The sequence below is a fragment of the Monocercomonoides exilis genome (genome assembly GCF_001643675.1).
Source record: "Monocercomonoides exilis strain PA203 chromosome Unknown scaffold14-1859848, whole genome shotgun sequence".
NCBI classification, from domain to species: Eukaryota; Preaxostyla; order Oxymonadida; family Polymastigidae; genus Monocercomonoides; species Monocercomonoides exilis.
Window position 1 is genome coordinate 1,526,538 of NW_027150559.1, and position 116,303 is coordinate 1,642,840.

At 35.8% G+C, this 116,303-nt stretch overlaps 23 protein-coding genes across 23 annotated transcripts; 14 read left to right on the forward strand and 9 right to left on the reverse strand.

The window, feature by feature from the left end:
• Positions 1-2,438: 2,438 nt before the first annotated feature.
• Positions 2,439-5,051, forward strand: MONOS_7372 (uncharacterized protein; the record flags this gene model as incomplete). The annotated part of the gene is made up of 1 exon (XM_067877691.1): positions 2,439-5,051. The coding sequence occupies one exon, from the start codon at positions 2,439-2,441 to the stop codon at positions 5,049-5,051; it is 2,613 nt and encodes an 870-aa protein (XP_067730508.1).
• A 1,459-nt stretch (positions 5,052-6,510) lies between these two features.
• On the reverse strand, positions 6,511-14,544 carry MONOS_7373 (uncharacterized protein; the record flags this gene model as incomplete). The annotated part of the gene is made up of 2 exons (XM_067877692.1): positions 6,511-12,934; positions 13,481-14,544. The coding sequence occupies 2 exons, from the start codon at positions 14,542-14,544 to the stop codon at positions 6,511-6,513; spliced, it is 7,488 nt and encodes a 2,495-aa protein (XP_067730509.1).
• A 2,346-nt stretch (positions 14,545-16,890) lies between these two features.
• MONOS_7374 (uncharacterized protein) lies at positions 16,891-17,103 on the forward strand (the record flags this gene model as incomplete). Its single annotated transcript, XM_067877693.1, has 1 exon — positions 16,891-17,103. One exon carries the CDS (start codon positions 16,891-16,893, stop codon positions 17,101-17,103), a length of 213 nt encoding a protein of 70 aa, XP_067730510.1.
• Positions 17,104-18,006: 903 nt separating this feature from the next.
• Positions 18,007-18,910, reverse strand: MONOS_7375 (uncharacterized protein). The gene has a single exon (XM_067877694.1). It carries the CDS (start codon positions 18,880-18,882, stop codon positions 18,091-18,093), a length of 792 nt encoding a protein of 263 aa, XP_067730511.1. The 5' UTR covers positions 18,883-18,910; the 3' UTR covers positions 18,007-18,090.
• A 1,413-nt stretch (positions 18,911-20,323) lies between these two features.
• On the forward strand, positions 20,324-21,875 carry MONOS_7376 (uncharacterized protein; the record flags this gene model as incomplete). Its single annotated transcript, XM_067877695.1, has 3 exons — positions 20,324-20,402; positions 20,467-20,963; positions 21,022-21,875. The coding sequence occupies 3 exons, from the start codon at positions 20,324-20,326 to the stop codon at positions 21,781-21,783; spliced, it is 1,338 nt and encodes a 445-aa protein (XP_067730512.1). The 3' UTR covers positions 21,784-21,875.
• A 2,237-nt stretch (positions 21,876-24,112) lies between these two features.
• MONOS_7377 (uncharacterized protein) lies at positions 24,113-24,370 on the forward strand (the record flags this gene model as incomplete). Its single annotated transcript, XM_067877696.1, has 1 exon — positions 24,113-24,370. The coding sequence occupies one exon, from the start codon at positions 24,113-24,115 to the stop codon at positions 24,368-24,370; it is 258 nt and encodes an 85-aa protein (XP_067730513.1).
• A 451-nt stretch (positions 24,371-24,821) lies between these two features.
• On the reverse strand, positions 24,822-29,987 carry MONOS_7378fu7379 (putative Rho guanine nucleotide exchange factor 17; the record flags this gene model as incomplete). Its single annotated transcript, XM_067877697.1, has 3 exons — positions 29,767-29,987; positions 29,163-29,720; positions 24,822-29,045 (listed from the first exon to the last, which is right to left on the reverse strand). The coding sequence occupies exons 1-3, from the start codon at positions 29,935-29,937 to the stop codon at positions 24,822-24,824; spliced, it is 4,953 nt and encodes a 1,650-aa protein (XP_067730514.1). The 5' UTR covers positions 29,938-29,987.
• Positions 29,988-30,619: 632 nt separating this feature from the next.
• Positions 30,620-41,525, forward strand: MONOS_7380 (uncharacterized protein; the record flags this gene model as incomplete). Its single annotated transcript, XM_067877699.1, has 2 exons — positions 30,620-33,268; positions 33,548-41,525. The coding sequence occupies 2 exons, from the start codon at positions 30,620-30,622 to the stop codon at positions 41,222-41,224; spliced, it is 10,326 nt and encodes a 3,441-aa protein (XP_067730515.1). The 3' UTR covers positions 41,225-41,525.
• A 1-nt stretch (position 41,526) lies between these two features.
• MONOS_7381 (putative CCR4-NOT transcription complex, subunit 3b) lies at positions 41,527-46,502 on the reverse strand (the record flags this gene model as incomplete). Its single annotated transcript, XM_067877700.1, has 2 exons — positions 41,527-45,883; positions 46,134-46,502. 2 exons carry the CDS (start codon positions 46,500-46,502, stop codon positions 42,077-42,079), a joined length of 4,176 nt encoding a protein of 1,391 aa, XP_067730516.1. The 3' UTR covers positions 41,527-42,076.
• Positions 46,503-47,224: 722 nt separating this feature from the next.
• On the forward strand, positions 47,225-52,262 carry MONOS_7382 (uncharacterized protein; the record flags this gene model as incomplete). Its single annotated transcript, XM_067877701.1, has 3 exons — positions 47,225-47,236; positions 47,315-47,567; positions 47,659-52,262. The coding sequence occupies 3 exons, from the start codon at positions 47,225-47,227 to the stop codon at positions 52,260-52,262; spliced, it is 4,869 nt and encodes a 1,622-aa protein (XP_067730517.1).
• A 12-nt stretch (positions 52,263-52,274) lies between these two features.
• MONOS_7383 (putative U3 small nucleolar RNA-associated protein 11 (Utp11)) lies at positions 52,275-53,437 on the reverse strand. The gene is made up of 5 exons (XM_067877702.1): positions 53,400-53,437; positions 53,067-53,287; positions 52,901-53,014; positions 52,611-52,838; positions 52,275-52,503 (listed from the first exon to the last, which is right to left on the reverse strand). Exons 2-5 carry the CDS (start codon positions 53,271-53,273, stop codon positions 52,414-52,416), a joined length of 639 nt encoding a protein of 212 aa, XP_067730518.1. The 5' UTR covers positions 53,274-53,287; positions 53,400-53,437; the 3' UTR covers positions 52,275-52,413.
• Positions 53,438-61,157: 7,720 nt separating this feature from the next.
• MONOS_10848 (uncharacterized protein) lies at positions 61,158-62,894 on the forward strand (the record flags this gene model as incomplete). The annotated part of the gene is made up of 4 exons (XM_067863328.1): positions 61,158-61,164; positions 61,219-61,925; positions 62,127-62,528; positions 62,589-62,894. The coding sequence occupies 4 exons, from the start codon at positions 61,158-61,160 to the stop codon at positions 62,892-62,894; spliced, it is 1,422 nt and encodes a 473-aa protein (XP_067730519.1).
• A 51-nt stretch (positions 62,895-62,945) lies between these two features.
• Positions 62,946-64,430, forward strand: MONOS_10849 (uncharacterized protein; the record flags this gene model as incomplete). The annotated part of the gene is made up of 2 exons (XM_067863329.1): positions 62,946-63,532; positions 63,581-64,430. The coding sequence occupies 2 exons, from the start codon at positions 62,946-62,948 to the stop codon at positions 64,428-64,430; spliced, it is 1,437 nt and encodes a 478-aa protein (XP_067730520.1).
• A 647-nt stretch (positions 64,431-65,077) lies between these two features.
• Positions 65,078-65,371, forward strand: MONOS_10850 (uncharacterized protein; the record flags this gene model as incomplete). Its single annotated transcript, XM_067863331.1, has 1 exon — positions 65,078-65,371. The coding sequence occupies one exon, from the start codon at positions 65,078-65,080 to the stop codon at positions 65,369-65,371; it is 294 nt and encodes a 97-aa protein (XP_067730521.1).
• Positions 65,372-65,395: 24 nt separating this feature from the next.
• Positions 65,396-65,770, forward strand: MONOS_10851 (uncharacterized protein; the record flags this gene model as incomplete). Its single annotated transcript, XM_067863332.1, has 1 exon — positions 65,396-65,770. One exon carries the CDS (start codon positions 65,396-65,398, stop codon positions 65,768-65,770), a length of 375 nt encoding a protein of 124 aa, XP_067730522.1.
• A 2,868-nt stretch (positions 65,771-68,638) lies between these two features.
• On the forward strand, positions 68,639-78,148 carry MONOS_10852 (uncharacterized protein; the record flags this gene model as incomplete). Its single annotated transcript, XM_067863333.1, has 1 exon — positions 68,639-78,148. The coding sequence occupies one exon, from the start codon at positions 68,639-68,641 to the stop codon at positions 77,600-77,602; it is 8,964 nt and encodes a 2,987-aa protein (XP_067730523.1). The 3' UTR covers positions 77,603-78,148.
• A 92-nt stretch (positions 78,149-78,240) lies between these two features.
• On the reverse strand, positions 78,241-95,908 carry MONOS_10853fu10854 (uncharacterized protein; the record flags this gene model as incomplete). Its single annotated transcript, XM_067863334.1, has 4 exons — positions 78,241-95,466; positions 95,537-95,683; positions 95,747-95,791; positions 95,903-95,908. 4 exons carry the CDS (start codon positions 95,906-95,908, stop codon positions 79,033-79,035), a joined length of 16,632 nt encoding a protein of 5,543 aa, XP_067730524.1. The 3' UTR covers positions 78,241-79,032.
• Positions 95,907-96,747, forward strand: MONOS_10855 (putative Hsp40). The gene is made up of 2 exons (XM_067863335.1): positions 95,907-96,162; positions 96,226-96,747. The coding sequence occupies exons 1-2, from the start codon at positions 95,955-95,957 to the stop codon at positions 96,477-96,479; spliced, it is 462 nt and encodes a 153-aa protein (XP_067730525.1). The 5' UTR covers positions 95,907-95,954; the 3' UTR covers positions 96,480-96,747.
• Positions 96,748-99,310: 2,563 nt separating this feature from the next.
• MONOS_10856 (putative DNA binding protein) lies at positions 99,311-102,549 on the reverse strand (the record flags this gene model as incomplete). The annotated part of the gene is made up of 8 exons (XM_067863336.1): positions 99,311-99,511; positions 99,731-99,796; positions 100,031-100,091; positions 100,316-101,135; positions 101,419-101,558; positions 101,747-102,099; positions 102,151-102,244; positions 102,344-102,549. The coding sequence occupies 8 exons, from the start codon at positions 102,547-102,549 to the stop codon at positions 99,311-99,313; spliced, it is 1,941 nt and encodes a 646-aa protein (XP_067730526.1).
• A 14-nt stretch (positions 102,550-102,563) lies between these two features.
• Positions 102,564-103,333, forward strand: MONOS_10857 (uncharacterized protein). The gene is made up of 3 exons (XM_067863337.1): positions 102,564-102,838; positions 102,903-103,070; positions 103,169-103,333. The coding sequence occupies exons 1-3, from the start codon at positions 102,776-102,778 to the stop codon at positions 103,247-103,249; spliced, it is 312 nt and encodes a 103-aa protein (XP_067730527.1). The 5' UTR covers positions 102,564-102,775; the 3' UTR covers positions 103,250-103,333.
• A 4,097-nt stretch (positions 103,334-107,430) lies between these two features.
• Positions 107,431-108,422, reverse strand: MONOS_14863 (uncharacterized protein; the record flags this gene model as incomplete). The annotated part of the gene is made up of 2 exons (XM_067867701.1): positions 107,431-108,280; positions 108,343-108,422. The coding sequence occupies 2 exons, from the start codon at positions 108,420-108,422 to the stop codon at positions 107,431-107,433; spliced, it is 930 nt and encodes a 309-aa protein (XP_067730528.1).
• Positions 108,423-108,546: 124 nt separating this feature from the next.
• MONOS_14864 (putative E3 ubiquitin-protein ligase RGLG2) lies at positions 108,547-110,638 on the forward strand (the record flags this gene model as incomplete). The annotated part of the gene is made up of 10 exons (XM_067867702.1): positions 108,547-108,606; positions 108,667-108,750; positions 108,808-108,910; positions 108,961-109,006; positions 109,066-109,120; positions 109,202-109,309; positions 109,437-109,561; positions 109,750-109,801; positions 109,936-110,030; positions 110,182-110,638. 10 exons carry the CDS (start codon positions 108,547-108,549, stop codon positions 110,240-110,242), a joined length of 789 nt encoding a protein of 262 aa, XP_067730529.1. The 3' UTR covers positions 110,243-110,638.
• A 2,471-nt stretch (positions 110,639-113,109) lies between these two features.
• Positions 113,110-113,415, reverse strand: MONOS_14865 (uncharacterized protein; the record flags this gene model as incomplete). The annotated part of the gene is made up of 1 exon (XM_067867703.1): positions 113,110-113,415. One exon carries the CDS (start codon positions 113,413-113,415, stop codon positions 113,110-113,112), a length of 306 nt encoding a protein of 101 aa, XP_067730530.1.
• Positions 113,416-116,303: the final 2,888 nt, after the last annotated feature.

Consider the following 116,303-nt stretch of genomic DNA (forward strand, 5'->3'; position numbering starts at 1 on the left):
CATGCATAATTTTCAATTTCATTTCATTTCTGCTTTTTTTTTTCAAAATTTCATCAGATCGAGTCATATCCAATACGAACTGTTCAAAATAATAATTCTTTCTTTTTGAAATCAAAAAAAGAGATATATAATCTGGAAAAAATTTTATTTTGACCCCATGAGAAGGAAAAAACGAACTCAAATGGCTCCAAAAACCTTCAATTTTGTTTGTACAAGCTTTGGAATCTGGATCGACACAGTTTCGTTAGTGACAAACAGTTTTGTGAATGAAACTGATTTCTTCAAGGAAATTGCACGCCTTCCACTCATCGCTATGTATTTCTGTTACTTTTTTTATAGATTTTTCAATAATTGGAATCAATGTTCTTTTGCTTCTATTTGGAACAATTTGAATTAGTTTTTTTGCTTCCTCTTTATCGCTTCTTTTCTCAATAGCTCCAAAAATCCATATTTGTTTCTTCCTCTTCCCTCTTTTGTACTTCATCCTCCTTCATATTGCCTCATCAATTTGAACAATAACTCCTTCACCACCTAGTGAAATATTTCGTTTGTTGATTAGTTCTGTTGCAACGTTCTCATAACACTCCCCCAATATCCTATTGAAGATTTCGTAACATCTGTGATCAGTCTGATTTTTGTAACTGATAAACCAATCCATAACATCAAAATAATGAGAAGAATTTGGTTCAATTTCAGATGAGATCCGAAAATAACTGTGTTCTTGGATGCTGAACGTTTGATTGAGCACTTTTTGCATTTGAAAAATTTGACATATGTTGATTTTTTTAAAAAGATCATTTTTCGAGCGCATTTTGGACAAGTAGCATTTTGATTATTCATCACTTTCTCGTAGAACCATTTCTAGGTTGAATGAAAGTCTCAAAATATTCGAAACATTGATGAAATAGATTCCTTTTTGCGTTTATCTAGTTCGATCAAGAAAAATGATGGATCACTATTGCATTATTAATTCATTTTTCCTAAATTTTTTGTGATATTTAAAACGCTTTTTTTTATATGGGACAAAATATTTGACTTCAAACATTTTCATTGAAAAATTATGCATATGTGTGATTATTTTTTTCATCAAATTTTTTCTCACAAAAATTTCGGTCCGAAGATTTCACTTGAATATCAAAAAATGAACTTTGAAAAGTTAAAATGCTAATTGAATTCATTTGTATCTATGATTCCGAAAAAAATATTTTTTCTCAAAAACAAGGAACATGCTTTTTCTTTTTTGAATTCGGAATTTCTTTCAAAAAACCAACAATCTTTTAAATAACAACTCACCGAAAAAAGTCATGGGTTCAAGAATAATCACCAATAATAGGGACATAATTTTTGACTTCAGGCACTTTCATTTAAAAATTATGCCTCTTCGATGAACTTTTTGTGATCAAAAAATTTGAAGTGAATGGGTTTATTTTTTGAAATACATGTTATTTCACACAACATGATGTTATTATATCAACGATACCTGTTTACGGATATGAAAATCAAATTTGTTTTGAAATCTGAGCAAGCAAAATAAAGTTATAAGTGAAACAATTATTTTCATGCTTTGTGCATAAAAAGCTTGAAAGTCCGTATTTTCCTCCATATTATTATGAATACGAATTTGGACATAAAACGAATGAAAAAGACTGGAATCTCAATAAAGCGTTATTAATAACGATATTTGGGTACCCTTAAAGTAGCCCTTTGCAGAGTATTTTGATTTAGCATTGATTTGTTAATTCATTAATTATTTCTTTACTCAATAAAATCACTCTTGATATTGATTAAAAAAATTATGTATCAACCCAATACAATATTTTATTTAATTTATATTTTAATTTATTTAATCACAATCAAAATAGTTTATAATAACATTTTGACTGTTTTCTTTTTCTTATGGAAGGAAATGCTGCTGCAGATTTACAGAATTCATATGCAAAAATTTCAAGCAATTTTCGAAATTTTGCTGAGGAGATGCGGCAAAGAAGAACTGAACTTAAAGATAAAATAAAAAACAACAGAAAAAATCCGGAAATATTGAGGAAATATGTGTGATCATTCAGATTGTAAATTATTTGTACATTATGCTTTTTAAGGAACGAAAACTTGTTTCCCACAAACAGTTTCTTCACAAACTCGAAAACCAAAAAGAAAGATCAAGGGAACTAGAAAATTCACTTTTCTTTCTCGATTACAAACAAGATTATTCATTTGACTCAACTGGACTCGAAAGAAATCTGTATGCTTCAAATTTTGTTCTTGAAAATGTTGTTCCACAAGAATAAATTTCACAATTTAGGCTTTCAGACGACTTATGCGATCAGATATTTGAACGAGGAAATTCTAATGAGTTTCCAATCGTTTCTAATGCAATTCAAAACGAATTTCTCCCAATTAATGATTCACAGAATTATTCTAATCGATCAATTCATGATCATATGAATGTATCAAATGGAAGTTCAAACGTTCCAAACTCATCGTCAAATGATTCACCTCTTCATACATCCGAAAGTCGCGAGTTACAACAACAAAATTCACCAGGGCAAGAACAGCGTAGATGTTCACAGCCAACCACTCCCCCGCCACCTCGTTCAAATAGATCAACTCCTCTTTCTGTATCTTCAATTCCCACAGAGCGCAGATCAATTTCTCCAGCAACTTCATCACCTTCTCATACGCCAACACCACCACATCCGCCCAGACCTCCATTATCCCCAGCATTTTCAGGAGTATTTTCGTCTGTTGTTCTCACTTCAAATGGAAAAGCAGCAACTGGATCGCAAAAAAAAAGTGCTTTAGTTCCGCTGACCGCCCAACTGTTCACTTCATCCATTTCATCTTCTTCAAAACCTTCACATCCTGCTTCTCATACGCCTTCGCCTGTGCAGACACCTCTCTTGCCCCAAGCAATATCTCCTTCCAATGCAGAAAACACAACAACAATTTCAATGAATCATTCTTCTTCTCAATCTTCTTCTTCTTCTTCTTCTTTTCCTTCAACTTCTTCTTCGCGTGACTCGCCTGCTCAATCAACACGTTCTGCTGCTTCGCATTCACGTCACAACTCTTCTTCGAACGTTTCTGAGCATTCTCAAGCACCATCCTCTCCATCTCGCAGATCTCCTTCATTTTCTCGAAACGCTTCTCCAAAAAGCATATCCAAACATTTCAAGAACACATCTCATCCGCTTGACGAAGGAGTCATAAATGAAGCAGCTTCACCAACAAAATCAAAATCAAAGTCCAAAGCCAAATCAAAAAATGAGCCGGATGCTGAACAACAGTCAGAATCTGGAAAAGAGTCAAAAAGACAAATACGACACTCACGCAGGCCTTCACAACACCGATCCCTTTCACCACCTCACGTACACAAACACACCGAAAAGAGCTCTCCTTCAGAAAACACGCCACTTTCCTCGCCAGAAGCAACACCTAAAATGCATTCAAGAACTCATTCACAAAGCACTCCATCAGAACCACACACACAGAATGCACCGTCTGCTCACACACATCTCTACGTGCGGCTATATGCTCCTTCCTCTACGCTTTCGTCTGCTTCCACTTTCACTGACATCCCGCGCCAGTCGTTCTTCCACCCGCCTCCTGTCCCCGTCTCACCACAGGCTTCGAGGCGCCCGCAGTCTGTCTCTTTCATTCCTCTGCTTCCTTCTGACACGCGTTTGTCTGGCAAAGCTACCCCGCCATTTTCAGCTGTTTCTGTATCGGGCTCATATTCTGTGCCTTCGCCGCTGGCTTCTTCTTCTTCTTCTTCTTCTTCTTCGTCGTCGTCGTCATCATCATCATCGCCAAAGGGACAGCTGAAGCTCACAAACACTGTCAGCTCAGCTGCATCTTCTCCAAAAACCTTCGTAGCAGCCTCGTCCCACTCCACAAAAATCATCCTTGGAGAAGGGACTTCACAGAACCAGTCCGAAAAAGATGCTACAAACACTCCACAGGCAATCATCGTCCCTTTAAAGGCTGTTGAACTTGCATTGCCTCTCAACAATTTGCCTGCTGCTATCAGCGGATGCTCTGTAGAAGCTATTTCCTGCTTTCCTCCTTATGAAAGAAAACGCTTGGACAATTCTTGCTCTCTCTTCGCATTACTCCATCTGCCTTTCTCAGTGTTCTCATCTTCTTCATTTTCTGCATCTTTGCTTTCCGCATCAGCATCTGAACCTTCTGCTTCTGCTTCTGCTTCATCTTCTTCCATTTCCTCGTCCTCTTGTTGTTTTCCTTGCTGTTTGTCCAATTTGCATCTTCATCCGCTGTCCATTGCTCAATCTATTGTGAAAGGGTTGATGCATCTTTCAGAAGTGAACGACGCTCTTTTTTCCACTGCTGCCTCACAAGTCTCATCTCTCTCTGTTTTCTTATTACCAAGGCAAGATGATGGTTCACAATCTATTGCTCCAGACTTGCTAAAATCTCTTTCCTACTCATCCTCATCTTCTGCTTCTTCGTCATGTTCATCTTCCTCATCCTCCTCTTCATCTTCTGCATCTTTTTCAAAAAGTCAACTTTTATCATCAAATACTGCAACGGATACAATTATCCCATTTGATCCTTCTATTAATTGTAGATGGGAAGTATTCATTACAACAGAAGAACTAACAACATCAGAAATACTGCGTTGGTCATCACCTAATGTGTTGATTGAACAAAACCATATGAAAGGAAAAGAAAGCGATGCGACATATGGAGTCGGAATGCTGCTTTGGGAGATGATCACAGGGGTAATTCCATTCTATGGTCACACAGCTGTAGATGCAGCAGTTGCTGCGTTTAAAGGCGAAAGACCATCGATCGATGATGCTTTGTTCGAAGACAGAAGAAGCAACTTTCAGACAGCTTCAAAGGCAGCGAAGGAAGCACAAGGCGAAATGGGACAGAGGAAGAAGCTGCTGAGCTCTGTGAGGCAGATTGTTGAGCAATGTTGGTCGTGCGAGGTGCCTCTGCGTCCATCACTTTCTCTACTGCAAGACTTTTTGGAGGCGAAAATTAAAGTTGAAGATGAAGATGAGTTATTGATAGATGCAGTGATTTGAATTATGTTTCTCGGCTGAAAAGAGTCTTTTCACTTTCATTGAGAAAATGGTCAAATATTGATAAAAAAATATCATTACTATCTGTTATTCATCAATTTTTAGTTGCTTCATTTTAAACAAATGTTCAAAGTATTTTTAAAAATTATTACGAAATTTAATTGAACGAAAGGCCCAACACATTCAACAGCACAGCAACTTGATCTGAAGACGGTGCAAGAAGTTGCGATCGATTATGTGCTGGTAATGCCAGAAAATAGAACACAAGGATAAAAGTATTCTACGCGCATCAATAAATCAATGAACGAGTTCGAAATTAGAAATTAATTTAACAAAGGTGATTGAATTGATCTTGTTTAACAATTAGTAATTGCGAGTCTTTATGTGAATTTTATTTGCTGTTTCCTCCAAAAAGTACTGAACTTTTAAGGATCAATTTCGATACCACACAGAGAAATTGATCGTTAAAAACTATCGATCAACGAAAGTCACTTTTATAAGACTTGATAAACATTGCCAACAATTTGTTTTACAAAAATCTTCCTCAATCTTCTTTTTCTTGCGAATAATCAATTTTTTTGTGAAAAATTTAGAAAGGATAAATTGAACAATTTTATTAACTGAATTATGCATTTTTCTTTTTCATTTTATTTATAAATAATTTCTTATAAATTCTTATCAACTTTGATAAAGAAAAGAAAATAATGGAGAAAAGTGTTAAACAATTATTTTCGTTCGTGGGATTTGCAGATGTAAAATAAAGAAAGCAACTTTCTTTTGTTGCAACCTCTCAAAACCTCGCTAAAAGAACTTTCATCATTCAAACAAAAATTTTAGGTAAATTATATGCAAAATTATCCAATAAAAAAATTCATTTTTTTTCTTAATCGTTTTCTATTTTTATTCATTCACCGAACATCAATCGTTCCAAATTTTCAAGAATTAAATTTCTATATCTCATTAACACTTTCGAAACAAATGTGAATAAATTCTTGCACTGGTGCAAATAAAAAAATCATAAGCAATCATTTATTATCATTGCTCATTTTTCCCTCAATTGAATGAAAAAAACAAAAATAAAATTCATTTGTCACCTAATTTTTCTCTCCAAACATTTGAATCAAATCCCGCTCTTTGAGAGAGAAGTGATATGAAAATGAATAAAGATACGATAAAAAATTTCAATTAAAAAATTATCAAAAACAGATTTTTCTCATTAATCCACATTAATGAGCTTTACCAACAATTTCACTTTCGGGATTGTTGATTTGATAACCTTTCTGACATTTTTGTTTCCGATTTCCATTTTGAGCATCTTTTGTCTTTTTCTCTCTCTTCATTTCTGCGATTCAAAACAGTTATTGCGAAAAGAGAATACGAAATGTCAATTAACAGACATGTCATTTGTTTGCAATTGTGTGTTTGTAATTTCAAGTGAATTTTTATTTAATAAAGAGAAACATCAAACTTCATTTGTTGCTGAAATGTTTGTTGACTCAACAATATCGCTCCCTTCATCTCCGCTCTCGTCTTCCACATCAATTGCATCTGAGACTGTCATGATCACCCCACCAGCTGGAAACTTCTGAATGAAAACCCTTTTCATCTCAACCAGTGAAGGGCGGTTGAATGGTTGAGGAGAAAACGCATGATGCACCATTTCCGTGAACGATGTTCCCATTTCCCTTTCCAAGTTTGGCCTCTCCCCTTTCGATATCTTATCTCCTGCCACCTCTGCCTCATACTCCCCAAACGGGATATCCAGTGTCAGGCACTCCCACACCATCATCCCAATCGAGAATGCCACCGACTCCTTTGTTGCTCCCATCTTCTTGTTCACCAGCAGCTCAGGCGCCTTCCACCTCAGACACTCCTTCCTGTTGTCTTCACAATCCTCAAACGCTGATGAAGGTGGTGGTGAGTCGGTGAATCTCTCGCTCATCACTGAAACATTCGATGAGGATGAAGAAACAATGGACATCGAAGATATGGATGATGAATCAGAATCATCTGAAGATGAGCAGTCGGAGTGGAGGGCAATGCAGATCACCATGTGCTCTGAGAACAGCACAATGTGAGGACTCAGGTTGGCCAGCGAAGGCAATTCTTTTTCTTCATCAAATGAGTGGAGTGCTCCATTCGCCACCCAGAAAAGAATCTGTGCAGCTGTCATCTCCCTCTCCTTCAAATTCCCAATCGCCATCTCTTTCTTCGCATTCCTCCCATGAAGCAGCATGAACAGTGAATCCCTCAGATCCACAATCAGTTTCTCATGTGGAGATGAGCATGCCATGGCATCCACCAGATTCGACATCGATGAGGTGGTTGGGCACAAATCCTCTCCTCCAACAAATGTTGAATCTGAATCAGTCGTTGAAGTTGATGAAATGGAAGGTGAAGGTGTTCTCTTCCTTATCTCTTCTTCTTTTTCATCCACCTTCTCTAATGCCCATTTAGGAATCTTGTCTGAATCTCTTCCCAGGATGTATTCGGTTGAACCATTTTCAGACAGAAGATGTTCTGATGACTCCGAGTGTCCCAAACTTTTCTCATATACTCTCTTCTTAATCATTTCTTCATTCTTCTTTTCAGCTTCCCTCTCTGCCCTCCTCCACTGCTCCTCAGGTGACATCTCCATCGTCACCATCTCAAATGCCTTCGGATCTTTTCTGATGTTGTCATTCACAATCTCTCTCAGATCTTCTGCTTCATTCTTCACTTTCTTCCATCGAACAATGAATATCACAAGTGAGATTAGAATTATCAACAATATCACAACAAGCGCAATCACGATCAACAACCAATAAGATTTTCCTTCTTTCCCTCCTTCGACAATTCTGTCATCTCCCTTTCCTTGGGTTTCACTTCTGTTCTTCAGGATGAAAGAATCAGTCGATGAAGGAGATTCTTTCTTTCCAAACAGAACACTCACACTCACTTCTGTCTCTGCTCCCACTGCTCCCATCTGAGCCGATGAAACAACTGCAACAATTTTGTTCTCTGACACACTTTCCTTTTCACCAATCCCATAGTTCTCGATCACCTCTTCCCTTCCATTCCTGAAGCTCAACTTCAACGAAACATTGCAGGGAAGAAGAAGTCTCCCTGTCAAAGTGATGATTGTCCTCCCATCAGATGCTGTCTCATTCCTCGCCTCTTCCACAACTGGGATGAATAGTGGTGATGCTCTCTCCTCCATCATCCCACTCAACTCACATCCTTCATTCAATATCCAAAGTGATGAATCATCCTTCAATCCATCTCCTCCTTTCAGACTCATCACATTCAACACTCCTGAATCTGAACAGAGAATATTTCTTCTGATTGATGGATATTTTTCAATAAATGGATTATTATTAATGAACTCTCCTTTCTCAATCTCCATACTTCCTCCATTCATTGTTATTCCACCTTCTGGTGAATTCGATAATGTTGAAACTTTCATAATTAAAGAACTCTTTTCAACATCAACAAGAGATCCATCCCATTTGCACATCTCTTCTTTTGCATTCAAATTCTGTTCATTTCTTTCCTTTGTCATTCCATCAAAAATGCAACTGTCCATTTTCACATCCAAACAATCCTCCATTTTCATCAATTTCCCTTTTGCTTTGCTTGAACTGACTCCACCTATTGTGCAATTTGTCAATTGCACTGTCTTTTTCATTGACAAGCAAGATATCAATGATTCTTCATTTCCTTCAATTGTGATATTTTCTGTATTGATATTCTTTATTGTTAATTGTCCACATTCATTAATATCTAACAGATTTTTTGAAACTGTTGAATTGCAAATCATTAATGAATCGATGACTGATGGAAGTGGTGATGAAAGATGAAATGCAGATTCTTGAAGAATAAGATTTGATATTGCACATTCCATGAGTTGAAATTCTCCTTTTTCCATATTGAAAATGTGAAATGGAATATTTGCAAATTCTGCATTAACACCTTCCACTGGTGGTTTTGAACTGAATGAGCAATTCACAATTTCAAGAATTCCTCCATCTTGTGAGATCAGCAATTCATGTGAAGAAATGAAATCTGAATCAAACACGAAATTCACTCTCAACATTGAGACTGTTCCTGCTGTTGTCACCAATGCCTCTCTTGTTTTTTCAATCTTTGTTTCCACTTCAACTTCACACATTTCTCTGCTCTTTGAACTCAAACTCATTTCTTTCAGATCAAATTCTCTTTCAATCACACTCTTTTCAACAACAAATATCAGACTCAGAATATCTGAGGTCAAATGTATCAGGCCATGATCAATTGAAGCACATGGAAGAGTTTTGGTTCCACACTGTTTATCATTCAATCCATTCACACTGTTCACAATGATTGTGTCACTTTGGTGAATTGTTACAAATCCAATCAGATCTGTATCGCTTTGGTAATCACTCTCATCTCTTCCATATATCGCATTAATTCGTGAATAGCGACCTTCTCGGAGATCAAACTGAAATTGGCTTTCATTGATCTGCGATGTGATGTTATAACATTCGATGAAAATGTCATTCCCCACGCTTGCTGTATTTGCACTGAATTTCATTCCCATAAATGTGATATTCAATTCCCCTCTTTCTTTTGTTGCCAAATACACTCCTCCTCCTCTTCCCGTGCTGTTGCTGCAGCAACAATGACTGATTGTTGAGTCAATAATCTTCATTGATCCTGATGCACCCAATGTAAAGAATGTTGCCCCTCCTTTTTCACTTGATTCTGCTTTATCTTCTGTGATGTTGCTCGAATTCACAATCAAACAAATCTTTTTGCCACTCTTCGACTCCAAAATGCTTGCTCCATTGTCGCTCCTCTTCACTCCTAAAAATGATGAATTATCAATGTTGAGATTCATTTTCTCGTCCACTTCATTTATCTTTGTTGTTGTTGTTGATTCTGGTCCTTTGATCAGAAGAAGACATCCTTCGGTTTCATTCAACGATTCCACTCGAACATTCATCAAATTGCAAGAAACTCCAGCATCGTGAATGACAAAAATGCTATTTCCAACATTGCACGATTCCATCGACAAATCATTCACGTCCACACTGCCTCTAATTGCATCCACAAACACACAATCAAATCCATTGTTCGCTCCTGCTTCTGAATGGAATGAACATCCAGATATTATCAAATCTCCAGCTCTGTTCGAAATGATTGTTTTGGCCGAGTTGTCAAATCCAGATGTCAGTTGGAGTTGGATATTTGTCAATTCAAGGTGAATATCATTTTCCATGAAATATTCCAGTTGACTTTCAACTGCCTTTTCAAAATTCAATATTGCTTTTGTTTCTTCTTCTCCCATTGAAGAAGCCTTTCTGATTTGATAATCGGACATGTTGAATGAATCTTGAATTATTGTTGATCCTTCAATCTGAATTGTTTTCTTTCCATCTCCTTCTTTCATGTTTTCCATCCCTTTCCACATTGTTTGACATGGCTCCTTCTCACTTCCACATCTTGCAACATCAAATCCTTCTGATGAGATAAATATCTCAATTGAGCTGTATGGAATCAGAAACATGAACAAATTTTTGTTTGAATGAAAGTTATCACTTCCAACAAACAATTTGTTATTATTTATCATTGATGAATAATCGAAGTTGAATGACTCATTTGTCACAGTTTTGTTCAGATTAGATGCTGAAATGAACATGTTCTTTCCATATTCTGCATCATTTCCATCAAATACAAGAGCATCAATCAATTCAAACTTCACATCTACATCTGTCAGAGAAAGAAATATCCCTCCTCCTTTCCCTTCACTTCCACTCGTTGATGGGGCACAACATTTTTCAAATCTTGTTGATGACAAATGCAGCTCAGAGGGATTCTCCAATGAAACTGACAGTCCTCCCCCTCCTTTTCCATTCTCACTCACATCGCATGAGATGAATGAACAGTTCTCAATTCTGATTGTGCATTTGCTCCCATCCACATTTGAATCCACATGAAGGCATCCTCCATCTCCTGCTCCTCTCGTGATGTTCTCAAATGAGGTGTTCTTCAATGTGATTGATGAGCACTTCTCAACCTGAATTGCTCCACAACTTGGCAAATCACAATTTGTAATCGAACAATTCTGAATTGAAGCTGAACTGGTTGTGGCAATCTCAATCAGCCCATTCGCTCCATCTGTGCTTGTTTGATTCACAATAATCTCATCCATCAGGCATTCACAACTCCCATTCACAACAATCACACTTCCCACAAATCCCACTTTTCCCATGCTCCCTCCACACCTCGTCCCAACAATCTCAATTTTCCCTCCACTCGCACTCACAAACGCATAATTCACAGAATCAACGCCACTTCTCATCTTCATCCCACAGTCAGCAATTCTCAATGTCCCTCCTGAAGAATGGACAAATGATGATCGATCCCCAATAGATCCTCCCAATTCAAATAATATCCCTGTGATCGTTGATGAAACACTGTTTATCACCAATGCTTCTTGTGTTTTTGTTTCTGTTGCCTCCACTCTCAATCCAATTGCTTTGTCACTTGAATCGATCTCATATGACTGTTCATCCAACTTCACTTCTTCATCAAATGAAAATGTGCTTGTCAGTCTGATGAATCTCTTTGAACTCGGAAACTGAACTTCTCCAACATTCCCAATTCCTCTGCATGGGTAATCTTCATATCCACACAGCCTGAATTCACTTCCTTGTTCTCTCCCACTCACATATGCCGGTGATGAAAATGTTCGAAGAAACACAACAAGTGGAACAACCAGCTCTGGATTGTCTCTTTCTCTTCCACAAAGTTCATCAAAGTCTGCAATATTAATACCAATTTCTGGATCGAATCCAATTGAAGTGTTGTTGACAACAGCTGACAAATCCTGTGCTTCCACAAACAGATTGTTCCCTCCCAATGTTGCAGCACAATCAATAAAGTTCACTGATGTTATCTCAAAATCAAATGAATTATCCTCCAGATACAGCATCATCCCTCCTCCATATCCACTGCACTTCGTTTTGTTGAATTTTGCTGTTCCTCCAATGCTCGATGTTGATGTTCCAACTCGAACTTTGCTTGTCGAAGATTCCAACTCAACCTTTATCCCTCCGCCATTCCCATTCACACACTCGCACCCTTCCATCGTTGCATTCCACACCACAAATGTCTCTCCTGCCTTCACCCTCTTTGCCAACACAACCCCGTCTCCTCCTGCCCGACTCACATTTCGAACTGTCAAATTCCCCAGAATGCTCTCTCCAGATGATGATCCTGCTGATGATGGTTCAGCAAAGAGTGGTTGATTCATTTTCATGTTTTTTATCTCAACATCACTCATCCTCAATTGCGACAGAGCCAACACAAACACCGATGCTGATATTCCACTCTCTCCATTAACGCTTGATGAGATCACCACATCCTCCAGAGAAAGAGTCCCACTCCCCACAGATACCACGAACACACTCGGCGATGAACTTCTTGTTGCATTGTGGTCGATACCTACATGCCGCACTTCCAGCTGTCCACTCGTCACACTGAACAGCGTTGTCGAAGCCTCAGAAAGGAAATTTGTTTCAATCACACTTTCTTCCCTTCCTTTTCCAATCACACTGATTCGCTTTTCTCCAACATTGATTGTTTCCTCCTCGCTCTGATGCTTCCCTTCAAAAACTGTGACTGTGGAATTCAATTGTTGATCACTCTTTTTGACTGCAAATCCAATTGTTTTGCATGTTATTGACTCACTTGTGATGCACAACTCATTCGAATCATCTCCATTCACATCCACAAATCGATCCTTCATCCCATCCTTTAACCACCCCCTCTTTTCAGATGGTTGAAAAATCCAATTACTCACATCGTATGCATAGCATATTCTATTATCATCTGTATTCGTTGTGTATGATTCACAGAACGGACTACAAGGAAAATATTCTTTTTTTTCATTTGAAAAGAAAATATCATGCCCATAAGGAGCGGAAGAATTTGTGCATATGCAATTGTGAAAGAAAAAGAAATAAAAATAAATGTTGCTGTTTGGAACACTTTCTTCCAAAAGATAAAATCTTATTCCCCCTCCATGTGAAACTGCTGAACACGAAATGAGCTGGACACTTCTCATTTTGAACTCCGCAGGAACACCAGAGCAATACATCCCTCCTCCATAAGATTTTGAAATTGAACAATAAACTAATGAACATTCAAACATGCATTCTCTCTCGCTTTCTTCATTATTGATTTCTAAGCTTTTTGTCCCCGAGTCTTGACTGATGCAAAGACAAATCGCTCCTCCATTATAATTTGCTTCATCATTCAGAAATTCACACCCACTGATTTGAACATTTAATGAAATATTTTGAACATTTGCCCCTCCTCCTAAATTATTAGAAGCGTTGCATGCATTGAACGAGTTGTTCACAATAAAAGCAGATTTTATTCTATTGCAATGAATTCCTCCACCACACCAATATGCAGTGCATCCGTTGAACACACAATGTGAAACAGAAAGTTCACCATTTTCTTGGTCATGCATGCAAATAGCACCGCCATTCGATGCTCCATCGTCATACGATTCAACTGTCCCTGTAGCCTTCGATCCTTTCCATTCACACCAAAGAAAAGTGTTTTTCCCATTGTCTGTTGTGTTTTGTCTCCCTGGACTCAACTTATTCTCCTTGTCTCCAATGTGTTCAACGTTCCTTGTTCGACAACACCCAACAAAAGATGTGTTTGAGGCTGTCAAAGAAGCCAAGGGGTTGTTGAGTGAAGGAACAATCCCTCCATCGTATGCATCACAAACAGACATGAAAGTGCAGCTGCTCATCACACAAAAGGATTCACACAAGAGTTCATTCAAAGATGAACATGTTGAAGGTGCTGTTGAAATGTTGTAAAAGGATAGTTCGGAGAGTGAGGCAAATGGCACAAGTGGAGATGCCAGAAATGGGGCTGATGACACACAGAAGGATGAGAAATGAGAGGAGCAAATGGACACATGGCAATTTTCTGAATGATCCCCTTTGAATGGTTTTGAAGAGAACAGAGATGGGCATTTCTGCAAATGTGAATCCAAAGGGAATCGGAGAGATATGTTTGTGAATAGCCCACAACCTCCATTCAAACAAAATGGAGGCTTTTCTCCCCTTATTTCTATCCCGCATCTGCTCAGTTCAACAAAACATCCATTCGTGGCATTCAAGGTACTTTGACCATCATTTGGCATCAATCCCAGAGAATGGAGTTTCATTGAAGAATTGGCAATCATGAAGCTTCCTTCAATCCAACTTTCATCTCCAAATCTTTGTCTTTTCCAGATTTTTCGTTCATCGGTCATGTTTGTTTCACGATCCACTTCATGTGAACTGGATTCTCCAAATCTGTGTTTTTCATCATTTCCTTCTTTTCCATCTCCATTCTTCGTTTTTTGTGTTTTCTCTGAATTTCTCATTTCATCTTCTTTTCTTTCAACATCCGTTTCAAATGTGTTTTTAAAGGCAAATATGTCCTTTTGAAACACATTCAACCACATTCTCCCAAGATTATCTGCAATTTCTTCTTTCTTCAATTCCTCAATTTGACATGCTTCATCACTTGAAGCATCATAACTTATGCATTGAAAATATATTATGTAAGCAAAACAGCATATTTTTGAAAGCATTGAAATCAGCACACACGAGGAATGTCCTTTTCTTTTTTTTCCTGATTTCTTATTTTTAATATGGGAGAAGAATTCACAAACAATTTTTTGTTTGAAAATTGTCCATGAACAATGAATATATTTAAGTCTCTTCTTATTTTTTGTATTATACAAAAATTAGATCAAAAATATAATTTTAATATGAAAACAAGTTTTATTTGATGCATTGATATTTCAGCCATCACGGAGAATACAACACACACACTCAACACAGTAGTGAGAACTATTTTTTTTGAAGTGTCTTTTAGAGATGTTGCATTACAATCAGAAGCATCATCCGGATTGGAGAAGTTAAAAGAAACATTCTTTTTTTATCGAAAAATTGAAGTTTGAATTTCAAAAATTTGATGATAATTCAGCAGTTTTATTTGTTTTGTGATTATTCAACCTTTCACATTTTATTTATATTCGAACATCAGGAACTGTGGAGATATTATGAAAGTAATGATTATTATTTATTCTTGCTTTGGCAAAATAAAACATTTTCAACCAAAGGAACGGGATGCATGGAAGAAGTTAATAGAAGCCTCTATTGCTGAATTTTTTGTTGATAATATGGATGAATTTTGTGTGTTATGGAGAGAAAGAGATTCAGTTTCTGTCAAAGGAAAGTTTCAATTTGGGAAAAAGAGCCAAGATTATTTTTTATGGAGAAGGCAACGAAGCTATCATAAGGGATGAAAGTTGTGATGGGTGTGCAATTTGTTCTGTTTTATATGAATGTTATTCATGAAAAACGAATTTGTTTATTTTTTGTTGTGTTTCAGAATGTCAATTTCGCGTTGATTTTAATCTTTACAATCTCATGAACAAAGCATTTGAAGTTACATGACCAACGCGATATATCTTTTAATACTGGAAGAGTTATTTTGGAAGATTGTTTTGATGGAGAGAAAAAATGAATAACTGAAGAGATTTGAGGAAGAAAAAAGATTTAGAAGAATATAGGATATTGAAGCAGAATCTTATTGAAATCTATTTTTGCTGGAGGAATTGTGAGAATTGCGAGGAGATACAGAGACAGTTTGGGATGAGAATGAAATTGAAGAGAAGAGGAACAAGCAACATTGACCGTGATGATGAATATGAAAGGAAGAAGGCAGCAGATGACAATCGGAATGGAACAAGAACCATTGAAAGAAGCTCGTTGAATTTGACGTTTTTTTGTGTGCATTTTTGGGAATTGATTGAAAAGAGGGGGATAGGAAAGGAAAATAAGAAGCAAAAGAAGAAAATTGACATTTGCGAATTTTCAAACTTACTGATGCGCCAAGGATGCGATGGGATCAAAAGGAGGAATTATTTGCCCACAAAACTATTTATTCATCGCCATCATCATCATCTTCTTCTTCCAAGCAACGGAATCATCCACAAACAAAACTGCTTGTCTTTTGTTTATCTTCTGCATATAAAAGCACTTATCTGGCAGCTTGAAAGCGAGTCAAGCCATTCTTCTGGCAACTGAACTGCGGGTAAGGAAAAATAAAACAGGGAGAATGAATTAAAGAATTATCCCCCACAACATCTCTGTCACCTGTTCAAACACATTCATCAGCAGATAAATTGGATATATTTGCCTTCTTCGATTCTTTCGTTTTCTTCCTTTCAATTTCTATTATTCCTCTTCGAAAGCTTCTTCACCTCAACTGCTGTTTCATCTGCAGCAGCTATCGACTGCATAAGCTTCAGATCCACGTGAGCGTTTGCCAGCAACTACAACATCAGCACATTCTTCTGGGAATTCATTTGCGAATCAAACCACAAAAAATTTGTGGGTAATTTTTTTTTTTAAGAGAGAGAGAGAGAGAGAGATTGAGATGATGCAGATGGAGATCGTGTGGAGAGATGCATGTGCAATTCTGATATTGCCGTCGAACAACAATAAGGTTAAAATCGAGAAAAAGAAAGAGGAGAAGGAAAAAGCAACTTAATACCATATTCAGTGGCAACGCATCGACTTCTTCGTTTTCGTGATCAGGAACAGCTCGCAGCAAGATCACGTCTAAACATATTGAGTTTCTTCTGCATGCGTACAATCCACAGACACCACGGGCTTGCTTGCTTCGGATCTCTGAAGATGCATTCAAGCTGTCTCAGTGCTCTCCGCCTTCGTTTGAGAGGTGTAAGAAGCGTTCAAGTTTCAATGATTTCTCCACGCTGTACCTGCGGTCATTGAATATGTGCGATGCCACTGATCTGCAAGTTCAGCTACAGATGTTTAAGAACAGAAAGGCTGTGAAGACAATGAGCTCGCACTGTGCTTTGTTGAAGCTTGAGCTGGAAGAAAAGGTGCGAGTAATTTCAGGAGCGTTGACAGGGGCAGTGGAAGGAGAAGGACCGAATCGGTTAAAAGAAGCTGAGCAGCCGATGGAGGTAAAGAAAGAAGTATGAAGGATACTGTTATGGATGAGGCAGCTGTTTGTGGAGCTTGTAGTGATACCGTTGGGGAGGACTGTGCTAGAAGGAATGATCTATTTTGAGATTTCTCTGAAAAGCAAGAGCAAGTTGTGCAGTTTCGCGATGCGATGGTGTGGTTGAGGGAGAGATTTAAAGTGAATTCTTTGTCTTCTTCTTCTTCTTCATTTTCTTCTTCCTCATCTTTTTTTCACTCAGCCAATATTTCTGCGACTCTTCCGCTTGTTCCACAACTTGATACAGTTTCTCCTCATTCACAATTTCCTCACAATTCTTCTTCTTTTTCTTCCTCTTTCAGAGCCTACCCATCAAATCCGCAAAAAATTTCCCCTTTCCCTCTTCAAAATCCCAACTTCTTCTTCCTCTTCTTCTTCCTCTTCTTCTTCCTCTTTCTCTTCACCAATCCGCAAGCACTTCTTCCTCCATCTGCCTCTTGCCCAGCCTGCAGAAGCAATCGAATAAGATCAAGTTTGTGAAAAAAATGAGCTTTTGTTGTTCATCGAAACTGCCTGGCAGAATGGCTGGAACAGAAAAGAAGGATGCATCTTCCTCATGCAGCAGAGGCAACGATGAAAAAATAAAAAAAGAAAAAGAATAGAAAAAGAACAGAAAAGAAAATAAAGAGAGTGAAATGCTCAATTTGCTGAAGAACATTCAGAAGCGAAAAGTCTTTCGAGTGAACTGCAAATGGACTGTGGAACGATGAAGCTGAAGAGAGCTGTGTTGATTATTTAAATTGTTCATTTAATCTTCTGCATTTTTTTTCATTCGATTCTTCATTTTAAAAAAATATTCTTTTCATCAACAAAAAAGCAAACGATTTTTGATAATTTTCTATTTTTTCCATTTCTGATGGCATTCTCCACTAAAAATGAATAAGTTTATTAATAAATACGGCATGTTTATATATTTCATAGCAATGCATACAAAAGACAGAATGAATAAAAAAATAAAAAATATCAGTCATTGAAGTGATTTCTTGTGTCTGGTGTTTTTGATGGAAGGATAGAATTTGAAAAAGACCACAACCAGAAACACAACCACAAAAACAACAGGAAATGAAAATGCCTTCAATTCGCAATCAACCTCCACTAAGTCATACGCCCCGCTGCTGCGCACCTTCTCCAAATCTGAAAACGCTTTCTCCCTGTTTGTGCAGTCAATTTTCAGACGAGTAAAACGATCCTCAATCGACTTCACAATAATCTTGTCTTTTTGGTCGTTTTGTGACGTGAATCGCAACATTTTATCTTGTGTCATTTGGAACGGATTTTTCCGTTGTTCACTCGCAATGGACTTCATCAGCGCGGAATGAGGGCGCGCAACAACAATTCCATTAAATGGACCTTCCCCTTGCTCAGAAATCTTGCTCGTCCACAAACAGTCTGCGCCTTCTTTGTTTGCCTCATCCACCAGCGATTGGACAAGTTGCTTGTTTTTCACAAACACATTCTGATCAATCCAAACTCCGCCATATTTTTCAAGAATAATCGGCTGCAGCACCATCGACTGCATCGTAAAATTCAGCGAATTAAACTCACGCGGCAACTCTGGCTCCCCTGCATAGAACGCGAGAGATTTTTTGTTCATCACCATCACCGGAATCGTCGAAAATTCCATTTCTCTTTTCTGAAGGAGATGCTCGATAGAAGGCTGAACATCCGTGTTCACATACGTGTACACTTTCGTCGGAATAATTTCTTCCGGCTGCACAAATTGTGTCACGGAAAATGCCAGCACGCAAGCCAGAAACATTTGTCAGAAAAAAGTGCCAATAAACAATAATGGGTGATATGAGAAAAAATTTTATCAATGCTTGTTCAACCATGAATGGCTTTAGTCATATTAATGAAAAGGAATTTGATGAAAATGAAGAAAACGAAACAAAAAGAGAAGAAAAGGAAGAAAACAAAACAAAAAAAAAACAGGATGAAGTGAAGTGAATTGAATGAGATGGTTGGAAAAAGAAATGTGAGAAGAGAAATGTGCCAAATGACAAATAAACGTTGTTTATTTCTCTTCTTCAGGCTTTCATCTTTTTCTTCTTCTGTGACGTTCTGGATCGTAATGTCCCCCCATTCCATCACATATTCAATAAAATCCTCTTTCTGTTTCCCTCATTCCCCATTTTCCACCTTCCCTTCCTTTCTTTCGCTCAAATCATCTTTCCTCCAAAATAACCCTTTTTCAAAGCCCAATCTCAATATTCTTTCGTAATGCCTTTTCATTCCTTCCTCTCTTCTTCTGCACTCTTCTTTTTCTTTCTTCAAAATCATCAAATCCATTTATTTTTTCAAATCGAATGAAATAAAAATAACCATTTTTAAAAAAGACGCTAAAAAATAAAGAAACAAACCTTCGTCATCAATTTTTGAGCCATTTCTAATTTCTTATTCCAAGACAGTGTTCGTTTTTATCAACAAAAAATCAATCCAATTTTTCTCTCCATTTCTTCTGTTTTCAATTGCTTTTTCCCAGATTTACCATCGACCCTTATTGTTGACCCTTAAAACCCCAAAATGTCTCTGCTTCCAATGTTCCTGCAAAAAATTAAGATTATTCATTTCTTTTTCTTTTGATTCCACTCTCTTATCCTCAAAAATTTATTTGCTTCATTGAAATTCAACCTAAAGCAGAAATCCATAAAGCTTACTATTCACTGTTCCAGCAGTCAAAATTTCCTCAATAAGCTTTTGATGCTCGCTGTTAGAAAATAGAAACTTCCATTTATTTCAATTAATTTGATACTTAATTTTTGAAAGGTTATAAATGGAAAAATCAACATGATCAATAGAACAATTACAAATACAAACACTCACTTGTTTTCATCATCATAATAAAATCCATTGTTCCTTTAAATGTTTTTAAAAGTATTCTCACACAAAAATTCCAAATTCGATAATTCGTTGTCGTTGTCTCGCGAAACCACAGAATGCAAAACTTCTAATTCCGGTGGAAATGCCCATTCATTCATCTCACCATTTGTCGTTGGATATTCCTGTTCAAATCAACCGATTTGATCCGAGTGTCCATAACATCAAACAAGTATTTATTAAATATTTTTTATCTCTGTAATCATTTGTCAAAAATGCAAATGCAAAGAGGAATGGTATGAACGTAATTATGTTTTATATCATTTTTGAGTTATTATTTTTCACAAATGTTTTTTTTGCTAAAATATTTGAATTCAATATTTATGCTTTTATGCATTTATATTCTGGATGAAAAGGATTTTTCAAAAAGGCAGAAAATATCTGCCAGAGCTAAATTAAATGGTTTGTCTTCGTTTCTGTGTGCTCGTTTTTGATTATTGCATTTTTTTTAATTTGTTTTTTGAAGAATTGTTTTCACAGCTGGAAGATTGCGATGATGAAGAACAAGCACACATTATAGAAGAATTATATGAGATTATGGAAGAAATGGATAAAAAAGTACTCAGATATGTTTTCACAGGAAAACTGTGCGACAAAGTGTACAGAATGATTGAAGAAAAGAAGAGATCTATGGAAAATGCCATTTTGCTGCTAAAGCGTTTGGGATATTTCTGCGCTGTGAAAAATGTGCAGATGGTTTATTTTGGCAAAGCTTCGTTGAGCAACAGTTTTGAGAAGCTGATTATCGAAGAAAATGAGAAAAAAGAAGGGAAAAACGAAAGGCTTTTAGTTGATCTTTGCGAATGCTTCGCTTTGCTATTTTTCTGCTCCAATTCAGATGAATTGCTTTCAATCATTATGCCTTGTCTTCTGAAAGTTGCGTTGAACAAGGAGGAAGATGAGGAGACTAAAAAAGAAGTGGAAATAGCTTTACTGGCTTTGAGCTGTGTCAGCAGCTTGAGGGTTTGGGTCTTTTTTGATTATTTTAATAACTTCTTTCTCATTTTATAAATATTTGAAGCAAGAGCTGTATTTTAACGAGATGAGAGAGATCATCCAACATCACCAGGAGCATCATAATTTGACTCGTCTTGCATATCAATCGGCTTGGAAGTTTTTGATGAACAGATTTTATAGAGACAAAAGCTTGGAAGATGTAATTGCGAATGAACTGCATTTTGTGAGAGAGACGACAAGAGAACTGGAAGAGCTGGCAAAATATGTGGATTGGAAGAGAAAAGATGGAGATGAAAGAGAAAAAGAAACGATGGAAGAGCTTATTTTGAGAAGATGGATCCTTGCTATTTATTATTATTTTTCCTTTTCTAAGTGCAGATTGTGGAATGAAGAATTTATTGGGCTTTTCAGCAACATTGCTCAGCTTTTACGAGCAGCAAAGGATCATTACAGAGAAATCTGCAAACTGTGCATTGTTACATTTACTAAAGTGGCAGGAAATGTTTCTGCGATGATTGATTACTTGTTGAAAGGTGGAGCAGTTGATGCTATTTTGGAGGAGATTCAACAATCAACAGTGGATGACCAAATTTCATTTGATTGCTTAGAGTTTTTTTATGCGTTTTCAAGTAGATTGAAAATAAAAGTGTTTGATGAAAGGAAAGAAGCGAAAAGAAGAGAGATGAAAAGAAAGATATTTGAAAAGATGGAAGAAGAAGGATGCGAAGATATAATCACAAGCTTTTGTGAAATATTAGATTTTCTAAAAGGAAAATACAACCGTCAATTATCTTTGGATATTTCTGATTACCTTGTGAATGTTTGAGGAAATACATTGTGTTTTGTAACTCTCTTTTTTGAAATTTTCTCTTTTTTCATCATTTCACAAAACCGACAACAAACAGTAATTTTAAGTTATTTGTAAATATCTTTTTTAAATCTTCATTGAAATAGAGCAAAGCAATTAAAAAAAAAAATTACAATCTGAAAAGCTGGGAGAGAGAAGAATGAGAAATGAAATGGAGAAGCCAGGGAAACAGATGGTGATAAAAAAAGTGTCGACAACATTCATGAGATTATGAAATGTTTTCATGTGAAAAGAAACAATAAGGTATTCAAAGAAATTAAAGGTGAAAAACGTAATTTGTTTTCGTTTTCTGGTAATTATTTTCTTTGCAAATGTTTTTAAGGACATATTGGGATATTGGTTGCACTTTTTGAAAAGTCGCAAATGTTTAATATCTGTGTTAAATAAAAATGAATAATTTTTGGAAATGTCTAAATCTTTTTCGAAATGTTTCTTTTGTTTAATTTTCAAAGAAAATGAAAATTTTTGATTTCAATCAGTTTTCTGTTCCCACTCACAAAATTTCACGAAAATAAAAATATTTTCTTTGTCTAAATTTTGTTTTAATGAATACGTATTTTCATAAGTGAAAACAGATGTTAGATGAAAATATGAATTTTTTTTCTGTTTGAAAATTAAACAAAAGAAACTTTTCAAAAAATATTATGCAAATACATAATAATAAATTTTTCAAACTTTTCATTTTGTTATATGGAATACACAATCCAATTTGATTGGAGAATTTGTGTATTGATGAGGATTTTTAAACATATGCTTCACCTTGGAAAAGGCGAGACCAATTCAGCCAGTGCCCGTCAGTTTTTTTTTTTTTTTTTTTTTTTTTTTTGTTGTTTGTTTGTTTGAAATATATTGCGTTCGGGAACCAAACAAGGAATCACTTTTTCAAACATCAAAAACGAGCGGTTCAATGATTGTCAAAGATGAAATGAAAAAAATTATTGAATGAATTGCTATCATAGATTTTATTCCTTCATTAAAAAAAAAAAAAAAAAAAAAAAAAAAAAAAAAAAAAAAAAAAAAAAAAAAAAAAAAACTGAAAACATTCAGAATTTTTTATGTAGAATGCATTTTTAAAAATTTAAACCAAACTGTTTAACAACAGTGCTTAATTTGTTTAAAATTTGTTTTGCTGTTTTCAAAATTTTTTTCTGAGAAAAATGAGAGAAAAATATTGGAACTTATTATTAACTGGGATCTTCAAAAGATCTTATCCAATTGAAAAAGGCGTATAAGTATTTTTTGACAGTATTGAAGACAATCACATCAATAAATGCGTAACTCGGTATGATCCGATTATATCTGCACAACCAAAAATGATTTTAATCATTATATTTCGATTTGTTATATATTATTATTGGAAAAGAATATGCAAATAAAAACAAGCGGAAATTTTTTATTTTAAGGAAATTTTGAAGAATAATATTTTCACCCATAATAATATTCGAAAATTATTTGTGTAAAGGGTTCGAATTTTTTTTTTGATCTCATGGAACGTGAACGAGATCTTCATGATGAGGAAAACTTTTCTTGGCTGAACAAACTCTTCTACGACGAAACGAGCGAATGAGAATGGTTCGAAAGAGAAACAATTGCGATGAACTTCCCGATGTGCAGAATTCATAGATGCTATCAACGAATATATCATGATAAGAATTATCACTATTACGCTTGTCCAAAATGCAAGATCAAGAAAAGCATTTTTTCAGGAACATCTTTTAGCAGAATAAAGATTGGACTAGGCGTTAATCTTCTGATTTGTTTATATTACTGGCTGGGGATTCAAATCAAAACAATTTCTTTGCTTCTTTCTGTTAATAACGACACAGTCGGATACTGGGGAAGTGTGATTCTGTGAGCTTGTTCACAAATGTGGAACGAAAGTAAGCAAGTTATTGGATGTGATTGAACAACAGTTAAAATTGATGAAGCAATTTGGAGAAAACGGAAGCACAGGAGAGGAAGAAAGAAAAAGCAATTGTGGATTTTCGGAGGGGTGGAAAGATTAGAGGGTGGTGGAGCGGGGAAACGGTTTATGGTTATTGATGTTAACAGAAAAAAGCAAACTTTGATTTAAATTACTCAGAAATGCATAAAAGCTGGAACAATAATTATTTTCTATCAATTACGCGATTATTCTTCACTGGAAACACTTGGATATAAGCATCAAATTGTGTACCAAAAAAGACGTTTCCGAAACCCAGAAACTAGCGTGTTTACAAATACAAATGAAGGGTTATGGCAACATTTGCTATGCACTATCACTCGATTTGGTACAAGGATTAGACAAATGCATGACTATCTTTTACTGTTTTTGGTGAAATCAACATTTGATTTGACATTCATTCAATTAATCAAATTTCTGTGCTTTGAAAATATAATTGAACCTGTTCAAATGGAAGAAGAAGAAGAAGAAGAAGAAGAAATCATTGATGAAGATGAAAAGATTCCAGAAATGGATGATGTTGTCAATGAAGATAATGATGATAAATCTGATGAAGATTTCGGAGCAGGAGATGGAGCTAGTGCCTCTGAATTAGAGCCTTAAATATTATTCTTATTAGAATAATATCATTTTAATATGTTTTTTAATTTTTTAGAAGCTATTTTTTCAACAAATCAGTCACTTTTTTAATGAAAATTCGAATATTTTTATTTTTGATCTAAATCATTTTTTTTCAAAAATATCTTCATAAACACGTTTCCGCATTTTTCCATACTCATTTAACTTATGTACAACATGTATTATTATGTTCTGTTAAGTTTCAAAGAAATCTGGGCATACCGATATATTCGGATTATGCCCGTAACTCTTTTCACTATAAACATAAATGAAATCATTATTTTATTCCCCAGTTGAAGAGTGTTCAAAAAAACAAAAGGAATATCTTTAAAATTATAATTATTAAGGTTTGATAGATCATTTTTATTTGAATTGAATTTTGTATTTCTCTTGAATCAAACTCTTTTAAAAAAGAAAAAAATTAAGAATTCAATGTTCACTGGCTAATATTCGTAAAGATAGTAATTGGTTTGGTGAATGAAAGCATAACAAATGGAGTGTCAGAGGTTGCGGAAGTGGAAAAAGTTGAAAGTGAACTTGTGAGCGAAGGTGAATATGAGGAAGGAGGTGAAGGAAACATTTGAGGAGGAAGAGGAGGAGTGGAAGAAGAAGAAGAAGAAGAAGAAGAAGAAGAAGAAGAAGAAGAAGAAGAAGAAGAAGAAGGTTTAGGAGAAGAAATAGAAATCTCGTTAAATTGCTGCTGCGGAGTGAGCAATCCATACACTTCTTCTTCTTCTTCTTCTTCTTCTTCTTCTTCTTCTTCTTCTTCTTCTTTTCCATCTCCATCAATGAATTGTTCATTTAAGAAATCTTCTTCCTCTGGAAAACATTTTTCTCTTTCTTCCAAAATTCCTTCATGTTCTTTGCTATTATCTTTGCTCTCATTTCCATTCATCTTCTCTTTCTCTCTATCCTTCAAATCCTCAACATCCGCTTCACGTTCATTTCTTCTCTTTCTCTTTTCCTTTTTCCTTTTTGTCTCTTTTACTAATTCCATTTCTTGTTCTTTTTCATTTTTTCCATTTTTTTCTTCTTTATTCCTTTTCTCCTTTTTTCCCTCTTTCTCCTCTTTCTCCTCTTTCTCCTCCTTTCCCTTTTTTCCCTCTCTCTCCTCCTTCTCTCTTTTCTCCTCCTCCTTCTCTCTTTTCTCCTCTCTCCTTCTCATCCTCTCCAGCTCGTCTTTCCTCTCCTCCTCTTCCTTCTCCAGCTGCGCCATCACCTTGTTGTGCACCTTCTCGATCGTCTGCACAGCCAAGTCGTGAAATCGCTTCTCTATTACCATCGCTTCGGACTCGATTTCTGCTTCTCTCATCTTCCTTCGCTCCATTTTCTCTCGCCTCAGCTGCTCCATATGCTGCTTTTTCTGTTCGTTCTTTAGCTTCCTTTCTTTTTCTTTTTCTTCTTCTTTTTCTTCTTCCTCTTTTTCTTTTTCTTCTTCCTCTTTTTCTTCTTCTTTTCTTCTTCTTTCTCTTTCTCTTTCATTTCCCCCTTCCTTTTTATCTTCAATGTTTCCTTCTTCTTTCATTTCTTCTTCTTCTTTTCCTTCTTCTTCACTTATTTTTGCTATTTCTTCTTCATTTTCTTCTTCATATTCTGAATCAATAAAAGAATCGCTGCTTTCACTGCAGAACAATTCTTGGTCGCCTTCATCTTCCTCTTCTGTTTCGCTTTCTTCGCTTTCTTCGCTTTTCTCTTCTTCTTCTTCTCTTTCTCCTCTTTCTCCTCTTTCTCCTCTTTCTTCTTCTCTTTCATTTTCTCTTTTTTCATTTTCTTTTTCATTTTTAATCACAAATTTGTTTTTCTCATTTTCTGGTAAAGGTTCATTATTTCTAACCTGTTTTGGTGTAGAAAGAGGAGAAGAAGAAGAGAAAGAAGAAGAAGAGGAAGAAGAAGCAGAGGAAGAGGAAGAGGAAGAGAAAGAAGAAGAGGAAGAGGAAGAAGAATTAGAAGAAGAAGAAGGCAAATAAACAGGAGGCAAAGTTTGTAAAGTCGAAATGTGTTCTTGGATTTCAGAAATCAACGAAAAAACAGAGTCAAAAGGAGAATTTTGAATGGAAGAGCGAGAAATAGTGGATTTTGGGGTGTTGAATGAGGAATCAGGAGGAGGAGGAGAAGCAGAAGAAGAAGAAGAAAGAGAAGAAGAAGAAAGAGAAGAAGAAGAAAGAGAAGAAGAAGAAAGAGAAGAAGAAGTTGAAATGGAAGAAGAACATGGATAGCTCTCTTTTTCATCAGAAATATCATCAAAATCTGATTTTTGCTTCAATTCTTGCTGTTTTTGGGGAGAAGAATTAGTTTCTTTGAAATTCGAATGAGTTTTTGTGAACGATTGGCTGGAATGAGGAGAGGGACCAGGAAATGTCTGGGAGAAAGGAGAAAATGAAGAAGAAGAAGAAGAAATGGGAGAAGGAGAAGAAGAGGATGATGATGAAGCAGAAGCAGAAGCAGAGGAGGAAGGAGAAGAAGAAGGTGAAGAAGAAGAAGAATCAAATTTCTTTAAATGAAAATCTGTTTCTATTTGTGTTTGACAAAAAGGAGGAGCATAATTAAATTTTTCGAATTTGTTTGCCGGCAAAAATGGGATTATTTCATTTGTTGATGTTTCAACAACAGAATCCAGCGGATCAATGCAGCCAAGCGTGGCATAGAGATCTTCTTCTTCTTCTTCTTCTTCTTCTTCTTCATTTTTGTCTTCTTCTTTTTCTAAGTATTTTTCTTTGTCTTTTTCATTTTCTTTTTCATCTTTATTTTCGTCTTCCTCTTCTTTTTTATGTTTGTCAGCTTTTTCATCTCGTTTTTCTTCATTTGTTACCTTTTCATTTGTTTTGGCTTTATTTCCTTCTCTTTCTTCTTCTCTGTTATCAAATTGATTTTTTTCTTTCGTCTCATTTTGATTTCGTTTCTCAATTTCAACAGAATTTGCACTTTTTCTTTGAAAATGTCGATTTTCTTTCAAATTCTCGTCTTTCATAGAAATGTTTTTCGTCTGTTTTACAATTGGTTTGTTAGCAGAAGCATTTTGTTCATTGAAATTCTGTTTTTTCTCAAAAAATAAGATTTTTTCTGCAATTTTTGATGAATTAGATTTTTCTTGTTTGTTTCTATTTGCCAATAAATCTTCATCATTTTTGTTATTTGTTGAATTCATCCTATCATTTGTGCTCAAATTCAAAGAAGTTTCTTCTTTGCCTCGATTTTTCTGCTTTTCTGTTGAAATATCTGCTTCAATTTCTTCTTCATTTTTGTAATTTTCTGCTCTTTTCGATAACATTTCATATGTTTTGCTATCATTTTGTTGTACATTTCTTTTCTTCGTTTTTTCAAAGTAATTTTTGTCTTCATTCACATTCGAATTTTGTTCTTCTGTTGAATTTCCGCTCTTTTCTGCCGGCAAACTTGAAGGAACCTCATATTTGCTGTTAATTTCATTGAGATTTTTCAAATTTTCTTCATTTGTTTGATCTGTTTCTATTTGTTTCAACTCATTTCCTTCTTCTCCTTCTTTTTCTTTCAATGGAATTGCAATCAAAACTGTTTGCCCTGCTTTCCCATCCAAAAACGGATTCTTCTCATTCGCCTTTTCTTTTCCCGCTTCCAAATTCTTCTTCTGATTTTCTCGAATTTCTCTAACAGGACTTGGAATTGGTGTTACTCTCGGTGTTTTTCTCTCTTTTTCTTGTTTTTCTTTCTCTTTCTCCTTCTCCTTCTCTTTCTCCTTTTCCTGTTTTTGCTGTTGATTTGTCTGATCCAATCTCATTTCGATTGCACGGCGCCACGAAAGCGGTGGGCATTTGAGCAGCTGCTGCCACATCTGCGGATTGTTCGGAGGCAGAAAGGGAAGATTAGAGAAAGAGGATGATGAAATAGAAGAAGAAGAAGAAGAAGAAGAAGAGGAAGAGGAAGAAGAGGAAGAAGAGGAAGAAAATCCAGAAGAAGAAGAAGTTATTCCATCACCAGAAAGAGATTGAGGTTGAGGCAAAGGAAGAGGAAGAGGGATATCAATCCATCCAAGCTGCCTTCTTTGGTCAAGTTTCTTCTTCACTTCGCCAAACGCAGCTATCCAATAATGCTTCATCTGCACAGAATCCGCCTTAAACAGGAAAGTTCTCTGAGGAAAGAAGACGAGAAAGAGCAAGCGATGAGGAGAAGAAGGCGAAGACAAGAAAAGCTCAGAGGAAGAAGGCGAATTGCAAGCAGAAGGTGGCTGGGAAGAAGGGAAAGGAGAAGACGCGCCGTCTGGCTGGAGCAGATACGAATCAGCAGTGACATTTGCGAAAGGTTGAGGGACAGCCAATGAATTTCTCTTCTTTTGAGAGGCAATCACTTCATCGACAACAGCTGCGTAGTCAAGCACATTCAGAAGAGGTTCTTCGACGAGGTTGATCTGCTGGTGGACGGAGTAATAGGAAGAAGAAGAGGAAGAAGCGGAGAAAAAGGGGGAGGTGTCGTTGTTGAGTGAAAGTGGTATGTTTGATGTGGATGATGTGGATGAAGTGGAAGAGGAGGAGGAGGAAGAGAAGGAGGAGAAGGTAGAGATGAGAGAGGAACAGACAAGAAGAAGATCATTGAACAGGAAAATGGTGCGCTGCTGGATGGAAGAACGGCTAACTTTGTCGATTATTCCATCTGCAATTGGGACTCTATCATGAGCAATTAGAGGAATCTGTTTTATTTTTGAAAAATGGATTTTTTTCATGAAATTAATAAAAAAAATAAATGAAAATGAAAAATCGAAAACATTTTTTATAATAAAAGTATTACTATATAAAATAAAAAATACCTTCAATCCAAAAAGTCTCATTTGCAACTGGCTCATTTTATCAAGTGATTTGACTTCGCTCATGTGGTTATTCAATGTGTCACAAGTCTGCTTCATCTTTGCAGCTGCTTCATTGGTCTTTGCAAAATCCATATGGAATCGATGCGTTGCCTTTGCTAGCGTTTGACTAAGCAGCATATAGCGTGGAACTCTTTGAAGAGGAGTTATAAGAAGAGAAGGAAGATCTGTCAATTCATTTTCAGGAAGTTTATCAAGTTTTTGAGAAATTTGATTCGACAATGCAGAATATTTCTTTACAAGCTTTTTGAACTCTTCTGTTGCTTTATCGAACTCATCAAAATAATCGCATGAGGTAACACATATTTGAGCATGAAGAAATATTTTCGCTCCAATCAACGAACAATCCGTCCATGACGATATCACAGGTTCAATATCATTAATAAATCTTTCGCTGTATGTTTTTATAATTTGAACATTTTGCATCAACTTATCCACAGCAATTGGAATCCCTTTTTTCAATGTGTGATCAAAATATGACGTTGTAGGTTCAAAATAACACTAAAGAATACAAATGACAATGTTTCAATAAATAAAATATACACACTGATTGTAGAATTTGAAGTCCACGACAATACGTTTTTTCAGTTTTAAGTAATTCTTCAACAACTTGCTTTCGATGCTTGTTCATTGATGGAATTTTATTTACTATTCTTCTATCGCTCCATGCTCGAAAAGAATTTTGGATGAGAGTGCATTTATTTTCAAGGTTCTCCATTTTGATGATTTATCATAAATTCAAACATAAAAACGATTAAGATCAGTACCTACATTTATTTTATATGGATGTAAATCAAAATGCTTTTCTTCTGGAGGCTCTATCAGATGGTTTTACTCAACCATTCAAAGATGGGTCATTAAAAATTAGTCAAGCAAGCCCGCTGTTTCCCGTGTCAACATTAACATGTTCTCGTTTTCCAGAAATTTATAATTCTTATTCAAATACACCACTTTTTCAAGAATTTGCATGCTCAAGCAAATCTCCATACGAATATTCATCTTTTCCAAATGGAGATTCTTTTTACCAAACGATTAAGTTGCGAAGTAATTTTGATCTTTCTTTTTCCTGTGTTCCTTTCATCGATAATTCAATAATTTCAAAAGAGGCTCAGAAAACTGAACTTGAAAATCATCCAGATTTGAAATATCCATTTCTTGGTTGCTGTATTTCATCCATTGTCTGTGATGAATTTACAATACTTCTATCTCGATCTGGAGTCAACAATGATATTCTTAGATGCCAATTTATTTCAAATTATCTCAATTCAAGTCACAATGATCCAAACGTACTGCAAACTCCAGTGATCTTGAAAGAATTACTTTTTAAATGCAGCTCTGAAATATTGGAAATTCAATCACCACGCTCAGCACTTCAGTATTATTCATTTGCAGAATCTTTGATGTTCTCTGTGAAATTTCATTCATCTTTTGATCTGATGCACTTCACCCAATCATCTAATCCTCGTAACTGTATCACAACATATCTCGATGAATCAGCTCCTTCATACATTACAGATCTCGTTCCTGAGTTAGTTCTTCACACCCCTTCAACACCACGCCCAATGCAGATGGTTTGGTCGTCTCTGTTTCCTGAGCTGTCTGTTGTGCGGCAGGACGGAGGAATCTTCGTCGCCAGCCACCCATCGCCCACCAGCCCTCCTACGCTTTGTGCAGAAGACCAGATACTGGCAGACATAGCGAGCTATGGATACGACTATATTCCTTCCACTTTCTTCGAGCCTTCTTCTTACACTTCTTCTTCTTTGGGTACTTCTTCATTTCATTCTTCTGCCTTCATGTCCTCCTCTGCTTCCTCCTCCCCAACCCCCTCCAAGCGTATCTTCTACCCGTGGCCCATCCGCTCCATCTGTTTGTCTCATTCCCTCCGCTCCTTCTTAACTGCCTGCTCCACCCGCATCTGCCGTGCTGATGTTCGAGTGGGAGGCGAATGCTCAATTGTGGCTGAGGTCAAAAGGGACGAAGAGTCACAGATTGCTGTTGACAGCATTGCAGCCACAAGAACGAGGCAGAAAATGCGGCAGCAGAAGCTGAGGATCATGCGGAAGGTAAGGCAGAAGGAGTGGGCGAGGAGAAGGAAGAGAGAAGGGAAGAAGGAAGAGAAACAGGAGAAGTTTGGAACTGCAAAGAGAAGGTTGATATTGGATGATGAAAGCGATGATGGAGAAGAAGAAGATGATGATGATGAAAGTGATGAAGAGAAAAGGCGTAAAAGACACAGAAGAAAAGATAATGAAAGTGATAGAGAAGAATTAACAGGCAAAAGCAGAGAAAAGCGAAGACGAGAAGAAGAAGAAAAAGAAGAAGAAGAAAAATTCAATGACGAAGATAACAACGACAATAATTACAATGATGATAACGAATCCAACGAAGAAGCAAACCTCCTTCCTCTTCCACGCCCCTTGTATGGCTATGCAGCAAGAAGATCGACACGACAATTGGACCAGTTTTGTGGGGATCCTTTTCTGATGATGGGAAGAGACGCCTCGTTTGCGGCTTCAGTTTACAGACAGCCACGGAGCTGGCCAGGGAACAGGAAGGAGGAGGAAAGGAAGAGAGGAGAAAGAGGAGAAGGAGAAGAGAGAGAAAGAGGAAGAGGAAATGAAAAAGAGAGAAGAAGAGGAAAAATTGATTCTTATGAAGTCAATGAAGACCAAAATAGAAGAGCAATTGATTCATTGGAGGCATTTAACAAGCGAGGCGATAGAAGCAGAGCAAATGTGTTTCGAACACATCGTGTTCCTTCGTCATTCATCACGGCAATGGAGCATCATCCTGACCCTTCTTCGTATCTTTTTGCAGTTGCGACTCCAACTCAACTTCACGTTTATGATGAAAGATTTCTGAAATGTCCTGTTTCTTCCACTCCGAATTCATCATCATCATCATCTTCTTCTTCTTCGTCTTCTTCTGCTTCTTCTCATGCAACTTCTGCTTCTAATCGCATTTCATTTCAATCAAATGACGCTTCTTCCTCTTCTTCTTCATCCTCCTCTTCTTCTCTTCCACCTCGTCCTCTGCTTCAGTGGGAGCACAGAATCACTCGAACGAGATGGGGAGGAGGAGGCGGATATAATCAAAACAAAGACACAAATGAAGATGAGAAGAACGAAAGAGAAAGAGAAAGAGAAGAAGATGAAAGAAGAGGAGGAGGAAAAAGAGGAGGAATAGAAAAAGGAAAAGAAGGTAATAATGATTATGATAATGATGTTGATTCTTTCAATGCGAAAGAAGCAAAGCAGATGAATTCTGAGAATGGAAGACTTTTTCAACCAGAAACAAATTCATTGCAAACTTCATATTTGCCTCGTGCCGGAATAACAGTTATGCCATTTTCAGGTGGCGGGCTGCGGATTATTCGGTGGATTTTGCCTGCAAAATACGAGACAGGAAAGGGAATAATGAAGCAAATGCCTGAAGGATTGATTGGGGGAAGCATTGAAGGCACAGATATGGTTTTATTCCCAATTCATCGAAACGAAACTTTGCCGGTAGAAGAAATGGAAAAAGAAAAAAATGGGTTGAATGAAAATGCAAATGAAAATGAAAATGAAAAGAGGATGATGATTAAACCAGGAAGTGAAATGGACAGCAAAGATTGGGGCAAAGTTAATCCTCAGAGGAAAACGCAAGCCAACAAAAAGATAGAAAGAAAGAAAAATATTCCAAATTTTAATTCGAATAAGGAAAAATTGTGGGCCAAGCGGTTTTTTGCGTCTGGAGATGAATATGAGACAGCTTTATATGGCTTGTCTTCGTTTACTCACAAAATGATGTGCAATAATCCAGTTTTGTATGCTCTTTATGGGACTGTTAATATTTCTTGTTCTTCTTCTTCTTCATCTTCATCTTCTTCCTCTTCTTCATCTCTTCTTCTCAAAACCCATCAATTAAACAATCAATTTCTTCTTTCTCTATTCAGTCAGCATTCTTTGCTTCCTCTTCTTTTCCCTCCTTCTCCTCTTCCTGTTCATCGGCTTGCTATTTCACAGACGGATATGCTAAGACAACTGATTATAAGAGAAACTTCGGTAAAAAAGGGGAAAATGAAAAAAGTTAATAGAAATGAAGAATTTGATAGAAATGAGAAAGAAAAAGAAAAAGGAAATGAAAATGAAGAAAGAAATAGAAAAGAAAAGAGAAAAGAGAAAAGTTATGAAAATTTAAATTCAAATTCAACTTCGAATCAAAAATCAACCTTTTCTCAATTTTCTTCAGAATTTTCACAAATTTCACAAATTTCCAATGAAAATCGTTCATTCTCACTGAAAAAAAGGAGAACTTTGCGTTTTGACTCAAAAAAATTTCAGGAATTTTTTGAGTCGATTGTTGGAAAAGAAGAAATGATAAGGCAAAAAGCAGAAAGTGAAGGCAAACCGCTTGCTCCAAGAGCCATTTTGAGGGTGAATTCGCTTTTTCCTTCGGCTTCTGTTCAAAACAATGATTTTTCTTCAAGTTCATCATCATCATCATCTTCTTCTTCTTCATCTTTATCTTCATTAACTTCTTCTTCCTCTATTTCTTCTTTAAATTCTTCTTCTTCTTCTTCCTCTTCTTCTTCTTCTCTTCTCCCAACCCCCATCACTCAATCTTCACTCGAACTCTCTCACTCTCTTTTCACCCAACTTTCTTCGCATTCTCTTCAATTTTCTCTTCCTCTCCCGCCAAACAGCAATTTGATAGGACAATACATTCCTTCGGATTCTCAGCTAATTTCTGGTTTTGCTCTTGTTCCGCTTAGAAAAAAAGAGGAAAAAGTGAAAAATGGAAAAAATAAAAATTTGAAGGAAAAAAGAAGAATAGAAAAGAAATGCTCTTCTTCGAATTCTTTCTCTTCTCAAAATTCTTCTTCTTCTCATAACACAATTGTTTCTTCTCAGCTTTCACAAACACAAAATTCATCATCATCATCATCATCATCATCATCATCTGCTTCTTCTTCTTCTTTAGAAAAGCAACAAAATGAAAGAAGAATTTCAAAAATTCCAAATTTGCCGGCAAAGATATGGGCGAAAAAACTTATAAAGGGAAGAATAAAAGAAATAAATTCACAGAATTTACCAAGTAAAGAGAAAGAGAAAGAGAAAGAGAAAAAAAGAAAAAATAAAAAAAAATCAAAAGAAAATAATATTGGAACAGAAATATCAACATCCAAAAAAATAAATGTTTCAAAAATTTGGGAAGGAATTTCATTGAATAAATTTCTCAAATCCACAAAAAAAATTGTGGGTGAATTGAAGAAAATTGAAGAGAAAGAAGATACTGATGATTCAAGCGATGAAGACAATGAAATGATAAATAACTCAAATTCAAACGAAGAAGAGGAAGAGGAAGAGGAAGAGGAAGAGGAGGAAGAAGAAGAAATCGAAATTTCAAGTGCAGAAATCGAAATTAAGAGAAACGAGGATAAAAAATGTGAGCCGATGACGATGGTTGTGCATTCAACAGGATGTAATGAACTGACAGGGCAAATGTTTCGATTCAACATTGACAAAATAGAAGAAGAAGAAAAGGAGAAAACCACAAAATCCAAAGAGAAAGAGAAGAAGATGCAAATTAGTGCGCTTGCGGGAATGGAAGAAGAAGAAGAAGAAGAAAATAATAATAATAATAATGAAAATGAAGAAAGCAGTGAAAACAGTGAAAAAAGCGAAGAAAATACAGAAAATTCTGAAAATTCAGAAGAAAATTCAAAAGAAAATGAAGAAAAATCAGAAGAAAATGAAGAAAATGAAGAAAATGAAGACGAAGACGATTTAGCGATGAGTCAGAAGAGAAACATGCGAGCATCACAATTAAACCCTCTTTTGCAGCCAGATCATCTTTCTCAACACGAAAGAAATTCAATGCAAACACGAAAAATGAATGAAAAGAGGGGAAATCAATGGGACATGATACCAACATGGATGATTGAGAGGTGGGACGGGTTTGTCAAGGAGAAAGAGGCAGAGGAAGAAAATGTGCCATTTTTGGAGTATTTTGAGTGGATTAATGGAGAAAATGAGAAGATTAGGGGATGGAAAGAAGGAGAAGGAGGAGAAAGAGGAGAAAGAGAAGAAGAAGAAAAAGAGAAAGAAGAAAAAGAAGATAAAAGAGAAGAAGAAGAAGAAGAAGTGGAAACTCAACTTGAAGAAACTGTTATGCCTTCTTCTTCCTCTTCTTCTTCTCTTTCCTCTTCTCTTTCTCTTTCTTCCTCTTCCTCCTCTTCTTCTTCTGATATTCCAGAAGTTTTTAATTCTTCCTCTTCAACAGAAATTTCTCCTTTTATTCACAAAAACCAGTTTTCTTTGCCCAAATCGTATTTAACTTTGTATTCACTTCCTGTTTTTCCTCCTTTTGTTCCGCCGAACGGAACAGATTCCCTTTTGACTTCGATTTCGCTTTCGCGTTTTGTTCCAATTGAAATTCAAAAGTGGAAGCAGAAGCAACTTAAATTTGATCGATTTTCTTCCTCTTCTCCTTCTTCTCCATTGAATTCTTCTCATTCTTCTTCTTCTTCTTCTTCTTCCTTCTCCTCCTCTTCTTCCTCTTCATTAAATTCTTCCTCTTCTTCATTAACTTCTTCTTCTTCTTCATTTCTTCCTCCTCAATTCATCCACACCCAGTGGTATCCGCACACAGTTATTTCTTCGAGTCTTGTTTTGAACAAACTGCAAAACGAAGCAAAAGCAATTTTGAATGTTTATTTGCTTTCTTTGCCTTTCACCTTTTTGAGGCAACTTTATCGTTCTGTTTGCAAAATTCGAAGAATTTCAAAGAAAAAAAAATTGAATTTGGAAAATAATTCGACAAATAGAGAACAAATAGAGAAGGGAGAAGAAGAAGAGGAAGAGAAAGAGGAGGAGGAGGAAGAAGAAGAATTAAGTTTTGCTGAAATGGCACAGAAAATTTCAGAAGTTTTGTGTTATGTTCCGTTGAATGGAAGGTGGAAAAGAGGAAGGATAAATGGAAGTGAAGGAAAAAAGAAAAGAAAAGAAAGAGAAGAAAATTCATCTGAAAATGGAGTTGAAGAAGATAAAGAAGAAGAGGAAGAGGAAGAAGAAGAAGAAAATGTTAATAATGATTATGATTGTGATTACTCAAATGAACAATATCAAAACTTCTTCTTCTCTCCCATCCCGTTTTACCCTCAAAATTCGCTTCAAATAAACCTCAGCTCTGATTTTGTGATTCCTTCTAAGGGATTCTCTTCTCCATTAACACTTGCTGACTTGCTGTATTTCATTTCGAATTCAAAGAATAACTTTACAAACAAGCAATCAATTTCTTTTGATATTTCTTCTTCTTCTTCTTCTTCTTCCTCTTCTTCCTCTTCCTCCTCCTCCTCCTCTTCTTCTTCTTCTTCTTCTTCCTTTTCCTCCTCCTCCTCTTCTTCTTCTTCATTAACATTATCTCAACCATCAAACCCCAAAACTTCCTCTTTTCCTCTCTCAACCTTCTGCTCATCCTTCACTCACCCAATGATTTCTTTTACCTCCATTTCTTTACCCTTTTCCACAAATCATCCATTTAATTGGCTTTCTTCTCTTTCTTCCCCTCAAAATTCTGATGTTTCTTCTATTGACACCTCTTCTCTTCTCTCAGCGTTAACCACATCTTCTCAGTTCTCTTCTCTTTCTCAGTCAACTTCCACACTCATTTCAGATATTTTAGCACAACAACAACATAATAATCAGCAATCTTTCTCTTCTCCTGTTATTTCAAATCAATTTTCTGCTTCTGCTTCTGCTTCTTCTTCTTCTTCTTCTTTTCAGCTTAATTCTCGTTCGTCTCCGTTTCGAGTCATTCCTTCTTCTTTGCCTTGGTTGCCTTATTCTGCACCTATTTTCTCTTTCATTGCAAAACAAGAAAAGGAAAATAATTCGAATAAATCGACAAATGAAACAGTAAAAACAGAGAAAGAATCGCAAAACAATCAAATTTCAAAGCAATTTTCCGAGAAAAAACTTGAAGAATTCACAAAATCGTCTCTTTTAGGTTCTCTTCTGCTTTATCTTTCGCTCAAATGCGTTGTTGTTTCCAATGTGATGAATGTGACCAACCCTTCTTCGATTTCTTCTGACCCATTTGTCTTCTTTCCGTGGCGTTCAGTTCGTCCTTATTTGCTTTCGCATCTTCAGCCATTTTCTACTCATTCAGAGACAGCTTTAACAAAATCAATCGCAAATTCTCAAACAACAGCAAATGAGTTACAAACAAAAGAAACAAAGGAAACAAAGGAAACAAAGGAAACGATGCAAATTCAACAGGAAAACGCAATTTCTGATGATATTTCTTCCCAATCTGTGTCAAACAATGAAAAAGAAGCAGATAATTCCACATCAGATACATTAATAACTGAAACAAGTGAAAATTCTTCTCCCTTTTCGAACATCACAAAGCAGCTGACGCAAACGTCTTTCATTCAAATGGAGCAGATCCCCACGCAAATCGACGAAGAAGGCATTATCAGCACAATTAGCAGTATTTATTCAGAAAATAACGATAAAAATAAGAGCAACAATAGAAATGAAAATTTTAATAATAATAATAACAATAATAATAGAACTGAAAAACAACCGCAGGAAGTATTTAGAATGAAAGCATTGACACAAAGAACAATGAAGACGATGTATTTGCCAAATAAGAATGATATTTCAACTCTTTCATTGAGCTTACAAACACATTCAAGCAATTCTAAATCTTCTTCCTCTTCCTCTTCTTCTTCCTCTTCTTCCTCTTCCTCTCCTTCTCCTTCTCCTTCTCCTTCTCTATCTTCGCAATTCAACACCCCCAAAACCATTTACTTCAATCTCCTTCACCCGCGCCTCGGTTTCCGCCGTTTCACTCGCTTTAAAGTGGTCAATGCTCAAAGGCAAGTTCTGATTGTGACTGAAATGGCAACATCACCCGAAAGTCTGCTTCACAAAAGAATCGAAAGAATTATGAAGAAAAGAGAAACAGTTCAGGATGAAGTGGAAGTGATAGAAGAATTTGAAAGCAAATCGAAAAATAAAAATAATAATAGTAATAGTAATAGTAATAGTAATAAAAAGGAGAAGGAAACAAAAGTGTCAAAGAGAAAGACAAGGCAGAAAACACACAAAGAACAAAAAAGCACAATTTTGTCATATTTTCCAAAGAAGTTGGCGATTGTCAATTCGAAAATAGCTCAGTTTTCATCGTCTTTCCAAATGTTGTATGCTTCTTTGATTTCCAAAGCAGATATCCACACACAAACATTCAAACACTCCTTTTTCAATTCTTTTGCCCGAAACATCTGCCTTCTTCTTTCTTCTTCGTTTTCCACAAGTATTTCTGAAGCCACAATCAACTTTCTTGCTGAAAAGCTATCTCAAATCCATCTCGTTCCTTTCTTCTTCTTCTTCCCGTTTGCTTCAACAAGCAACACCCCATTTAAAACGTACTCTCGTCTTTATTCTTCCCTCTCATCGAGACAGCAATGGCTCGATTTGATGGCAAGAAGGGCGGAACACACAGTCGCTGCTGCTGCCAGAAGAGAAAGACAGAAGCAGTTTCGCATTGAAGAGAAGAAGAGACACAGGGCAGAGGTGATTGAGAAGATGAAGAGCAAGATGAAGCTGATGAGTGCTTCGAGTGCTATGGGAGGAGGAGGAGGAGGAGGAGAGAATGGAGTCCAAGAAAGTGCACAGAATAAGATGGAAATGATGAAAAGGAAGAATCCATTGAATATGAATAGGAACAAAATAACGATTGGGGGAACGGTGAGAAAGAAAGGGAAGAGAGGGAAGGAAGAAAAGGAGATTTTGAATGAGAAAGTTGGAGGATTGCAAGTGGAAGAAGAAGAGGAAGGAGAAAAAGAGGCAGAAACAAGCAAAAAGGGAGAAGAAGATGAAGAAAAAGAGGAAGAAGATGAAAAGAAAAAGGAAGACGGAGAAGCAGAAGAAGCAGAAGAAGAAATAGAGAAGAAAAATAGAACAGTTTCCTTTGAAATGACTGAAACACAGCAAGACTCAACAAAAAGACAAGAAAAAGTCAATGGTGAAGAGAATTCTATTCAAAATGAAAAAACAATCAAAGAAGTTAATGGAATGCAAACAGAATCAGAAACAATAATAACATCTGGATCTTCATTGACTTCAGCTTCCTCTTCTGCTTCTCAGTCAATTTATGTGTTTTCGAATCCTCTTCTTCCTGTTTATCAGCAAAAGGATACGATTGCTCTTCCTCAGCCAAATTCTTCTTCTTCTCAGAGAAATGAATTTTCCACTTCTTCCACTCCATTTTCGTACCAACAAAGTAATTCACAGAACAAATTGCATTTTCTCTCTTCTCTTCCTTCTCTCTTTCATACTCAAAAAGAAGATGAAAAAGATGAAAAAGCAGCAACTTCTTCAAACAAAGACAAACAAAATGAATCAACAGAACTTCCTGAATGGCTCACATCCCTTTCACTCTCAGACAAAATGTCTCCCGAAACACAAGCAGGCAACTGGCATTCTTCCTTCTCGTTTTTGGATCATTCGCTTCTCTTTTCTGCTGCTCTTGACAGAATCAACGGGACAAGGCATTCAACGCCTGCTGCAGTGATTGGAGTGGCGGATGGAGTTGTGAGTGCGCTGCTGAGCGAATGGATGGCGTTTGTTTGGAGCACGTTGGGAAGAGGGAAAGAGGAAGGAGGGACAAACGGGAAGAGGAAAGGGAAGAGTGAGGATGAGGGTGTTTGGAGTGCAAATGATGAGATGGATTCGTTTTATGGACTTTGGATGAGGAAAAGCGATCTTGTGAATTTGAAAGAAGACGAAGAGAAAGAGAAAGAAAGCACTCAAAATCAAGAAAGAAATGAAGGAGCATTCATTTTACCCCAAAGAGAAATTACCAGAAGGGAGTTCATAAAAGCGATGGTGATGGCGAAAGTGGCGAAGGACAGAATCGACACAAATCTCTTTCCCTCGCACGCCAAACACGTCGTTCAGCAATCACAAAGAGAGCAATTTTATTCCTCTTTGCGTTCACCTCGGCCTGCTTTGTCTCCTCTTCGCGTTTCTTCGCTTTCTGTGCCTCAGCCGCCTTCTTCTCCCTTCAGTGCGATTGAGCACACAGACGAAGCAGTTGAAAGCGAAGAGACTTTTATTCCCCCTGTTGATGAGTTGGATGCGCATGTGATGTCGATCTGGGTTGATGTGGAAGCACAATATCCGCTTTTCTTGGGAATGAAACAGCAAAATCAGCAGAATCAACAAAATCAACAGAAGAAGAACATGTTTTATTCAAATTCTGCTCTTGTAAATGCATTTAACGCTCTTATTTCTTCAAACACATTAAAACCGTCTCCAATTCCGGCTACGAAAATCTCAGGGACAGTTTCTCTTTCTTCCGTAATCTTGTTCCCTTTCCTCCTCTCCTTCGTCAACTCTGCTCTTTCTTCTCCTCAAATCCGTCCGTCTTATCTCCGCCTCTTCCGCTGGTCTGGTTTGAGGCGGCTTTTAACACGCGGGCAGCCTTCTTCTCTGATTGCTGCTTTGTTCCCTCCTTTCCGCTCTTCCTTTGCAACTCCTGCACAAAATTATCACATTCAAACTCAACTTGCACAAACTGGTTCAACAACAGCAATTTCTTCTTCTTCTTCTTCTTCTTTTGCTTATGCATCCGCTTTTTCAACTTTGCATTCTCAAGCACCTTCTCCTCCTCCATTTCCAGGTGTTTCCCCTTCTCCTCTTCCTCCTCCTTCAATTTCTCCTTCCCTCTCTCTTTCTCTCTCGCCTTCTCCTCCTCCTTCTCCTTCTCCCTCTCTTTCTCCCTCTCCTTCCCCTTCTCTTTCCCCTTCTGCTTTCCTTGCTGCTTCCTCTATGTTCTCATACGCAACACAAGCTCCTCTGAATCCTTCTTCTCCTGCTCCTTTTGTTGCTCCTTCTCTTTTGGCGCATAATTCAGCCATTGCAAATCAAACTGGCGAAACACAGCAAGTTACACAGACTCAGAACGAACCGACTGATTTTGACTCGTTTTTGGATTCGTTCTTTTGATGGGGAAAGAAGATAATTGACTGACTGTCTATCTGTTTGTTTGTTTGTTTGTTTGTTTGTGTGTTCAAGAAGAAAGAAACAAATTTTTATTTATTTGAATTCTGTTTTTATGAATTAATCTGTTTGTTTGCTTGTTTTGTTTGGTTGCTTGGTTGCTTAATTTGACTCATTTCATCATTTCATCAACGATTTTGTGTGTCCAACTTCCAAATTTTCTTCCCCTCCAAATTTCAAAATGGGGAAAGAAAATGAATCAATAAAATTATTTGGAAAACAAAATATGAAACGTCCAATTCAAAAACAGTTGATTTATATTTTATTTTTATTGATTTTGAAGGAAGAAAAAAATAAAATAAACTTATTTGAATTATTTTAAGTAAGATTTTCAATTGCTAAAGCAACTGCTTTGATGATAATCCCAAGAATGATGACAAATTTGAGAGCAAATACAGAAAACAGAAAACAGAATTCAAATAAAAGGAAATAAAATAGAAAAAAATAAAAAAAGGAGAGAGAAAGAGAGAAAGAGAGAAAGAAAGATTAAAAAATTAGCAGAAATATAACCAAAACAAAGAGAAGTGAATCAATTCAATAGAATTATCACAAGAGAAATGAGGTGATGTGGAATATGAGAGCGTACAAGTTAATCCAACAAATAACCTTTGAAAAAATAAATGAGAGAGAGAAAAAGAGAAAGAAAGAGAAAAAGAAAGAAAGAAAGATGAAAAATAAATGAAATAAATAAAATAAAATATTATTATGTGTTTTTGCATATTAAAAAAGAGAAGAGAAGAGAAGAATAAAAAGAATAAAAGAAAGAAATTAAAGAAAAGAAAAGAAAATTTTGAAATGTTAATCAATTTTTGACATGAGTTGGATTTTGAATGTGATTGGATTGAAAACATAATACCTCTGCTGCTCTTGCAATGATTCTACAAGTTTTTTAGCCCCAACATTGTTTTCCTTCTCTTTCTCTTTCTCTCTTTCCTTTTCTTTTTCTTTCTCTTTTTCTTTTTCTTTCTCCTTTTCTTTCTCCGCTTTTTCGGCTTTTTCAAGTTTCTCTGCTTTCTTTTCCGTTTTTCCTTTCTCCTTCTCTTTTTCTTTCCCTTTCCCTTTCTCCTCCTTCTTCTCTTTCTCCTCCTTCTTTCCTTTTTCTTTCATTTCTTTCTCTTTCTCTTTTTCTTTCTCTTTCTCCTTCATTTCCTTCTCCTTCTCCTTCTCCTTCTCCTTCATCACATTCGGCGCAAACTTCATCCAAACACAGTGTCTTTCACTGAATTCCCATCCTCTTCTGTTCAATTCCTCTGAAATAGCAGCATTTGAGCTGTCATTGCGAGACAGGCCAAAGAGAAAGAATAGAGTTTTAAGATCGAATTTGGAGAGAGGGAGAGAAGAAGAGGGAGAAGAAGAGGAAGAAGAAGAAGAAATTGATAATGATGACGAAGATGAAGAATTTGATGATGTTAATGAAGAAGAAACAGAAGAAGAAGAAATAACTTCATTTTTCTGTTTATCTTCCTTCAGAACATTCAAATGAGGGAGAGAAAGAGGAGCGTCGGGAAAGGAGAAGAAAGAGTCTGAAGGAGAAGGGCGGTTAGAGAAGGAGATGTTGAGGCATTGGAGAAGAGTAGGGAAGGAAGAAGAAGAAGAAGAGGAAGAGGAAGAGGAAGAGGAAGAGGAAGAAGAAGAGGAAGAGGAAGAGGAAGAAGAAGAGGAAGAGGAAGAAGAAGAGGAAGAGGAGGAGGAAGAAATGGAAGAGGAAGAGGAGGAGGATGAAGAAGAAGAAGATAAAGGTGATGAAGATGTTGAATTTGACGTGTGTATTGAAGAAGCAGAAGCAGAAGAAGCTAAGGATGAAGTGGAAGGTGATGAAGATCTTGATGATGAGGAAGAAGAAGAAGAAGAAGAAGAAGAAGAAGAAGAAGAAGAAGAAGAAGAAGAAGAAGAAGATGATGATGATGATGAAGTGGTTGAAGAAGAAGAAGAAGAAGAATTTGAATTCGAACTGGTATTTTTTGCAGCTTTATTTGCATTGTTTTGTTGTTGTTTTTTGGATTTATTGTTAGAATTCGAAGAAGAAGAAGAGGAAGAAGTCGATGATGATGATGATGATGAATTACTTGCTTTTCCTTCTCCTCCTCCTCCTCCTTTCTTTTCTTTCCCTTCTTTCTTGTCTTTTCCCTTTTTCTCTTCCTTCTCCTTCTCCTTCTCCTCTTTCTTCTTCTTCTCCCCTTCTTCTTTCTCTTTCTCCTTCTCTTCTCTTTCTCTCTCCATCTTCTTCTTCTCCTCCTCCTCCTCTTTATCTTTATCTTCCACATTGCAAATCGACAAAATAGGAAAAGGCAATGGAGGAAGCAACGTTCTGTTATCAATCATTTCGTTCCTAAGAAATTCATTTGCTACTTCTAACATGTCAAATTTTACCTGTTTTTTGTTTAATTTTGGTATTTTTGAAATTTTTGGTTGTTTTTTTGAAATTTTTGAGTTTAGTTCTCTTTTTTGAGAAGAAACAGTTAAAGATTTATTTGTTTTGTTTGTTTTGTTTGATTTTTCTGTATTTTTGGCATTTTTAGTTTTATCTTTGATATTCTTCGTTTCTTCATCAGTTTCTTCTTCATCAATGTCTTCATCTTCTTCATCTTCTTCCTCATCATCTTCTATTTCTTCTTCTTCCTCCTCCTCTTCCTCATCTTCCTCATCTTCTTCTTCGTTTCTTCTTCTCTTCCCTTTCTCTTTCTCCTTTTCCTTTTCCTTCTCTTTCTTCTTCCTTTTCCTCTTTCTTTCACTAATTTTCTTATTTAGCTCAATAATTTTGATTTTTCTATCCAAAATTAGCCTTTCTGCTATTTCAAACCTCATTTCTTTCTCTTCTTTTTCGTTAAATTCTTGTTTTTCATTGTTTATTTGATTAGATTGGTTAAGTGAAGAAGAAGAAGAAGAAGAAGAAGAAGAAGAATTTTGAGAAGAGTTTTGAGAAGAAGAAGAAGAAGGAGAAGGAGAAAGAAGAAGAGGAGGTTGAGGACATTGAACAAAAAGAGAAGGAGAAGAAGGAGAAGAAGAGGAAGAAGAGGAAGAAGAAGAAATTGAAGAAGAATTTTGAGAAGAAGAAGAAGTTTGTTTTGTTTTTAAAACAGGTTTTGATTGAGAAGAAGGGATTTCTAAGAGAAAATCAGAAGAAGAAGAAGAGGAGGAGGAAGAGGAAGAAGAAGAAGAGGTTGAAGAAGAAGAAGGTATATAAGAAGAGATAAGAGGAGGGGTGGAAACTGAAGAAGGAGGGGTTGAAGAAGAAGGAGAGGAAGAAGAGGAGGAAGAAGAGTTTTGAGAAGAAAGAGAAGAAGAAGAAGAAGAAGAAGAATTTTGATTTATTGGCATGTTTAGAAGAGGGGTAAGAATTTTCCCTGTTTTGCTTCGTTGTTCAGAAGATATATTTGGAGAAGGAAGAAGAGAAGGCAAAGGAAAAGAAGAAGAAGAAGAGGAGGAGGAGGAAGAAGAAGAAGAAGAAAGAGAAGGAGAAGAAGAAGAAGAAGAGGAAGAGGAATTTAATGAAGGAGAAGAAGGAGAAGAAGAATTTGAAGAAGAATTAGAGGAAGAAGAAGGATTATGAGATGCCGGCGAAGGCAGAAGCGGAGCAGACGAATTAAAAAGTGTTGGGTTCATCGTATTTCTCCGGGCTTCGGAGAATTTCGTGTCTTTGCTTGAGAGTTTTTGAGATTGGATAGGAGGAATATAAGGAAAGGGAAGAAGAGCAGAAGAAGGAGAAGAAGAGGAGGAAGAAGAAGAAGAGGAAGAAGAAGAAGAAGAAGATGATGATGATGACGTGTTTGAAGCTTGATTTTGGTTTTGATTTTGATTTTGTTTGGAAGAAGAAGAAGAAGAAGAAGAATTTGATGAAGAAGACGAAGAAGAAGAAGAAGAAGCATCAGTTTTCTTCTCTTTTTGGTTATTTGCATTGTTTTGTTGTTCTTTTCCTTTGTTTTTGTTCTTTTTGTCTTTCTTCTTTGAATTTGCTTGGTTTGCATTGGAATTTTCATTTTTCTCGTTTTTCTTCTCTTTTCCTTCTTTTCCTTCTTTTCCTTCTTTTTCTCCTTTTTCATTTGATTTTTCATTAATTTTTTCTCTTTTTTCTGATTTTTCTGTTGTTTTTTCGATTTTTGAAGTTTTTCCCGTTTTCTCTTCTTTCTCTTCTTTTCCTCCTTTTTCATTTCTTTCTCCCTTTCCGATTTTATTCGATTTTTCTTCTTTTTTGTTTTTCTCTTCTTTCTTTTCTTTCTTTTCTTTCTTTTCTTTTCCCTCTTTCTCTTTCTCTTTCTTCTCTTCTTTCTCTTCGTTTCGTGAATTCGTATCTTGATGTGATTTTCCTATTGTTTCATCACCTTCTTCTTCTTCTTCGTTACTTTTTTCTTTATCATTTTCATTATCTTCTTCTTCTTTTTCATAATCTTTATCTTTTTCTTCGTCATTTTCTTCATCTTTATCTTTGTTTTCTTCATTGTCATCATCTTCTTCTTCTTCCTCTTCCTCTTCTTCTTCCTCTTCTTCTTCATTAAATTCATTCGTTTCTTGTGAAGCAGAAGAAAATGGCTGAGGAAGTGAGATTTGAATAAGTGAGTCCAAATCAAGGGAATCATAAATTTGCTCATCTTCTATGAAGTTTGGTTCCTTTTTTTATCATTTATCATTTATCATTTATCATTTATTTTTTTTTATTTTTTTAGATAGAAAGAGAAGAAGAAGAAGAAGGAGAAGAAGGAGAGGAAGATGATGATAAAAGATGATGATGATGATGATTTTTTGATTGAGATTCAGAAAGATCGAAGATTAAGATATTCACAATATAGGGAAAAAAAGTAATCAATAATATAATAAATAATAATAAATAGCGAGAAAAATTAATAAAAATAACGCAAACATTATTATCTCTAATGTATTCGAGTATTCCTTCTTTCAGATCATTCGCCTCGTCCACCTGGAGCGAGTCATTATCAACTGCCCTCAACATTTGCTCAAGTTTTTCTTGGTGAAATTTGTGTCGCTCTAGTCTCTGAAACAGACGCCTCGTTTCTTTGTTCTTTGATTTCCGAGAGCCCACACGTGGATTTTCTGTTTCTGCTTCGATTGAGTCTATTTGTTCCTTCAGTTGAGCTATTGAGTCAGTAATCCATTCCATTGTTTCCTCTTTTGCAGCGAGCTGCGGATCTACTTTTTGCTTTGTTATTAACCCTTCTTTTGAATAGGCCTTTGTTTTTGCTTCTCGTTCCCAATTTTTATACCTTTCCATCTCTCTTTCTATGTCTGATTTTGCTTCTCGAAGATTATCTTTCTCTCTTATCTCAGGAGATAAAATCCAGGTTTTTAATTGGTCCCTAAATCTCTGCAATTTTTTTATTTCTCGTTTCATTTCGTTTTCATATTTTTCTTTTTGGCTTGGATTGGAGGTTGAGACTGCTCTTTGATATGATTCAGAAAACAATTCGATTCCCTCTTGAATCTTTTTGTGTGTTCTAAAAGTAACAAAAAAATAGAATAAATTTTTATGTGGTAAGAAATTAATGAATTATTTGATATTAAGCAGATAATTCAACAATTATGCAAACTTTGTGATCTCATCTAAAATACATAAGTGTGTATCAATTTCAGCAAAAATGAATTGAAATAATAGAGTACATTAGCAAAATAAATTTTAATTGGTCATTTAACCAAAGGACGTCAAACTTTGAAGTTTTCTTATCTGCGTCATGTGTCATGTTCAGATTAAGGGGACAAAACAAATAATTTGCATTATAAATTCATGTTTTTTAAATGGACTTTCATTAAAAACAGATGATTCAATTTCAAATATGTTTATGTTTTTTCAGCAATATTTATATTTTTGAAAAAATGCAAAATGATTGATAATTATTGAAAAGTTATTTCTAATCAAAAATCATGTCATGAAATTGCTTTTGACACGAATGTAAATTAATTGAAACTCTCTATTATTTATCAAATTTTTACACCAATATGGCGCGAGCAGTTTGTATTTATTCGAGTTTTATTCAAACAATGTGAAATTTTTAATGTTATAATTCGTTTTTAAAAATCCAAAATAAGAATCATGAGATTGAAGAATTTGTTCGTCGTCAAATGGCATTAAATAACTGGTATTCCGTTCTTACAGGAAAAATACCATGTGGAAATTCACAAAATTTAATCAGATCTTTACGAGATAGTACAATTCCATGTAAAATTACAAAGGCACTTTTGAAGGACGTTGCAGCTTTGTCCATAAATCAATCTCCTAAAAACAATGGAGATATGCAAACAAATTTCGTGATGATGAAGCAGGCATTGCAAAAATACTTTCGTATGAGAAATTATTTTTTCTAAAATAATATGAAATTTTTCAAATTATTTATTTCTTCTTCTTCTTCTTCTTCTTCTTCTTCTTTTGAAAGCATATGTTGATCTATCCAAAATGAACGCTCTTGAAATAACACGAGGTTCATTGGATTTGTTTCTTGTTGATTTTATGCTTCGCCTTGGAAAGCAGTACTACGAACGAAAAGAAGACAGTAGTGAACTCAATGCATTTCTGAATTTGTGCAAAGACGCAGCAAAATCAGACGTCACGCTGTTTGCAAACACGCAGGCCTTTGAGCATGCCAGAAAATGTGTGCTTAGAGAAGGCTCACCTGATTTTTCTCTTTTTGATTTGTATTCTTCTTCATTGGAGTTGGAAACACCCACCCCGCCAAACCTGCCTCGGCTTCCTTCTTTCACGTCACTGCCGAATGCGGTTGGCAAATCGGGCAAACAGGAAAAAGGAGAAAAGGAAGAGAAACTTTCTCCTGGACTGGTTGTTTCTCCTGCTTCTGCTTCTGCTTCTTCATCTTCATCTTCTTCCTCTTCATTATCTTCACATGATAGCACTTCTGATAAAAAATCAACATCTTCTCTGAATCTTCCTTCAAACTCTTCTTCCTCTTTGCCCATCGATCAGACCGATTCGACTTCTGAAAAAGCGAAAAATTCTTCAAACATTTCGAATTCCTCAGATAGAAATAGCAATTCAATAGAAACTGACCCATCTCCATTGATCGACGTTGAGAAAACGGTATCTTCTTTGAAAGACTCTGAAAAATCAAATTCTTCTTCATCTCCTCAAAAATCACCTTCTTTGAAAGGCAAAAAAACACCTAAACTTTCCGTTCAATCGCAAACTGAAGGGAAAAAATCAGAAAATAAGCAAAATCAAAATTCTCCTCTTTCTTCTTCTTCTTCTCATTCTTCTTCTCCAAATTCAAAAACAAAGAAGAAATCAAAGCAATCACCTCGTTTCGCTTCTTCTCGTTCCAATTCTCAGTCTCCTTGTTATTCTCCTCCTCTTTCTTTTTCTCCTCCTTCTTCTTCTCCCCTTTCAACTTCATTTTCTTCTTCATCCAAAATTCCCTCTTCTGCCTCTTATTCCATGACCATCCCATCAACACCATTAGATCCTTCTCAATCTTCCAATTTATCCCAAAATTCCGTCAAAAACGAAATTTCTCCGAATTCTCCAATTTCTCCCGTTTCTCCGTCTTCTTCTGTTTCTTCTGCTGCTTCTTCTGCTCCCACACCCGCAAATATGAAATCGCCTTCCTCTTTTTCTCCCTCAGCCAATCTTTCTGTTACTCTTCCGCTTGTTTCGTTGCCTGAACCAGCTTCTCCTCATTCGCAACCTCATTACAATTCTTCTTCTGCTTTTCCTTCTTCTTCTTCTTCTTCAAATTCTTCTTCTCCTCCTCTTTCAGCATCATCTCAACCAAACCTCCAGAAATCCTCTTCTTCCCCTTTCCACATCCCAAATTCTTCTTCCTCTTCTTCTTCTTTACCTTCTTTCTCTTCTGATTCTCCTCAAACAGCTCCTTCTGCTTTGCCTCTTTCCTTTGTGCAGATGACAACACCTGCCGGCAAAGTTACTTTGCCCACAACAATCAATGAAGACGAATTGAGTTTGGAAAAAGGAGAAAGAAGAAGAAGAATGAGAGGAGAAGAAGAAGGAGAAGGAGAAGAAGGAGGAAGGTATTTTAATCGAGATTTAGGTGAAGAAAATTCTTCTTCTTCAAATTCTTCTTCTTCTTCTTCACCTTCTTCACCTTCTCCTTCCAATTCCAATTCAGATTCTCCTTCTGTCTTCTTCTCCCAATCACAGCCACTTCCTATTTTAGCACCTGTCCCATCACTTTTGCCGCCTTCCGACCAAGTTGCAGATTATTCTGCGCCGCTTCCGGCAAAACAAACGCTTTTATCTTCGCCTCAGCCAATTATGTTTGTTCGATCATCTTCAAATGAAGGAAGAGAAAGAGAAAGAGGAGAAGGAGAAGAAGAAAATGTTGAAAATGAAGAAGAAAGAAGAAGAGAAGGAGAAGAAACAAATGAAGAAGAGCAATACAATGGAAATCGCAACGACACAAGAAGAGAAGCAAACCGGAATAGAACCCGAAATGGAAGATCTTCAAACAATCAACAAAATCCTTCTTCTTCTTCTTCTTCTTCTCGTCCTTCAACACCCCCTGGCCCTTATGTTGGCCTGATGTTTGGCAAAAGCCGCTTAAATTCGCTGAAAAGCAGCTCGTTTTTTATGCTTTTGCTTTTTGTGGCTGTTCTTTCTGTGTCTTTTGGGTGTCTTTGCGCGTATTTGATATCACTTTCATTTAACAGCGAGAGGGAAATAGATCCGTCGCTTGTGATTGGGAGAGGGAGAGGAGGAGAAGGAGAAGAAGGAGAAGAAGACAATCAACCTGATTGGCTGATGAATGATTGTGATGGAGGAGAAGAAGAAGGAGAAGGAGAAGGAGAAAAAGGCAAAGTGAAGAAATGTGGACCTCCAAAGAAGAAGAATAAGAAGAAGGAAGAGAAGAAAGAAGAAGATGGTAAGAAAATTAATTTGACTGAAAATGAAGCAATGAAAGGCTCGTCTGAAGTGTGCCATCGGTTTGACCTGCTTGTTAATCCGAATCCGCTCAATGAAGAAGAAGGAGAAAGTGGAGAAGGAGGCGAAGGAGAAGAAATAAACAGAAGGAAGAGAAGAAGCCGAAGCATCAGCAGCAACAGTGATAATGATAATATTCATCTTAATGAAGACACACCCGCAAATGTGTTTGTCCAGGAGTCAAGATACCCACAAAAGGATATAAGCGAAGGAAATCATTCGAAATTATCACCAACGCCGATATTTCCGCATTTGCCCGGAAAAAATTCCCCGACTCCGTCGCAGCCGCCCCCGCCGAATCAAAAAGTGGGTGAAGATGAGAGGAATAATAAAAGGGATTTTAGAGAAATGGAAGAAGGGAAAGAAAGAGAAGGAGAAGGAGAAAGAAAAAGAGAAAGAGAAAGAAAAGGGGAAGAACATGAAAGAGAAGAAGAAGAAGAATCAAAGGAACATACGATGTCTGAAGATTTCCTCAATTCCGATGAACTATCAGCAGATCAATTGAACGAACTCGAAAAAGATGGCTTTCCTTCTTTTTCGCTGGACAAACACAGAATTCCTTCTTATCAAAGAAATCGCTATCCAACAAGAGCAGAAGGAGATGGGATTTGTCATTCAGAAGAAGAACCGGATTTGACAAAGGAAGAGAAAGAGAAAGAAAGAGAAAGAGAAAAGTTGAAGAAAAGAGAAGCAAAATGGAGGAAGAAAGTTGAAGCGCAGGACAAAGTGTGGCATAACAAGCAAATTAACAAGCCAAATATTGTTCTTCCTTCGCGCTATGAAACAAAAATGGAAAAATTTGAGCAAAAAGGAAGAAATGTGAAGATGGATGGGATTTCTGATGAATTTGGTGAAGGTTTGTCGCATTTGTCGGCTTCTTGGGACGATTTAGAGGGAAATGAAGAAGAGGAAAAGAAAATTAACACAGAAAATGAGAAGGAAACTGAAGAAAAATCAAAAATTTTCGATCAGATTTCGAAAAAATCAGTTCAAAAAGCACAAGACAAGTCTCTTTTTGTTTCATCTGATAGATCAACTCCTCTTTCGTCTTCTCCTTCTTCTTCTCCCTCTTCTCTAATGTCCAACCCTCCCCTTTCTTCATCATCATCATCTTCTTCTTCTTCTTCTTCTTTTGCTCCTTTTTCCTCTAAAAATTCCCGCCGTCGCCCTTCTCCGCCTTCTTCGGTTGAGTTTCTTTCTCCGCCGGAAATTGCATTGGATGATGATTTGGATGCAGAACCTGTTTATTCAGAGGAGAAGAGAAGAGAAATTCCGATTGAAGAAGAAGAGGAGGAGGAGGAAGAGGAGGAGGAAGAAGAAGAAAAGGGAGAAGAAAAAGAAGAAAAAGAAGAAGGGAAAGGAAAAGGCAAAGAAGAAAAGAAAAGAAACAAGAAAGGAAAGAAAGGGAAGGGAAAGGAAACAGCAGAAGAGAGAGATTTGAGGAAGCTGAGGAAAATGTTTGACACAAAAGTGACTGTTCCTTTGCCAACGATCGAAATCGAAGATTTAAAAGGAAGGGAAAATGAAGAAGAAACAGAAAATGAAACAGAAAATGAAGCCAAAACTGAAAGTTTGGGTGAAAAGGTTAGAAAAACAGAAGCATTGGAAGAAGTAATGGAGCAGAGCGATTATCAGAAGATGTCACTTCCTCTTACGAATTTGGGGGTGGAGAAGAAGACTTTGCAGAAAATAAGGATTGAAGGCGGGGAAGGATGGAATCCAGAGAAACAGGTGAGTTTTGAAGGAAAGAGAAGAAGGCAACAGAACCCGCTGAATGCGAAAGTTGAGAATGGAAAAGAAGCAGATGATTGGAAGAATTACAACAAAAATGGGGGAAATGCAAAGAAAAGATCGAAGAAAAGTTCACCTTTGATGGGAATTGTTGATGAAAGGGAAGATGAATTTGGCAGAAGTATTGAAGAAGAGTCATATTTGATGAGGAAAGGGACAAAAAGACATGTTAACAAAATGAAGTATTTGAAAAACATGGATGAATCAAAAAAATTAAATAATAATCTGCGTAAATGCAGATGGAGTGATCAAATTTATTATGATCCTCTTGATTTATATGTCCGTAGAAGAGCGTAAGCATGTGAGTTTTCCTTTATCTATTTCTTGTTTTTTAACTGAAGTTATGTGAAGTGAAAAGAAATTATTTTTTCTTCTTTGAAATGAAAAATTAAAAATTAAAAATTATTCAGAGAAATGGTTTTTCTCATTTGAATGTTCATTGAATCTTCTAACGTTTTCGAACGGGAGCTGATTCGTAATTTACAATTTTCCGCCCTTCATCGTCATACGTAACAATTTTCTTTTTTCTTCCTTTTTCCTAAAAAAATAAATGTAAATTTTTTGCAAAGATATTTAAAAATCAATTAATAAATAAATAAAGTATTTTAATAAAGTTATAAAAAATTTCTAATAAACAATTCACACTTCAGCCAATAAATGATTTTGAAGAATATGTTCGCGTCGTTCAACTTCATGAAGTCTGCGTTTGTGAATTTGAAGACTGTGAATTGTACTCTCGGAAACAGTTAAGTCAAGTGGCGAAGTAAAACGAGGTGTGATCAGTTCGTCAGAATCTGGATTATCTTCTGTAATAAAAATAGTTCGCTGAGAATGAACTTTATTTGGTACACAACTGCTCAATCTTTCAACTTTCTTAAAAGTTTTAAATCCAAGAATGTTCAAGGATAAAAGATTTCAAAAAAAAATAATCACACTTTTCTTTCAACATTTCTCGCTGTTTCAAATAAGAGTTTGTGCTTTCTCTTTGTTTCTGGATCTCTTCTTAACTTTCCAACTTCTGATTCCTTTGTATCCTTTACAATTCCTTTCTATGTGAAGAAATATATGCTTGTTTAAAAATAAATAATAATGAGTTTAAACATCCATTTTCAAATGTTCCATAGAAAAATAAAATTCATCTTCATTTTTAAATTCTGCCTTTCGTTTTAATCGTTTCAGTGCATTTCTCTTTTTATGGTAATCTCTAGCTCTAACAACGTAATCCTTATGCTTTTCCAAAACTCCAAGTCGTTTTCTTTTTTGGGGCTGTGGCCTTTCTTTATGTACCCGTCCTCCAATTAATCCCATTTGTATTTTAATATCTTTTTCAATTTGAATGCGATTAAGCAAAATAATGATGAGATGTTACGATTTATGAAAAATATAATATAATTTTAATCGGAAAAAAAGTATATCGTGTAAAATAGTGCAAACATTCAGGAAAAGCAACGTTTCCACCAAAAAAGTAAATTAGTTATGGTTGAGGATGAAAATTGTTATTTGTTGGAAAAAATTTTATTCCCGAAGGAATTCTGTTCCATATAATATTTACTCATGTTTTTCTCTATATTTTAATTTTATTCATAATTTTATTTTGTGAGAGAATGTTAGAATTATAATTATAGTGATGTGGCAAACCCGCACATTTGCATAAACCCGCACACTAAGGTTTTGATGAAAGTTCAGACTATAAATATTTGAAAAATTAATTCTTTTTTTTTTAAAAACATTTCTTGATAAGAAAAAAACATTCTTTCATAAAAAATATTTCATGTGGGGTCAGCTTTGATCTTTTAATTTGAGCCTTTCTTTTCACACCACTCTCTTTTGTTTTTTATATCTAATTTACAAACCGTTGAAATTGAAAAAACAATATTTGTTAAGATATTCTTTTGTCTTTATTGTTCAAATTGTTAAAAAAAAAGTGAAAATAAAAAAAGATAAAGCAAAAGCCAAGAAAATAAAGATCTTTTTAAAACGTTTAAAAAAAATCGATGTTGTTGATTTCAATACATAAAGCATTAAAAGGTTAAGCGCATAATCAACTGTGTAAAATAGAGGATGTGCTCTACTGACAATGTGCTGTCTTTGAACAGTATTTATCAAAACTTAAGAAAATGAAACAGATAAATAAAAATAAAGAATAATACCGCACAAAAATAGAATGTTTTGAACTTAATGCCTTCGCCACAGAAAGAACGAAAAGTTTTTGTTTTTAAGGAAATTTTCAAATCAAATTATGGTTTTTGTCCCATAAAATATATATTTACCAAATTATTTCATTTATATTTCATTTCAGTGTTTTCAATAATATCTCTTCTTGGAACAATTATTAAACAATTAATAATAAATTCAATGTTACGTTCTGATATTCGAGAATGAGCAAAAATGTTTGATTTTATTCTTTGCATTATGAATGTTAAAAATTTTTTTATTCTGAACATGAACAGAACATACGCAATAGTGAGATGATCAACAGTCATTCGAAAATAAGATCTGAAACTTAAAAAAATGAAATGACTTGAAAATTACGAAATAATTATTCGATAAATGAAAATTCCTTGCAATGCAATAATAAAATCAAATTTGCTATTAGTTCTCTTTGTATCGAATTGAAGCATCTGTAAATCAATCCACATGATAAAAAGAACGAATGGTGTGACTTTTCATTTATTTTTTTTAATAATTGAATGAAAAAATACTTTTATTTCAGCTTTTCTTATGATAATAGTTGTATTTTGGTTTGTCTTTCTTCGATATATGTGTGTTCTCTTATTCTCGTTTTTTTATTCTCATTATATAGATGGCAAACATTGGTTAACTTATGACCATATGAAACTCTATTCACATTAGATCATGAAATGAATGATTTCTTCTAAAGTTTTTCCATGGATAAAACACACAATCATCACTATTGTTTCAAATACGATTAAACCAAAGTGACATTTGCACTATTCTGGGGGAGATAATTATGTGGATATGAGAAAGGCCAACACATGAAAAATATTACAAGTATCAGATAAGTTTATTCAATAAAAATCAAATAATAAATTTACTGATTTGCTTTGGAAGTGTTCAAGGATTGTTCTGTATGCAAAATAAACTATTCAGTAGCAATCAGATCGGACAATTGTCTCATATACATTACTTTTTTCGTTTCATGAAAAGCAGCTCATATGAATTTCATAATCAACAAATACAGTCATTAAATGAATGAACATTTTCGAAATTGTCTATTATATATTAAGTAACAAAAATGTTCACAACAAATAACTGAATGCGAAATTTGTTGGTTCACATTATAACAATATGGTTTGTTTGTAATTTCAAAATCGTTTTCAATTTCGTTTTTCAAAGTTTTTTTAAGGTGCTTTATGTTTTATTTTTTGTAATTGATTGTGTTATTTAAAAGCTGTATTATAATAATTATCGATGAAATGAAAACTTTGTGAATTGATTCTAAAAAAATAATTGTTCAATCATTCTATTTTTGTTTATAATATTGTGTTGTTCTCAAATTCTTTTCTTTTCATAGTTTTTCGATATCATCATCCTCATCAAAGTCTGGATGCACAACGTACTCTTGTAAATATTTGCTTGTCATGGTTTTTATTGACCGAGTGGAGTATATCTTTGGTATGAAATGAGTTTTTGTTGTTTCACTAATATCTTCATTTGAATCTTCCGTATTATCCAAATTTTCATAATCTTGTTCGCTATCATTTCTTAATCTCTTTTTCTTAATTTTCTCATTTTTTGAATGTGTTCGTGTTTTTTTGAAGTTTGTGACGAAGATATGCTGCTGGAGGAAAAATCTGATTCAGAACAGTTGCATTCAGATTGACTTTCTTCTGAACTGCTTGACGATTGTTCAGAAGCATGGACGCTTTTATGTTTCAATTTGGGAAATAGCTGCACACCCAAAATGTTATCTTCTCCCTCCTGAGAATCTGAAGGTTCAGTCTCTTCTTCTGAGGAATGAACTTCGCAAATTGCTCTAATCTGTTCTGGAGATTGCTCCATCTTTTCAAGTGAATCTTCCGAAGAAACGTACTTTGGAATTTTCTTTGTTTGCTCTAAATCTGAACAATTGTCACATCCGCCAGAATTAATGAATTTTGTTTGTTTTTGTCGTTTTTTTTCATTTGTTAACAATTCCTTTTCTTTCTCATGCAACTCCCAATCTGTCAGAAACTCAGGGTCTGTGATACATTTGCCAGAAATGGACCAACGGCTTGTGTTTCTTGCAGGCTTCACTCCGGAGGAAGAGAATCAAGAGTTTGATCCACAACATGTGCAATTGAGGATGAGGTGATGCCAGCCTCGAAAAAGCCATGTCTGATTGTTTTCGGTGCCAAAGCGTAATAAACACAATCTGCGATTGCTCTTACGAAAGGCATGAATTCATTTTTCATTTTTTTTAATTGAAGGCTCATTTTTAACTTTTTTAAGTTGGCTTTTTAGTACTGCGTTTGGTCCGAGGTCCAAGGGTTGCAAAATGTGCGACGTATGTGCAGGAATAACAACCACATCCACATTTTCAGATGCAAATTGCAACCACAGTTGAAGATTCTGCCTTGATGAATGACCGTCCAAGATGATAAGAGCAGGTGGAATGGGTTCGTTCTCCTCATCGCAGTTTGTCTTATCACTTTTATTGCTATTAAACTCTTTTTGTTGAATCCTTTCCGTTTCAGCTTCTTCTTTTAACCACCAATTGATTTCGTCGCAATTATCTTCATTTATCAATAAGCGAGAAGAACAAGAAGCGTCTTCCTCGAAAGAAGAAACAAAACCAACACAAGAATTATAAGTTTGATCATCAACATCCGTTTGTTGTTCAGCAGAAGGCAAAGTGTGTTGCATATGAGAGTTTAAGTTGTCTGAAGAAACTTGTTGAAATTGAAGCGATACTCTTTGAGAAGAAATTTCACTGTTTGCTGCTTTTGAATTCACTAATTCTGAAATTGGATCTCCATCATCAGAAGAGACGCTTGCTGTTTTCGCTGTTTCTGAGATGTGTGAATCTGTAAAGAATTCGCGATCATCTGAATGTCTGTTAACACGTGAAGTGATTTGCGCTGATTCTGAAATTGCATTTTCTTCATTTTGAATCTCTTCATGGCTTTGCATTTTCATTATTGATTGAAATGATAAACTGCTCTCTGTTTTTCCTTTTTTGATTTTCTTTTTCATCTTTTCTTGAAAATATCGTTTTATTCGAATCACATTTTGTCGTTGCTTTTGAATATTTGGCAGCACATTTTTCATCATTATTTCTTCAAATAAATTTTTTGTCATCCATCCTTTATTTGACGTGTGCAATATAAAATTTTCATCACTCCACTGTTCTTTTATTTCTTTTTCAAATTTGTTGGGTAATAGAAGATGTGAAGGAAGATGGCATCCATCTGCCCTTACAATAAAAAGAAGAGTCAAATGATGAAGCGGAGGAATTTTCAAAGAAGGAACGAATTTGCATTTGCTCGAGACAACCCTTTTATTTTCTCTTTTGTCAGAAGATTGGCAACTTGTTTCATCCAATTGAAAGATCAATGAAGGATGATATTTTTTCTGTTTCATCAAGTTACGCAAGCGCGATAAAAAAGACAAAACATTACTTTTCAATGAGGCCCTTATACGTGCATGATCAAGCTTAATTGGATGTATTGTTCTAAGTTGTTTGTGTCTAGAAAGAAAACCATATACCCAACGCATGCTGGGCATTTCGATATAAACAGCAGATTTTTCAGAACGTTGTTTTCTAATTCTCCAAGCCTAAGTTTTTATAAATTAGCTGGAAAGAATAAAGAAATCAAACTATTCTCGGGATGTCTTTCAATGTTGGTTGAGTCGAAACATCATCCCAATTCAAAAGGATTTCTTCTAGCCTATCTTCTTCTTCCTCCGACAAATATCTTGGCCTGCCGTTTTTCCCTGCAATTTCTCCTTTTGAAATCATTCGAAGTGCCCTTTGTTGACAATAATAGCTATTTCGTTCAGATTTATTGATGACAATTTTTTCTTTTTTCATATCATCCATTTATGAAAGTTGAATAATGTTCCAAAATATTGTTTTTCGATAAATATTATTTAATGATATGGGAAAAACAACCATAACAGAATTAAAAAATATAAAAAAAACTATTTTAAAATCTATATTCAATTGTTAATAACTTTTGATATGAAATATTTGTTTTAAAGAAACTTTCCTTTCATTTGAACTGAATTGTGCGGGTTTGTGCAAATGTGCGGGTTTATGCGCACACCATTATACAACATCCGAAAACGTTGAAAACTTAATATTGTTTTTTTCATATATGCAATAATTATACCCCATTTCACCAAATCCAACAATATTTTCCAAGAGAAAAAAAACTTAAATGAAAACGTTTGTTAACAATAAGGACTCTGTGGATTTTTTTTTTTTTTTTTTGATTTTTGAAGGATTGTTATTTATCGAAATTTTTATTATGTATTTTTATTTTTTTTTAAATAAATGCGCAAAAAATTTTTCTATTTATAAAAAAATATGTTGCTGATCCTTTTGAAATCAAACTTTCTTTAAAGTTTTGAGCTAAATTTTTATGTCAATTGGATTTTGTTTAAAATGTATTTCATGCAAAACACAATTATATATTGGATGTAATAACCGTTTGAGTTCATTTTTTCAAAAAAATCTCATTAAGATAAAAATTATGATCAAAACTCAATTGAAAGAATGATTTCAAAAAAAAGAAAAAATAAAAATTAAAATAATTAAATAAATGAAAAAAAAATTAGCCAAATATTTTTATTCTTTTATAAAAAGGGTCAACTTTTTAATGGGACTTTTTTCTTTATTGGTACTTTTTTTGTTTTTGCATGTTAATCATTCAAAAAAGGTAGACGGACCTCAACACTCGGATGAGTGTGCTTATTAAACAAACACATTAAATTACCGGTTTGTTTTTTAAATTTTGTTTATTTTTCGTAGAGATACAGCAATTTTTTTAATTTATTTTGAAGTGACTTTTTTCAGTCGAAGAAGCATTTCCCAAAATATTGAAATCCATTTTTGAAAACTACTAGCGTTATCCTTTTTATATTCAAAATCTTAAGTTTAACAACTTGTTTTTTCTTTATTTTTTCACATTTCATTTTTTTATCAACATGCGAACACAAATTTGAAAATTTCTTTGTTATTTAAATGAAGAGTTAAAAATAAAAATATGATATGAAAAATGCACACTCTTATGAAGAAGTGTGAAAAATGTTGAACATAATTATTTTCTATTTGCATCAAACAGGTGAACGGTCACAACATTGAATGATCTGAGATCAAACTTATTCCATTTTAATGAGTTTGATGAAAATAGAAAATATTTATGTTCAACATTTTTCACACTTCTTCATAAGAGTGTGCATTTTTCATATCATATTTTTATTTTTAACTCTTCATTTAAATAACAAAGAAATTTTCAAATTTGTGTTCGCATGTTGATAAAAAAATGAAATGTGAAAAAATAAAGAAAAAACAAGTTGTTAAACTTAAGATTTTGAATATAAAAAGGATAACGCTAGTAGTTTTCAAAAATGGATTTCAATATTTTGGGAAATGCTTCTTCGACTGAAAAAAGTCACTTCAAAATAAATTAAAAAAATTGCTGTATCTCTACGAAAAATAAACAAAATTTAAAAAACAAACCGGTAATTTAATGTGTTTGTTTAATAAGCACCCTCATCCGAGTGTTGAGGTCCGTCTACCTTTTTTGAATGATTAACATGCAAAAACAAAAAAAGTACCAATAAAGAAAAAAGTCCCATGAAAAAGTTGACCCTTATTCTCATTCGAAATTTATTATTCAAAATCGAAATTTCTTAATTCTTATTTGAAAAAGAATAATTCAATTTGGAAAAAATAATTGAAAGAATATTCATCATTTTATATTGAAAATAAGTTTCAGGAAATATTGAAACATTATTCAATAAATAACAAACAATAATTCAAGGATTTCACTTTGAAATAAAAATACTATTTCCTCTTGCTGAATTTTTATTGTGATAAATAATTATAACTCCTTTGAAAAATAGAAAAAATAACATAGAGTTTTTTTCAAATAATCAAATATGCAATAGTCATTATTATTATTAATTATTTTTTGTCTGTTGAATTTCCGAAGGTTTTTCATAAATATAGAAATAATTTTCAACAAAATGTTGAATGCATGACAATTATTACATAAGCCACAGTTGTGAATAAATGAATTGCAATGATTTTCTAAAACACAGTTATCACTATTCTGTGTTCATCTAAGAACATCCAATATTGACTTGCAAACTGAAATTTGAAACAGAAAAAATGAGATGAAAAATTAGCACAAAAATGGAAAGAGATTATTTAACAAATTTCATTTATTGAATTAGTCATGATAATTTTCAATGAGATCCAAAATATGAACCAATCACTTTTGTGAAAATCAGACTAACCAAATATTTGAAAAATGAATACACATTAATTTGTTTTTGCCTTTTCAAATAACTGAAATTTGTAGAATCAAATCAATGAATTTTTACAATAAATGTGTGATTATTTTTGAATGAATGTTTTTTCATTCAATATTTTCGGTTTGAAAATTACTATTGAATATCAACAAAAAAACGATGAGAAATTGAAAGGCTCATTAAATTCATCATCATAATGATTAGAGCAAAAACAATTGTTTTTTTAATGCAGATGGCTGTTTTTTCTTTTTTCTTTTTTTTCTTTTTTTCTTTTCTTTTTTTTTTTTTGAAAACTTCCTTCTGTTTTATTTTCTTATAAAACAATAATTTCATTTTATCATATATTTTCTGTTTCCTCGTATTAACTTCACGAAAATGAAAAAATGCATAAACAATGTTAATATTACAATTTTGGTGAAGTTTGATACAAGTGAACAGAAAAATAATGAAATTAAAACATTTTTAATTATAATTCGAAAATTAAGCAAAAGGAATGTTTCAAAAAAAAAACCAGCCAGATGTTATAATTCAAAAATTTGAATGAAAAATTTTTGTTTGCAAAGACAAAAAACTTTTGAAAAATCAACAAACCGAAAAAAGTTATGATTTCGAAAATAAAAACACACTTGTTTTCGTGATTCGCAATTGAGCGAATCAACAAACGCAAGGAGTAGGTTTGCTCCTCAATTATGAGTATTAATATAATTTATGGGTGGTTTAGATCAAACTTCGCAAATAATTTAACTTCTTTTCATTCCATTGTCCGCAGGTAGAATGACTCAAGATACTGTTAGAGCGCCAAATAGCGACGGCGAGGACAGAGGATTTGATCTTATTCACAGGCTTTTAAGGGTTGAAAACATGATCGAAGAAATCACCAGAAGCCAACCATGGCCAATGCAGTCCGAAGCTACGGGGATGCTGCCAATGAGAAAGGTGAAGAGGGAACGAGCAAGGAGAAGAAGCAGATCGAGATCGAGCGAGTTGGAGTCGGATGCAGAATTTGGTGATCTGATCGCGAGAGGGAAACAGGGAAAGCGTGAAAGATTACGTCGTACATATAGTCGAGCGAAGATACGGGAAGATGAAGAAGATAGCGGCTGGGATTCGGAGGGGCAAGATGTACTGGACGAGAAAGAAGAAACAGAAGACTTCACTAGAATTTTTCCAAGGGAGTGGCTGACTCCCCGGAGACAAGCGAGCGAGCTGAGTAAGTTCATTGAATTCTGTAAAGCCGGCTCGATAAGGATGAGCGATTACATACTGAATACATTTATTTCAGAGAGTGAGAAGGAGTTTTTTACAGGACACACAGACACAAGCTGGAACGCGCTAGCTAGGACAGTTATTACAACAAAAGGGAGAAGAGACTCACCAGAAGCGATCCGAGCAATCGAACTCCTCCAGCCTGCTCTTGAATCGGGCTTTGAAGCAGCAAAAGCAATTGCATCACGAACAGTGATGGAACTGGAGAAGGTGCACCTCATGGAAGAGGAGAAGGAACGATAGAGAGGAGAGAGAGTTGAGAGAGAAGAGAGAGCCGCGCTTTGCCGCGAGACCGAGAGAGGAAAGAGAGAAGCAAATTACAACGAAATGAATATACGACGAGAAACCGTAGCTCCGGGCGAGAAGCTATCAGAGACGGAAAGGTAGAAACAACATGTGAATATTAGAAAGACTCTGAGCTCGTTAGACCAAAGGAAGGAGAGAGAACGAGAAACCACAGGGGATTCTGCGAGAGAGATTTCGATAGAAGATGTGCGACACGAGACAACGAGAACAGAAGGAGACTCCGCATATCCCCGACTGACGGGACAGAAGAGCGAGAGGGAGAACGGGAAGATAGTTTGGAGAAGTTCTGGGACTGTCATCGAGTCCCCAATTGGGAGCGCCCTGGAGGTGCACTTGAAGACAGCTATTGCTGACATTTTCGAAGGAGAAGGGAATACACAGATGCAGCCTGGCCACAAGACGCTAGGAGTGAAGAGGAGTACAGCGAGTGGACCACCGAAGGAGCCACTTCCCGGGAGACTGGTGAACAGGCTGAGCGAGTGGAAGAAGATTGGGGGAGACAAACTAGTGAGCCGTGGTATAGGAGCTCGATGGAAAAGTCCCCAATCCCCAATCTCACTCGAGTAGAGAAAACACAGGCAAGAGTTTCGGGGGAAGACGGAAATTACGAACATAATACTTATCCCCCTTGGAGGAGAAATTGAAGGACGGAGTGGTGAAGCCCATTCAGGAGTCGGAGGTGAAGTGGTTCAACCCGACATTCATGGTGATAAAGAAGAACGGAAAGTGGAGAAAGATCCTGGATTGCAGAGCTCTAAACGAGGCAGTGCAGGGAAAACACTTCAAGATGGATTCCCAGGAGACAGTCATGGAACTTCTGGAGAAGAACGACTGGATGACAACTCTGGATATATCGAGTGCATACCAGCATGAAAACGTGCACGAGCAATTCAGTCCCTATTTGTGTTTCAGCTTTCAAAATCAATGTTACACTTACGTGGGGATGCCATTTGGAGCGAAAGACGCGCCCAGAGTATTCGCGAAGATAATGATACAGGCAGCGTCATATATCAGAGAAAAGTGGAGAGTGAAGCTAGTGATATACCTGGACGACATTCTCCTCATGCACTCAGACAGGGATGCATTGAGATCGATCTCACAGGAGATAGCCCAGTTCCTGAGGAATCTGGGCTGGATTCTGTCGGAGGAAAAACTGAAGTTGGAACCCGCAAGGAGTGGGGAGTTTCTGGGATGGTTGTGGAACTCAGAGAAGATGGAAGAAACGCTCCAAGAGAGGAAGGGAGTGCTGCTCCTGGGGGATGTTCGAACCTGGATTGGATATGCAAAGAAAAGGAGGAGACAAAGAACCAGGGATTAAGCAGTACTCCTCGGGAGGTTGAATTCTGTGAGGTTGCAACACCAACCAGCAAGCTTGTGGATGACGTGCATGCAATATGCGATGAGCCAGGCAATAGCCTTCGGGTTCTGGAATGGAACGGAAATAACCAACCAAATGATGTTGGGAGAATTAACATATTGGAGGAAAACACTTCTCGAGAACAGACCGAGGTGTCTGAGGAGAAGAAACAGACCAGCAGAACTAACTATTGACGCTTCAGAGCTGGGATGGGGTGCAGTGTTAACAATACCAACAAAGAGCAGGGAAGAGAAGACATACGTCCACGGAAGTTGGACCCTCCAGGAGAGCACACTTGCAATCAACGAGAAGGAGTCCAGAGCAGTGTTAAGGACACTGGAGAGAAAGGGAGAGTGGCTGCAGCAACAGAAGATAGATCATATTTGTCTGAAGACATGCAACATGTCTACGAGGTGGACGATTCACAAGAAAAGGGGAGCACTATCGCTCATCCCAACACTGAGAGCATTAGAGAAGAAAATGAACAGCCTGGACATCATAATACAAACGGAACACATCCCTGGAGAACAGAAGATGGAAGCAGACGCACTAAGCCGGATGGCGAGAAAGCCGGACGATGCACTGAAGGGGAAGAAGGTCACAGAGATATTGCAAATAGTCGCACCGAGAACACTAGATTCAATTTCAGAACCGATTGCGCAGGTGCCCTGCTGAAGTACTTGGAGACTATCCTCCATGAGAAGGAAGAGAGAGAGAGAAAAACGCAAGGGAAAGAGGTTGTGCTTGTCCACTCGTTCCTGAGAAATATTGGACGGACACTGATAGAGAAGATGAACGAAGCTCGGAGAAACCTGAAGATTCTGATTCTGCCAGCCTGGCTGGGGCAGACATGGATCCTGCTTCTGCAGCCTGGGCATTCGATAAAGACCCTGGGGACCTTTCAGGATTGCATGATACCGGGAGCGAAGATGAGAAGGGAAGGCTGGAAACAACCCCCAGGAGAGGTGATATCCGTCACACTGGAGAAGAGAATATACAAGGAAGGGACCTCTTCCTCAAATGTGGAGAATACGTTGGAGAAAGAGATATAGCAGCAGCAATACTGAAAAATCAAAAGAGTGAAAGGGATACGTGGAGAGCGCTGCGAAGATTCAAACAATTCCTTGATAGGGAGAGCATGGATGACACTGACCCCCTTACAACCATCGATGCAAAATGGATTATGGCAGAGTTCACCGAAACACTCTCGAATACGAACCTCTCAAGCGGAGTGATTCATCAGACAGTATGGAAAAAACTGGATTCCATTAACCTTTTTTGGCAGATCAAGATTGATCGAAAGGACATAGAAATATTTCAAAAGACTTATGTGGAAGAGAAGCCAAGAAGGGGCAAGCGATATAAGTTGATGTGGGACTTGACAATCATTACAAAATGGGCTGAAATCACCTACGACGTAAAAGATACACGAACACTCCAGAGGAGAGCCCTCATCCTCACCATGATTTTTGGTGCTTTAAGGCCAGCAGAGCTGGAAAGAATGAGAAGGGAGACAACGATATTAAAAGATTATATTGTTCAGACACAAGCACAAACCAAAACATCTGAAGGGGAGACTATAAAAGTCGTTAAAAATTATTATTATTCCCCACGTATCCATGAAGTTTTCTCACTCAAACCATGGATGGATAATTGAAGGGCAACTTTTAAAGATGAACATGTGTGGTTTGCCATAGAAATGAGCAGGCCTGCTAATTTACAGAGAATTGAGGAAGAACAAACGGCTATTTTAAGAGAAAACAAAATTCCCGAAACTTTCACCGCGTACTCTATAAGACACGCCGTGATTTCACACTTAGAAAGACAACAAGATGCAGATTTGAAAGCAATCAATGCGTACGCGAGATGGGCGCCAGGTTCTAGAGTAGCCCAAGAATATTATACCGTGTTGCTGGTACAAGACACAAATTGGATCCTGAAGACAATCGGTAAATCAGTACTCCAGAGGGGAGAAGATTATCAGACAGATTAGAGCGGAGACACGAAGGAGGGGACGATGGAGATAGCCGATGCAGATATGAAAGATCGCACAGAGGAATCACCCAAAGCGGGATCTGAGATAGGGAAGAAGCTTATGAGAAAGCGATCAAGAGGTAGAAAGAAACTGCCGAGTGGAGAAGAAAACAGAGGTGAAACGGCTAAGTCACGAAACTCAGCATCCCGACAATCGAGTTGCCAGAAGACACCCTCCATAATCCCCAACAGCATCTGTGAGCTTTCGGGAGAGAAGGATCCAATTCCGCTGAAGAGGAGGGGAAAAGATCGGAGGAAGCACAGTGGAAGAAGTACAGGACAGATAGGGGATAACACTGAAGAGGCAAGGGCCAAATCTATGTCGCCTCAAAGATATCCCAAGAGGAAGCGGGTATAGAGCAGGAGGTCCGCACCACTACACGCACGCTCTCAACTCATCCGCCGCACTTGAGCGTGCTAGGCAGGAGGGTTTTAGATCACACATTCGGAAAGAAAAGGGATTTCGAGACTCATTATTGAGGAGCAAACCTGCTCCTTTCGTTTGTAGATTCGCTCCATTGCGAATTGATAAAAACGCAGTGAGACAGGTTTGCTCCGAGATAATAGGAAGGCGGATGGAGAGACTCAAAGCTGATGGGCGCGAAAGAGAGAAACATATTTGGAGGAATATGACGAAAAAGGGCGAGATGTAGAAAGAGAGAAAGAAAGAATAAACGCCCGAAGTGATAAGTGTACGTCCAGAATATGGAAAGATACAAATGGAATGAAGAAACAGTTTTAATCAAAAAGATTTCTCCTCAACACTATAACGATTGTTTTTAACACAGAAGAGTCAGAGCAATCCATACAGTGCGCGATGATTGAGGTTGCTCTGCAAAAGCAGCAGAAAAGCGGGAGGCAGAGTACTATATAAGCAGTTTTCTTTTCCATTCCTTGCTGAAGTGAGAGTGGTTTTTCTTTCTGCTCCGAACAGAACACTCGCCTCACCTGATCCCTGCACAGCCTGCAGGTGAGAGCTCCGAGGGGCAACGTCCCCTGCCCTCTGGTCTTCGTGACCATGGCAAAAAACGAAGTCCTTGGTGAAGAGAAGCGGACTTTGCAATATTTCATTGTTCAATTATTAATGTTATTGTTTCGCATCTTTATCTTTCCCTTTTTTCCACGTCATTTTGGGGAGGGCAAAGTTTTCACTCAAACCACCCACACTTTAAAATCAATACTCATTATCTTGGAGTAAACCTATCTCGCTGCGTTTTTATTATTAATAATGATTGAAAAAATTTGAAATCATGAAGAATCACATATATGGGATCGCAAAACAATTAAACTCAAATTTTAAAAAATAATTTTTAAAAAAATAAAAAAAAACATTTTTAAAAAAAATAATCTTTCTTTATATTTTCACAAAGTGAAATTTCATAATAAAAGAACTAAAAAATTGTTGATTTGAAATTTTCAAATTCAAATAAAAATAATTATTTTTTATTTTAGATTTGTATATTATTATTCGACGAATAATTTTAAAAAGAAATAAAATAGAAATTAAAAATTACAACGGCAAAAATTAAAGAGATTCAACAGAACAAGAACAAAATATTGGACAATTATCTTTACAGTCAAAACCGGAAATAATCACATCGAATATAGTCACATTCGAATATAGTCACATTTTTCAAAGCACCGACATTTTTTGCTTGTTTTTCATTCATTTTTCATCGCATAAAATCACAGGGCTGAAAATATATAATCACATTTATTATTATTATGGGTGGATTTTAATTGAAAAATCGACTTTTTGATCAAAAATCAATATTTTTTGATTTTTCAAAATTATGTCTAAATAAGTCTGAATAACATTATAAAACATTAAAAATTGTTATTTCGATTGAAAATTTTATTTTTGTTCTGTATTTCCAAAAATAAAAAAATCGACCAAAAATTTATTATTTAAAAAATTAATTTTTATTTTTTTTGCTGTATAAAACAGCATCGGATATTATCACAATCGGATATAGTCACAAAAAGTTGTACAAAAACCCATGTGATTATATCCGGTTTAGACTGTATATATCGAATTTTTAAATAAAAACTATTCTCATTAAAATAAAAGGTTAAAATTTATTCAAATTCTTTTAAAGATTTTACTCATTATTTTTATGTTCATGTTCATTTTTATATGAATTTTTAAGTTTTCAATTTGAGAATGCAAGGATGGGTTATGATCTTTTTATTTCACGGATAAAACGATAGAGAGCAGGGTCACAACAAAGAAAAATGCCACAAATGAAAGGACTTTTATTATGCTATATTGTTTATGAGTTGCCAAAAGTTAAAAAATCTGAATGTTTTGTTGAAATGATTATCAATTGTTTTGGATGTCAGTCATTTTTTGAAATTAGAATGGAGCAGTCTATGCACCATATGCATCTATTCTGCATATTCTATCAGGAGGATGAAGGAAACAACATTTAAACTCTTTACGGTTTGGTAATCTGAAGCAAGACTTTTTCAATAATCTTGCGATTTCTCGGATTCAAGTAACCTTCAGCAACCGAAATGGTATGGAACCTTCATAAGTTTGCATTTTCTCAAAATAATATTTCCTTCTGTTTTTTTGATGGGCATAGTGATGGACAGTTACGAATGAATCATTTGTGAATTTATGACCAAGTGCAACAAAATATGAAGTTGGAAAGGATATTTGGCTTGATAGAGAACATATCCATTGGAGCATGGACTTTGGAGGAATTTAAAAAGAGAACAAGAATCGAGAGTGTTTGTTCGAAGAGGATTTCTTTCAAATGGAAAAAAAAAATAAAACTCTTCATGTTTTTGAAAGAAAGAAGAAAATTTCGCTGTTGGGGTTAAATCATTGATATTCTATGGAAATGATAATATTTCTTCGAAAATGACAAAATTTTCATCTGAAATTCTTAGAATAATATTTTGTATTTTTTTTTTTTTGAATTTTTTGAGTGAAAAATCTATTTGTGAAGCTTGATAATTATTATTTTTGCGCATGAAATTATTTGAGGCTATTTTGAGAATTTGAAGAGTATTTTTTTTGAATGATGATGAAATGAAGAATAATATGGGTTACTTTGATAATTTGAATTTTTCCTGCACGTTCTTATCTCCCACAAGGAGCGAATAACGCAGCAATAGAATGACGAACTTTGTGTTTTTTATTATTGCATGTGCCTTTGCTATCGGGGAGGCAAAAGAAGCATCAGCTAAGGAGATATGTGAATTGGATACAAATTTTATGTTCCGGCTTCCAGTTTGCAGGAATGATTTTTGTGCACCAGAAAATAATCAGCATAGCAAGATTCTATCGACATTTGTTGCTGTGAACTGCTCAATGAGCACAGCGAGTGTGTTGCAGATTCAGCAGGAAGGAAAAGCTTGTTTTTTGGCTTGTGAAGGGTCAAGACTGGATATCAAAGGATGCATTACTTTTGTTTCATCGCAAATGAGCCCATTTGTGGTGGATGGAGGAAGCATGCATTCAGTGAATCTGACGATAGGAACTTTGAAGCCATTCGCACCAATTCCGCGTCTTTTTTGCTCGTCTTTCAAAAATTCTGAGAGAGATGGAGCAAATTCGATAACTCTTCGAGACTCGTCATTTTCATCATTTGAATTGGCATCTGCTCCATTTCTTGCACCGAATGCGAGCTGCTTTGTGAAAGCCTCTGGTTTGAAGATGACAAATATTTCTATTGCTTCAGGAGCACAAAGGGAAATGGATTTGAGAGCGAGAACAGAAACAACGATTGAAGGCTGCTCGTTTTTCAGAGTTTGGGATGTTATTTATGGAGGCATTTTGAGGTCAGTGAACAGCCCATGTGCCTTGCTGAGAGCAACAAACACCTCATTTGAGTGTTGCTTTCGAATGATGAATGTTGATGAATCAGGTGGACACAACATGACAAGATATGAACTGGGAGCAAATGAAACACATTCTTTCACAGATTGTGAATGGTGCAATACGGGACATGCATATGTTGGAAGCGCGATTTATTTAAGAGGAAATTCGACTCTTGAATGTGTCAGATGTTCTTTCAAGAATATGAGTCAAGTTGGCGATGGAGCTGTTGATGTTCAATCAGCAGCAGGTGTGAAAATATCTGGCTGCAATTTCACAAATTGTGTAGCGGATGATAACACAGGTGGGATGATTATTAATCAGCTTAATGGAGATTATTTTTTTTCTGAGTGCATCTTTTGCGATTGCAAAGCTTATAGTCGCTATGCAGGAGGATTACGAATTCAACAGTCTTCTGGAAGTGAGGATGAAAAAATAGAGAAATGCAAGTTTATTCGAAATGAAGCGAGATCGTATGGCGGAGGATTATATATGCAGCAAAATCCAAACAAATGCTCCATCTCAGAATGTGAATTTAAAGAAAATAAAGCAAATGGAACAGGAACATCTGATTATGAAGGAGGAGGAGGAGGAATATGTTTGTATTCAGCAAGCTGGATGGAAACTGAATCACCTCCAAAATTGATATCATTTTGCTTTTTCAGTGGAAACAAGGCAATAAATGAAGAAGGTCATGATGTTAGAATTAAAAGCTTTTTTCTGAAAGGTGCGCCATTTGAGTCATCGTTCTCAACAACATCAGCAAAAAGAGTGTTTTACAACGGAAGCCAAACAGATTACGATGCTTGGCTTCCAACAGTGCGCACAACGTATGCCAGAACAGATGGAATTACAGGGCCAGTCTGTGGAACAATACAGACCAGCCCATGCAACACGATTGAACAGGCATACAGCATGATTGAGAAAGGATCAGAGGGAACAGTGAATATCCTTCGATCGATATATTCTTCAACTGCCTTATTCATTGGAGGGGGAGATATTTCGTTCAAGGGCGAAAGCGAGAGCGAGTGTGTCATCAGCACAGAATTGTTGAATTCTCATGAGTGTTTGTTCACATTGGATTCGGGATCGATGGGATTGTCTTTGGTGATGATTCGACACAACAGCGAAGAATCTTCATCTTCATTGTTTGCGATGCGAAAAGAAGCACAGAATCTGGCACTGAAGAATGTGTTCATCTCAGGGAAAGACGATGGGCAGACACACTCATTTGATGTTTCGCCGTTCAAAGTGATATTTGAGAAAACGAAGATGGAAAACTGTTTGATTGAGGATATTGGTCTGGGAGATTGTTCGTTGTTTGAGGAAGAGGAGGAAAGTGGAGTTGGGAGAGAGATGCTGGGAAATGTGACGATCCAAAGGATCAGCCGAATGAGAGGAGATGGGGTGATATTCAGCACTGAAAGCGAGAGAAGCGATTCCTTGGAGCTGGAGAACACCACATTCAGAAACTGTGTGTGCAAGGAAGGGAATGGAGGGAGCATTGCTTGGAAAGTCGATGAAAGTGGGATACTCAAGATTGGCAGAACAAATGTTGTCACAGAGATTGGAGAATGTGGGGCAGAGAAGGGAAGAGGAGGAGGGGTGTATTTGGAGTTGTCTTCTCCTTCAGTTGTGTTTGAGATTGTGAATGTGGAGTTTGAAAATAATCAAGCAGAACATGGAGTGAATGTATTTATTGCTTCGAATCAGCTGGAATTGGTTCCGAAAGGGAGATATGGATTTGTTTCTCATTTGAAAGAAGATGCGCATGAAGTGGAGGGAGTGGGAGACACGAACAATGCAACACTGGTGATTCCGATTGTGTGCTATCTCCTGGATGTTCCGAGGAGTGAGATCTATGTTTCAGCTTCAGGAGCTGATCATCCTCGGTGTGGGCACACATTTTTCGAGTGCCGAACACTGAACTGTCCGATTGAGAGGGAAGAGAACACACCAGCAGATGGAACAACAACAGCGACAATCAAAATTGGACATGAAATTGAGGTTGGTTCGACAGTGATCTTTTCGAAAATGGCAAGGGTGATAGAAGGAACAGGGGACGATGGATCGCTTGTTATTGAAGGTGAGGCAAGTTGCAAAGAAGATGAGGAAGGATGCATTGGAGTGTTTGTGGTGCTGAAGGAAACAAGGATGAGGAAGATTGAGCTGGTGATGCCATCTGTTCTTGAGCATCATGAGGCGATATTCCAGTTGAAAGGCGAAACACTGAACTTGAGTGAATGTGTTGTTGGATTTGGAGTTGGAGTGAATTTTGTGGAATACAGCTTGCTGGTTGTGGAAAAGGGAGAGGCGAACGTTACTTCACTGAGATTGGATTCAATGAGCTTCAGGAAGCCTGGGATAAGAGCGAATGGGGGATTGTCATCTGTCTCGTTGAAGAATGTGGAGCTGAATGAAATAACCTTAGAAGGAGAAATGGGATTTGTTGTTTGTGAGGGAGGAAGCACACTCACAGCAGAAAGTGTGATTGTCAGTGGGTGCGAAATGGGAGGAAGCAGTTTTATTTTGGCGGGGAGCAACTGTATTGCGAGGATGAGGGAGTGTTCGTGGAGTTCATGTAATTTTGTTGATTCTGGAGTGATAAAAGGGAGTGAAGCGAAGGAGATATCGATTTGTGGATGCAATGGGAGCAATGTGAGAGTGAGTGAAGGAGATGGAGGGATGGTGAATGGAGCTGTTGGAGAAGGAGGGATGGTGGATGTGTGGAACACGAGCGTTGAGGGGTGTGTGGCAGATAAAGGGAATGGAGGAGGGATGAAAGTGGAATTGAAAGGGGATGCACAACTGAAGATCAGGAGCGAAGAAGAAGTGACGCTGTTGAAGAAATGTGGAGCAGGAGAGGAAGTGACAAAGAATGGAGGAGGGTGTGGAGGAGGGTTGTGGGTGGGGATTGAAGGAGAAAGATATGGGTTTGATTTGAGTGGAGTGAGATTTGAAGAGAACAGAGCAAGGAGCGGGAAGGATGTGTATGTTGTGTGTGATGATTTGAGGAGGGTTGTGAATGGAAGTGGTTTCTCGTTCAGCGGAGAGATTAGTGAGAGAGAGAATTCGCTGATTGGGAAGGATGGGCAGAAGTTTTCGAATGAGGTTGATCTGTTCATATTCATTGATGGATTCAGCTCGTCGATCATTGAGGTGGGGAGTGAGAATGGAGACAATGGGATGTGGTGTGGGATGAAGAACTGTCCGTGCAGGAGTGTGGATTATGGAATTGGGAGGCTTTGCGGAGAGGGAGAAAAGAAAATAGTGATAAGTGGGAGCACGAGTGTTGAGAAGGTGGGAGATATGAGTGGAGTTCGGATTGAAGGGAAAGACAACACGAGAATGAAGGTGGTTGTGGAGAAAGGAATTGAAGGAGAAGGGGAAAGTGTTCTCGATTCGAATGGGGTGAGTGTGTTTGTGAATGTGGGATTTGAATTGCCTGGATCATTTGAACAGAGGAAGGATGTAGTGATAAGCTCAGGAACAGGAAGTGGTGTTTTGGAGATGGAATTGTGTTCGTTTGTGATGCAGGAAGGGGAAGAAGAGGCGATAGAATATCGAATCATCAGAAGCAGTGGACAAGCTGTGAGGATGAAGTGGATATCAATGAATAACATTATGACAAGAAAGTGCCCGATGGATCTTGCTCTTCTTAGGATGGAACAGAATGGAGGAGAGAATGAGGTTGTGAGCATCAGCAACTGCTCATTTGGGAGCCTGTCGGTTGTTGGTGGAGATGAATCAGCTGTGATATGTGGAGAGGTGAGGAAAGTGATGAAGATAGAACAGAGCAACATGAGTGACATCACTGGTGGAGAGAGCATGAGCGGTGGGGCATTAAGGGTGAATATCCTTGATTCAGGGATGATTCATGTGAAAGAAGGGATGACGGAGAGATGTTCAGCAGAGAAGGTGAGAGGTGGGAAAGGAGGATGGCTGTTTGTGAATTGCAGTGAAAGGAGGGGAGGAATGCCATTCAAGTTTGAGGGAGTGAAGTTTGCTGGGAATGAGGCATTTGTGGGGAAGAATATGTTTATTTTGGATTCAGATCTGAATGTGACGGTGAGGAGTGAGACATTTGTAATTGATATTGAAGGGATGGAAGACGATCCAAATGTATTTGTTGGAAATGATGAGAAGCGGATAAACACAGATCTGTTGCGATTTGTGATTGAATACATGAGTGAGAGGATTGTGGTGTGGGAAAAGGGAGATGATGTTGTTCGATGCGGGAGTGAAGAGGATCCGTGTGAGACATTGGAGATGGGGATGAGGCACATGGAGAGAGGAGGAGAGAGAAAAGTGGTGAGGGTGAAGGAAAAGATAAGAGTGGAAGGGGAACATGATTTGAGTGGGATTGAAGTGGAATCGGTGGGAGCAGGATATGATGAGACGGAATATGGAACAGTTGTGATGGGGAGTGATGGAGAAAGTGGAACAAAAGTGTGCCTTCGCAACAGTGGAGCAGTCACTCTGAGAGCACTGGAGATGTGTGTGATGAATGTTTTGGGAAGTGGGGAAGCAGGGATGATTGTGAGTGAGGGAGGGAAAATTGAATGGGAAGACTGTTCAATCTCATGGAAGGGAAAGAGAGAAGGGATGGGGAATGTTGCATTTTGTGTTGTGAAGAAAGGGGAGCTGGAGATGAAGAGGTGCAAAGTGCTTTCGTATTTTGGGAAGAGAAGTGCATTTGTGGTTGGTGGAGAAGTTGTGAGTGTGATTGATGAATTCACAGTTATTGAAGCTAAATTGGAGAGTGGGAGTTTGTTTGAAATTGAAGGAGAGGGAGCAAATGGAGGAGGTGAGATGAGGATGAAGAATTGCAGCATTGGATCAGTTGAAGGAGAAGGAGCTGATCCGAGTGTTATTTCGAGCAGGAGTGGGAATGGAGTGAAGCTTGTTGTTGAAGATTCGCTGATTGAACTGTGCAGTTGTGGGAGAAGCACAAAGGGAGGGGCGATGCTGTTTGAGTTGAATGAAGGAGGATTGTTCGATGTTGCGAACACGAGTGTGAAGCAGTGTGGATGCTCTGTGAGCGAAGGGAAAGGAGGCGGGGTGTATCTGAAGACTGAATTGAGGGGGGAGCTGGATTATGTGTTTGATGGGGTGATATTCCGAAGGAACACAGCATTCATCGGGAATGATGTGTTCATTGTGTGCGACTGCATCGAGAGGCAGATCAACGAAACACAGTTCAACATCGACTTCCGTGATGTGGAGTTCATCAGGCAGAATGCGGTCTATGGGATGGATGCGGGAGAGCACAAGGAGGAGGCGATGGACTTGATGAGCCTGATTGTGAAATACCAGTCAGACACGATTGTGGTGTCGAGCAAAGAAGGGAAAGGGGGAAGCAATGAGCAACAGTGTGGAAAGCCTTCACTTCCTTGTGTGACAATTGGGTTTGGGCTGAGGCATTTGACACACGATTTTCTGAGTCAAATGGTTGTTGATGAGGAGTCAGTGATTGATGAGGAAATTGGACTGGACACACTCACACTGAGCGGGATGCATGAAGTGCAGAGTCGAGTGGTTGTGAAAGGGAGGATGAATTGCAGCAAAGAAATGATTGTGGAGACAGGTGGGCAGGTGTATGTTCGATGGATTCAATTTGCATTTGAAGAAGTGGAATCAACACCAACTCCACTTCCAACAACACATTCATCGTTCATGAAGATAACTTCAGGAAAGACATCGATCAGCATGTGTTCATTTGAAGGAGTGAGATCGTCTGAGAGGGAAATGGTGGAAGTGCCATTCATTCTGATATTTGTGGAAAGGGGGAAATGCTCAATGGGGAATGTGAGTGTTATGTGGCTTTCGTTTTTGAGTGAAGCAGCCATGATTATGGAAAAAGATACTGAAGTGAGTGGGTTGACACTCAGAAATATTGAGGGAAGAAAAGGCTGTTTGAAGATCAGTGGTGTTGCAAATGTGAAGATGGAAAAAGGATGGATGGAGAGTGTGAATGGCGATGAAGCAGAAATGAAGAACAGAGAGGATGGTGAGTTTTCATTTTCAATTCTGTCATCTTCATTTGAGAACATCACTTGTGTGGATGAGAGTGCAGGAGTGGTTGATGTTGAGGAAATGGAAGGAAATGTGGTGTTTTTGAACTGTTCGTTTGGTGGGTGTTCATCGAGAAGAAAGAAAGGGAAGATGACATCTCTTTTGATGTGCAAGAATATTCAGATGAAGCAGTGCTTGTTTGATGGAAAGGAAGAAAGAAAAAAGGAATTGAATGAGGAAGTGGATGTGTGCAAATGGAATGGATCAGTTGTTGAGGTGAAGGAGAGCACTGCAGAGATGAGGGATACGAGTTTTGTGAACAGCTTTGATGGAGGACTTTCTATTTTGGGAGGAAGTGTGGAGATTGAAGATGGCAAGTTTGACAACAATAACCCATCAATTGAAAAATATCCATCAGGCAGGAGGAACATTCTATGCTCAGATTCTGGAGTGATGAACGTGATGAGTTTGAAAGGAGGAGATGGATGGAAGGATAATTCTTCACTTTGGATTCTGGATGAAGGATGTGAATTGGGAGGGATGATTGAGGAAAGAGCATCATCATTCTTCATTCCAGTTGTGGAAGAGGCGAGGAATGAGACAGCATCTGATGGGAGAACAATCATCACTTTGATTGGGAGACTTCTTCTCCCTTGCAATGTTTCGTTGAAGTTGAGCTTCAGGAATGGAAGGGAAGAGGTTGTTGAGAGCTATGGGATTGGTGAAAAGGAAAGTGTGTCAGAGAACGAAATTGTTGCAGTTGTTTCATCGGTTCAGATGGGAGCAGTGGGAGCAGAGACAGAAGTGAGTGTGAGTGTTCTGTTTGGAAAGAAAGAATCTCCTTCATCGACTGATTCATTTGTTCTGAAGAACAGAAGCGAGACCCAAGGAAAGGGAGATGACAGAATTGTTGAAGGAGGAAAAGAAGGGAAATCTTATTGGTTGTTGGTTGTGATTGTGCTTGTTGTTCTTCTTTTGATTATTCTCATCATTGCAGTTGCATTTATTGTTCGATGGAAGAAGGTTAAGGAAAGAAATGAAGAATTGCAAGAGATTGTGAATGACAACATCAGAAAAGATCCGAAGGCATTTGAGATGGTGACGATGGAGATGTCACCTGAGGAGCAGTGGAGGAGAGCAGAGAAAGAAGCAGAGAAGAAGAACGATGAGAGGATCAAGAAGAGGGTATATGCGAAAAGCTTGGGACACTCAGAGTCATCAGAGCATCTTCTTTCTGAGAGTGGCTCAACCGAATACATCTTGGGAAGAGATTCGGACAAGATCCCAGAATGGATGCTGGAGAAGGTTGATGAAAAAGAAGAAGAGATAAGGAAGAGAACTACATCGCCATCCATCTCATCAATTTCATCCACTTCAACAACTGATTCAGATTCAACATTTGTTCGTGGGGAGGATCTGTGCCCAACCACCTCATCGATGTCGAATCTGGTGGATGCAATGGCCTGCTCTTCGCCACATGAGAAGCTGATTGTGGATTTGAGAGATTCACTGTTCATGCTGCTTCATGGGAGGAATGAGAAGAAAGAGATGGCGATTGGCACTCTGCAGGAGAGGGAGCAGACAGCTGCACAGATTCTGTTCTGGGTGGCGAATGGAGCCATTCACTCGTTTGATGAAGAAAAAGAATTGCCTTCGCTGGCCAACCTGAGTCCTCACATTGTGCTGTTCTCGGAGCACATGGTGATCTGCATTGCCCTCCACTCCGACTGCTCATCTTCAGATGATTCTGATTCATCATCCATCTGTTCGATGTCCATTGTTTCTTCATCCTCATCGAATGTTTCAGTGATGAGCGAGAGATTCACCGACTCACCACCACCCTCGTCAGCGTTTGAGGATTGTGAAGACAACAGGAAGGAGTGTTTGAGGTGGAAGGCGCCTGAGCTGCTGGTGAACAAGAAGATGGGAGCAACAAAGGAGTCAGTGGCATTCTCGATTGGGATGATGGTGTGGGAGTGTCTGACACTGGATATCCCGTTTGGAGAATACGAGGCAGAGGTGGCTGGAGATAAGATATCGAAAGGAGAGAGGCCGAATGTTGAGAAGATCCGAGGGAGTGAACTGTATGAAGTTGTTTGGTCATCGATGGGAAAGGACTGGAACGATCGTCTGACACTGAGCGAGATGAAGCGGGAGTTTTATGGGCATTTCCCGGCAGGGGCTGTGATTGTGACGATGTCGGATGCGATCTGTGAAAGGGATGGGGGGAGCACGAGAGAGAGGGGAGGCAGTCTTGTGAGTGGGGAAGAAGGCTATTCGACAGTTTTTGAGAACACATCAGAGACAACAAGAAAGACAGAAAAGCAGGAGATGAAAGAGCGGTGAAAGTGAGAAGGAAAAGGAGAATGTGAAACGAAAAAAAGAAAAGAAAATGGAGATCAAAGGAGAATGTGATATTTCTTTGCATCGAAGAATCAGTGGGAGAGTTTGTGAGATGTGTTCTGTAATTTGGTTGTGGTGTTTTCTTTTCAAAGAATAAGTGGATATTGATGATTTGTTGAAAAGAGGAGATTGTTTTATTTGGGATGGGAGTGATTTGATGATCACAATCAGCTGCTCACAGCTTAAAGGATGATTGTTGCCATTATTTGAAATCGAAATATTGGAAACATTTGTTTGAGGAGATGTGAGCAACTGATGATTTTGTTCTTTTTTTGTTTTATTTGTGATTAATAGTCAATCAAGATTTGTTTCTTATTATTCATGTTTTCATCTGTCATGATTTTGTTTTTGTTTATGTATTGTCCATGTATTAACAGTGTATATTGTAGCTATTTTTAATGAATAAAAAGTTGACATGGATATTAGAGAGTTTATTTTTTTTCAAAAAAATGCATTTCATTTTCAAAGAAAATACATGCATTATTGAAAGGCATGCTTCACATTCTTTTAAGTGTTGAATAAGGGTTTTCATTTCAAAAGTTTTTGGTGCCAATAAAGAAAAAAGCGCCAATAAAAAGATGACCCTATTTCAAAAATAATTGTTTGTTTTATTGAATCCAACATTAAAAGATTATTAACGACAAATGATTAATTGAAAAGAAATAAAATTATTAATTGAAGCGTGATGTGATACTATTAAAAACATCAAATATCCAAAGACAAAAATAAAATATAACAACAATTAAACAATGACAATTATAAACATTTAGAAGAGTTAATACATTAGGTATCCAAGAATGCAAATAATAAAATCAACTTGCGGACCTAGATAGAAGATAAGAGAGAAAAAAAAGAAGAAAAATCGAAAGAATACAAAGGAATGGAGCAAAAAATTCATTTTGTTTCAAAAAAAAAAAAAATAAAAAATAAAAATAAATCAAACAATTGCGTCAAAACGTAAATGTTGAATAGATAATCCAGTAAAAGTTTCCAGATTGCCAAATGCTCCAAATAATTGAAGATAAGATAATAACAATGGAAGTCGATAGGCTTATTAAGAAAATAATTGAAAATGGAAACAAGAAAAGATAGGAATGTGAACAAAGAATTGCAGAAATAAAACTTGATATGAAAAGTCTTTTTTGGCTTTGCCAAAACAATTGCACAGCTTCTTCATGTGGAAAACATAACGCATTGCTTGTGAAATGGGTTCTTCGAAAGGTTGAAATAGAAAAAGTTAAAAAAAGTAAAAGAAAACAATAATTTAATTGCACAAACTAAAATCGAAGAAATTTAAAAAACAAAATGAAAGAATTTTTTTTTTGTTTGATTGTTTGTTTGTTTATATTTCTTATTCTTAGTGTACTTTTTGCTCACAAAGGAATATCTTCCCACAATTTGTGGTCGCGGTCCGATTTTTCGAAATACAGCGAGTTGGGGAAAGTGGCCTTGGCTGCCTTCAAAACAGGAAGGAAGTTCGTTCCCATCCCTTTCGAAACATGCATCTTTTTCAGCGTCAGCGACGCTGCTTCTGCTATCTTCAGTGCATTCGGCCTCTCCACAATGAAGCACTCTCCTCCTTTGCCTCCTCCCTCCTTCCCTTTCGCTGCTGCTTTTTCTCTCTTCAGCCCTTTGACATAATGCCCCTCCTCTTCTCCAACAAGCCCAACGGGAATTTCAATCACAAAGTGCTGCCGCATCACAAAGTGGCTCATCACATCCAGCAGAGACAGCTGCGTCTCATCCTTCTTGTTCTGATGCACTTTCTTCTCTTCCTCGCTCACATACAGCCCCACAGCTGACGTCGTCTCCACCAGATTCTCAATCATACCTTCCAGCGTTTCCCGGAACAGAAGGCTGCTGATGCTCCCTTCGCCCATCTTCCACTGCTCCCCTTCCACATCATACGAAGCATCACAAAGTCGCCCAAAACTCACCAGCTCCTTCCGAAGCCGCTTCAAGTGCAACGACGTGTCCATAGAGAACATCACTGGATGCTTCGTCACTTCTCCTGTTTTCCCTCCGCTTCCTGCGCTTCTGGTACTTCTCATCTTTTCTGTCTGTGCCGATGTCAGCACCTCCCTCGGATTCGCCCATATGGCACTCATCAGCATTTCCAGGTTCTTCTTTGACCTCGCCACTTCACTCAAAAGCGCTGCAATGCTCTTCCCACACTCAGCCATATACTCGCTGCAATACAATGGACGCATCACTTCCATCAGCTCGGCTGCAATCGCTGTGCATTTTGTGACTGCCTCAAAGCGCACAAGAAGCTTCACTGCTTCGCTCCACACATCGTGGAAGGCTGAGGTGGATGAGGAAGAGGATGAGGAAGAAGGCACTGAAGAAGAAGATGATTTCGGGAGTGAAGCAGAAGAAGCAGTAGAAGACGGTTTGTAGACGGAAGGATAGATAGCAAGGATGTTGCGTATCAGGCGAGCAGAGCAGGCAGCGATGAGAAGAGAAAGATTCAGCGAAACAGGGCTGCCTGCAACAAGCTCTGCGGTTTGCGAGGCAACCATCGACAGCTGCTGCACCGACTGCTTCACAGGTGCTGTGCTGATCTTCAGAGAGAACAAAGGAAGGGGAGAATCTGCACTTAAATAATCAAAGTACGACACAAGATAGCTCACATCGTCTGAACATGTTGCGTTTCGCTCGTTTTCGTCTTCGCTTTCACTTTCGTTTTCGTTTTCGTTTTCGTTTTCGTTTTCGTTTTCTCTGTTTAATTCGGAATTGTTTTCTTCTTCGGAGAAATCTTTCTTCTCCTTTTTGGATTTTTTGCTGGATTTTGACTTTTTCTTTTCTGGTTTTTCTTCAGTTTCTTCTTGTTCTTGCTCTTTTGCTTCTTCTTCCCCTTCTTCTCCTTCTCCTTTCTTTTGCTTCTTTTTCTTCTCCTTTTTCTTCTTTTCTCTTTCTGTTTCTGTCTCATCAGCAGCTCCTTCTTCTTCATTTTGTTGATTATCTTGTATTTCTTCAATTTGTTCTCCCTCTCCTTCTCCTCCTGCTTCAATTCCATTCTCATCTTCTGCTTTTTCTTCTTTCTTCTTCTTCTTCTTTCCTTTCTCTTTCTTCTTCTTTTTGTTTTCTCCTTCCTCTTCCTCTGCCTCTGCACCTTCTTCTCTCTCTTCTTCTTTCTCTTCTTCTTTCTGTTCTGTATCTTCTTCTGTCACTTCCTTTGGTACTTCTTCATCTGTTGCCGTTTCTTCCATTGCTTCTCCTTCCTCCTCACCTTCCTCACTCTTCTTCTTCTTCTTCTTTCCTTTTTCTTTCTTCTTCTTCTTCTTCTTTTCGCCTTCTTCTTCTCCTCCTCCTTCAACTTCTCCTTGTTGCTGTTCTTCCTGTTGTTCTTCTTGCACTTGTTCTTCGCCAACATTCTCATTCACTTCTTCTTCATGAACTTCTTCTTCTTCTGTTTCCTCTTTCTTCTTCTTGTCTTTCTTCCCCTTCTTCTTCTTCTTCTTCTTTCCTTCTTCTGCTTCTGCTTCTTGTTCTTGCGCTTGTTCTTCAACATTTTCTCCTTCTCCTTCTTCCTCTTCCTGTTTCTTCTTCTTCTTATCTTTCTTTTTCTTTTTCTTTGGTTTTTCTTCTTCTTCATTTGCTTCTTCTCCTTCAGCCCTTCCTTCTTCTCCTTCTCTTGCTTCTGTTTCCACTTCTGCTTCTGTTGTTGCATTTTCTTCATTCACTTCATTGTTAGCACCTTCCTCTCCTTCTTCTTCTTCTTCTGATTTCTTTCCTTTCTTCTTCTTTTTCTTTTTCTTTTCTCCTCCTTCTTCATCTTCTTCTGCCATTCCTTCAATTTCTCCTTCAATTTCTTCCTCAACTGCTTTCTTTGATTTCTTCTTCTTCTTCTTCTTCTTTCCTTCTTCTTCTTCATCTTCTCCTCCTTCCTCAATTGCTTCTTCAACATTCCCTTCTCCTTCTCCCTCTCCCTCTCTATCATTTTCTGGTTCTTGAACTTGTTCTTCTTCTTCAATTTCTTTCTTCTTTTTATCTTTCTTCTTTTTCTTCTTCTTCTTTCCTTCGTTTTCTTCCGTTTCTTGTTCTTCAACATTTTCTCCTTCTCCTTCTCCTTCTCCTTCTTCCACTTTTGGCACCTCTTCGTTTTCTTCTCCTCCTTCTTCTTCTGTCTTCTTCTTCTTCTTATCTTTCTTTTTCTTCTTCTTCTTTTCTCCTTCCTCTTCCGCATTAGCTTCTCCTTCTCCTTCTTCGTTTTCAACTCGTTCTTCTTGTTTGTTCTCTTCATTTTGTTCTCCTTCTTCAGCTCCTTCTTCTTCTTCGCTCTTTTTCTTCTTTCCTTTCTCCTTCTTCTTTTTCTTCTTTTTCTTTTCGCCTTCCTCCTCTTCTCCTTCTCTCTCTTCTCCATCTTCATAGCTTGCTTCTGCATTCTCAATTCCACTTGTCTCTTCATTCATTCGTCCTTCTCCTTCTCCTTCTCCTTCTCCTTCTCCTTCTCCTTCTCCTTCTCCTTCTCCTTCTGTTAACTCTCCGTTTTCTTCTTTCTCTTTCTCCTTCTTTCCTTTCTTTCCTTTTCCCTTCTTCTTCTTCTTTCTGTTTTCTCCTTCTCCTTCTCCTTCTCCTCCTTCCTCATCAACTTGCTCCGGTTCTGCCTCTTCTTCTTCGCTTTCCTGCCTTTTCCAGCTTTTGCTGAGATTCGAACGAGATCTGGATGGAGACAATGAGGCTAATGAAGTGACAGAAGAGGAAAGAGAGAGAGAAAGAGAAGAAGAAGAAGAGGAAGAAGGCAAAGAGGAAGAAGAGGAAGCAGAAGCAGAAACAGGCATCTCCAAATTGAGTGTTTGCGAGAGCGGAGGAAGAGAAGCAACGAGATGGGTGACGAGAGAGACAGAAGGAGGAAGCGAGACATCAAAGCCATTGGAAAGTGCTCGGGGAAGAAGAGAACGAGAGGAAGGGAGTGTGGACGAGGAAGGCGGAAGAGGAGTGAAGGAATAAAGAGAAGTCTGGAGTGTTTGGGAGAGAGGAGACGAGGAAGAATTAGACAAGGAAGAAGAGGAAGAAGAGGAAGAGGAAGAAGAAGATGATGATGATGATGATGATGACAGCTCATTTGCAGCGTCATCAATCAACATCGCAATCTGCTCCTCGTCTTCCTCTCTCTGCTTCTTCTTCTCCTCTTCTTCTTCTTTCTTCATCTCCACCCCTCTCTCCACCGACGGTGCCTCCACATGTTTGCTCCAGAACTTCACATCCTTGTCAATCATTGGCGAATTCACGTGTTCTTTGACCAGATCAAACCCAACATCAACCGCTGATCCTTCGAATATCTGCTTCTGCTGCTCAATGCTTTGGGAGAGAGAGCTGAGGAGGCACATCCCTTGCCTCACACCCTCCAGCTCCAAATACCCGCTGCTCAGCAGGTCCTCCTCCATCTCCACAAGATAGTCGTCTTCTTCTCCTTTCCTCCTCATCCTGCTCCGTTCTTCCAGTTCTTTCAGCTTTCTCCGCTCGTTTTGCTTTGCCTCTGCTTTCTTCTTCATTTCTGCTTCTTCTGCCTCTCTTTTTTGCTTCTCCTTCGCTGTTTCCTTCCCCTTTTTCCCTGATTCGTTCGATTGTTTCTCTCTTTCTCTTTCTCTCTCCTCTTCCTCTTCTTCCTTCGTCTTCCTCCTCCATTCTTTTGCCTTTGCCTTCGCCTTCTCGTTAAACTCCTTCATCAGCTTCGGTACCTCCTCCACAACGCCACAGCTGCCTATTTTGCTCAAACTCTCTTTTTCTTTGCTCAGTTCTCCCAACACAAACAACGCTGATGAGACAAGATGTGTGTTGAACACAGGATACAATGCGGGATTGAGCACAGAGCGGTTCTTCTCTTCTTGGGAGAGCACAAATTGCACTATCACTTGCTCTGGATTGGCTTCGGAGAGAGAGAAAGAGGAAAATTTAGAGGAAGAGGAAGAAGATGAAGAAGAGGAAGAAGAATCCAATTGTTTCGCTTTGAGAAGCGAAGACACGTTCAAACTGGATTGGATTGCTGCTTCTTGTTCTTCTTCTCTTTCGATTGGCTTGGCAGCTTTTCTTCCTGTTTGTGGCAAAGACAATGGAAGAAGTAATGGAGATGATGATGACGATGACAAAGATGACAAAGAAGGTGAAAGAGATTCCATTTGTTCACTAGTTTGTTCTTGTTTGGCTTCTTCTCCTTCTTCTGTTGCATCTTTTTTGCCTTTCTTTTGCTTCTTCTTTTTCTTCTTCTTCTCTTCTTCAGTTTCCTCTTCTCCTGCTCCTGCTTCAGCAACTTCTGTTCCTTCTTCAGCATTTTCTGGTTGCTGCTCTTGTTCTTGTTCTTGTTCTTGTTCTCCTTCAACTTCTTCGTTCTTCTTCTTGTCTTTCTTCTTCTTCTTCTTCTTCTTTCCTCCATCTTCTTCTTGTTCCTGCTCTTGTTCTTGTTCATTCGTCGTTTCCTCATTTTCTTCTCTTCTTGTTTCTTCTCCTTCCGTTTCCTTTGCCTCTATTTCTGACTCTTTGACTTCTTCCTTCTTCTTTTTATCTTTCTTCTTCTTCTTCTTCTTTCCTTCGTTTTCTTCCGTTTCTTGTTCTTCAACATTTTCTCCTTCTCCTTCTCCTTCTCCTTCTTCCACTTTTGGCACCTCTTCGTTTTCTTCTCCTCCTTCTTCTTCTGTCTTCTTCTTCTTCTTATCTTTCTTCTTCTTCTTCTTCTTCTTTTCTCCTTCCTCTTCCGCGTTAACTTCTCCTTCTCCTTCTTCATTTTCAACTTGTTCCTCTTGTTTGTTCTCTGCATTTTGTTCTCCTTCTCCTTCTCCTTCTCTTCCTTCCTCTTCTGATTCAGTTATTTCTTTCTTGTTCTTCTTCTTATCTTTCTTCTTCTTCTTCTTTGGTTTTTCTTCTTCTCCTTCCTCTTCTCCTTCGTTTTCAACTTGTTCTCTGTCCATCTCTTCATTTCTCGTTTCTTCTTCCTCCTCCTCTTCTCCTTTCTTCTTCTTCTTATCCTTCTTCTTTTTCTTTTTCTTTCTTTCTCCTTCATCTCCTTCTCCTTCTCCTTCTCCTTCTCCTCCATTTCCTTCGGTATTTTCATTTCCTTCACCTTCTTCTTTTTCTCTCTCTCCTTCTTCTTGTTGTTCTTCTGTAATTTCATTCGCATTACTTTCTGTTTCCTCATCATTCAATTCCACCTTCTTCTTCTTCTCTTTCTTCTTTCCTTTCTTCTTTCCTTTCTTCTCTTCGTTCTCTTCCATCACTTCGCTACTGCTTCTATTCAAACTCTCATTTTCTCCATCAATATTACTCCGTTCTTCTTCATTTTCGGTTATTTCGTTTGCTTCTCTTGAAACTTCTTTCTCCTTCTCCTTCTTTTCTCTTTCTTTCTCCTTTTCTTTCTCTTTCTCTTTCCTCTTAAGTTCTCTCTCTTTCTGTTCTCTCTCTCTTTCTCTTTGCATTTGTTGTTTGGGTCTTAATTTCCCTCTCTCCACTTCCACCAATCTTTCCATCACTATTCTCAGATCGGTTTCTCTCAATTCTTCCATCTTTGAAATAGCTTCTCCTTCTTCTCCTCCTCCTTCTCCTTCTTTGTTTTCTCTTCCTTTCTTCTTCTTCTTCTTATCTTTCTTCTGCCTCTTATTTTCTTTCTCTTTCTCCTTCTCTTCTGCATCTTCCTCCATTTTCTTCATAAATATCTCCCTTCTCCTTCTCTCTATTTCTTCCTCGTCTGCTTTCTCTTGCTTCTCCATCGCACTTTCTAGCTTTTTCAATCTCATCGTTTCCAGCTTCCTCTTATTCTTCGCTTTATTCCTCTCGTTCTTTGCACTTTCAATGTTCATCTTCACATTCTGCCTCCACTTCTCCTTCTCCTCTTCGTCTCCGTCGTTCAGACATTTCACCTGTTTTGCAATGAGCACAGACGAAACAAGCTCCACAGCTCCATTCACAATCAGCTGGTGGTGGAAAAGCGGGTGCAAAGAAAGCATCGAAAGCAAGTCAAGCACATTCCGCGCGATCAAATGAGAAAAAGATTTGGAGAAAGAAAGGGAAGATGGTTGGAAAGAAGAAGGATTAGACAAAGAAGACAAAGAAGATGAGGAGGAGGAGGAGGAAGAAGAGGAAGAGGAAAGCTCTTCATTGGAATCATCACCAGCAGAAGAAACAGTAGAGGAAGCAAGCAAAGCAGAAATAACGTTCATTAGCTTTCTTGGCACGCTTCTGATGAACATTGGGCAAAGAGACATCAAAACAGCAACAACATCAGCATTCAGCCACTCGATGGGGTTGAAAGCAACCTCCTTCGACACATTCACAAGAACAGAGAGAAGCTTGACTGCAATTGAGTCAATGCTGTTGTTATTATTGGAATTATTGGAATTAATATTACTTGTACTAACACTTCTATTAATATTACTTGTGCTATTCATACCGCTATTGATATTGCTATTGCTATTACTGGCATTAATCACTTCATTTCCGAAGCCAGAAATAAGCAAGCTTTTCAATGCAAAAGAGATTGTGAAGATTCCGTTCTCGTTTCGGATGGCTTTGCAGTGTTCTGAGCGACGAGAAAGAGAATAAAGACAATTAACACACAAAATAGAAAGAGCAAAGTTAGACTGGCAATGCTGGAGGAGAAGATGGAGGAGGAGAGGAATAAACTGAGAGAGTTGAGTGGAATGGGGGATTGGAAGGCTCAATGAATCAGAGGAAGAAGAAGAAGAAGGATTTGCAGTGTTATCATTTCCTTCTCTTTCTCCTTCACCTTCACCTCCTTCTTTCATCTTCCTCATTGCTTGAACAGCTCTTGGGTCGTACTTCATCAACTCCACTGCCACCTCATCCGTTCCTTCTCCTTCGCTTCTCCCTGTTTTTGACATTTTCCTTGTTTTTCCTAATTTTCTGTTGAAATTTTCTTTCAATTTCTGCTCCATTGGCAAAAGTGCTTCAATTAGGTCGATTTCTTCTTCATGGAGCGAACAATTGAGAACAAACTGAACGGCATTTTTGAGCAAATATGAAGATTTTTCTCGTTCCTTCTCTCTTTCAATGAACGCACGGGTGATGAATTGTGAGGTTATTGTTGGAGGTTGGAGAGAATTAGAAGATGAAGAAGCAGAAGAAGAAGAATAAGCTTCTTCACTTTCTCCTCCTTCTCCTCTTCCTTCTCTTCCTTCTTTCTCCATGCAATTCGTCATCATCTTCATCACAAATTGGATTGCTCCGTTTTTCACCAGTTTGATTCGGATGTCTCGTGTCGAAGACAAATTGCTGATTATTTCCAGCATCGCCACTTCATTCAGCTTCGGAGAATTAGTTCGGAGAAACTCGCAAAGCAAATTTACAGCACCGTATCGGGTGAAAGGGAGGTGGTTGATTGGAATGTGAGAGAGAACGGCTAATGTTGGAGTGATGTCAAAGAAGAATGAAGAAGAAGAGGAAGAAGATGATGATGATGAAGATGATGATTGATCAATAGAACTTCCATTGTCTTCTCCTTCTACTTCTCCTTCTCCTTCTTCTTGTTCATTCGCCATCACACTCATCAGCATCCTCACAAACATTGGATCTCTCAAACAAGAAAGCTTTGCAATGAAATTCTGCTCGTTTCCAATGGAAAGCAAGAAAAATGACTGGATTTTGGCTAATTGAGCAGAATTGCCTCGTTTCAGGACTTCTTTGAAGAAGGAGATGAGAATTTGGAGCTGAGATTCAGAAGAGATGGAGAAAGAGGGGGAAAGAGAAGAAGGAAAAGAGAAAGATGAGGAAGAAGAAGAAGAAGAAGAAGAAGAAGCTGAAGATGACAATAAATAAGAAGATGATGATGAAGATGATAAATATGAAGAAGAAGAAGAAGAATATGAAGAAGCAGAAGAAGAAGAAATATCAGTATTTAACTTCGCTAATTTGTGTTTATGATCCAAAGAGAAATCAACTTCCAAAAGATGAGAAGGAGAAAGGTATTTCAATGGATGTGAATGTTGCATAGAAGAAGGCAAAGATGAGAAGGAAAAGAGAGAAGAAGAGGAAGAAGAGGAGGAGGAAGAAAGGGAAGAAGAAGAATAAGAAATAGATTGCATTTCATCCATTTCATCCAATTGAACAACGTTTTCTTCTTCTTCAACAGCTTTTCTAATGTCTCTCAGCTTCCCTTCTTCTATTTCTCCGAAGCTTCTTATTTCTCCGAAGTTATTTTTCTTTCCTCTCCATTTCTCGATCTTCTTCGTCTTCTCCACAACTTTCTGTTTTATTTCTGCTATTTCGACCTCAGAAAACAAATTTGATGAAGAAAACCCTTTTTTCATCTGTGAAATTAGCAACGTTAATTCTGAAGTTAAGTCTTCTTCTTCTTTTCCTTCTCTTTCTCTTCTTTCTCCTTCTTTCTCTTCTTCTCCTCTTTCTTTTTCTTTTTCTCCTTCTTTTTCATCCAAAATTTCAATTTTCTTTCTTTTTTCTCGTTTCATTTGTATTTTGGCTCTGTTTTCTTGTTTCGAAAGAATAAACTTCATAATTTTCTTCGCAATTTTCAGGTTTGCTCTTTTTTCTTCTTTTCCTTCTTTTCCTTCTTTTCCTCTTCTTTCTCCTCTTTCTCTTTCTCTTGATTCAGTTTCATTGTTTTCTTCTTCCTCTCTTTCTTCTTCTTCTTCTTCTTCTTCCATTTCTTCTTCGTTTAACATTGCTATTTCATCTTCTTCTTCTTCATCTTTTTCTTCTTTTTCTTCTTTTTCTTCTTCTTTTTCTCTAACTTTCTCTTCTTCTTCTCTTTTCTTCATAACTTTTATCTTTCTTATTTCAATATAACCTTCTTCTTCTTCTTCTTCTCTTCTTCCTTCTTCTTTTCCTTCTTTTTCCTTCTCCAAAACGAAAATTTCGCGTTTTTCTTCAAATTTTTCATTGTTTTCTGCTTCAAATTCATCAAAATATTCTTCATTCAATTTATATTTCGCTTCAATCTTCGTTTTTCTCTTTGTTTCTTCTCTTTCTTCTTTGATTTCTTCTTCTTCTCTTTCTTTCTCTTCTTCTTCTTCTTTCTTCACAAATTCCTTAATCTTCTTCATTCCCTTCAAAAACATTGAAAATTCTTCATTTATTGTTATTTCTTCGTTTTCTCTCTCTTTCTCCTTCTCCATCTTCTTCGTTATCTCCTTAATCTTCTTCTCTTTCTTCTTCCTTTTTTCTTCTACTTTCTCCTTCTTCTTCTTTCTTCTCTTTCTTTCTCTTTCTTTTTCTTCTCTTTCTCTCTTGATTTTCTTCTTTTCTTTCGAAATTTTCACTTTTTTCGCTTCTCTTTCTTTTTCTTTCTTTTCTTCCGGTTTTTCGAACAGTACCTTATTTAGGAAGCGTGAAACAACCTCGTTTTCTAACATAATTCGTTCATTTGCTTCATCTTCTGCCTCTTCTAATTCGATTTTTTCGATTTCTTTCCATTTTTCTTCAATTTTTTGTTTGTTTATTTCTTTTTCCTCTTCTTTCTCTTCTTTCTCTTCTTTCTCTTCTCCTCTTTCTTCTTCTCCTTCTCTTTCTTCTTCTTCTTCTTCTTTAATAATCAAACTTTCTCTTAATTCTTTCAATTTCTTTTCTCTTTTTTCTCTTTCTCTTTCTTTTCTTTCTCTTTCTTTTCCTTCTTCTTCTTCTTTCTCCTTCATCTTCTTCAAATACATTTTTATTTCTCTTCTTCTTTCTTCTTGTTCTTTTTTCATTTCTTCTATAGAGCATTCGATTATTCCTTCTTCATCCATCTTCATTAGCTTTTTTATTTCTTCTTCTTCTTCTTCTTCTTCTTCTTTCTCTTTCTCTTCTTCTTCTCTTTCTTTTCCTTCTCTTTCTTCTTCTTCTTTTTCATTCATTGGTATTGGAGGAGGAAGAGGAGAAGAAGAAGAAGAAGAATCATAAACAAAATCATTATCTTCTTCTTCTGATGAAGAATATGAAGGAACTTCAGGTATTTTTGGTTTTTCTTCTTCTCTTTCTCCTTCTTCTTCATTCATTTCAAACCCAAAATCAAACTCATTTACTTCTGAATCATTCGAAAGAGAATGAGAAGAAGAAGAGGAAGAAGAAGGTGAAAAAGGAACAGATGGAATAGCTGGAGCTTCTGGTTCACTTTCTTCTTCTTCTTCTTTTTCTTCTTCTCTTCTTTCTCCTTCTTTCTCTTCGTTTTTCTTCATCTTCTTCTTCAATTCTTCATTCAACCTCAAACTGAACTCACTTCCCATCATTTGCCCCATCCCGACTCCAAACTTAGGTTTTTTAGCTTCTTTCTCTTCTTTCTCTTCTTCTTCTTCTCTTTTTTCTTCTCTTTCTCTTCTTTCTCTTTCTCTTTCTTCTTCCTCTGATGATGAAGATGAATCCATATCTGGAATTGCTGGCACAGCTGGAATAGGAGGTGGGACTTCTCCTTCTTCACTTTCTTCACTTTCTTTTCCTTCTTCTCCTCGTTCTTCTTCTTCTTCTTCTGTATCACTTGCCGGAATAATTGGCACTGCAGGAATTTCTTCTCCTTCTTCTGAACTGTCGCTTTCCGGCACTTGCGGAATTTCCGGCGCCTTCGGAGAAATTGGAGACTTCGGAGAAATAGGAGCTCCTCTTTGAGAGCTCTGAGACGTATAAGATTTGTAAGACTTCGGAGAAATAGGAGCGTTCGGAGAAATAGGAACAGTCGGAGGGGGAATATCGTCTTCGCTTGAGGAAGATTCGTATAATGGGATCATTGGTGGTTTTGAAGAGGAAATATCTTGTTCTTCTCCTTCTCCTCCTCTTTCTTCTTCTTCTTGTTCTTTTTCTTCTTTTTCCTCTTTTTCCTCTTCTCCTCCTTCATTATCTTCTTCTTCTTCTTCTCCAAACGAAATATCAATTTCATCTGGAATAGCAGGAGGATGTTGTGTGTTTTCTTCTTCCTGTTTAAGCTCCTTATTTTCTTCTTCTTCTCTTTCTTCTCTTTCTTCTTCATTTCGTTCTTTCTCTTCAACATTTGAAATTTCTTCTTCTTCTTCTTCTTCTTCTTCATTCATTGGAATTGGAGGAGGCGAGGAAGAGGAAGAAGAAGAAGAACTTTTATCTTTCGAATGAGAAGAAGAAACAGATTGAGAAGGAGAAAGAACAGAAGAGGGAGAAGGAGAGGGAGAAAGAGAAATATGTTGAGAAGAAACTGATTTTGGAGAAAGAGGAAAAGAAGTTGACGTTTTTGGGGAGAGAAGAGAAGAAGAAGGCGAAAGAGAAGGAGAAAGTGAAGATTTTCGTGATGTATGTGACATCGGTGAAATTGGAGTGATCGGAGAAATCGGAGAAATCGGAGAAACAGAAACTTTTTGGATTTCTCCGTTCTCTTCTTCTTCTTCTTCTTTCTCTTCTTCCTTTCCTTCTTCTTTCTCTTTCTCTTTCTCTTCTTCTTCTTCGATTTCATCTGTAATTTCATCTAATTCTTGTTCAATGTCAAAAGATATAATGCTTCCTTCTATTTCTTTTTCCTTTTCTCCTTCTTCTCTTTCTTCTCTTTCTCTTTCTCTTTCTCTTTCTCTTTCTCTTTCTCTTTCTCTTCTTTCTTCTTCTTCTCTTTCTCTTTCTCTTTCTCTTCTTTCTCTTCTTCTTTCTCTCAATTTGTTCATTTCTTCTTCTCTTCTTTCGTCTTTCTCCCTTTTGCTCTGCAATATCAAGCTAATCGTTGCTGACAACTGAACTATGTCTTCTTCTCTTCCTTTTCTTCTTTCTTCTTCTTCCTCTTCTTCTTCTTCCTCTTCTTCTCCTTCTCCTTCTCCTTCTCCTTCTCCTTCTCCTCTTCTCCCTTCTCCCTTCCTCATCCTCCTCAGCAATTTCTCCTTCTTCTTCTTCTCCTCCATCATCTTCTTCTTCTCCTCTTCCAGATACATCAGCCGTTCTCTCACTTCTTTCTCAATTTTCTCTTTCCTCTTCTTCTTCTCTTCTTCTTCTTTCTCCATTAATTGTTCTGTTTTATGCTTGTATTGCTCCTTTAACCTTCTTAACTCTTCCCTTTTCCTCTTCTTCTCCTCTTCTTCTTCTTTCTTTCTTCTTTCTTCGAATTCTTCCCTTCTTTTCGCTTCTTCTTCTCTTCTTTCCCTTTTCCTTTGCTCATTTTCGATTTTCGCCATTTCTTTTCTTTCTTCACTTTCTCGCCATTCTTCGTATTCCTTTAGTTTTCTTTCTCTTTCTTTCTTCTTCTCTTCTTTCTTCTTCTTCATTTCTTCTTTCTTCTTCTCCTCTTCCTCTTTCTTTTTTTCTTCTTCTTCTTTCTCCTTCTTCTCTTTCTCTTCTTCTTCTTCTTTCTTCTTTCTTTCTCTTTCCTTTCTCCTTTTCTCTTTCTCCTTCTCTTCCATCATCTTCTTCTTCATCTCTTCTTTCTCTTTCTTCTTCTTCTCTTTCTCTTCTTCTTCTCTTCTAATTTTCTTCTCTTTCAAACATTTGAGTTCTTCCATGGCTTCTCTTCTTCTCAAACACGACAAGTAGATTTCTTCTATTGTTTTGACCGCTTTTTTGTACTCTTCTTGCTCTTTCTTCTTTTCTATCTTGTCTTTTATCATTCTTCTCATTTCTTCTTCTTCTTCTTCTTTCCTTTCTTTCGCTTCTTCTTCTCTTCTTCTCTTTCTTTCTTCTTCTCTTTCTCTTCTTCTCCTTTTTCTTTCTTCTTCTTCTTCTCTTTTTTTTCTTTCTTCTTCTTCTTTCTTCTTTCTTCTTTCTTCTTCTTCTCTTTCTTTCTCTTTCTCTTCTTTTTCTTTCTTTTCTTCTCTTTCTCTTCTTCTTTCTTCTTCTTCTGCTTCTCTTATCAACTGAATTTCAATTGCTTTTTTCATTTCTTCGTTTAATTTCTTCGTTTTCTCTTCTTTCTCTTCAAATGGAGGAAGAAGAGGGCGAAGATGAAGAGCAGAAAGAAGAAAAGAAGAGGAAGAGGAAGAGGAAGAGGAGGAAGAAGAGGTAGAAGAAGAAATTTTACCTATTTCTTTTTCTTTCTTCTTTTTTCTTCCGCCTTCTCTTTCTCCTTCTAAAACACCCATTGAAGCATAATAAGTAGGACGAGAAGAAGAAGAAGAAGAAGAAGAAGAAGAAGAAGAAGAAGAAGAAGAAGAAGAAGAAGAATTAAAAGAAGAAGAAGAGAAAGAAGAAGAAGAAATTGCGTTATTCTTCATCACCATATTCAACATACCTATTGCTGTTGAAACATCTTCTTTCTTCTTCTTCTTCTTCTCTTTCTCTTTTTCTCTTTCTCTTTCTCTTTCTCTTTCTCTCTCTTTCTCCTTCTTTTCTTCTGTAACATATTGATTTCCCCCTTCCATGCGATTTCGTATCATTTCTTCGTTTTTTTGCTTTTCTTCTGCTTCCATTCGAACTTTTATTGCTATTTTTTCTTTCTCCTTCTCTTTTTCTCTTTCTCTTTCCTTTTCTCTTTCTCTTTCTTTCTCCTTCTCTTTCTCTTTCTCCTTTTCTCTTTCTTTCTCTTTCTCTCTCTCTTTCTTCTTCTCTTTCTCTCTCTGCACAACATAATTTCTTCTTTCGATTGCTCCTCTTATTTCCTCCTTCATTTCTTCGTGTTTCTTCTCGACTTCTTCTTTCTCCTTCTTCAGCTCTTCTAACATGCTTCTTCCTCTTCCTTCTTCTTCTTCTTCTTCTTCTTCTTCTTTCTCCAACAAATTCTCGCTCACAATCGTTTCTTCTGTTATAACATCTCCTTCTGTAGCTGTTTCAATCACATATTCATTTTTTTCTCTCTCTTTCTCTTTCTCGTTCTCGTTCTCTTTCTTTAATAATAATGATGAAGATAATGATGAAGACAAAGATAAACCAAAAGTATTATTTAGTTTTCTTTCTTCTTCTCCTTCTCCTTCTCCTTCTTTCCTTTTCTTTTCTTCTCCTTCTTCATTCTCCTTCTTCTTCCTCCTCCTCACCTCTTGATGCACAATCTTATGCTTCTTCACCAATTTCTTCACTTTCTCCTTCACTTTCACTTTTTTCATCGTTTTTCTCTTTAATTTTGAAACGTTTGGATTTTTGACATTATTTTGACATTTCTCCGTGTCGTTCGTGTTTTCCCCTTCCTGTTTAGTCTCCCCTCTCTTCATAAACATCTTGTTTAATTCTGCCGCTATATTATTCTTCATGTTATTTGTATTATTTTTGTTTCCTTCTCTTCTTCCTTCTTCTCTTCTTTCTCCTTCTTCTCCTTCTCCTTCTCTTTCATCCAATGAAGAAGTTATCTTTCCCTGTGGAACAGGAACAGGAGGAGGCGGCGGTTCATCTGAATCACTTTCGCTTTCATTTTCATTTTCTTTCTTCTTCTTCTCTTTCTCTTTCTCTTTCTCTTCTCTTTCTTTTTCTTCCCTCTCTTTCTTCTCCTTCTCCTTCCTCTTCTTCCTCTTCTTCCTTCTTGCTTCTTCTTTCTCCTTCTCTTTCCTTTCCTTCTTCTCCTTCACTTCCCTCATCTTCCTCCTCCTCTTCCATTCCTGATACTCATCTTCTTCTCCTTCTCCTCTTTCTCCCTTTCCTTCTCCTTCTTCTTCTTCGCTGCTTGTGTCATACATCAACGGAATCGGAGGAGGTTTTGTGCTGTCATCGTCATCATCATCTTCTTCTTCCTCTTCCTCTTCCTCTTCTTCTCCTCCTTTTTTCTTCATCATTTTCTTCTTCTTCTTCTCTTCTTCTTTCTTCTTCTTCTTCTCCTCTTTCATCCTTTGCTCGCTTTGCAATCTTCTTCTTTCCCATTTCTCTATCTTCTTCCTCTTCTTCTCTTTCTCACTTAAAATTTCTTTTTTCCCTTCTCCTTCTTCTTCTTCTTTCTCTTCTTCTTCTTCTTCTTTATTTATTCCTCTTCCTCTTGGGATTGGAGGAGGAGGTGGTGGTGGTGAAGAAGAAGAAGAAGAGGAAGAAGAAGAGGAAGAATTATGAGAAGTAATTGAATAAGAAGAAGAATTTTCAGAAGATATAGAAGATTGTGATGATGTTGAAGAGGTAGAAGGCGAAGAAGGGATTGGAGGAGGTTTAATTGAACGTGAAGATATTTCTCTTTCTCTTTCTCTTTCTCCCTCTCCTTCTTCTTCTCCTCCTTCTTCTTCTTCTTCTCCTTCTTCCATTTCCATCTCTTTCTCCGCTTCTTCTGTGACTTCTGTTTCCGTTTCGGTTGTAACCTCAACTGATTCTATTGCTATTTCGTAATCTTCGTCATTATCATTTTCTTCTTCCTCTTCCTCTTTCTCTTTCTCTTTCTCTTTCAATTGCTTGCTAGAAAACATGTATTGTTCTTCATCCTCCTTCCCCTTCTCCCTCTCATTCAAATAAAACTCCCCTTTTTTGTTCTTCCTTTGTTTTTGCTTCATTTTCTGCCTCTCTCTCACTTCTTCGACTTCTTCTGGTGGAATTGTCTGTTTGAAATACGTCCATTCAGAATCGAACGAAGCACCTTTCACATTCTTCTTCTTCTTCTTCTTCATAATCACATGCTTCTTCACCGTCTTGTACGTCTTCGAGCGCATTATCAAATCATCAATTTCTTGTGCCCGTTGAAGCAGCGCTTGGTCCTGTTTTTCCATTGCTTCTAATTCCTTTGAAAATGCTAGTTCTTCTGCTTGCTTTTTGTTTCTTTTCATTTGAAGCTCATATAATTTTATTCGTTCTTGATCAACTTTAATAATCTCTTTGTCTTTTGTAATTGAAAATGGCCAATAGTCTGGCTTGTATTCCTTTGCAAAGGCATTTGAGCTTAACTTATGAGTTTTAAGTTGAGGAGGGCGTAAATAAGTGCCTTTTTTGTGATTGAAGCTTTCTATTACTTGTCGAACCGCATCCCCTTTCTTTGATGTTGGAATTTGACCTAAGGTAGCTGGTTTTGATGGAGATGGCTGAGTTGATCCCTTGATAAAAATATGCAAATTATCAAAAATTACATATTTATAATAAAGATTAAAAATAAAAATGTCACACATTAAACTGCATTTCCCTAGTTTGTATATATGATTTTTGAAGTGGACTTGAAAGTTTATGTTGAGGAAAAGATAAGCTAGAAGCCGGAGAAGTTTCTATTTGTGTAATGATCTTTTCAATGTCGTTGAGCATGAAGTGACTCGAAACCTTTAAAAAATAAATGCGAAAAATAAAAATTAGCTATATCATTCAAATATTATCGAAAGCAACCTTCTCAGGTACTCGATAAAGTCTTTGAGTTTGATCACTCATTAACTTATAAAATGTTTGGTAAATTTGATCGTGTTAATTTTTCAATCATTTCATTAGTATTATATACAATCATAAAGATTGAAGAAGATGAACATGAAGAAATAAAAAACAAACAACCATAACAGTATAGAATATTTATTGTTTTTTGATTTACGCACTTTACAAAATGAGTTGCGTAATTTCAATATTGGCCTTATATTATTCTTTTTATTATGTATATTCGGAACCAACTTTGTACGACTATTTAGGCGTTGAAAAATCAGCTTCAGATGAAGAAATCAAAGGGGCTTACAAGTTTCTAGCTTTAAAATACCATCCTGACCGCAACAATGGAGATGAAGCTTCGCATGATATTTTTAGGAAGATTACCAACTGTTTGCACATTTTTTGTCTTTGGATGAAAAAAATTTTTTTAAAAAAAATGAATTTGTTTTCAGCTTATGAAATATTGTCGAATCCAGAAAAGCGAAAATTGTATGATAAAGCTCTATTCAATCATGCTAGTGAAAGTGAAGGTCATAACGTTTATCATTACAGTGATTATGACTTTTCACAAAAAAAACAGTCAGATGAAGAAAAAGATAAGAATTCAGAGATAATAGTTTTTAACGATGAATATGATGAATTGTTGATAAGCTACTTCCCTCTAAAGTTAATTTTCTTACTTTTTGCATTTTTGTTACAACTTTAAGTTTTGGTTTCTTTTTGTGATTTGAAATAATCAAATGTTTCATCAGATAATTTTTGTTCATGTTTTGGGTGCACTGTTAAAAACAAACTTTATATAAATTTGGTTCGATTATAATTAACAAAATATTCCATTGAACCTGTTTCAACTTTTTGTCTGACAATTAATTAATTGGTATTTTTTATAACTAACTATCAAAGGTGTTGAAAGTTGCACAGAAAATAAAACAAAACAAAACATTCACTTTGAATAAATAATTTTGCAAACAAAATACCTATTTTTATTTTTATATTTTTGATTTCTTTAATGAAAAAAAATTTTACAAACAAAAATCGAAATTTTTTCATTATTTGCAACTCATTCAACAAGTTGAAAGCTGCACTGTTATAATAACAAAACCAATAGTAATGATTTGTTAAATATAAATTCGTTTATGATTATTACCAAAATTTCGTCGGTTTCAAATCAACGGTTTTTTTTCAATTATGGAACTCATTTTGAATGATTTTTGGTCCGATGGAGATAATAAGAAAAGAAATGAATAGCATTGTTTTGTTCTGTTGAAATCTTATCTTCACTGTTTGTTTTTCATTTCATTCAATTTTGGTTATTATTTTTTCAACACAACTTATTTTAGATTGTTGACTGATAAAAAAAATACTATCATTAATTGAACAGAAAAGTTTATTCAACATGGAAAAATCAAAATAACTATCTTGAATGTTGATGTTACATCCGAATGCATTATTAAAAAAATACCTGCATTTTGCGTTATCGCTTTTTAACGACTTGAAAATTATTTTTAATACATTTTCAATACGAATATTTTGACAGAATAAATAAGGTTTTAAAAATAAATCACACATTTGTTTGAAAAATGATGAACTTTTTCGTTAAATCATAAAATAACATTTTTCTTTTTCTTTTCTTTTTTCACAAATAAACTTCCTGAAATTGAAGTGGATGATGACCATTGAAATATTTGAACACAAACAAAAATGAAGGAATTTTCGTTTTTCTTTCAATTCGAAGAAGTTTTCATCACATTGCAATGTTTCGTTCTTTTCGCTCGAATTTGAATGGAAAGAAACATTTTTTAGTGTGAACAATAAATTACAACGTCTTGAGACAAAACAATCCGCAAATAATATTTTTATAATCATTTTCCTGATAATTAATAAAAAAATAATATTTTTTATATTTCCAATTTGTGTGATTATTCATAATGTCATATTTGAGACGATAATTTGATATTTATGAATTTTATTCCATTCTGGATTTTTGAACAAATTTCTCATTTTTTTTATTTTTGTGAACATTTTTTCAGAAGAATGTCCTTCTTGTTGCGTAATGAACGAAGAAAATGTTCGGTAAAAATCGTTGTTTTTTTCATAAAAAAATAGAATATTGTCCCATTTTTTCTGTCAAAAAATTCGGAAAGAACATTTGTATTTAATATGGGACAAAATATACAACTTCAAGCATTTTCATCAAAAAATTATTCACTTTTCATTGACTTTTTGTGTACAAAAAATTAGGTAAAAAACAGGATTATTTTTTGAAATACGTGTGAGGTCGCAAAACATAATGTTAATATATCAATGCTGTTTGCTTACAGTAATGAAAATCAAATTGTTTTTGAAATCCGGTAAAGTGTAAAAATGTTATAAGTCAAACATTTTTTTTATGCTTTGTGCATAAAAAGCTTGTAAGTTTGTATTTCCCCCCAAATGAACACCAAAAATCTTTATTCCATTTGTTGATTATATAGCAATGGACAAATTACAAACATTTTTTCATGCAAGATATGGAAAACATTTTTCTTTTGAATGAAAAATTTTCAATCAAAGACGAACAACCTTTGAAATATCAATTCACCGAAAAAAGTTTTAATTCCAAAAATATACACCCATATCTGAACGAAATAAAATAATAATATCTACATATTGTTTTACACTTTCTGACAATCAAAAAGACTTTTATTACTTAATATGAATATGGGTGATAATTTTTGAAATCATATCTTTTTTCGGGGTGTTGTTTTTCAAAGATTGTCATTTTTGAGAAGAAAATTTCAATTCATAAGAGAAAAAGTGTGATTAATGTTTTTAAAACAAACGGTATTTCGGAATCAAAGATAAAAATATTTTCATTAAGCCTTTTCACTTTTCGATGTTCATTTTGTTATATGCAATATCATTTAAAAAACCGAAAACTATGTTTGAAAAAATATGATTTTAAAATTAATCACCCATATGAATATTTTATCTTATTTTATCTTTGTTTTTTAAAGTGACTATCAAAATTTTCGAACATCAGAAAATCTTGGTTATCTATACAATGTTTAAAACAGTGACATTTGAATTACACGCTTTTATCCTTTTCAACAAGTGTTTGAAAGGTCAATAATTTCAAAGCATTTAACATGCCGAAAGAATTTCTCTCTTCAATTACAAAAAAACTTCGAAAATATTATTATTCCAAAAATTATTATGGCTAAAGCAATCATAGTAGAAATTTCATTTATTCTTCTATTCGTTTCGAATTATGTTATTCTCTCATTGTTTGAACAAAAGATCGATAACTGAATAATCATTCATGCTTTTCCACACCTTTTTCCGAATTAGCATTCCGAATATAAAAATTGTTGCAATCGATTATGCAAGATCATACAAAACAGAAATTTAATTTTTAGTGAATGCACAATTTCTCAAAATACTTCCAATTTCAAGGTTTCTTTCTTTTTTAAGAAATTCAAAAAGAAGAAAAAAAAATTTACTTCTGGTGAAATGCTATTGAGAATTTCTTAAATGACAGACAAGATTTAAAGTCTGTCATTTTGCTTCTTCAACTTTGCTTTCATTTTCACAAACTTCTTTTTCTTCAAGTTTTTTCCTCCTTTTCTCTTCTTTCTGTGCTTTTCTTTCTTTGATCTTTTCTGCCTTTGTTTTTTTGATAACAGGCGAATTTTTGCGTCCAAAGTATGCATCTCTAACTTTCGCAGCGTTGAGTGAGTTCACATCCACTTGCGGAACCTGATCAGATTTAAAAAGGTGAATAAATAAATAAATAAATAAATAAATAAATAAATAAATTAAATTAAATAAGAAAGAAAATTATTAAATTATTGAAAATTAATTTATGTCCATGATTAATTAGATAATATTTTTTAATATTAATTAATTTATTATTTAAAAAATGAAAAAAGAAATAGTAACTATGAAAATAAAAAAGAATAAATAAAATGAACATACATAATCAACATAAGGCCTTGTCTTTTCCATTGTGATCAGACGACGCGAGAGGCGAAGTGAAAGCGGCTGTTTGAAAAAAAATCAAATAAAAAAATGGAAATTTAAAAACAAACAAATAAATCAAATAATAATAATAATAATAATAATAATAATAATAATAATAATAATAATAATAATAATAATAATAATAATAATAATAATAATAATAATAATAATAATAATAATAATAATAATAATAAAAATTTGAATAAAATAAAAAAACATTCAAAAAAATGAAATAAAGTCATTTTCATTGCAAACCTGCTCAGATTGTGAGATGAACGTGAGTGAGGGGTGCCTGGGAATATCTGCTTCAGTAAAACTGTTTTGTGGATAAGAGATTTATATAATTGTTGACAAAAATATATAATTTGAAAATTGACAAAAAATAAAATAAAATAAAATAAAATAAAATAAAATAAAATAAAATAAAATAAAATAAAATAATTAAAGAAGTAAGAGAAAAGAGGAAAGAGGAAAAAAGAAAAAAGAAAAAAGAAAGAAAAATAAGAAAAGACATAAACATAAACATAAACATAAGCAAACCCTTTTGTCGAAGGCATCCAGAACACCAATCTTCCTCCAATGACGAGCTGTTTGGCAGCAAAGGCAAGCAAATCGTTGAAAACAGAGGGAAGAGGATAACTTGCGAGGGAAGCAAAGGAAGGCTGCCTGGGTCCTTTGGATGAGGAAGAGGAGGAAGAGGAAGAAGGAGAAGGAGAAGATGAAATAGAAGCAGAGGAGGAAGAGGAAGAAGATGAAGAAGAAGGCAATTCTGATGATGCTAATGATGCTGCTGTTGATGATGAGTCTGAAGATGAAATGCTGGAGTGTGATTGCGATGGAGATGTTGAAGCAGAAGCAGAAGCAGAAATTGGAGAAGAAGAAGGAGATGAAGAAGAATTATCAGAAGAAGAAAGAGAAGAAGAAGAAGAAGGAGAAGGAGAAGATTGATTAATCGAACTTCCAACTTCAGCATTCACTTTGTTGTTTGCACTTGGCAATATTTTGTCCTTTCTTGCTGTTTTTGACCCTTCTCTTATTCCATACGGCGGATCACATACAATCGCATCAAATATTCCTTCTTCGTTCCAATCATCTCCTGCCTCTTCATCTTCCTCATCATCATCTTCTTCTTCACCTTCTTTTTCTTCATTTTTTTCTTTAATTTCTTTCTTTTCTTTCGCTTTTTCAATTTCTTTCTCTTTTCCCTCTTCCTTTTCTTCATTGAATGACTTATTTGAATGAAGAGATTTCTTATTTCTCCGCTTTCTTATGCGAAAAGGCGGATGTGTTTGGTCTGCTATCACAATTTCTGGCGCAGGTAGCTTGTAATGTGTGAAGTTGGTGAAGATATTTCTGTTGGCTGAGAAAAAAGAAGAAAGGAAAAAAAAAAAAGAAAAAAGAAAAAGTTAAAAAATATGAATTAGGAAATGAAAAAAATATTTAATATAAGCAAGTAAGCAAATAAATAAATAAATAAATAAATAAATAAATAAATAAATAAATAAATAAATAAATAAATAAATAAATAAATAAATAAATAAATAAATAAATAAATAAATAAATACAAATCATTAAATATAAATCATTAAATAAATAGTAAATGACAATACACTCAAACATATTAATATCTTAATCATTCATACGTTTTCCTCTGACACACAGAACATCCACATCAGAGCCAACAACAACACCGCCCCAGTAAGTAGCAGACACGCCAATACTAAATGTGCCACAATACGGATCAAGAACTAAGCTTCCTGGGGAAATCAAAGCTTGATTGCAACTAAAAAGAAAAGAGATTGAAATAAAAATCAAAAATTATTTTGTAAAATGTGATGAAAAAATATTTTCCAAAAGTCCATTCAAATGAAATAAAAGACAAAGAATAGTGAAAATAAAGCATTTCAAATTGCATAACACATCAATAACTGTTTGGACGCAAAATCTCTTATTTTTGGAAGTACTACACACCAAATAAAGGAAAGCTCGGCTTTCATCGAAGTTGTACCAATAAACGGTCTTCTCTTCAGATCAAAGTCGTACATCAAATGTCTCGGGCCATGTGCAATCTCCCTCCCAATAAACACTTTCTTTGGATGCCTTTCTTGAACCCCTTCTTCTTCTTTGCATTGCTCACAATAAACATCTTCAATCATCCAAATTATTGTTGTTGGATTCTTTAAGTTAACAGCAACAGATTCACATTTGCATGCGTGAAAGAACGGCTGAAAAAGTTTCTCATTTCTATCATTTGAGTTGATTGATTTTGATCCAAATGAATCATATAATATTTTAACACTACTTTTCTCATTTGTGTATGGTTTCTTTAAAAAGCAATGATGTTGAAAAAAGACAATCAAGAAAAAAATTCAAACCACAAGCATGTCATATTTTGTTTCATTCATTTGGGAAAGTTGTTGGAATGCATCGTCAAATGTTGGTGCTTCTGCCCAGACCTCAATAATATATCTAATATTATATTTCAAAATATAAAAAGGAAACAGAATGACAATAAAAATATACAGTATGATAGATATTACAAAAAGAAGGTACAATGAATTAGCACACTTAAGCATCATTTCTCGAGAAGCAATAAGTTTTGCAGTCTCTTCATCAATTCCTCTGACTTTAACGAATGGATAAGCATCTCCCGGTAATGCATCATGAGTCACTGCCTTTGCATTAAATAATTGGCACAGAGAATTAAATTCTGGAATTCGAAAAGTGTCTAGCCCGAATTCTGAAGAAAAAATAAATAAAAACTCTTTTGTCATTATTTATTGCGGTCAAGATCAATTTTTTCTCACTTTTCTTTTGAGATAAAAAGGGATAAAGTCGTTAGTTTATTTGTGCTTGCGTTTAATTTATCTAATGCTGCATAATTTATCTGTACTTTGCTTAATTTTGCAAAGGTTCACGATACGTACACAAAAAATGACATGATTGTTGTTAACAGTTGTTCTCATTGTTAACAAGCTTGTTACAACAGATACACGGACAATGAGTTCGTTTTTCATTATCTTATTTGTTTTGGAAAATGTTATTAACATCGCCGAATCAGTGGTTTGAGTTGTTTAACAATTTCAATTATTTTTTTCATTAAATGAAAATATATAAAACTATTCAGTCAACAAGAGCTGATGCTTATGAGCAATACAAAAGAGATGCAAAAATGAAAGATAAGAAAAGATGCTCTACAGACTATCGGCCACAATATGATTCACATCAATATATAAAGGATTGCTCTGCTCGACCAGAGATAGAGAAATGTGATATCGATAGATTTCACTACGATGTATGGCAAAGTCCTTAATTCAATAAACTATCTCTTTATATTATATCATTAACTTTCATTTGTTTTTGCTGATACTTATCCTTCTTTTTCCTTTAAAGGACGAAGTCGGACCTGGACGTATTTACAAACTGACAGATTGTCATAATTCTCCAAGAAGCCGACGCTCTTCGAGATATTGATCGTTGTGTTTGTTTTGTTTTATCATGTCATTTGCTTATGTTTCTATTAACCATTAAAAAAAAATATACAACTGATTCTTAAAATGTGCCTATAAATGTTTATTTCAATCGGAAATAACAATAAAAAATGCACATTTTCAACAAAGAAAATGGAGAACCAATAAATATTATGTTTTAATAAACACACAAAAAGAAAACAATGAACAAAAAGTTATGTAACTTACTGATTAACTGAATTGGCAAATTGAGCTGTTATCATTGCATTTTACGAAAAACCAATATTAAACTGCGTGTATGTGTTAAAGGAATACAGTTTTAAAAAACAAATCAAAACAAATGAAAATCATATCCAAAATGAACAGAAAATATGCACCAGATTTTCGATTAGATAATAAATAATAAACAAATTGAGAAGTAGCAGTAGAAGAAGAAGATGATGATGGGCAAACCAAAATTTGATAAAAGATATTTCACAAATCAAATTAGGTTGAAGTATCAAGAAAGATGTTGAATAGAAACATGACTATAAAAAAAACCATCGAATTTTCACAGTTCACACAAAGAAAAAAAAAAGCAAAGAAAAAGAAAAATGCGAGGTACAAGTGAAAAGAAAGAAATGCTCAAATAACCTTTGCTTTTTGAACTCAAGCAAAAAGAAACAGAAAAAGAGATAGAAAAACAGAGAAAAAGAAAAAGAAAAAGAAAAAGAAAACGTGAAAAAAAGAGGGGAAAAAGTTACATTTGCAGTTTTGAAAACGCAAGAATAAAAAATAAACTTACTTAAAAAAACAGCAAAATAACCGAAAGAACTTACGGAATATTATCAAAAAAGAAAGAGATTAAAAAGCGAATTAATAGAATTCTTATATTTAAGAATATATTTATGTCATTTTTCATTTCATTTCAAAAATTTGCATAAGAAATAGAGAAAAAAAGTCAATAAACATTGAAATTTACACTGCATGAAAATCTGAGAAAGCAATAAATGAAATACAAAAAAGTATAAACATCACATACATGCTTTCATTGAAAGTGATCTTTGAAATAACATCAAACTGAATACAACTTATAATTATTCATAAAAAACGATTAATAATTCATTGAGGAATAAATATCTTTATATACTTCAACCAAACAACCATTCATTTTCTTTTTTTTTTTTTCAAAGCCAAACAACATTTTCTCTCAAAAAAAACTAATGTTAAGACGGGAAAACTATTAATAAAAGAGGCAGAAGAATATATTTATCATTACGGTAAATACAAAAAAGAAAATTAGCTAAAAAAATATCAAAATAAAAGAAATTACAAATGAAGCAAATGGAAAACAGAAGACGAAATAATAAAAACGATATCACAATATCACTTTGATTGGCTAACCATTCAGATAAAAAGGAAAACAAAAACATCATTCGATCAATAAATAAAAAGAAAATTAAATTAAATAAAAGAAAAGAAAAGAATAGAAAAGAAATACATTTTCCTTCCAATTATTAATATCCAAAAGCAATTGATAAAAGGAAAGAATGCTTAAGGAATGCAACATTCATACAAATAACTAGCTGTTAATTCAATCAGGGAAAATGTTCCATTCAACAATGCAAAAATTGCTCCTTTTTTTTCTATCCAAAAAATATTGTTTCTTTCTTTCTTTTTTGAAAGGAAAATTTCATAATAATTATATAATAACCACAAAAATAAAAAACGGGATGTACAAAATTTAAACCTCCATATTTCGAAAAAACAAAAATAACCTAACAATTCGTGAGATACACAAAATGATGATACAAATATTTACAAAAAAAGAAAAAGAGAAAAAAGAGAGGAAGAAAGAATGAAAGATTAAGAATTCTGAAACAAATTCCTAAACAGTCAAACTTTCTGCAAAAAATTTGTGAAATCAAATAAAAATGAAAAATCACCAAGATTAGTAATTACTTCGAAGATTAAATTATATATTAAAAAATAATTTTTTTTTGAAGTTAATCATCACAGAAAACAAACACACAATAAATTCATTAATAAAAGACAATTGAATTGCATTTTCTACTACAAGCAAATACAACCAAAAAAACAACATTAATTCAAATTTTAATTGATACAATAAAAATTATGAAGAAAGAAAGCAAATAAGAAAGTCAGAAAGTCAGAAAGAAAAGAATGAAGAATAAAGAAATGAAGAATGAAGAATGAAGAGGGAAGAAGGAAAAAAAGAAATAAAGAAAAAACAGAGAAATAAACGAATGAAAGCTGAACTCAACCTGCAACATAGAAAGAAAAGTCAAAAAAAAAGCATTATGAATATAAGTACATCTGGCAATGATATCAGCCCACAAAGAAAAAATAAAAAGAAAGAAAGAAAAGATCAAAAAAACAAAAATTGAAAAAGATTAAAGATTATGATAACGATCATAAAAATTCAAACGTGCAACAAATTTACAATATTGATAGAAGAACAAAACACAAAAAAGTTAAAAATTTGTTCTTAAAATAAAACAAACAGGACCAAATTTTCGTTTGCCAACAATTAAAAAAAATATTCCCCTTTGATGAATTGCAATGATCCAATATCTTCCATTTCCTAACAATTAAAAAAATAAAAATTGCAATGGAAAATCAGTTTTGTAGCAGTAAGAATAATGTCTGGAAGGAAAGCGCGTAAATATGTTTGTTAAACAATCTGTTTAACATTGTTTGTGCTCTTGTTATCTGGATTATCAAATTATACGATGAAAGGAAATGCACATGAATAATGCAAGCAAACTGAAGAATAACTAAATGGCTATTGAATGGAAGGGGAAATAGTCAATGTGAATGTTAAAAAGAAGGCATGAGTGTTTGTGTATGGCTGTGTGTGAATGTATTTTTGACTAATGTGTGTACAACGATGAGTGAATGAGTGAATAAATGAATGAACGAGCAAGTGAGCGAATGATCGAATGGTTGAACTAATGAGTAAATGAATGAAAAATTAAATGAAAATTTGAATGAATGGATGTATGAATGAACGATCGAGTGAATGAACGAATGAACGGACTAATGAATGAATGGATTAATGAATGAATGGCAAAAACGTTAATGATGATTGTTATGTTGATTTACAAACTGAGTACGTACTTGAATGCAAAGCGGTGAATAGCATATACAAATGCAAAGGAGAAACTCAAATTGGTCAAAAATGATGAATGGTCCAGTATGAATCGAATGAACACCCTTTACACGTTTATCACATTTTTTCTTACAGAAAAAAAAAAATAATTCTTAAAATAAGCTTAATAATGCAAAAAAATGAAATTCACAGGTTCTGTAAATAAAATGCTCCTCCAACACATTTCCATTTCTCAATCCTAAATAAACAATAAGATTAAGAATCATCAGGCTCTGCTCCTTCGAAACAATAACTTTCAAGTCTATCTTATAAATGAATGTAATTTACTCCTCAAACAAACTTAACATCATAACTGATTATGAATTTACTAACTTTCCAAAAGGATTAAAATGATGAACAAATCTAACCTGCCTCCCAAATTTTCACTATTTATTTGAAACAAGCTATCATAAGATATTTCTGATGATAACGACTCAAATAATTACGCAAACTTGACCTACTGAAAACATCGTGAATCAAATTTCAAAACTCTCTGGTGAAACATCTGAAATACGTTGTAATTCAATTTACAAGTTTACAGTTGAATAAATGCCTTGCAAATATTTAGCAGAACCACAAGAATAAGCATGAAAATGAGAATAGCATGAGCAGAAGCATGAGAAGCATATAAGTATGAGTACGAAAGAGATGGTGAATAAGTGAGTGAATGAGTGTGCGTGAGTAAGGGTGTATGCATGTGAGTGAGTGAGTGAGTGAGTGTGAACAGTGATTCGATGGCATGTGAATGAATAATATTCAATTAATTTGTAAATGAATAAATAGATAAATACATATATTACTTTCAGGTTGATAACGGAAAAATAAACAAGATTGCTGTCCGTTATTATAAAAAAGAAGGTGAAAGATAAGTGCTAGCAGACAAATGAAAATGGTCCGATAAAAAATGGTTTTGAACAAACTAACTTCCAACCATTCTTTCCATCAAAATTCTAATGTATAATATCGCAAAGCTGCAAAAGACCAATGCATAAAGCTAAGTCTCGTTACAATTCCAAAAATTATCGAAGAACTGCTTAAGCAGTCACATTACACGTTGCAGTTTCGGGGCATCTCTGAAGAGAAGAAATTGCCAAGGAATTATCAGACGAAATGATAGTGTGAGTTTTTTTTGATGTTGGCGCGGTAGATTTGATGTGAGATAAAGTTTGAGAATGAGTTCGCATTGAATATTCTTCCAACTCACTTTCATCAACTGGATATACACGAAGTAATTCTGTAACAATCTTCATATATTGCTTATATTCAAGAACAAGTGTGTAGTGAATGCGCTGTAGAAATACAATTTCCGATTGATTGATTATGCTTATTGGTATGCCAATAGCAGCCGACCACCAACCATTGCGATAAGGCGTATCTCGATTCATTTTTACGGACGTCATAACAGCAATAAGGAGCAAAGTCCCTAGATTGGCTTCTGTAATTACGCCTGTCCATTTTTCTCTGCGAGACATTCTTTCTGATTGAATTAACAGATCAATAAGGTAAACAACATGAACAAGTTCTGCCACATTCAAATAAGCAGCTGTTCGGACTGCTTGGAAAAAGTGATTTATTTTGCGATACAGTTGAGCAAATCGAAGATATGATGCCTCTTGAAATAGTTTTTCGTTCGGATACTCCGACGGCAAAGGTTGTGATAAAACCGATTGAAATTGAATGCACAGCCATTTCACAATTCGCGTTAAATAATGGTCGTTCATTACCGAACGCGAAAATTGTTGTAACGGTACAATTTGAAGTTTTGCTAACGAATGATGATCAGTTGTTATTTCCGAAACTGTTTGGTGGCAATTGCACTCTTTCAAGTCTGAACCGCACTCTGGTTGAAGTTGAACTAATTGTTGTTCTGCTTGTTTCTTTGTTCTGCTTAAATCAAAATTAATATCAATATTTTTTATGCAAAACAGAAATATTCCAAAACATACTCCGAAAACTTATTTTCATATTGGCCTTCCGATTGCGCACCTTGGATATGATTACTTTCAAAAATAGGTGTCGAAATCATAGTATCAATTATTATCAGCAATTTATTGAAAATTCTAGTTTTTCTTAAATTAGAAGTTTAAAATTCATTGGGTTCGATCAAAGCAAACCGCTGTTCGAATCATATTCAAAAAGATAGCATTTTCATGGGCTGTGGTTCATCCGTTCCAAAGTTTATACCAGATAAATACAAGACGATAAGCGAAGTATGATTTGAAACGAGAAGTTCTGTCTTGCTTTATATTCAGAAAAATATTTGAATGAAGGTGCAAAAAGCAATTCGTGAAGCCGGACTTGAAAGTTCAAATCTTATTTTTGGAATTGATTTTACAGGTTCAAATGTGTCAACGGTTTGCGGTTATATTTTCTATTCCATGCATCAAGCTTGAATCATTTTTTGTCTTTAGGGATATAAAACGTTTCAGGGCCGAAATTTACATGATATCACAGTAAAGAATCCTTACATGGAAGCCATAGAAATTATTGGAGAAACGCTTGAAGTCTTTGATGGTTTTCCTATCATACTCTATGAAATATATATTTTTTTGACTCTTTTAAAGATGATCATCTTATTCCTGCTTTTATTTTTGGAGATGCAATATCAAGGTATGATTTTTTTTTTTGTTTTTCGTAATTTGGCATGCTTTTTCTATGAATTTTTGAAGCGATCGAACTGTGACTCCGTTTTTCCCTGACAGACCGTGCAGAGGCTTTAAAGAAGTGTACTTTTTTTCCCCCACAACCTGACGTTTAACATTTAAATTTTGATTGTCATTTTTGTTTTCCTTTTTCTTTTGAAAGGTCATTGAAAGATATGTTCAGCTTGTCCCAACAATTTCATTAAGTGGTCCAACCGATTTTGCTCCATTAATAAATGAAGCAATTAGAATTACTGAAAGTTCAAAATCTGTATGTGCATTTGATTAATTTAATGCGATTTATTATTTTCATGCGAAATATTTTGTATTTGAACTTCTTATTTTTCTTTCATTTTTTTTTCATATTCAATTGTTATTTTGCTGTTCAAATTGTGAAGTATCACATATTGATAATTTTGACTGATGGACAAGTGAATCAAGAGGATAAGACAGTTAAAGCAATCGTCGAGGCGTCAAAGCATCCCCTTTCAATTATTTGCATCGGGGTTGGAGATGGACCTTGGTTTGAGGCATTGTATCTTTTTCAAAAAAAATTAATTATGAGTGAATGAATAAAAATTAATGATAATGATAATGATAACGATAACATCTTCATGCATTATCATGAATGAATAATTTTTAATTCGTAACTTTCTTTTTGTTTCCGATTTATCTATTTTTTTTTTTTTTTTTTTTTTTTTTTTTGTTTAGGGGCACAATGGAAACATTTGATGATAGAGTTCCACATAGAAAATTTGATAATGTTTGAGAAACTTCAAAATAGATTTATTTTCATTTTATTCCACTGTTTCTTTTATCACTTTTTCTTTTTCTTTCTTTTTCTTTTTTAAAATAAATAAATAATTTTCCTTTCTTTTTATTTTCATTCCGTTTCAGTTCCAATTTGTAGCATTTCATCCACTTCGGAAAAAATATTGCGAAACATTTGCCCCAGCTTTTGCGATAGCTGCTTTGCAGGAGGTTCCTGATCAGTATGATTTATGTATATTTATCATATGAAGATTAATTAATTAATTCGTTCAACTTTTCTTTTCTTTTCTTTTCTTTTCTTATTGCGCATTTGGGTGAACATTACTTATGCCACCTATGGGAAATAACATAATGGACATTTTATTATTGAAGATACAAAGCGATTCGGAAACTTGGGTATCTTGACACATCTCCTGCTGGAGGTCAAGTGTAACTGTAAAAGAGTTTTTCTTTCTTTCTTTTTTTTCTTTCTTTTTTTTTCCTAATATTTTTCTTATGTTTTTAAATGTTCGAATAACTTTTCATCTGTTTTGTATGAAACTAAATGTTATAAGGAAAAAAATTTTTTCGTTAAAAGTTTATAATACCATTTGAATTGTTATTAATGCAGTTTTGTTTTAAATTTAACGTTCAAATTTTTGTTCAACTCTTTTATTTGTTAACATGTTTGGGATAAAAAAAATTTGTTTTTAACATTTAATAACTCTTATTTGTATGAAATATTTCTCTGTTCTTTTTCAAATCAAAGCTTCAAGATTTATCAATAGGTAAATTTTCACAAAAATGTTCACGCACTTTTTGAAAATCGAAACAAAAATTTATGATACCGAAGTTTAAAGGCTAACGGAAAATGTAGCCGAATGTGGGACTTTTATTTTTTAGCTGGTTTTGAATGCAGAAAAAAGATGAACAATGAGCATGAGATTTATGCTTGATGCAAATGTGCAAAAAAGTGTAATTAATCAATTCTTTCAAAGTGCAACAATGATGAAATCAAAAAAGTTTTTCTTTTTTCCAGTGTATTCTGAGATTGACCATCACTATCTGCTCTTTATTCATCAATTCATGTTTGTGAGCTATGCACACAGTTATTCTCAACAACAAACAAATATATATTATTACAAGACTTTTTCATTATCAATATGTATATTTTTGAAAAACCACCAATGTTATATTTATTATTGTGAAAATTGAAATCGATTATTTCAGTTTTCAAGATTAGTTTTCACTCACCTCAATTCACAGGAGCTGAATCAAACACTTGTCAATGAAAATTTTTTCCTTTTGAAATTTAATTTGGTGAGTTGAAACAGAAATTTTACTAAAAATATGCTAATTTAGTCACAGCCTGAACATTTAGGAAAAATACTTTTCAATGATAAAAAAAGTATTAATATTAGGAATTCATATAAAACGCTTTATTTAAAAACCAGAAATGATCACATAGGGGTGTTCACATTTTCGATGTGACAATTAAGATAATAAATACGGTCTAAACCGGATATAATCACATCGGGTTTTGCACAACTTTGTGTGACTATATCCGATTGTGTGATTATACGATGCTGCTTAACACAGAAAAATAAAAAAATTTAATTATATTTTTATTTAATTTTGGGTCGATTTTTGTATTTTTGAAATTTCTTTATCAAAATACATTTTTCACTTGCGAAAACAATTTTTATTATTTATACACATTATTCAGGCCTTTTTCATCATTATTTTGAAAAATCAAAAATTTGAAAATTTTGATTAAAAAATTAATAATTTATTGAAAAAAATACACATTATAATAAAAAATGTGATTATATAAATTTTGCCCTGTGATTATATGCGATTGAAAATTAATGAAATATAGGTCTGAAATGTCGGTGCATCGAAAAATTTGACTAAAACCGATGTTGATTTTGTTGGATGAGAATATATCCGGTTAAGACTGTATTCCACTTTTACAGATATCGCAAAAAATTCCGGACATCGCACAAAATACCGGACAAGATCGATTTCACAATAACTACAGGAGGAATAATTCTGATAATTTTCCAAAAAACACACGTCATCAATGCAAACTCATTTGAAATACAAAACTTTCAAATCTTCTTCATTTGTGTTCAGAGAAAATTATTTTAAAAATCTCGGAGAAACTCAAAATTTTATTTCTCCTTGAATCAAATAATAATTTTTACTGAGTACAAATGAAGTCTTTTTGAAAGTTTCATACATGTATTGAGTTTGCATTGATGAGAAATATTTTGAGGAAAAGTGTCAGAATTATTCCTCTTGCAGTTATTATGAAATCAATCTTGTCCTGTATTTTATGCGATATCTGCATATCAAAACAAAGAAAATTGTTTTTTTTTTTATTTTGAAAACAATAATTTTTTCTGATTAAAGGAATTATTAGCTTTATTGCAATGAACAATAAAATGATATGAATATTCGAATTATATTTCATGATATCATATTTTGAAGGAAAGCAGAATTCAGGTTGACTCCGAGATAATGAGTGTTGATCACGATCTATGGGCGGTTTAAGTGAGAACTTCGCCCTCCAAAATATGACGTGGAAAAAAAAGGGAAAGATGAAGATGCAAAACAATAACATCAATAATTGAACAATGAAATATTGCATTGTCCGCTTCACTTCACCACCGACTTCCTTTTCGCCTTGGTCACGAAGGCCAGAGGGCAGGGGACATTGCCCCTCGGAGCTCTCACCTGCAGGCCGTGCAAAGATCCGGTGAGGCGAGTATTTTTGGAGCAGAAAGAAAAACCACTCTCGCTTTCACGAGTCGTGGAAAAGAAAACTGCTTGTGCAGTGCTCTGCCTCCCGCTCTTCTGCTGCTTTTGCAGAGCAACCCCAAAACATCACACACTGCATATTGAGAGTCTTGTTATCTTCTATGCGAATCATTCATGATCGATATCAGGAGTGCGCTCTCGATATGAGCAATTTCTTCATCCCTGTGTATCTGCGTCGTTGATAGGTGTAGAAAAATCTCATCGGGCAGTTGATCTTTTGTCTTTCATTCTCTGTCTCGCCATTTTTTTTGTCATCTCACCAAAAACTTCTATCTCGCCTTCGCATCCAGCCGCCTATCTTCTCTCCATCTGCATTTCTGTCATCTCTAAGCAAACCTGTCTCACTGCGTACTATCAATTCGCAATAGAGCGAATCAATGAACGCAAAAAGCAGGTTTGCTCCTCAATAATGAGTACTGAAATCCCTTTTTTAATATTTATATTCAAATTTTAATTTTTATTTATTCATTTATTTCTAATGATCTTAAACCCTCCTGCCTAGCACATCATCGTGCGGAGGATGAATAGAGAGCGTACGGATGAAGGTGCTGCTCCTGTCTCCACTCCCTCCCTTTCTTGGGGTGTTTCCCAGGCGTTCACAACCAGGAATTCGTTTCTCTTGAGTTCTTTAACATCAAACCAAGACTTCTCACACAACGCTTCCTCCGGTCTGTGCCCTTCTTTCTCTGTGAGGCAGTGTGTTTGCCTCCAGTCAGCTCGCTTACGCTGCTGGGAATTATGAGGGATGTTCTCCGCCACTTGAGTGATCGGAATAAGTTGTGTTGTGGTTGAGTGATTTCTCATTGCTTTCTCTCTTCTCTAAGCCATAAGTCTCGTTTCTTTAGCCACTTTCTCCTTCCTCATATCTTCTTCTCCCCCAGCATCTGATGTCTTTTCAGTGCAATTTTTCATCTCTGAATTTGCTTTCTCGATTTTCATTTCCTTCCTAACTCTATCACTATCCAACTTTTCTTCTTCTCCACGAGGGGGTTCTGGGAAGTCGATCGTCAACAGGATCTATTTCATATTTTGAACAGGTTAAATGTTTTTAATTTTTGTGCTTCTCTTGATCATGGCTCCCCTTTGGTGCACGAATTGCTCTCTTTCCAAACCTAACCTTCTCATCTTGATATGAGTATTATAACTTTATGTCTTATCGAGAACTCGGTCAAATGTTTTGTATTTCATACTCTCTTTGAATAGCTTCTAACTCTTCTTTTATTCTCTGCATATTTGCAGGCTGACCTTCTCTAATATTAACCGCACATGTTCAAATTTAAAAGTTGTCCTGGAAAAATCCAACCAACGTTGGAGCGTTTCTTCTGCATCGATGAGTGCGTTTGAATGTTTGTTAATATCGATTTTAATAGTCTTCCTTAATGTTATCTTTATCTGCACTTCTATTAATACGGTATTCTTTTTCAATATAGAACACTCACTTCTCAATCTCTCCAGCTCAGCTGGCTCTAATGTTACAAAATTTCTGTGAGGATAGGGGCTATCCTCTGTCGTGCTAGTGTATCTGTTGAGTAATATGTGGTGTCTTCCCCCTTTTGTTAAAATTGTTAATTCCTGCATTGATTTATATTGTTTTCCTTTTCTCGGCTTATCTCTAACATGAATTTAAGGAGATGAATCAAGATCTTTCCCATCCGTCTAAATTTCTTTGAAAAAGTTAATTGACTCCAATGCTTTAAGTTCAGCTCTGTTAATCTCTCCACTCAAAGCGTTTGTATTGGATAGAGTTTCAATAAATTCTGTCATTATCCATTTGGTATCTTTCTCCATGAGGGGCCTGTTTCATCAATTCTTTCTCTCTCCAAAAATTGTATAAATTTGCGCAGCGCTCTCCACGTATCTCTCTCGCTCTTTTGATTTCTCGACATTGCTGCTCCTATGTCCTTCACTCCAACGTATTATCCCCATGTTTGAAAAAGGTCCCTTCTTCGACATTCTCCTCTCCAGTCAAACACTTATGACGTCTCATGGGTGTAACTTCGAGTTATCATTTCTCACCTCTTCAGAGGTCAATCTGATGTTTCTCAGGCACGGATGGACAAGAATTATCATGTTCAACAACAGCTCATTCCCTCTCTTTTTTTCTCAGAGAGGATAGTTTTTAAATAGTTCCGCAGAACAGCGGAGCAATCGGGTCTGAAATTGTATCAAGTCTTCTCGGTGCGATTGTTTGAAATATCTCTGCGATCTTCTCCACCCTCAGTGCACAGTCACGATTTTTATTAGTCAGGCAAAGTGCGTCTATCAGCATATTCGCTGAGTAATGCAGAGTCTTCTCCTTGTTTCATCATGCTATGCAAAGTGGCTCATTCCTGAATCCGCTTCTCGCGGTCTTCCACGGTCTCAGACTTTATCTTCTCCTCGCGTTTTTTTGCGGTTTTCACTTCTTCAATTTTCTCTCGGTCAAGTGATAAACGCGATTTTGTTTTTTGTTTTTATCTCTCAGTCATGAAAAGCTTCTTTTCAATATAATATTCCTTAACTGTTATGAAATTTCTTTCTTTCAAAGTCTCGCTATCATATGTGTAACTTTCTTATCAATTATTCTTTCGATATTATGTAGATTCTGCATTTATCTATATCTCGCGGCTATGCGCGGCCATTTTTCCTTTGTTCGGTATATGTTTTTTTTATTATAATGTTCCTTCATTCTTTGGAAAAATATTTAAAGAATGCACTGCTTCACTTCAAAAAATATCTTTCAATTGAAATCATATTTTTTTTCTAAAAATAATCTCACTGCAACATGTGGATCAATCTTCTTAAATTCTTGCGATATCAAGCAATTTCTTAATATATATATATCCAGCTGCAATAGGTAGTTCTTATTCCTAATAAATAAAAGAAATATTATGTAGTTTTATTCTTTTTTAAAAGTCTATAAAATATCATATCTTCATTTTGTTTTAATATCTCACGATTTCTCATGGTTTCAGTTTCTGAAATTGTCTCGCGGAACAACGCGGCAATATATTAAATAATTATCTCACTGTGTTTTGCAGCTTTTGTTATTGATATTATCTCTTCATAATGTGCGGCTTTCTGTTCAATTCTTTCAGCTGTGCACTATCTTCTATTCCGGGTGATGTCAAACATGTTCAGATCCTGGAAATTCTTCAATAATAATTTTCACTCTTTCCAGTTTCAAAAACAGATCTAATTCTTTTCCATCACAGTCTCTGTGTTTTATTATAACAGGTTGTAGCTTCATTTTCATTGCGGACAATTAGGATCAACTTTGAATTTGAGTATTGGAGAAGTCAGATCTTAAACCACACATTAATCGCGACCAATACTCATTATCGAGGAGCAAACCTGTTTCTCCTCGTTCTATCAACTCAAAAATGTAATTTTTACAAAATTTGTTACAAACTCTTGAAAAATCAGAAGAATAAAAATCAAGAGAAATAAATGTTTTCATCATTATGATTCTTGCTTTGATGTGAAAAATCAATGAAAGATTTATTGATTTCTACAAACTGTTTATTCTCTGACAAATGATATTTTTCCAAAGCTTTCTTTAATTCAGAATTTGAAAAATTGGATCTTTTTTCATATTTTTAAAAATTATGAATAAATTTTTTTCCATCTGTCATGTTGATATTCAGGTTCATGAAGAATATATATTTTTGATTCAAAAAATGGAATAAAGAAAATTGATATTTGTTCTCTTT

What these genes read in the sequence shown, in the direction of transcription:
- MONOS_10857 (XM_067863337.1), top strand. Translation starts at nt 102,776, where the DNA reads ATGAGTTCGTTTTTCATTATCTTATTTGTTTTGGAAAATGTTATTAAC. An exon ending in TTAACATCGCCGAATCAGTG is followed by an intron (nt 102,839 to 102,902) that starts GTTTGAGTTGTT and finishes AAAACTATTCAG; the next exon opens with TCAACAAGAGCTGATGCTTA. An exon ending in TCGATAGATTTCACTACGAT is followed by an intron (nt 103,071 to 103,168) that starts GTATGGCAAAGT and finishes TTTCCTTTAAAG; the next exon opens with GACGAAGTCGGACCTGGACG.
- MONOS_7375 (XM_067877694.1), bottom strand. Translation starts at nt 18,882, where the DNA reads ATGTTTCTGGCTTGCGTGCTGGCATTTTCCGTGACACAATTTGTGCAG.
- MONOS_7383 (XM_067877702.1), bottom strand. Translation starts at nt 53,273, where the DNA reads ATGGGATTAATTGGAGGACGGGTACATAAAGAAAGGCCACAGCCCCAA. An exon ending in TGGAACATTTGAAAATGGAT is followed by an intron (nt 53,015 to 53,066) that starts GTTTAAACTCAT and finishes TTCTTCACATAG; the next exon opens with AAAGGAATTGTAAAGGATAC. An exon ending in CGAGAAATGTTGAAAGAAAA is followed by an intron (nt 52,839 to 52,900) that starts GTGTGATTATTT and finishes AAAACTTTTAAG; the next exon opens with AAAGTTGAAAGATTGAGCAG.
- MONOS_10855 (XM_067863335.1), top strand. Translation starts at nt 95,955, where the DNA reads ATGAGTTGCGTAATTTCAATATTGGCCTTATATTATTCTTTTTATTAT. An exon ending in TTTTAGGAAGATTACCAACT is followed by an intron (nt 96,163 to 96,225) that starts GTTTGCACATTT and finishes ATTTGTTTTCAG; the next exon opens with CTTATGAAATATTGTCGAAT.